Source organism: Lissotriton helveticus, chromosome 10 (assembly GCF_964261635.1).
Source record: "Lissotriton helveticus chromosome 10, aLisHel1.1, whole genome shotgun sequence".
Lineage (NCBI taxonomy): Eukaryota > Metazoa > Chordata > Amphibia > Caudata > Salamandridae > Lissotriton > Lissotriton helveticus.
In genome coordinates this window covers 125,549,246-125,693,424 of record NC_136071.1, presented here as the reverse complement: position 1 = coordinate 125,693,424, position 144,179 = coordinate 125,549,246, and the positions used below count along the sequence as shown (strand labels likewise).

The window sequence follows — 144,179 nt, the reverse complement described above, 5'->3', positions numbered from 1 at the left end:
GAGGTCTTCACTGCAGAATCTGATCTCAACACACTGCAAGTGACAAGTGCATCTTATTTCAAGTTCTGTGAGGTAGTGATGAAAAGATATTTAAATGTAGTAACTTCTCTATGAGTTGAACGTTCAGCATGTGTTTAAGGTCACCTATTCACATCGCCAGCAGATGAAGATGTTCCCTTGGTTGAGCTGGATCTATTTTCTTGGCCTTACTAGCTCACAGCTTCCAGTGGTCCACAGAGCCTGTTTTTGCAAGCAACACTAACCAACCCGTCCATTAAAACGTAGGGTCAGTTTGATACTTTCCACACACGTGTGCCTGGTATGGCCGTCAAAATGACATTAAAGATGTCATTCACTTGTAAGTTAAACACCAATGAGGAGGCATCTCTGCTGCACATCCCGGTTGGCGGTAGCTGCCTTGCCTTGCAGACACAAACACAGCTATGAGACAGTGTGCTATCCTTTAAGTCACTGTTTGTAAGTACCACATATGTGCCAAATAATGTGATGCTCTTCTCAGCTTCCCCTTGTGTTTTCGTCTATTATTTATTTCAAAGACCATTTATAACTCCAGAAAGCCTACACAGGGGGCTTAGCCTTTCAGTGTTGTCCATGTAATGTGTAGCAAACCATAAAGACATGGGAGCAGGCAGAACCAACCCTGGCTCTGATTCCGACGTGGCAGCTGATACAGTGTCTTCTGAGCTCAGCAGTACTGTGCCAGCTCCTCGGGGTATGGCGAGGACAGCCGGCAGCCCGGAGACGCAGGTGCATGGCTGTTGCCCTCGGGCGCAGGTACCTCAGGGTTTCCTCAGTCCTCTGCTGACCTCCCGGGGCTACAGGAACTCTCAGCCCCAGGTGCCCAGGAGCCAGTGGCGAAAGGAGCCCTCAGGTCCAGGTAGCAGCACCTTTCAGTCTTCTGCCGCGTCAACAGCCCCAGCCCCCTGTGTCTGCAGAGTCAGTGCTTTGCCCTGAGATGTTCGAAACCACTGAGGCCCACGTGTCAGCAGCCCACCCCCCACTCCTCTTCTGGGTGGGTGTGAGCAACTACTAATGCTCTGTAGGGGGTGTCCGCAGCCCCCTAGTCCAGTCATGTGGGAGCGTCCAGCCCCAGTCCAAGGTGGCAGAGTGCGCGCAGACTTCTCCGCAGGAGGGCGACCTTCAGTCCCTTGTCTGGGTGGCCCCTTTGTCTCCCCTGCCCGGTGCTTCTTCCTTGCTCTGCCCAGGGCAGCTCTCCTGGGCTCTCGCTGTGTGAGCTCGCAGGGCGGCCCGGACCGTCCCCTCACAGCTCCTCTTACTGGTGTACACACAGAGCACGGGCAGAGGGAGGATTTGTCATTTACAATGCCAACAGCTCTAACTTTGGCAAAGGCGAAACCGTTGTATTGTAAATGCTTGTTTATAATTTATTTTAAAGTGGTGCTTTAGTGCCCACTCAGAGCACCCACAACGTACCAATCATTGGGGGTGGGGGGCAGTAGGGCGAGCCCAAGTGCCATTGCGGCCCCTCCGGCTCCCCAGCCAGTACCGATTGTGGGCCTGGCGGGAGCCTGCTCAGTCACTTTTTTTCGCAAAATTTTATATAGTACAAACTTGACCCAAAGGTATCAGAGTGCTTTACATGAGCATCAGTTGCGTAACACAAGGACACATTAATTTTTGTTAGGCACAGGGAGATTAAGTGATTTGCAAAGAATCACAGGATGTTGAGTGTCATTGCTGAGACTCGAACCCGGTTTCCCAGATTTGAGATCGACCGCCCTAGCCGTTAGACCACATCCTCTTCCACTTTGCTTTTTCCCAATCGAGAGCAGCATTTTCCTGTGCTTCCACCCGGGGGAGGGAGCAAAGTTGTATTCCCTGCCCAGGGAGAGTGTGGGCATACCCTGCATGAAGTTCAATGTTCCAAAAGATGGGTTCTCAAGAAGACTGCAGTGGGTGGAGCCCGCACCCTCTTCCCCTAAAAATAAATTATCAGCCCTAGGAGATGGGGTCCCTGGGGCCTAAAGAAGCTTCATGGACGGGGTTGCATGCCCCCCTCCCCAATGAAATAAAAACTGCCAGCTGGGATCTGTAATCTCGCTGAAACATACTATGGCTAAGTTGCAACCCACATCCATATTGGAATTACCAAGTCGATAGATAAGGAAATGAGAATACAAAAAAGAGTGCATTTCCATATTAGCATTACCAAATGGATAATAAAAAAACCTGGACTTGAATTAATTCCTTAAAATGCTTCTACTGGCCTTTAGACAAGTGATAGCCCTCCTCCAGAAAGGCCATGAGGTTGCTGGCATGTCTCGGACCGCACTTCACCAAAACCAAACAGAGATGTGCTCCATTATAAAACATACAAGAAACAATCAGAGGGAGCTACAATCAAGGACCCACCGTGGGATAAGAACTGCAAGTACCTTTTGGGTCTTCTTCCCTAAAAAGCCATCAACCCTGCTCCCATGAGAACCCAGCTGTACTGTGGTTTTCCAATGGGTGCCACCTGCCCGTGACAATGCCATTTGCAAGTGGCCACAACAGTGCCCTAAGCTTCATGCCCTGATGAGTCTTGAGAAAAACAAAGATTGATCTTTATCCACTGACTTGGCTTGTCTCCGTGCATGGGTACACTTGTGATTCAGCTCAGGCGCTGTGGCTATTGCCTCAGCTGACACATTGTAGTTGTGCAGGTGAGGGAACAATTGTAGACGGAGATGGGGTGGATTCTGCAGCACCAATGCGTGTGGTTGCAGAGGTAGCAGAGGTAGTTGGAACACATGTCTTCAAACTGGTCATTATGGTGATTACGTTTGATTCCTTTCTTCTGTTCCTTTTACATGTAGTTGCTGCAACGCAACTACTGCCATATTGATCATGCTGCACCTCATCCTCGTCTTCCGCTGGCATGGGCCCTGCAATGTAAAAGTAAATCTATATTATATTAAATGTAAATATTCTGTGCTATAGTTATGCTTACTTAATGCGTTTTTGTGAAGAGGATACACACCAAGATCTCTATATTACCAGACCACAGACGCATTCCCCAGATTATGCCTTAGCCATGTAGGGAAAAACATGAATTAGCACTCATTTCATTTAATTTCATCAAGCTTTATTCGGTTCATATAATACAAATGACCATAAAAGCATACAGGCGGAAAACATGTAATAAGGTGACGATATACGGGTTAAAAAAAAAAACAAGAAACAAAATTTAAAATATCATACTTTTCCTGTGATAATGGACAATGATCAAGAGGGTGCTTCTTAAGATAGGGAAAAGCCACCAAGTGGTGGGCCAGTCCAAGTCTAAGTCTCGTAAGAACAAACCTGTGGGCTGGTCTGGTTACCTGGCTCAAGTAAGGTTGAAAACCTTCACAATCAATGTATTTATTATAGAGGTCGAGTTTAGTCAAGCATCCATTGGCAACTAAACGGTTTTGGGCTTTATACAGCATAAATTTATTTTTCATCTCCTGCTTAGAGAAATCTCCTGCAGCATAGGGGTCCACTGTTATATCCAGACCATAAATTGCCTGAAAACTGTCTTTGATGTACTTTAGCCAGGGGATCTTAGAATAATTAACCAGGTCAAGGCAATCCTTGATAACATGTTGATTAAAAGCCGTCTCTTCGGGGGAGGAGCTTGGCGGGCATCCGTGATGGCCACGTGAGCACAGCGCTCTCCGGACCCCCGCCCGCATGATATCCTGAACATATCCTGATTCTTCACGAGGATTTGTATAGAGGACACCGGGCTGATCTTCCTGTGGTTTTTGGGAATTTGATTTGGACCAGGGGCGCCGAAGATACGACGACTCAAACTTTCGGGGTCCGCCCTCGAGGTGCGCCCGGGTCTGGGTGAGGCACTGTGGCCGACTCTGAGTTGAACAACAGCGGCAGGGGGATCCGACTCGTGGGTCGCCCTCTTAAGTTTCGGTTTCGTTTCGGCCTCAGACTGCGACATCTGGCAGAGGAGTCTGGCCCTTGCTGGGTCCAGCGCACGAGACTGCTGTTGTGCCTTTGGCTAGCTTATTGTCCTTCCGGGCTGGTTCACACCTAGTGGTACCCTCGTCGCTGCCCTTTTGGTCTCGGCGCCCTACTCTCCTGCGGCCATTCCCATCGGGTCGAGTGTGTCCCTGGTGACGCTGTCTCCAACATGGCGGGCAGAGGGGACCGAGAGACACGAAAGACCAAAACGCCCCTGCGTGGGGGCCCGGTCCAGTCTAACGTTATGGACCGGTACACCCATTCGAAGGGGTCCCCTGGAGCCGCCTTGCCTGGCCCGAGTGCAGTTGACCACCCTGTGGACTCGTCGACGGAGCCGTCCTTGCAGGACATCATGGGCGCCATTTCTGGCATGAAGGAAACAATAGGCCAACAGTATGAAGCTTTGGCCCACAAAATCGACACCGTGGCCATTAATGTGAACTTGATTCGGGCCGACCTATCTAAAACCAATGAGAAGGTGAAGTCATTGGATATCAAGTCATCCAGCCTCACGGACGACGTCTCGGAGATACAGACGGAGATTGGCAATCTCCGAAGGGTGAACGATTTCATGACCCGGCGCTTGGAGGACTTTGAAAACAGGGCACGTCGTTGTAACGTGCGTGTGGTTGGCGTTCCGGAAAATCCGGACCCGCATTCTGTTGATCTCCTGGTCGAGGACCTGATACAGAACTACCTCTCCCCGTCTGGGTTGAGTAAATTCTTCGCAGTGGAACGTGCCCATCGTGTTCCGGGAGGCCAGGGCAAGCCGGGCGCCCCGCCGAGGCCTATTGTTGCGAAACTCTTTCACTATAGGGACCGGGACGCTATCCTGCAGGCATCGCGTGTGAGGGGCCCGGTGGCCTTTGAGAATGCCACGGTGAACTTCTACCCGGACTTTTCTCAATTGGTGCAGAAACAGCGTATGGGCTTCCGTGGAGTCAAGAAGCGTCTCCGGGACATGGGACTGCGTTACGCAATGCTTTTTCCGACCAGGCTGCGAGTTGAGTACAATGACCGGACCTTTTTCTTTTTCGTTGATCGGCCTGAGTCAGTGAATGACTGGCTAGACTCTCTGCCGGACCGACCTCCTGGGACTGAGCCTGTTGAACACCCGGGTGGTGCCGAGGGTGGTATAGAGAGCTGAACTACCGGTTCCAGGGGGGTGGGTATCCTTGTTCGGGCTTCCCTCCCCCTCGCAATTGATGATGTGATCCTTGATGATCGAGGGCGTTACGTCGTCCTCGTGGGACGCTATGAGGGTCGGACCCTTTCCCTGTTTGCCGTTTATGTGCCCCCCGGTCTACAGACCTCTACCTTTTCCGATTTGGGTCGAGTGTTGTTGAGCCTCCCTGATAGTACTCTCTTCATAGCAGGGGACTTTAATTCTGTGTTCTCCGGTCTACATGATCGTCACCCCCCTAGGGACACTCCTTCGGCCCAACGATGGCTGGGTGGGTTTCTGGATACTTTTGGTTTGGTGGATTGTTGGAGACTCATGCACCCTACTCAGCTTCAATACACTTTCCATTCCGGGGCCCATGGGAGTCTGTCTAGACTGGATTATTTCCTGATGCCTGCGGCGCAGTCGCCGGCTGTTCGGGAGATTAGACACCTCCCCCGGGGCATCTCGGACCATTCTCCGCTCTGGCTTTGTTTTGAGATGGGGGTGGAGGCGGCGGGCCGGGTGGCTCCTATCAATCCATGGTACCTCACCTCCCCCGAGACCCGTGGTCTCTTGATCAAGTCGTTGGACAATTACTTTCTAGACAACGAGGGGTCTGTCTCCTCTGCGGTGTCCCTATGGGAGGCATTTAAGACAGTGATCCGTGGGCAGGCCCTTTCCCTTATTGCTGAATCCAAGAAGGCGAGGAATCGGGAGGTGGTGGACCTTGAGAGGGAAATTGTTGAGATAGAGGCTGACCTGGAGTCGAATGTTACTCCTGGTAAACTCCACGCCCTGGGTCTGAAACAATTTGCTTATAGGTCTCTGGTTACGGACGCGGCTAAAATGATGTTTCGGGAACAACAGGGTCGTTTGTATGATGTGGGGGACAAAGCGGGTAAATTGCTGGCGTGGTTGGACAAGGAGAGGGCGAATCGTGTGGTACCAGTGATTCAGACTTTGAATGGTGTGAGAGTGACTGACCCGGTTGAGATTGTGGAATGTTTTGCGGACTATTTTTGTGTGGTTTATTCCCCTATGTCTGAACGTGATGTTGATGACTCTCGCCTCTTGATGCGCGATATAGCTCTGCCCTGTGTCTCCGATTTAGACCGAGTCTCTTTGGAGTCCCCTTTCTCTACGGACGAGATAGCGACTGCCATTCGCTCACTCCGTTCGGGCAAGGCTTTGGACCCGAATGGATTGCCAATTGAGTTGTACAAGCTACGTCCTGATAAGATGGCGACCTATCTTCGTACCATGTTTTTAGAGTCCCGGGATCGGGGTATTCTCCCATATGATCAGCGTCTGGCTACGATCGTTGTTATTCCCAAAGAAGGTAAGCCCCGGGACCTCTGTTCGTCTTATAGGCCCATTTCCCTGTTGAATGTCGAACCCAAGGTTCTGGCTAAGCTCCTGGCTACCCGCCTCCTGACGGTTATCAGCAGCTTGATTCATCCGGATCAATCCGAATTTATCCCGCATCGCAACACGGCTCTTAACCTACGTCGTCTCCACGGAGCCATTGCGAGGGCGGGGCTTCTGACAGAGCCAGCCATTTTGGCTTCGCTGGATGCCTCGATGGCCTTTGATACAGTAGAATGGCCCTATCTTTGGGCGGCTCTTGAGAAATTTGGTTTCGGCCCTGGGTTTATTGGTTGGGTGAAATTGTTATATGCCGAGCCCTTGGCACAGGTTGTGGTTAATGGTCGAGTTTCTGTCCCCTTTTGTCTTGGTAGGGGGACCCGACAGGGGTGCCCCTTGTCTCCGTTGCTTTTTGCGCTTGCCTTGGAGCCGTTAGCTGCGTGGCTTCGATGGGAACCTTCCCTCAAAGGGATCCGTTGGTCACCAGATTTTGAGGACCGCGTCTCGCTTTACGCGGATGACATTCTTCTCTACCTTACTTCCCCACGCAAATCTTTAAACGTCTTATTTGACGTTCTCACTTCGTTTGGCGCTAACTCTGGTCTAGTTATTAATTGGGCTAAGTCCTGTGTGTATGTTCTCTCGGGTGTTCTGCCCCCATTGCCGGATAGATTTCCTATTCAGGTTGTCCAGTCTGGCTTCAAATATTTGGGGATTTTTATTACACTGGATTCTTCACTCCGGTTCGAGCGTAATCTCCTCCCCCCGCTTCATAGACTGCGACTGGATGTGGCCCGCTGGCGTAAGCTACCCCTGTCTCCTCTGGGCAGGGCGGCCCTTTTTAAAATGATGTCTTTGCCACGATTCTTATACGCCCTTCAGAATTCCTATGACGACATTCCCGCAACCTATTTTCGAGAGATTGAGAGTCTCCAAAGGCAACTGATTTGGGACGGGCGCCCGCGTATTGCCCTTGCGAAACTTACCATCCCTTGGTATGACGGGGGCATGGCGCTCCCTGATATCAAAAGATATTATTGGGCTACCCAGCTGTCTGCCATTAATCATGCAATGTATTCCCCGGGTCGGGATCCGGCCTTCGAGATGGATAGACTCCAGCTGCCGGGAGGGGATTTTAATAGAGTGCTTTATTCCAGATCGGCCGGGCGCCATCTTACGGGCCCGTCCAGGATCGCAGTCAGTGTGTGGCGCACCGCGAATGTGAGTCTGGGATGGGAGAATCGACTGACAATGGCTACTCCGCTTTATGCTTCCGAACGTTTGGGATGTCTCTGGTCTACTAAGGGCTTTGACCGCTGGGATATGATTGGAATATGTAAAGTGGGTGATGTCTGTGTAGAAGGTGAAGTGAAGTCCTTCGAGGCCCTTCAGGCCGAATATGACTTGAGTGATAGAGAATTCTTTCGATATCTGCAGGTCCGACATGCTCTGGCCTCTGTTCTGACTCCTGGTGTGACCCTGCCCGAGTCCTCCCCCCTCGAGGATCGCATACTGGATGGCCACCTTCCCGATAGCACTATCTCCCTGATTTACAAGAAATGATTAATAATCGCGCTGACTTACTGGTCCGACTTAGGGAGGTTTGGGTCGGTGACGGGCTGGACTTGGATGACGAAGATTGGCAATCGGCACTCTCTTCTCCGAAAGAGGTCGCCATCCCCGCCCGTCTCCGCTTGGTTCAGCTTAAGATCCTCCACCGGGTGTATGTAACTGGTCCGCGTCTGGTAGTGATGGGTTTTTCCCTGGATGGTTTATGCAAACGTGGTTGTGGGATGAGTGCTACATTTCTGCATATTATTTGGGAGTGCCCTGCGGTGGCGGCCTACTGGACTGATGTGCTTGCGGTGATGACTGCTGTGACTGGAATTGCCCTGCGGCCTGAGGCCCGACGGTGTCTGTTGAACGTGTGGGAACCCACCGACTATTCTGTGGCCCAAACTAGATGGGCGACCTTGGGATACATGGTCGCAAAGCGGGACATTGCGCAACTCTGGGGCGCCTCTAAACCTCCCGATGCTTCGGTGTGGGAGGATAACATGGATTGGTCCATGTTCCGCGAGAAGACCGTCTATGTAGCTAGGGGCAGGCCCAGGGCGTGGACGAAGATTTGGGGTCAGTGGAACGACTATCGTGGGAATATTTGTACTCCTCCCTTTGTTGACGCACCCGATGTTACCCTGTCTCCCTAGGCTGATGTTCCCGAAATCTCTTGTGCTGTTCTGTGATTTTCCTATCCTCCCCGCGGTCCCCCCCCCCCCACCTTGCCAAGTCACATTGATTGTGCTTTTGTGTTCCTGATTGTTAGCTTCCCCTCCGCCTTCTGGGCTGACTTTGATTAGTATGCATTCGCCTTTTTGTAGTTCGTTGTTTTTATATGTATAAAAGGGGAAATTGTTGTGTCCTATCCGATAATTTGAGTGACAGTTGGAGTTTGACTTATGTCTGACCACGGGAGAGATCGTATGCTTCTTACGTTGTGCTTTGCTGTTAGCGGCCAGCCCGTGTGGTTGTAGGCCCATCTTTGTAACTCTTCTCTGATTGCTCAATAAAAGTTTTTAACCCAAAAAAAAAAAAAAAAAAAAAAAAGCCGTCTCTTCCTTGAGCCAAACGGAGCGCCAAATCATTAAAGGCCTTAATGATATAAGATCACATAAGTAAGCGGCCCCCACTTCCCTATGGATTAAATCGGTTGGAGCAGAGGTGGGTAGGCAAAGGAGTATTTTAAGGAAAGTATTTTCTTCCGTTTGCAAACGCCCTACATTAGAATACCCCCACAACCCGGCCCCATATAATGCAATCGAGACACTCCTTGCCTGATATATCTGCATCATATCACCGATTCGTCTGTTGCCGATTTTAGAGGCGAATTTAAAAATACCATAAGCGCTTTTTGCCATCTTTGACCTTACATTTACAAGATCCTGGGACCAACTACCATCCCCTGAAAAGGTAACACCCAAATAGCAAAAATGTTCAACTTGCTGCACTTTCACCCCTTCTATAAAGAATACATGATTTTTATTAGCCCTAGCCCCACAGATCATCGTATGTGTTTTGCTCTTATTAATTAGTAGTTTTCTATCTTTTATAAAAACCGAGAACCGGTCCAGCAGACGCTGCAGGCCTATGGGTGTCCTTGATAATAGCACAGCGTCGTCTGCGTAAAGCAGTACTGGCACTTCTGACCCTTTTACCTGAGGCGCATCAGCTGTGTCTGTTTTTAAAATTGAGTCCACGGCATTTATAAAAAGAGTGAAAAGCAGGGGGGCGAGGACGCAACCCTGTCTTATTCCACGCTTTACATTAAAATTAGGGGTGCACTCCCCGCTTACCCCATAACGCACACAGGCTTGCATCTTTTCGTAGAGTTGAGCTAAAAAGAAAATAATTTCCTCAGGTGCACCAAGTTCTAACAGGGTTGGCCATAAAAGTGAATGATCGACCAGACCAAACGCACTGCTTAAATCAGCAAAGCAAAGATATAAAGTGCCATGCTTGGCCTTGGTGTATTTGCCAATTAATAGATCTAGATTTAAGCATTGGTCTAAAGTACCACGCCCCTTCCTGAAACCATACTGTGAACTGGCCAGGATCTCCCTCTCATCAGCCCACTCTTCCAACCTGAACAGCAGCACTCTACTCATGATTTTCACCAATGAGTCAAGTAAGCTGATCGGGCGGTAATTACATGCTGCTGACTTGTCCCCCTTTTTATGGATAGGGACAATAATAGAGTCAACAAAGAAAAACCAAAGGTGGTGATGGACGGAGCATTGACAATACAAACACTCACCCCCCGTCAACTGATCTGGGTTTAATCCATCACCGTTCTTTAGCTCACTCCGCCACCCCAGTTCAGACATGGCCATATGCAAATCAGTCTGACCCTGTGCCTCATGGGAACAGTCCAGCCCGAACTGCCAAGCCATGTCTTCCCTGGACCGGAATCAAGCTTCCCAGGACTGGTATCTGGCATTACAGCCGTCTTCAGCCGGGCTTGCTTGACTCCAGTGGCAAAGTGAGCAAGGGACTCACGTCTGAGCATACCCTGCCAACTTAGGGCGAACAAAGAAAAACCAAAGGTGGTGATGGACGGAGCATTGACAATACAAACACTCACCCCCAGTCAACTGATCTGGGTTTAATCCATCACCGTTCTTTAGCTCACTCCGCCACCCCAGTTCAGACATGGCCATATGCAAATCAGTCTGACCCTGTGCCTCATGGGAACAGTCCAGCCCGAACTGCCAAGCCATGTCTTCCCTGGACCGGAATCAAGCTTCCCAGGACCGGTTTCTGGCATTACAGCCGTCTTCAGCCGGGCTTGCTTGACTCCAGTGGCAAAGTGAGCAAGGGACTCACGTCTGAGCATACCCTGCCAACTTAGGGTGAACAAAGAAAAACCAAAGGTGGTGATGGACGGAGCATTGACAATACAAACACTCACCCCCAGTCAACTGATCTGGGTTTAATCCATCACCGTTCTTTAGCTCACTCCGCCACCCCAGTTCAGACATGGCCATATGCAAATCAGTCTGACCCTGTGCCTCATGGGAACAGTCCAGCCCGAACTGCCAAGCCATGTCTTCCCTGGACCGGAATCAAGCTTCCCAGGACCGGTTTCTGGCATTACAGCCGTCTTCAGCCGGGCTTGCTTGACTCCAGTGGCAAAGTGAGCAAGGGACTCACGTCTGAGCATACCCTGCCAACTTAGGGCGAACAAAGAAAAACCAAAGGTGGTGATGGACGGAGCATTGACAATACAAACACTCACCCCCAGTCAACTGATCTGGGTTTAATCCATCACCGTTCTTTAGCTCACTCCGCCACCCCAGTTCAGACATGGCCATATGCAAATCAGTCTGACCCTGTGCCTCATGGGAACAGTCCAGCCCGAACTGCCAAGCCATGTCTTCCCCGGACCGGAATCAAGCTTCCCAGGACCGGTTTCTGGCATTACAGCCGTCTTCAGCCGGGCTTGCTTGACTCCAGTGGCAAAGTGAGCAAGGGACTCACGTCTGAGCATACCCTGCCAACTTAGGGTGAACAAAGAAAAACCAAAGGTGGTGATGGACGGAGCATTGACAATACAAACACTCACCCCCAGTCAACTGATCTGGGTTTAATCCATCACCGTTCTTTAGCTCACTCCGCCACCCCAGTTCAGACATGGCCATATGCAAATCAGTCTGACCCTGTGCCTCATGGGAACAGTCCAGCCCGAACTGCCAAGCCATGTCTTCCCTGGACCGGAATCAAGCTTCCCAGGACCGGTTTCTGGCATTACAGCCGTCTTCAGCCGGGCTTGCTTGACTCCAGTGGCAAAGTGAGCAAGGGACTCACGTCTGAGCATACCCTGCCAACTTAGGGCGAACAAAGAAAAACCAAAGGTGGTGATGGACGGAGCATTGACAATACAAACACTCACCCCCAGTCAACTGATCTGGGTTTAATCCATCACCGTTCTTTAGCTCACTCCGCCACCCCAGTTCAGACATGGCCATATGCAAATCAGTCTGACCCTGTGCCTCATGGGAACAGTCCAGCCCGAACTGCCAAGCCATGTCTTCCCTGGACCGGAATCAAGCTTCCCAGGACCGGTTTCTGGCATTACAGCCGTCTTCAGCCGGGCTTGCTTGACTCCAGTGGCAAAGTGAGCAAGGGACTCACGTCTGAGCATACCCTGCCAACTTAGGGCGAACAAAGAAAAACCAAAGGTGGTGATGGACAGAGCATTGACAATACAAACACTCACCCCCAGTCAACTGATCTGGGTTTAATCCATCACCGTTCTTTAGCTCACTCCGCCACCCCAGTTCAGACATGGCCATATGCAAATCAGTCTGACCCTGTGCCTCATGGGAACAGTCCAGCCCGAACTGCCAAGCCATGTCTTCCCTGGACCGGAATCAAGCTTCCCAGGACCGGTTTCTGGCATTACAGCCGTCTTCAGCCGGGCTTGCTTGACTCCAGTGCCAAAGTGAGCAAGGGACTCACGTCTGAGCATACCCTGCCAACTTAGGGCGAACAAAGAAAAACCAAAGGTGGTGATGGACGGAGCATTGACAATACAAACACTCACCCCCAGTCAACTGATCTGGGTTTAATCCATCACCGTTCTTTAGCTCACTCCGCCACCCCAGTTCAGACATGGCCATATGCAAATCAGTCTGACCCTGTGCCTCATGGGAACAGTCCAGCCCGAACTGCCAAGCCATGTCTTCCCTGGACCGGAATCAAGCTTCCCAGGACCGGTTTCTGGCATTACAGCCGTCTTCAGCCGGGCTTGCTTGACTCCAGTGGCAAAGTGAGCAAGGGACTCACGTCTGAGCATACCCTGCCAACTTAGGGCGAACAAAGAAAAACCAAAGGTGGTGATGGACGGAGCATTGACAATACAAACACTCACCCCCAGTCAACTGATCTGGGTTTAATCCATCACCGTTCTTTAGCTCACTCCGCCACCCCAGTTCAGACATGGCCATATGCAAATCAGTCTGACCCTGTGCCTCATGGGAACAGTCCAGCCCGAACTGCCAAGCCATGTCTTCCCTGGACCGGAATCAAGCTTCCCAGGACCGGTTTCTGGCATTACAGCCGTCTTCAGCCGGGCTTGCTTGACTCCAGTGGCAAAGTGAGCAAGGGACTCACGTCTGAGCATACCCTGCCAACTTAGGGCGAACAAAGAAAAACCAAAGGTGGTGATGGACGACATGGCTTGGCTTGGCAGTTCGGGCTGGACTGTTCCCATGAGGCACAGGGTCAAACTGATTTGCATATGGCCATGTCTGAACTGGGGTGGCGGAGTGAGCTAAAGAACGGTGATGGATTAAACCCAGATCAGTTGACTGGGGGCGAGTGTTTGTATTGTCAACGCTCCGTCCATCACCACCTTTGGTTTTTCTTTGTTCGCCCTAAGTTGGCAGGGTATGCTCAGACGTGAGTCCCTTGCTCACTTTGCCACTGGAGTCAAGCAAGCCTGGCTGAAGACGGCTGTAATGCCAGAAACCGGTCCTGGGAAGCTTGATTCCGGTCCAGGGAAGACATGGCTTGGCAGTTCGGGCTGGACTGTTCCCATGAGGCACAGGGTCAAACTGATTTGCATATGGCCATGTCTGAACTGGGGTGGCGGAGTGAGCTAAAGAACGGTGATGGATTAAACCCAGATCAGTTGACTGGGGGCGAGTGTTTGTATTGTCAACGCTCCGTCCATCACCACCTTTGGTTTTTCTTTGTTCGCCCTAAGTTGGCAGGGTATGCTCAGACGTGAGTCCCTTGCTCACTTTGCCACTGGAGTCAAGCAAGCCTGGCTGAAGACGGCTGTAATGCCAGAAACCGGTCCTGGGAAGCTTGATTCCGGTCCAGGGAAGACATGGCTTGGCAGTTCGGGCTGGCCTGTTCCCATGAGGCACAGGGTCAAACTGATTTGCATATGGCCATGTCTGAACTGGGGTGGCGGAGTGAGCTAAAGAACGGTGATGGATTAAACCCAGATCAGTTGACTGGGGGCGAGTGTTTGTATTGTCAACGCTCCGTCCATCACCACCTTTGGTTTTACAATAATAGAGTCCCCTCATGTTGGTGGAATCATGGTAGTCGCTGCTGCATTAAGAACTAAGGTAAGTATAGGGCTCCATAACTGTGGGAGGGCCTTATAAACGTCTATAGGGACCCCGTCCGGTCCCTGGGCCTTACCCCCCTTACTAGCCTCAATACTGTTCTCCACCTCAGCTAAAGTAATATCTAATGGGACTATAGGCCATAATCTTTGATTCACACCATCATGGCGAGCAATTTCAAATATGGCTGAAAAGTGGGTGACCCAGGCCTCACTGCTGACATGGGACGCAAGATGTGGGGATTTATCATCCATAAGAAAGGGGGAGTTTACTGTTGCCCAAAACAGGCAGCAGTCGGAGGTATCCGCTGCCTGCACTAGGTTGTCCCAAGCTTCTTGCTGCAACTCCCTCTTCCTTCTGGAAAGAGCCAATTTGTAGTCACATCTTAAGAGCATTACTTTGTTCTTGTCCCTAGGCCTAAGAGCTAATGCCTGTTTTAATTTAGAAAGGAGGGTTGTGCATGCATGATCAAACCATCCCTTTATATGGGTGGTTTTCCCTTTCCTGGTCCCAGTAAATATGGTATCTATAGTCTTGTTAATGTTAATAAAGTTCTCTAAAATAAGAACCGAGGTATTCCCCGGTGTCAGGATACCATTAATATCAGCCATAGGTTTAGATATAATTATGCTTATTACCTTCTCTGATTTTTCCCCTTTCCACCTTAACCTTGTCCCGTTTTTCCGGTATGGTTCAACGTTAGCTATGATTCTGGACGTCCGCAATATACTACGTTTCCAGGTCTCGGTTCTCATTAGAATACAATTGTGATCACTTAGGGTGGATTCCTCAATTACCAGGGTCAAACAGTATGACACAATATTTGATGAGACCATAACATGGTCAATGTGGGAATTAGTATTCCTGCCTGTAAAGGTAGGAATAGTTTGGCCAAGGGCATCTTTGGCAGGCTGTAAAAGCTCTAAATCATAGGTTGACATTAAATTATTTATTGCCTCACCATATACATTATGTGGGAAATGGGGGGTATTATGACCCCTATTATTTTGTACCCCACATGCCCGTGTGGATGACATTGGGCAGATTGGAGAGTTAAAGTCACCGACCCAGATAAAATCAAAGGTAGTTTTCGCCTCTACTATCAGCTTCGCTATGGCACTTTCTAATTCAATTATTGCTTTGTGCCGTGTATTATCGAATATATTATTATAAAAATTGACTAAAAGCACCTCGTGGCCTTCCTTTTCATGGATCCATAGGATTTGGGAATGTGTTCCAACAGTTAGGTGTCTAACTACAGTCAACATTAAATTTAAAGACAGTAAAATAAGCAATCCACCCTTTGCTCTGCCGTGCCGCTACCTTAATGCTTCTAGGCGATAACAAACAAACCCCTCATAGCTGGGTTTTGTGGAACACCAAGTTTCTTGGAGACACAAGATGTCATGAGATCTCATAAAATCGGGCCACCCCAGCATTCTTTCTTTGGAGGCCCAGCCAGCTATATTCCAACTAGCAATTGATATTCCCTTCATGTTGCCACGGTCGGGCTGGTCTAGGGCAGTATAACAATTGATACCGTCCCCACTATACTCTTCCACATCTATGCCAGCAATTAGAATAACTACATCCACCAAACCTTGGTCATTTACCATCCTCCCTTTTGTAAAAACTGTTTTGGACCCACTATCATTAATCAAATCTGAATCAGGCGTCAGGGTTAACTCCGAGTCTATGTACTTTTCACTTAGTTCATTCACCTGACTATTTGGGGTCACACACATGGGAGGCCCGCAGACCTGGATAAGTCAGTCGTTTGAGTCCAGGGAGCTTAAGGCTTGATATCTGTTTTGCGTTGGGACCTCAAAAACTGGGCGATGGATAAGTGTATAAGGTCTACTTCTATTGTTATCGGGGGGCGCTTTAATAAGGTGTCTGTAGAAGTAGCCAAGTGGGCGCACACATACACTGTTCTCATCACAAATTAGGGAGGCTGCTCTTAACAGGACAGTTGCGACGTGTTGGGGATGTTTGAAATTAACAATAACACAGTCGCCCCTACAGGTCTTACTGGAGTTGCCAATCCAATTTACCCTTCTAGTGGTTAATACTTGATCAGCATAGGTAATTGGGAACCCACATTGTTTATGCAGCCATGAAACTGTTTTGTTCTTAAGAGATTCATGTGATTCCTGCTGATACTGGGTCGAGTTAATTTCAGAAGTTGGTACATTAGTTAGAACGACCACATATGGTGCACAGTCTGAGGGAAGATTAATAAAATGTCTTTTCTTCAGTTCCATTGACCCCGTCTTTATTTCTGGTACTGTTGTTGCCGTTTTTTTCTGACATACTATTGGCAGGGGATTGGTTGTAGCTGCTTCAATGGTGCATAACCCCCCGTTGGATAGCTTGGGTACGTCATTGTTAACACTAGAACCCTCATCAACAGCCCTAGATCTTTCAGCCATATCAATGTGGGTGCCAAAAAGGCCTCCTAATCTTAGTACTTCCACAGAGATCAAATCAAGTTTAACCATTAGGGGTTTAATAATCGTTTCTATCTTTGCATCTATGATACTGACTAGGAGATCAAGTTGCTCAGTATTCATTTTAACTGTGCCTTTATTATCCACTAGCTCTACGTCACATGCAGAACTTTTGGGTGGTGTTTCTGCTCTTTTTTTGTTACGATTTCCCCCACGTTTAGTTTGTGCATTCCTGCATGCCCTCAGTGCTCTAGGGGCCGGGGAGTGCTGTACTGGAGGATCATAAGATACATCCAGTATATCCTGATTAGGCGCTGATTGGACAGGCACTTCCGTTATTAAAGCATCAGGGTTACCAAAATCACAGCTATCATCCGGTGGGGATACGGCCAAAAGGGTGGGCGATGTAGGGGATATAGCAGGAGGGCTCCCCCGGCCTAACGATAATCGTCGTTCTTTGTTAATTTTATTAACCACTTTCACTAAATAATTGTCCAGCGTGGCTGATACTGGTGGGGTTTTTACAGCTTTATGTTTAGACATTGTTAACACTTAGCGGCTAATCCTAAAGTACTCAAAATGGGAGAACAAGGCTATCATGGATAGCAGGACACGGTAGTAGTGAAATTAATGTCAGCTCAGTTCCTATAGCTTTACAGAATAATAATCACAGTACACGTACGGGGAACTCAAGAGTCTCACTTTAGCAGGTGTAGGTAACCTCAGATACACCGACCATGATCCGTGGCCCAGCCCAGCCTCGTCCTGCCCCAGACTGCCACAGACTGTCCCGCCTTTGTCCCGGGCTTCTCCCGGCGCTGCCAGCGCGCGTCCCGCGGGGCGGGAGGCGTTCCGCTGTTTAATAGCGCCTCCGGGCGCAGGCTGTGATGTCACCGGTGCACCGGTGAACCCCGGGGCACCTGGGAAATGGAGTCTTTGGCCGTTGTCCTCACGGCGATGCGGGGAAAGCTGCGGTGTTTCGGCCGTTTCCCTCACGGCGGTCGGTAAGTAAACTGGAGTGATTAAGCCGTTGCCCTCACGGTGCGGTCTCCAGAAACTGCAGACTGGCACTAGCACTCATTGGGAGGGGGTCAAGAGCTACCTATGTATGAAACACTTGTGAAAAATAGGTTCACTGACATGAAAGTTTATGAAATATATACCATATTATTAATGGCACAGGACACACCATATCCCCTAAACAATTAGTTGCTCAGACCACATACATTTTTGTTGGACAGTATAAACCTTTATATAAAAGCCTTCAATCACAAGAGTGGTGATATTTTGAATGGTTAACTTATAAGTCGAAATCTTGTTATACCTACAAGTAACATCACATAACATATGTATTGAATACCATATACAGTTCATCCACATGACCAGAGCATTATATCATGTATAGGTGTAAATGGTACACTATATTGTAAACAAGTAGGGAGAGTAAAGGGATTTTATCCACCTCGGCGGACGGAAGAGTACTCCTAATCCCCTGGGAAAGGTAAATATATAACAAAAAGGAGGAGTACCACCATACACAAAGCTCAAAAGAGCGATTGCTTGTGGGATGGAGTTCTAATGAGAAAAAAGAAGAAGTCCTTCTTTGTTTTTAATAAACCCCTCACTCACCGACCTGGTCGGTGACATGCTTCATCATCGGGGCCACCTTGACAGCCGAGTGCCGTCAAGGTGTGCTGCGACACCTGAAATACAGTGGAGCGGGTATGTGAGTGATGAATGCAAAAAAAGAAGAAGTAGGTGAGTTAAAAATTGTCCTGGTATGACTTATATGTGAAAACTTTATTCTTAAGACTACTGGACAATAATAAAAACAGTGTATGTGTCGATACAATAAAGGTTTTAATTATGACCAAATGTATCTATAGTATGTGTGCAAGGTCTACATGTTTCAAACCCAGTGGAAATTACCGGTTTTTCTTCAGGACCAAAAAAGGACTTGGGTGGTCAGGGTACACTAACGCCCTGCCATACCTGCAATCCTTTGTCCCTAGTAACAAAAATCGTTACAGGGCAAGAAAGGTAACCCAACAGTGGTTACGTTAATAGCAAAAAACCTGTGAAGAAAGAGAAAGTATAAGTCACCAAAAAACTAGTTACGTGCCTGTAACGTAGTGAAGTGGTTGAATCTGCTCTTTCCGTGAATCATCCCACAATCAGTAAATGCGGTCTAATCCGGTGCAATTTGCGGTAAGTGATGTGCATTACTACTTGGTGGAAGAAATTATTTCTTGGCACACGTATCAATATAAGTGTGAATAGTGAACGAGCGTAACTTATTTACCGCTTACTTTCATTCAACTACAAGTGCGTGGTTCAGCAGCACTCATCCTTAGAGGTGAGAAAGGATTACCGATGTGCTATTTATTACAACTTGAAACAAACCTGACAATACAGTACAGACACTACACATAACACGTAATGTAAATAAGCCGTGCTTACTCCTAAATAGGGGTTGATTTGCTGCACGGGTTGAGGGAGAAGGGAGGCCACAGTAGGAAAAAACATATTCTGAAAATGAGAAAGATGTTGGATCAGCTGAGTACCTGATCGTGTTTTCGTCGGTACCAAACAGCTGCACGAGTGAAAAGGTAGAAACGGTCGCGTTTCGTTATTTTTAAAAAAGGCCAGGCTCTACTTACAGTTTTTCGTGGACAAATCAGGCCGTGTACCTGTATCACCCCTCCTTGCGCCCGTCCTGAGCCGAATGCGGGGCCGTAGGTAAAGGCAGCCGCCATCGGGAACGCGGTGGGCGTGGTTAACGTGGCGTGATGACGTCACGCGTTCATCACTGAGACTACGGGGGATCAATAGGTTCAAGCGGGGGTTACCAAGGAAACGTAGTAGCGTTTCGAGTGGTTTTTGGGAGACATTACCAGCAGGCTGTACAGGAGCTATTGGGCTAGTAGGAAGGAAGACATAATACACGCAATGGTGAGCGTGGAGATGATATAAAAACATTATATAAACATTATGGGGAATCCTCCCTCTTTAGCAGTTGACAATAAAGGGGGGGTTTGTTGTAGTTTATACAGGTGATTATATAGTTTGGGACCATTCAGTCAGGGATATAAGTTCCCAGTAGGACTTGGTACAGGATTAGAGTCTCATAAAAGCACATTAGCCCAAGGTATACCAGATCCGGGTACAGAATAATAGAGCAGAAGGGTTTGTGTCTCAAAAAGGAACCTAAAGTACACTTGCCCAAGGTATATTATCATTCAGACCATTCAGGTGTGTGGATAGTCTGTACACCCATCTTTGCTCCTTCTCATACAGGCGTTTCTGTAAGTTAGGTCCAGATGATATTTGCTCGATGACAGACCAAAACATGTCATTGGGTGTGTGCCCTTTCTCAATAAAGTGATCTGTTAATCGGGTTGCATTTTTCTTACAGCGTATAGTGCTGCGGTGTTCGCAAATCCTTAGTTTAACTTTTCGAGTGGTCATTCCTATGTACCGCATCTTACATGTACATTCGATTAAATATACCACATTATTGCTGTTGCAGTTGGTGTGAGAAATTTGTCTCCATGTTTTGCCATTTTCCAGATCCAGAGTTTTTGTGTTCCTTGTCAGATGACAAAAGCTGCAGTTACCGCAGCGGTAATGTCCAGCGACATCCGGTAGACCCCAAATGTTAGTAATGGATGGAGCAGTGGGTACTATCAAGGACACTCTGGTCAACACCAGACCAAAAGCAAAGACAGTACCCACTGCTCCATCCATTACTAACATTTGGGGTCTACCGGATGTCGCTGGACATTACCGCTGCGGTAACTGCAGCGTTTGTCATCTGACAAGGAACACAAAAACTCTGGATCTGGAAAATGGCAAAACATGGAGACAAATTTCTCACACCAACTGCAACAGCAATAATGTGGTATATTTAATCGAATGTACATGTAAGATGCGGTACATAGGAATGACCACTCGAAAAGTTAAACTAAGGATTTGCGAACACCGCAGCACAATACGCTGTAAGAAAAATGCAACCCGATTAACAGATCACTTTATTGAGAAAGGTCACACACCCAATGATATGTTTTGGTCTGTCATCGAGCAAATATCATCTGGACCTAACTTACAGAAACGCCTGTATGAGAAGGAGCAAAGATGGGTGTACAGACTATCCACACACCTCAATGGTCTGAATGATAATATACCTTGGGCAAGTGTACTTTAGGTTCCTTTTTGAGACACAAACCCTTCTGCTCTATTATTCTGTACCCGGATCTGGTATACCTTGGGCTAATGTGCTTTTATGAGACTCTAATCCTGTACCAAGTCCTACTGGGATCTTATATCCCTGACTGAATGGTCCCAAACTATATAATCACCTGTATAAACTACAACAAACCCCCCCCTTTTTTTGTCAACTGCTAAAGAGGGAGGATTCCCCATCATGTTTATATAATGTTTTTATATCATCTCCACGCTCACCATTGTGTGTATTATGTCTTCCTTCCTACTAGCCCAATAGCTCCTGTACAGCCTGCTGGTAATGTCTCCCAAAAACCACTCGAAACGCTACTACGTTTCCTTGGTAACCCACGCTTGAACCTATTGATCCCCCGTAGTCTCAGTGATGAACGCGTGACGTCATCACGCCACGTTAACCACGCCCACCGCGTTCCCGATGGCGGCTGCCTTTACCTACGGCTCCGCATTCGGCTCAGGACGGGCGCAAGGAGGGGTGATACAGGTACACGGCCTGATTTGTCCACGAAAAACTGTAAGTAGAGCCTGGCCTTTTTTTAAAATAACGAAACGCGACCGTTTCTACCTTTTCACTCGTGCAGCTGTTTGGTACCGACGAAAACACGATCAGGTATTCAGCTGATCCAACATCTTTCTCATTTTCAGAATATGTTTTTTCCTACTGTGGCCTCCCTTCTCCCTCAACCCGTGCAGCAAATCAACCCCTATTTAGGAGTAAGCACGGCTTATTTACATTACGTGTTATGTGTAGTGTCTGTACTGTATTGTCAGGTTTGTTTCAAGTTGTAATAAATAGCACATCGGTAATCCTTTCTCACCTCTAAGGATGAGTGCTGCTGAACCACGCACTTGTAGTTGAATGAAAGTAAGCTGTAAATAAGTTACGCTCGTTCACTATTCACACTTATATTGATAGGTGTGCCAAGAAATAATTTCTTCCACCAAGTAGTAATGCACATCACTTACCGCAAATTGCACCGGATTAGACCGCATTTACTGATTGTGGGATGATTCACGGAAAGAGCAGATTCAACCACTTCACTACGTTACAGGCACGTAACTAGTTTTTTGGTGACTTATACTTTCTCTTTCTTCACAGGTTTTTTGCTATTAACGTAACCACTGTTGGGTTACCTTTCTTGCCCTGTAACGATTTTTGTTACTAGGGACAAAGGATTGCAGGTATGGCAGGGCGTTAGTGTACCCTGACCACCCAAGTCCTTTTTTGGTCCTGAAGAAAAACCGGTAATTTCCACTGGGTTTGAAACATGTAGACCTTGCACACATACTATAGATACATTTGGTCATAATTAAAACCTTTACTGTATCGACACATACACTGTTTTTATTATTGTCCAGTAGTCTTAAGAATAAAGTTTTCACATATAAGTCATACCAGGACAATTTTTAACTCACCTACTTCTTCTTTTTTTGCATTCATCACTCACATACCCGCTCCACTGTATTTCAGGTGTCGCAGCACACCTTGACGGCACTCGGCTGTCAAGGTGGCCCCGATGATGAAGCATGTCACCGACCAGGTCGGTGAGTGAGGGGTTTATTAAAAACAAAGAAGGACTTCTTCTTTTTTCTCATTAGAACTCCATCCCACAAGCAATCGCTCTTTTGAGCTTTGTGTATGGTGGTACTCCTCCTTTTTGTTATATAGTAAATGGTACACTTACATATCCTAGAATACACTTACTCATATACATTTATAAAAAAAAAATCCTTACCTGGCTCTTCGTTTCCGCCAACCTCCGTGCCTCCTCCAGTGCCTCTATGCTAGTAGTATTTTTGACGACATGGACTTTCTACTTCCATGGCTCTAATTTTAGCACTAATGGATGATTCAGCCAGGCTTTCCTTGTGATGTTTTACAATGAAACGCCGAACTCTTGTTTTGAGGTAGCAGAATTTATTTTAGCAATCCGCCACCATCCATGGCTGGGTGGAGACAGCAGTTACTTTATTGGTAGTGGCTTGCCACAGACTGATTCTGAACTTTTGTTGTGCCCCCTCCTGGAGCCCTCTATGGCCTAGGGGACCGCCCAAGGCCGGCTCCTGCAATGTCCTGGGGTGCCCACCCCCGGGACATTGCCATTTGCTATGGCAGGGTGGGAGCATGGCTCCCGCCCTGCCACAGCATACATTGCTTTGCTTCTTGGAAGCAAGAGCAGAATTGCTTTTGGGCAAGGGGAGCTGCATGTTAGAAGCTCCCATTGGCCAAAAGCAATGCTGGCTTCCGTAGGGACCGTGGGGGCATTGGGGCTCCCCCCACGGTCCCCAACTTGGGGGCCAGCCCGTGGTGATGGCGTCTCCGAGGCCAGAAGAGACCCGGGAGGGGGGGCCACTTGGCCCCCTCCCTTTTGATGCTATTTTTATAGGTCCAGGCCCTGAGGGGTAATTGGTCCACTGGAGTGGGGGCCTTGTGCCCCCCTCCCAAGAAATAAAAAAAAAACTAGGCCTGGCCCTGGGGATCGGGTCCCCGGGGCCAGAAATGGCCCAGGGGAAGGGGGTCATGCAGCTCCCCCCCTCCCGGCAATAAAAAAAAAATACATAAAAACGAGGCCATGCTCCAGGGATGGGGTCCCCGGTGCAAATAGTGGCCCAGGGAAGGGGGGCCCCTTCCCTGGGGAAAGCCGAGAGGTGGTCCGAGGCCACGCCCCTTTTTACACCACTCTTCAAACGCGCCTCTTGGCACCCTGCTGGTGGGGCGATGAGGTCCTCTTGTGTCCTGAGGACACAACTGGACTTCATCCCCTCAAGCAGCAGTGCCATTCTTTCTTTTTTTGCATCCCTCTTGCCTCTTTCTGCAGTTCTCTTGTCATTTTCTGCACCTCACTTGCCTCTTTCTGCACTTCTCTTGCTTCTTTTTACACCTCTGTTGCTTCTTTTAGCAATTCTCTTGCCTCTTTCTGCACTTCTCTTGCTTGTTTCTGCACCTCTGTTGCCTCTTTCTGCACCTCACCTGCTTCTTTCTGCACCCCTGTTCCCTCTTTCTGCACCTTTCCTGCCTGTTTCTGCACCTCTCTTTCCTCTTTCTGTACCTTTATTGCCTCTTTCTGCACCCCTGTTCCCTCTTTCTGCACATTTCCTGCCTGTTTCTGTGTGTGTGTGTGTATGGGTGTGTTGGTGAGTGAATGGATGCCTCAGTGGTACATGTGTGGGTTTCTACATATGTGAAAGGAAGTATATGTGAGTGGTGGAGCATAGAAATGACTATATGTGACAGTGAGTGATTGTGAGAGTGACAATATGGATAAGTGTGTGCTTGTATCAGTGATTGTATAAGAGAATAAGTATGTATTAGTATATTTATGAACAAGTGAGGTTGTGTGTGTATATAACTGTGTAGGTGAGTAAATCGGAGTGTGATTGATTCTTTGCATGACTGACTAGGTGTGTGAGTAACTATGGATGAGTAGTGGTGTGTAAGTGTCTGTATAGGTGTATGAGTGCAGATGATAGTGCTGTATTGATGAGTGACTGCATGTATGAGTGCCTGTATGGGTGAATGAGTGGATGTGTGTGTAGACCTAGGAATCAGTGAGTGGGTATGTCAGTCAGTCACGCACTGACTAAATCATCCATTCAGACACTCATACACCCACTCATTCTTCAATACATCTTGGCATATATATCTATAAAACATATTTAAACTTTACAGAAACACACAGTCACTGGATGATGTCATCGGTGATGTCATTTGAGATGTCATCAGTGATGTCACTGACCATGCCATGAATGATGTAATATGTGACGTCATCAGCAGTGCATTGCGGGGGTGCGAGTTATAGTTAGGTGAACTAACTATAACAGCCAAACTTCTCTGGTTTTGTACGAGTGAAATGTCCGACTATGTCCCTGAAACGTATGGTTTTTTCAGTGGATTTTAAAGGCTAATTTCTAACTATAACGAGGCTGAAACTGGGGCGCAACTAGGTCTTCATTTCGGGGGGGCTAACATGGCAAAAGAAGGGGCGTGGCTAATGTTAATCAATGGGGCGGAGCTAAAATGGCAGATAATCAGGATCGGTTAATGCCCCCTCACACCTTAAAACCCATACCCGCCCTGAACTCTAAAATTACCCCCGGCACCCCAAAACCCATACCCATCCTGATCCCTAAAATTACCCCCCCTGGCACCCCAAAACCCACACCCACCCTGAACCCTAAAAGTATCCCCCCCTGGCACCCCAAAACCCATACCCACCCCACACCCTAAAATTACCCCCTGGCACCCCAAACCCATACCCATGCTGAACCATAAATACCCCCGGCACCCCATAATCCATACCCACCCTGAACCATAAAATTGCCCCCTGACACCCCAAAACCCATTACCACTCTGAACCCTAAAATCACCCCCCTGGAGCCCCAAAACCCATACCCGCCCTGAACCCTAAATTTACCCCTGGCACCCCAAAACCCATACCCACCCTGAACCCTAAAAGTATCCGCCCCCTGGCACCCCAAAACCCATACCCATCCTGATCCCTAAAATTATCCCCCCCTGGCACCCCAAAACCCATACCCACCCTACACCCTAAAATTACCCCCTGGCACCCCAAAACCCATTACCACCCTGAACCTTAAATTACCCCTGGCACCCCAGAAACCATACCCATGCTGAACCATAAATTCCCTCATTGCCCTCCAAAACCCATACCCACCCTGAACCTTAAAATTACCCCAGGCACCCCAAAACCCATACCCATGCAGAACCATAAATTCCCCTCTGGCACCCCATAACCACCCTGAACCCTAAAATAGCCCCCTAACATCCCAAAACCCACACCTGCCCTAAACCCTAAAATTACCCCTGGCACTATAAAACACATACCCGCGCTGAACCCTAAAATTAATCCCATGGCACCCCAAAACCCACACCCACCCTGAACCCTAAAAGTATCCCCCCCACCCCTGGCACCCCAAAACCCATACCCACCCCACACCCTAAAATTACCCTCTGGCACCCAAAAACCCATACCCATGCTGAACCATAAATTCCCCCGGCACCCCATAACCCATACCCACCCTGAACCCTAAAATTGCCCGCTGACACCCCAAAACCCACACCTTCCCTGAACCCTAAAATTACCCCTGGCACACCAAAACACATACCCACGCTGAACCCTAAAATGACCCCTGGCACCCCAAAACCCATACCCACCCTAAACCCTAAAATTGCCCCCTGGAACCCCAAAACACATACCCGCTCAGAACCCTAAAATTAAACCCTGGCACCCCAATTTGTAACCCACCATGAACCATAAAATTACTCACTGGCTCCCTAAAACCCACACCCACTCTGAACTCTAAAGTTACCCACTAGCACCCCCAAAAGGTAATGATGTGCTGAAAAATGCATTAAAGTTACTGGAACTTACATAAAAAAACTTCTGACTGCTCCTCTGATACTATGCTGTGGAGTCGGGCTGATCAGCAGCACTGCGTCCTGGCATCCAGCCCCTCGAAGGTCTCAGAGTAGATAGGTCTCCTGGATTCTCCTTGCCTGGGTCCCCTCTGCTTCTTTGCTGCTGCCCTTGGATGCGAAAATAGAAAGATCCATGGCCCTGTTCACCATTTATCTGGTGAGCAGTGCGGTGGATGTGAATTCCATCCAAGTGCACAGACAGCAGGGTGAAAGGGATGGCAGTGCAGGTGATGCTTTTCCTTTGAAAATTAATTTCTGCTGGTGTCTTAGCCCAGGGTTTGCTGTCTGTGCACTTGTATGGAATACACATCCTTACAAGTGCACAGACAGCACACCCTGGGCTATGAAGCCAGCAGAAATTCCCATACAAAAGAAAAGCGTCACCTGCACTGGCCATGCCTTCCTCCCTGCTGTGCACTTCACACCCCATGCTTATAACCCATCAAGTGCTTAGGTGAATCCCTGCCTTCACCTCTGCGCCACTCTAAAGGAAAACAAGAGGTCAGGGCAGGGGGGTTCACTCGAGGAAACTGTTCAGAGGCTGTCTGTCTGCTCGGGCTGCTGGGCCTCTCAGAATGCATAATAAAAATCACATTCTCAGCTCCGATGCGCAGCGTTAGTTAATGATTTCAGTGCGTGTCATCTTAGCCCGGGCAGAGGAGGCGACGGGGGGGCTGAAGCCCGGTGAGCCCAATGGGTGTTGCGCGCCTGGGCTGAAACATGTGGTTTTTCCAGTGAATTTCTCAGGTTTTTTAAATGCTAATTACTAACTATAACGTCCCTGAAACCTATGTTTTTTCAGTGAATTTCTAATGTTTTTTAAATGCTAATTTCTAACTATGCCTACAGAGGTAGGAGATGTGCAGAAAGAGGAAGAAAGGCGCAGAAACAAGCAAGAGAAATGCAGAAAGAAGCAACAGAAGTCAAGAAAGACAAAGAAAGGTGCAGAAAGAAGCAAAAGATATGCAGAAAGAACCAACAGAGGTGCAGAAAGAGGCCTTGTTGCAAAGTCATTCTGTTTCCCCAACTTTTGCTGATGGGTACTGGTGGTAACTGACTCTGACTAACCAGGCCTAGAGCCAGTGCTATGCTAGAAGACACTTAGAATATAGTGAAAACACCTACATACACTAGGGTACACTCTGGGTTAGGGGTACCTCTGTGATTGGCATGACCTCCTCTGTAAGGCCCTAGTATATAATACTAAGTCAGAGGTGTAGAAAGATACTATTTTAACTAGTAGTTGCATTTGCAGAGTGGTAGAGAAAGGGTGCATAGGACTTACAGGAGGTACCAGGAGGGCTGTTTGGCCCCCAAAGTCCCTCAGGAGTAAAGTGGACTTCATCCCCCATTCTGCAGTCTGCCAGGAGGCGAGTTTGCAGAGAGGTGGATAAAGAGGGAATGGCCTCCGAAGATGTCTTAGCAATCCTACTGTGTGGGACTTACTAGTGGTAACAAGAGATGTACTTGGCCCCCAAGGACATCTTTGGGGGCCAACTACCCCTCCTATTACCTCCAGTAAGTACCACACAGCAGGATTGCTAAGTTCTCATATCTGGCCACACCCCCTTTACCCACCACTCCACAAACGCGCTCCCTGGCACACTCTTCGATGAGGATTGAAGTCCCCTTCACTGCTGGGGGTACTTAGGGGCCAACTAGCCTACTTCTTACCTCCATTAAGCCCCACACAGTGGGATTGCTGAGAGGTGGACACAGGCCATACTCCCTTTCTCCACCACTCTGCAAATGTGCCTCCTGGTGCGCTATTGGTTGGGTAATGAAGTCCACTTTCCTCATGAGGGTCTCTCGGGGCCAACTAGCCTACCAGGTACCTCCAGTAAGCCCCACACAGCTGGATTGCTGAGAGTGCTCCGAGGCCACGCCCCCTTTTTACACCATTCTGCAAGCGCGGCCCCTGGCACACTGCTGCTCAGGGGATGAGGTCCTCTTGTGTCCTTAAAAACGGGAAGGGGGCTGCGTGTCCCCCGCCCGAGGCCGCTTTCGGCCCAGGGACCCCGTCCCCTTATTTATAGGGAAAGTGGCTGTGTGGCCCCCTTCCCACGGCCACTTTTCGCCCCGGGGACGCCTTCCCCGAGGCATGGCCTCTTCTTTTTTAAATATTTACAGGGAAGGGGGCTGCTTGGCCCCCCTTCCCTGGGCCACTATTGGCCCGGAGACCCAATCACCCAGGGCATGGTCATTATTTACAGATTTGAATTTGAGGAGGGGGGGTCGCGCAATCCCCCTCCCCAGGCCGATTTTGTCCTCTGACCCCATCCCTGGGCCCGGACATTCTTTTTTTTGAGTAAAGGGAGGGGGCCATGTGGCCCCCTCCCGGGCTACTTCTGGCCCTGGGGACCCCAACCCCCAGGGCCGGCCCTTAGCGTTGGGGACTGTGGGGGGAGCCCCAATGCCTCCACGGTCCCTGCTGGCTCCTCGCCTCCTGCAGGAGTTAGCATTGCTTTTGAGCAAGAGGAGCTGCTGACATGCAGCTCCCCTTGCTCAAAACCAAACCTGCTTTGCTTCGTTGAAGCGAGAGCAGATTCTCCTGCTCTCGCTTCAACGAAGCAAAGCAGAGTTTGCCATTGTAGGGCGGCAGCGGTGCTCCTGCCATATCAAATGCCAATGTCCCGGGAGTGGGCACCCCGGGACATTGCAGGAGCCGGCCCTGGGGGGTGGCGGTCCCCAAGGACATCAAGGGCTCCGGAAGGGGGGGCTGCACGACCCCCCTCTCAATGTTAAGATAGCCCTGGGGAGGTAGTGGTCCCCGGGGCCCGCAATGGACCCCTGCATTTAATAAACAGTGCCCCGTGGAGGTGGGAGTCCCCGGGGCTTGGGGGTCTGCGAGTCCCCCCACCTTATTACAATAAAGCCCCGGTGGTGACAGTCCCTGGTGCAGTATGGGGGACAGTAGCCCCCACACGCATTTTTCAAATGAAGCCCTGGGGAGGTGGAGTTTCCCTGGGCTGCGGGGGGCCGATGGTTGCCAACACTTCCTGGTTTGGAGTGTTGGCAGCCAATCAGAAGTCAGCTCGTGCTCAGGAGGAGTCACAATTCCTCCTCGGTTCTCAGATATATATATTTTTTATTTCTTGAATTTCTCTGTAACTACTGAACGGATTTACACCATTTAAAAAAAGGCGCTTTCTGAACCAAATTTGGTGTAATTCTGGTCAGCAGTTCGGGATGTAGCCTTGTCTAAAGTTTCCTATGGAAATTATCATGGGAAAAAGTGTTTTGGGACCCCCTTTATTCTCGGCCCCCGCTGGACGAATCGCCCTGAAACTTTCAAAACAGGAGATGACTGGGGTGGGCCATTAGTTTGGAAAATTTCGTGAAGATTCATCTAACGGCGCCAAAGATATTGGGAAAAGAAAAACGCTTTTTGAATAGAAACAAGGTCCTAACTATAAGTACCTACTGGCGACCGCCAGTATGTATATATCCAGCTCCTAGCGGGGAGTGTCCAACAACGAGCTGCACTCGAGCGTCTGGTTGCCTTCCCCAAATTATTATTATTATTATGCGTTCTTATATAGCGCTCGATTACCCGTAGGCATCTCAGCTTTGGCCTTGGGAACCCGTCCTGGCTTTTCCCTGTGAGATACCCGAACTGGGCATCCCCAAGGTGAAAGCCAGGCATCCCGCCGCGGGGGGGCCGTGGTGGAGTTTAAGCAAGCTAATGCCCAGAGCTGCAGAGTGTGAACCCGTGACTCGAGTAGGTACCGAAACGAGAATTATCAAGTCCGTGGATATTTGGGCTCAAGACCCTGCCGCGTCGGGAATTGAACCCTGGTCCCGGGTCTGACCTCTGCTTCAGGGTCTGCCTCCTCTAACTAGTGAGCCACACTTCTCCGAAGGCCAAGGTCAAGTGCTTTTAATTTTGAAAATGTGACTGCCCATACCGAATAAATGCTTTGGGGAAGGCAACCAGGCGCTCGAGTGCAGCTCATTGTTGGACACTCCCCGCTAGGAGCTGGATATATATATATATATATATATATATATATATATATATATATATATATACACACACACATATATATATATGTAGATATATATATATATATACACACAAAAAGACACACACCTATTTTGGTTACTTTTCCTTTCTTGTTTCATATTTTAGGTGCTTTGACATTTAAGAATGAAGTGTCTTCCATAACACCACCCCCTCGCTTATTAGCATAACCAGGTGTGCAACCCATAGAGTAGGAAGAGTGGGTGGAAATATTTGATAAATATTGGGATGCAATGGATGGACAAGAGCGTCGCTCAAGTCAGAAAAAATCAACTATTTCGCGTGCATTGGGGAAGGAAGGGCTGCACGTTTTCACATATTTACCTACAGCTGTTGACCTCGAAGGACATCTTACAGAAGATGTGTACAATGAAGCAAGGAGAATCTAGAACTGAGATTTGCAAATGTTCAAATTTGCTTATAAGGAGATACAAATGTTATACATAACCACAGTGAACAGGTGAATCTGTGGATGAGTTTACTACAGGGTGAAGGGAATTGTCTGTCAAGTGCAAATTTGGTGCCATGGCAGACGAAATGATAAGAGACCAATTGATTGTCTAATGCAAGAGTAGAAAGATGCAAGAGAGGTTGTGGGCTGCAAAATATCCTCTTTGAAAGAAGCTACAGAAATAGCACAAATAGTAGAAGAGTCAAAAAATTGTGTGCGAGAGAGCTGGAACGGAACGGAGGGATGTCAAAGGGAGGAGTGATGTGTCATCCATAGATAAGTATGAAGGAGAGGTCGCGTCAACTTCTAAGTGGGTAGTGAAAACAGGAAAGGGGGCCAATAACATTAAATTCTCTACCAAAGTTCGCAGTAGGTGTGGGATGTTATCACTTGTCAGACGCTAAAAATTGCTATGCCATAGGACAAGCATGCAGAAGTGTGGGCGTAAGGGACATTTTGTCTGGATGTGCAGGGACAATGAGAAAGGATAAGAGGCAGTATTAATGGAGGAGGCAACATTTGTGACTGGGGATGCAAGTTCAGATAGGGTTTTGTGTGTAGGTGAGTGCCAAGAGATGGGAGATAGGGTGAAAAGACCCAAAGCAGAGTTCACCAACAGAAACAAGACAGTAGAATTGACAGTTGACTTTGGCTCATTCTATACTATTTTACCCAAAAGTATGTGCATGAATGAGTGGCTCTAAGTACGATTACTGCCTAAAGATATCAATCCTGGTGGGTATCAAGCAGAACAAATAGATATCATAGGATATATGAGCACTGACATTAGATTGACGGACAGGCAATCAAAAGGCAAGTTATACAAAGCTGAATCAGGACCTCCCATTTGGGATGGTTTCATCAATATGACTTTCACATTATTATCGACCCAGAGGCGCCCACTCAAGTAATGACGTTCAAGGCTACCACACTAGATTACATACTGCAGGGAGCCAAGAATGTGTGCAAAGATGAGAAGAGAGAATTGAAAGAGTATGTACATGAGATAAAATTGAAGCAAGGAGCTGTTCTCATACAACACAAAGTCAGGAAAGTATGTATTTTAGTAAGACAGGTGGTTAGACAATTGTTGGGTGACATGCTTAAGAGTGGAGCAATTGAGCCCACTGAGATGTCAAATTGGATTTCTCCAGTAGTAATAACTGAGAAAAGAAATGGAAAGTTAGGGTTATGTGTGGACTTGAGGAGTTTCAATCAAAACATTGTTACTGATAATTTTCCCATACCTAATATGAATGAGCTCATTTTGTTGCTCAAAGGGGGGAAATATTTTTTATTAAAGTAAGACCACAAACATGTGTCCCACCAGATACGTCTCCATAAATGTTCCAAGTACTTTACAGCGTTGATAACTATGAAAGGCACTTACCAATTTACCATGATGTCATTCGGATTATCATCTGCGGCCAGTGTCATCCAGAGGATGATAACTGAAGTGTTCAGGGTCTTGGACAATGTCATCTACTTTCAGGATGACATTCTGGTGTTTGGAGATAGAGTGGAGAGTCACAACATTACATTAAAACTGTCTTCGGACAAATTATCAGACTCAAGCTTAAAGTTAATGAAAGAGAAATGTGGGTTTTGGATGATGAGGTTGAATACTTAGGACACAAGTTGTCTGCTGAAGGGGTAAAACCAAAGAAGGATTACTATCTGCCATAAGGTTAGCACCAATGCCCGAAAAACGAGGACCGATTAAGCTCCTTTCTAGGGTTAGTAGAGTACTACTCCAAATTTGTCAGGAATTTTGCTAACAAAATGGAGTGCTTGAAAATGTTGATGAGAAAATGCCAAAATTTCACATGGGGTCAGGAGCAGGAAAAATATTTTAATCACAATAAAGGAGAAATGTGCAAGACAGGATTTTTTTATCCTTATGACTCTAAAAGGGCAGATGATGCAAGCGCCACTGGTATTGGAGCAGTATTATCACAAATGCAAGGCTCCGCACAGAAAATTGTAGCGTTTGCTTCACGTTCTCTAACAGTGACAGTGTCATTACTCCATTATTGAAAGGAGGCACTTGTTGCAGCATGGGGGGTGGAATGTTTCAGGACGTATGCGTAGGGATGTGAAATTGTCCTACATACAGATCATAAACCTCTCATAAAAATATCTCCAGGAGGAGACGGGAAAGGTTTGGCAAGACTTGCCAGGCTGGTCTCATGTTTGCAAGAGTATAATTGCAATACTGAATACATACCAGGGTGGAAGAATGTTCAGACAGATTGCTTATCATGCATGTCTTTAGATTCTAAGTGTGTGGCTGAGGAGTGACTCATAGTAAAAAGGAAGGGGTAGTTGCGAGTGTGGGAGATGTCATTCATTGGAGCCAAGGTGCTGTAGGTGAATTGTAATGGATCTATGCGATGAATAATGATGAGGTGTTAAAAGCACTCACAAGAGGTGGCAGCAGAGAAAGTACATTGCCCATTGCATTGCGACCAAATGGTAAAGTCACAGTTGAGTTGTCTGGAGTGAATGGTAAAGTAATTATGCGTGGTGACAGAAGTGTGCCGCCCAGTGATGTGAGGTAGAGATTGTTTGAAAGAGCATATGAAGGGCATTTGTGACAAATGGTCGCCAAGAAAAGACAGAGAATGGAATTCTAGTGACTGGGAATAGACAGCGATATTGTATCTTGGGTGGAAAGATGTGAGTAGAGAGTGTGAGAAAAGATTGAGTTGGTTTAGGCAGCATTCATGATCCTGCAGAGGTCTGGCACAGTGCTTCCATGGACTTTATTAGTCCTATGTCAAACTTAAATCAAAGAAGGAGATTTGCCACAGTCATGGTAGAATTACATTCAAGGTGGTTGGTAGTGAAATTCCATTCTGATTTTTTGACGAGAACTATACAAGCCTTGCAAATAGTTTTTCAAGATGAGGGTTTCCCAGTTGTTGTTATCACTGACAATAGTACCCAATTAAAGTCAGGGGATGCGAAAGAATGTTTGCTTGCATGTGGGATAAAGCATTTGCGCACTGCACTGTATAATCACCAACAGAATTGTGACGAGAGCGAACCGCATGATAAAAGGGACTTAAAATTTAGAGTATGTGATTTCTGATTTGGTTTGGGCATATCATAATATGGAGAATTCATTCACAGGTAGTGTTCCGTTTTGTTACAGAGGAAGGGAACCTATCACCAAGCTCAATCTCTCTCGGATGAGAGATTTGATTGAGGGCAATAGTTTATTAACAAAGAGCGATAATTAACAATAATTAACAATGAGATAATTAATTATTATTAATAATAATTATTAATCAATAATTAACAATGAGAGATATCCTCGTAGTGGGACCAATGCCAGAGGTAGGATTTCAGCAGGCAATTTGGTAAAAATCTGGATGTGTAAAGAAGGAGTTGAGTAAATGTTGTGGACCTTTTAAAGTGATTATTACAACTTGTTTATATTTATGTTCTGGGGCGTATACAGGTTATTCTCTGAGCCTCTATCTAGCTCCTTAAAACATGCTTTACTTGGTTTCATGATGATATGGATTTTTGTATTGATTATTATTTTGATTAATCAAACAATAAATTATTTGAGTCAAAAGTGACAGTCCAACCACCAAAAAACACTATATATATATATATATGTCAGCTCCAACAATCCCTCCCCAAAATCCAGGGAATAGGAGGCAGCACTCCAAAGATAGATGCAAAGATTTTAATCTCGTTCACACAAGCGCTTTCGGCACTCGGCCTTCGTCAGGTATGAGACGCTGAAAATCAACAGTCGTTTGTATTTAAACTCCCGCGTTAAACGGGTAATCAACATAAAGGTAGGACTAACCTTAAAAGATGATTCAAACATAAATTGGCGGTCGCCATATTGTAAAGGTTAACAATGTGTATTGCCCATATAAATTCAAGGAGCAATATCGCAATATATTTACACAAAATTCAACCATTTACGCCACTCTTGACGCCCTGTATGGGCATACTCCATATAAGAGGTTTCTCTCTAATCTTTATGTGATATAGCCCATAATGGGCATAAATCCATTACGATATCCATAACGTACACAACCCTTATGGAATCCAGTTATTTACATAGACCTTTATGTTGATTACCCGTTTAACGCGGGAGTTTAAATACAAACGACTGTTGATTTTCAGCGTCTCATACCTGACGAAGGCCGAGTGCCGAAAGCGCTTGTGTGAACGAGATTAAAATCTTTGCATCTATCTTTGGAGTGCTGCCTCCTATTCCCTGGATTTTGGGGAGGGATTGTTGGAGCTGACATTGTTGTCGGGTGCACCCCCGACTGGCAGGCACCCGCCTTGGAGTGCGACAGGCTGGTGCGAGGGAAGCTGTCATATATATATATATATATATATATATATCTATGACCAAGTTCCATCAGATAAATTACGTTGCAAGCAGTTCCAGATATATATATATATATATATATATATATATATATATATATATATCTATGACCAAGTTCCATCAGATAAATTACGTTGCAAGCAGTTCCAGAAGCAACAATTGAGACATTATTTTCCCCTCTTTACAACAGCTGGTTTGTAGCCGTTTCCGAGTTGGCGTCTGAAGAGGACGCTCGCGCGCAAGCCTAAGAAGGCAAGAGGAGACGCACCAACGGGTGAACCCGCGTGCTCCTGTTCTGGCTTACGCTACTGATACTGCTGCGCCACCTGCAGGTTAAAAATCGAACTGCGGAGCCTGGGTCTACAGTTATTAGTGCGAATACCGGCTCGTGCGCCCTTTACCGCAAACTTAATACCCCTCCCTAGCATCGTTAATGGTATCATCCGCTGTCTAAACGCTATGAGCAGAGAGACCCGGTCACTGGTGCGTCGGGGGTGTTCTGTGGTCGACGCGCACTGCTCGCCGGGAGAGAGCACGTACGTCCTCGGTGTACGTACGCACAGGGACGCTCGAGTCTACGGACCCTGTAGCCGTGGCTTGCGCACTCACCGGCGTGGACATCGCGCAGCCAGTGTGCGGCCCGCTGCTCCGCCCCTTGGCAGCGGGCTGTTCCCACAACAAGCCCGGCCCACACGAGGAGTGGCCACCTGTTCTCGCAGGCCGGACCTCTGAGGGCAGGATTGCCGGGCCACCTGCGTATTAACCCGAGGGCGACGGAGAGGCGTCGGGTGCCAGTGCCGTCTGGCCCGGACGGTCTCTTCCGGGGCGGAGTGCACCGTGCAGCCAGCCTTCCTTGGGAAAACGTCGGCGGGTGGCCGGCGCCAGGCCGTCCGCCTCCCTTGGTGTGGGTGGGCCGCCTCCATGTAGGCCATAACCGAGACTTAAAGAACACCTGCACTGAGCGCTCTGGGCATTCTAGATATATCTAGGCGCTATGCTGCATTAGTAACGAATTGGGGGAGGTGATGGTGTCTGTCACTCCTGAGGGTCATTTAGGGTCAGATTAGGACAACGTCAGACACATAGCCCATTCCACGTGTAAAATGAAGTGCATGTTGGCGTATGTTTTTTTTTAATTCAGGCACTAAATATATATTTTTCACAACATTGGGGACAGTCGCGCGCACATCAAGAGCAGGTAACAACTAGCATATCACTACAAAGAGGAAAAAAACAGTTAAAACCAAAGATGCAGACCTGGCCATAAACCCGTTTCTGATTTGCTTGTGGTACTACACAATATCGAGGGCCGCCCCCATCCTGAATATTGGATGTATCTATATTGAACACATGATGACTCGTATCTTGCGACGTGACACCATTTTACAGCGGTGTTATAGAGGTGTTAACAGACCTGGCCTGGGGCGACAGCTAATGCGTCGCTCTCCCCGCCCTTTTAGGACACCCTTCCTCAGTGGCCTGTTGTGACTGTCAACAAACGGACGCTGACAATGCACACAAATGAATAAATACTGTGTGTTTTTTAAATTAAGTGTAACAGTCTGCTCCTCTTGCAGAAGGCGAGATTGGTCCTGTGACACTGGGCTATCCTCTGTGCAGGAGCTCCAGCTTAAATATTCCTGCCTCCTGCCAGCTTTCTAGGGAAAATGCCAGTGAGCATAACATGCAGGGGCGGATTGGCACTGCGGGCACTCGGGCATGGGCCGAAGGGCCGGTGTCCCAGTGCCCTCTATGGGCCGTTTTTTTCCTCCCATTTCCCAGTGCTCTCTGTGGACTGGGAAAGGGGAGAAAAAAAAAACGGCCCACCGAGGCACTGGGACAAAGACAGAAAGGAAAGCAGCTTCGCTGGTCGGCCGTACAGCGATTTTCAGCTGTGGCCTCCTTCACCCCCTGCCATGCATAGCAATAGCGCAGAGGGTGGGCTGGGGAGGGGTGATTGTGTGGCCAGAATCGGCCTCCCTGGGGGCCAGGTGTTGCTCAGTCCTTTGAGCCATTTTCACACCGGCCCCCTTGGGGCCCACGCAGCCCAGAAACCGTGTTTGTTTTAACACCTCGCCCACAGCCCTTCACATGCAGGGCATAGAGGAGAGGAAGAATGGGTCTCGCTGTGGGGGCCAGGTGATGTTTGGAAGGAGCACATCTTCCTCAGCCTCCCCCTGGCTACCATGGATGACCCAGCAGCTTTACTGCTTTACTAGCCTTACTGCATGATTAACCACTTTCCTACAGGCTTTAAATGAGATTGTGCAGCACAGGCCGAGAAGTTAAGCATTTGTGACCACCATCTGTGGACTGTCTTGTAGTAGCATGACCCTGGTGATAGCAGCTTTTTTGTGTTACCCTGCTAGGACATTGCCCTGAGGCCCTGGAGGGCTGGGGAGGGCTGAATAATTTACTAATAGCAGGGTCCTCGCTGCTGTTCAGGTGCTCCTGCGCTGGAGGGCTGAGTAGGTTAGCAATAGCAGGGTCCTCGCTGCTTTTCAGGTGCTCCTGCGCTGAAGGGCTAGAATAATTTTGAAAGGGGCCTTGCTGTTTTATTAGTTGCTCAGCTTTTAGGCCATTGTCACCTTGGCCCTGTGTCCTTCACAAGAACAGTATCCTCCCACTTACATTCCTTGTGTGTGCATAGGCATATATGGCCTGATGCCAGAGTTGCAGAGATGGGGTATCATGTTTGAGTCCCAGCGTCTGCTCAACACCCTGTGATTCTGAGCAGATCACTTCATCACCCAGGCCCTTAAATAAAATATCGGATCTTGAGTACTGTAATTGGTGCTCATGAATAGAACTCAGGTCTGGTTTTCTAATGTTGTGGATTTCTGATTTATGTGATTAGAGTCAAGGACATAGCTGGTTGGGAAAGAGTATCTAACAAAATTGTGCAGGGTGTTAAGACTGCAAGTAAGTATTCGGTTTTCAGAACTGCAGTGCTTTACCAATGTTACTGGCTCTTTAAGCTTTAAAATGCTTAATTTACTAAATATTTCTCTACAAATTAGACCTCAAAGAGTAACCAAATGATATTTCATGAAAGGGCACGCCCCTTGAATGAAGGGCACGCCCCTTGAATGTGGGGCACGCCCCTTGAATGTGGGCCACGCCCCACAAATGTGGGCCACGCCCCACGAATGAGGCCATTCCCCACAAATGTGGGCCACTTTTTTCGTCAGTGCCCGGGCCAAATTGTGATCCCAATCCGACCCTGATAACATGGTGAAGAATCGGTGGCTGCGGGGCGGCAAAGAATTAGCTCGCCTGTCATTTGGAGTTAGCATACCTCAGATGACGCTTTACCCTACCTTTTGCAGGAGGAAATCTATTCAGATCAGGATATAGAGTTAAATGCTTCTCGCCCACCTTTTGCAGGAGGAAATGTATTCAGATCAGGATATAGAGTTAAATGCTTTTCGCCCACCCTACTAGGCCTCCCCCCCCCCAAACTAGGCCTCCTCCCCCCCCCTCTAGCCCCCCCCCCCATTGTGTAATGGGGACGTAATTACCCTGAAATGCATGTTCTGTCCCTGGAGCTCTGGAAGCTGACTATACTTAGAAGCCTAGCTTGTCCTTTGCCAAACTTGTTAGGCAAGGTATTATATATATTAGATAACCTTCCCAAATAACTAGGCGGCTTGCTTGATTGCACGCAGCACGTGCTAATTGTACATTTAGTATCTGTCTCCTGACCGTGCTTCAGAACCAACGATCATTGCATGGGCAGATGTGCCCCGTGCACGTTATTGCATGACTCCCTGGTGTGACTCCCTAGTTTGGGGCTAACCCCTTCCCGCCCAGATCGGATTGTCTGCTAGTGGAATAAATGGCGCCACCGAAGCGTGGGGAGACGATCCGATGCTTAGACTTGTAAATCAAGAGGAGGGGAACGGGAGCGTATAAACTCCGGCTTACTCCTTGCTCAGTGGGAAGGCACGGGCAGGGGAAGCCCATTTATTGGTCACACAAGCGAATGTGAGTCGAAAGCCCCTGCCACGGCACACTTTTAGTTTTTTTCTCCTCAAGGATGCGGCTATCAGTTGTCCAGCAGGTGCCGTGGCACCGGGCCCACAGAACAATGATTACGTTGTATTTCATTATCCAAACAGAAGAAAAGGGAAGGCATTTCCATTGTTTCCACGGGGGCCATGGCTCCCTTGCTACGTCATTGCCCCCCCTCCCCGCTGCCCCAGGGCTGTTTTGTGTACTTTGTACTCGTTATATAGTGTCTGCCAGACGCAGAGGTTTTCAGAGCTCCCGCTGTTTTTATTACAATGTAAGCCTTCCTTAACTTGTCTACAGGGGCACATGGCTGCAGGTTACCAAAGTACTGCTGCAGCACCAAACTTTCCCTGTCTTGCTTGTATTGACACACAGTGCAGTATTTTAAAGCATCCCTAGAGGTTGATACGACCTCCATGCCCTCCTGCCGTGTCTGTGAAATATTAGTCAGCCTGCTGTCTTGTAGACGTGTGGCTATCTCTGCAACAGTCAGGTGATTTACCGCCTATTTAGTCTGTTACTTCACTTTGCCACCACGAGAGCTAACATCCCTTTACATAGCCCATCTGCCCATAGACACTGCGTACATAGCCAATTGTCATTTGCTCTCATGTTATTCTGTGCCCACTTTTGTCAGGACCACTGGAACGAGTTCCCTCCCTCAATGTGGCTGATCTCCTGCCGGTGCCAAGGAGGTACCGCATCTAGTAACCAACCCTTGTTGTTCTTTGCCCAGCTCATCGCCCGAGGAATAACGTGAAGACAACCACCGTCTTCATCCCATCGCTCTGTGGTGGGCACATCATCTGACCTTCCTGTCCGTCTTTTTCGGGGATCACGCCACCTAACGCGCTCTTGTTCTTTCTTTCCCATCTGTACATCGCTTGTTCAGTGGGGTATTTCCGGCTCCGACCACCAACCCTCACTTCACCAACTTTTTACTTTGCCAAGAAAGCCCATCAGCTCTAACCCTCACTTAGCTCTGCCTCTAAGCTACATTGCTGTGCCAAGGACTCTATGGGTCACACTGCCTCTTTACCACGTTTCCAGGTTTGCAGGTGAACCAACTTGCTCCACCTATCCTCCCGGTCTTTCTTACCTTGCTCTGCTAGAGCCACTCTCTGGATCTAACTCTTCTTCACCCCATGTTTACCTTATTCTGCTAGATCGCCTACTGTCTAACCTTTCCTTTACCCATAGCTTTCTTTTATTGCTAGAGGTCCTCTCTTTGACCTTCACAACCTTAGCTACCTTGTTGTGCTAGAAGACCCTCTCTCTAACCGTCCCCTTACCCCGTACCTATCTTGTTCTGATAGAAGGCCCTCTCGCTAACCTCCACCCCCCTACCTATCTTGTTATGCTTGAGGGCCTTCTCTAAACTTCCCTTTACCCTGTACCTTACTTGTTCTGCTGTGGTCTCTCTGACCTTCCCTTTACCCTGTGCGTACCTTGTTATGCTAGAAGGCCCTCTCTGACCTTCCCTTTACCCTGTGGGTACCATGTTATGCTAGAGGGCCCTCTTTCTAACCTTTTTACGCTCTGCGTACCTTATGTTAGAGGGCCCTCTCTCTAACCTTTCCTTTACACCGTACCTACCTTGATCTGACCTGTCTCTGATCTTCCCCTTACCTCATGAGTACCTTGTTCTGCTAGAAGGCCCTCTCTAACCTTCCCTTTACCCCCTATCTACTTGTTCTGCTATGGGTCCTCTCTCTAACCTTCCCTTTACCCTGTAGCTATCTTGTACTGCTAGAGGAACCACTCTCTATCCTTCTCTTTACTCCATAGCCACCTCGTTCTGCTAGAAGGCCCTCTCTCTAACATTCCCTTTACACTGTAGCTGTCTTGTACTGCTAGAGGAACCACTCTCTATCCTTCCCGTTACTCCATAGCCACCTCGTTCTGCTAGAAGGCCCTCTCTCTAACCTTCCCTTTAGCCCCTATTTACTCGTTCTCCTATTGGTCCTCTCTCTAACCTTCCCTTTAACCTTGGGCATATGCTGTTCTGCAAGAGGGTCTTCTCTCTAACCTTCACCATATCCCCTTACCAACTTTGTTATCGTAGAGGACACCCTCTCTTATCCTTTCCTTTACTCCAAACCTACTTTGTTCTTTTGGGCGCGTCTCTTTAACCTTCACTTTACCTTGTACCTACCTTGTTCGGCAAGAGAGCCTCTCTAATCTTCCCTTTACCCGTAACTACCTTGTTTTGCTATAGAGCCTTTCGCTAATCTTTCCTTCACCCTCTGGCTACTTGTTCTGTTAGGGTGCCTCTCTCTTACCCTCCCTTTACCTCTGGTGTACCTTGTTCTGCTAGAAGGCCCTCGCTCTAACATTCACTTTACCCCATACCTACCTTGTTCTGTTAGAGAGCCTCTCCCTAACCATCCCTTTACCTAGGCTTGCCTTATTCTGCTAGAACCCTCTCTCCAACCTTCACTTTACCCAGTGCGTTTCTTGTTCTGCTAGAGGGAACTCTCTAACCCAGTGCGTTCCTTGGTCTACTAGAGTGTCTTCTCTCTAACTTTCACTTTACCCTATTCCTACCTTGTTTTGCTAGAGAGGACTCTCACTATCCTTCACTTTACCTGATTACTATTTTGTTCTGCTAGAGTGAACACTAACCTTAACTTCACATTGTATGTGCCTTATTCTGCTAGACGGACCCCCTTCTCACCTTCACTTTACAATCTTCCTAACTTGTTCTGCTAGAGCTTCTCTCCCTAACCTTCCCTTCACCCCAAATGTACCTTGTTCTGCTAGAAAGCCCTCTCTTTATCCTTCACTTAACCCAATTCCCATCTTTTTTTCTGCTAGTAGGAACACAAATCTTCACTTTACCCTTATTTTGTAATGGTTTTAAGTAACCACACAAATAAAGAATGCATTCATTCATTCACTTTACCCTCTGCGTACCTTATTCTGCTAGAGAGTCCTCTCTCTAACCTTCACCGTACAAATTCCTGCCTAATTCTGCTAGACGGTCCTCTCTGTAACCTTCACCTTACCCCGACCTACCTTGTTCTGTAGAGGACCTTCCCTTTACCTGCTGCTAGAAGGTCCTTTGTCTACCTTCACTTTACCCCATTCCTACCTTGTTCTGCTACAGGTAACTCTCTCACCTGCCTTTACCCCGTACCTCCCATTTTCTGCCAGGTGCCCTCTCTCTAAACTTTATTTACCCCGTGGCTACGTGGATCTGTTGGGGGTCCACCCCGCAGTACCCACTTCTTTGCCCTGTGCCTTGCTTGTTCTGCCACAACCACTGTGCGGACCTGCCCCCCTCCTTCCTGTGCCTACATAGCTTTGCACGGGCACTGTCGGACTATCTGCCTCCACTCCGTGCCCGCCGTGTTCTGTAGGGGGCACTCTGACTCCAACCCCTCGTGCAGGGGCACAGCCTGTCCCATCTTCCTCTTTAGGTAGCGCACTGTGCCTCGAGCTCCTTCTCAACCCCCTGGCTTGCAGTGGCAACCAGTATGTTTACCCCGTGACTGCCTCGCTGTGCAGGGGCACAGACTGTCCTGACCCGCCGCTGTACCCCGGGTATACCTTGTGCTGCCGCGCACTGCCTAGCTTGGACCCCCTGCCTGCCTCGCTGCCCGGCAGCGGCTCCCACTCCACCCGTGCCTACCTTGCCATGCCAGGCTCCTGAGCAGCGCTGGGCAGGGTCGCGGACTGCTTGACTGCAGCAGGAAATCTCAGCCCACTCCAGGACTTCGCTGCTTGTGGTTTGTTGCTCAGCCCAGGATCGGAAGGGAGGGAGGCGCGAGGGGAGGGTGGCAAGGCTATAATCTTCTGCTCGGGATTATTATTTCACTCTGCATACAACAGGCCATTGGGCTCCGCGAGCGAGGACCTGCTCCCAGCCCAGGAGTTTACCTGCAGCCTCCAGAGGTGGGGGGGGACCCGGCGCCCGGCCAAGGATTTCACGCCCAGTGGCACTCCAGGAGCGGAGCTGCCTCCACCGGCGCCTTTTTGCCATTCTTGCCGTCGCCAGCAATTCAAGGAAAGGGGATTCAACCTGCATTTTTTGTGGGGAAAACTTCTCGCTGCAGCCCTTCTGCCTCGAGTTTTTACCGCATGCTTTTGGAGGGGCGCCCAGCCCCCTAGACAGGTGATGGGCGTTCCGGCCGCCTTCTAGCTCGGCTCCTTGGGTTTCAGCCTGGTCTGATCTAAACAAAATATGCTGAAGCCCCGACGGGTGCGCTCCTGAAGCCGAGAGCAGCCAGGGGAGCAGGAGCGGGCGAGCCTGCAAGGAGGGAAGCCGGCCAGCATACTCCTCCGAGCGGGCCACTCGCCGCAACCCGACCCCAGCGCCTCTCCCCGAGGGATGGTACTGCATTCCCCAGCCCCCGGAGCCTGCCGCCAGCTCCCCCGCCCAGAGCCTGCCTTCCCCTGCAGCAAAAAGTGCAGCCCAACGCGATGAGGACCTGGGCTTGGATTTTGCTGATCTGCGTGTGCCACCTGCCCTTTGCTTTCCCCCAGGTAGGTGTCAGGCCGGATTCCCGCACGGTCATGCTGCAGCAGCCCTGGAAGCTTTGCTGCAATGGAAACTGCCTGCTGCCCCCACAAAGCCTGCACTTTCCAATTGCGTTTACCGCGTTTGTTGCTCGTGGGATTTCAGATCTGGAATTGCAGTCTGGCTGCGTGCTCTGTTTTTACGCCCCCTAAAAAGTTACGTATTGTAATTTTTCCGAAACTTGATTGTTGAAAATAGCAAAGTGCATTTGCAGGTTTTCTGTTAAACTGGGAGCTATATATATATATATATATATATTACACAGGAAGCCTATTATAGTGCAATGTAGCGTCTGTTTCCTTCATCAGATTAATTTATTTGGTATAATGACGCTTCTGGGATACAGTGAATTGTGGAAGAGTGTTTTTTTTACATCCGTGTTTGACAAGGAAATGCACACGTGAAGCCCAGAAGGAGAAGGGCGTTATGCTGTTTTCACTTTGATTACTGCAGACAGAACAGTGTCCAAAGAAAAAGCGTTCTCATGAGATTTGAATGGGCCTCGCTGGCATAGTAACACCAGCGGTACTTTGTATGTGTGTGTGTGTGTGTGGGGGGGGGGGGGGGGGGGTTAAGGGGTACAGGGGGGACGGACGCTCGTTGCAGGTTGGTATAGTCAGTAACCTGGGATGCATTAATCGCGCATTTCTGAGGCTTTAGAAGCAGGCGATGATTTCATTCCTGAAACCACATCTGAGGAATTTTATGGGCACGTTAGTTCTAGACGGGCTCTGTAATCTCCCCCAGGCCCAGACTGCCCGTGGGGGGAGGAGGGGCAGGTTTAGGCGCCCAGGGTGCCTTTAACTAAAGAGGCCTGAGCCCTTTTATATTCGATGGCTGTGTAATATATGTGTGCATTTTTAATGGGCTATGAAGTGCCTTGGAAGGCCAAACTTCTCCTGCGGTCACATGAAGGGAAATTGAAGCCAGCCTGGAGATTAGCGCGTGGACATGGCTGGGAGCTACAGTTACCCGTGTGTGTGTGCGTGTGCAGCGCTTTCAGCCTCACGATCTGCCCAGTAATGCCCCTCATGAGAGGCCCAGCAGGCTTTGATTTACGCACCTAGATGCCCGCACAGATTAGGCCGGCCAGGTTTGCTTGCGCCCCTAAACTGATAATATTGTCCACGCTGGGAGATCTGCAGCCAGTGCCTCAGCGAAGGGATTAGCCTCGCGTGGGCAGGAAGGGCATGTCTGGGCTGTGACTGAGCACTTTCTTTTATTATCTATCTGTGTTTGTATAAAGGAAGCCGAGATCCCACAGGAGCTGATCGAGAGGCTGGCTCACAGCGAAATCAACAGCATCAGTGACCTGCAGCGCCTCCTGGAGATTGATTCCGTAGGTAAATTCGGCTTCTTTCCTTCCTCCCTCCCTCCCTCCCTCCCCCCACCCTGTCCGCCCCTGGCCCTGGGTGGCACCATGGAGGGGCCTCCCCCGGCGCAGGGAGCCTCCAGCGCCGCCTGTTTATGAATGGTTGGGTGTCTGAGTTCTAAGCGTTGTGAAACCGCAGCAGAGCCGAGGCAGCCCCTGTGTCTGCATTGCATGTCTTGCACACACCTAGTTTACACACTGTACGCCCTACCGGCCATTGGCTTGCTTAGGTATGCCATATCATATCGTGCACATGGAGCTGCCTAGGTCTTCTTGAACTCCAAGGGGGTCTCTCGTGTAACATCAGTCGCCAAATCCCTTTAACAACCCTAAGTATTTCTGAAATGGATACCAATGACATGGAGGTACTTACTAGCACCACGCGAGGCAGACCAGGATCCTTCTCTTCCTTTGCAGCATTTTTAGCTGAACCTGGTCAGTCTGTGCCTTAGAATCCACCTCTCTGTAAAAGGAGGCAATTGACGCTTTCTAGGTAGGTGTGCAATGCACTTCGTGTTCAGATGGTGGCAGAGTTTAGTGCTCTGTAGGAGAGAAAAAGGCCACGATTCCTTGAGGCTTTGAACATCTCCCATACGTAGTTTTAAGATTATTGAAGGGTCCACCACCCTAAAAAGAGCAGCTGTCTATTTGTCTTCGGTGAAGTGCACACCTTTTAGAAATGTTGCTGTCTATTGCTTGTATACAAACGGTACATTTCACTAATCCATAGGGACTGGATTACACTTCCTTCTGACTGGAAGAAGAAAGACACAGTCGAGCAAAAGTATGAAATAAAGTTTAACTAATAGTAGAAGCTTTGTAAAGTCGGTGGGTCAATTAGGTGAGGCAGTGCTAGATGTGTCTACCAATAGTAATCAGTCACAAAAGGTGTTTCTTGTTAGGAGGCAAGAGTCCTTTAAGCCTCAACATCCCAGGTAAACAGTTGGGATACGCAGGCCCACCAGTCATTCTTTAGATCTAAGAATGTTAATTTAGTGTACTTTAGCACCATGTGGTCATTGACGCTTTATTGGGTCAGATTTGTATAAATGCCAGATTATGTCTTGTATCAAGAGGGAAATGAGATGCTGCAGCTTTCAGAAGTCTTAATCATAACTAATAGGATACCTTAATGCCAGTGAGATTTGATATCATCCAGTCATATTTAAGCTGCACTGTGTTTTGGCGTGGAACAAGGCCATTTTATGCAAAAGGAAAACTTCACAGCCTTTCTTGTAGTAGTATTAGGTAAAGATTAGATTGTTATCATGTCGTGATGAGTTTTGATGTTTGCCCATACATTATCTGACAAATATTTCCTTTCGTTGTTAACATTTTGAGTAAAATATACTTTCAGCCAGTCTTAATATGCTTGGCTGTACAGGAGTTTTTTTTAATGTCTTTTAAGCTAACTCCTAGAGTTGGCTTTATCCAAGGGAGGGTTATGTTTAGGTCACGTAAGAGAAACCGATCACATCTTTCTAATTAAATGTGGTTGTACATTCGAATACACATTGTAGTTTTGAATTGAAGGCTTTAAAAAGAGACAACCTCCAGTTCAGTATGCTAACTCATAAAAAGGTAAGGCAGAGATGAATACAAAAGTTAAAAGTAAACCCCAAAATAGTGCTCTTTATAAATCAATTTGACTTAACTATTGTTTTTTCCCCTATAATCTTGTGAAAGATATTCAGATAAGACTATCAATAAACACTAAATATTCTGTGTAATCTGCAAAGTGCTTTGTGTGTGCATGTGATAGGAGCCTTCGTATGCTATGTTCTACATATGTACTAGGTGATTTTAACAGGACCTCTATTCCTCCTACTTCCGAAACTCCCTACCATATCTCCCTTCGACCTATATCGTCCACATTATCCCACGGTCTATTGGATATTACTGTTGTATATTGTTATTGTTTACTTGATATTGCATATGTAGCTCTTGTAAATGCTGCCGGGCAAACTCTGTAAAGTATTCCTCTATACCGCCTACTTCTGAAACACCCTACCATAACTGCCTCCAAACGATATAATTCATATATATACACCACTGTCTATTTTATATCTTTATGGTTATTGTCTATTTCATACTACGTATGTAGCTCTTGTAAATGCTGCAGTGCACACTCTATAACACGCTCTGATACCTTTGGGTCAAGTTTGCGCTATACAAAACCTGAAAAATAAATTAATGATGTAAGTGACTAAGGGCTGATTGTGTTTCTTGGTGTATAAAACAGCCACATTGCAATACGCCATAGAGAGAGATCCCAGCATACTTTCCAAAAGGAATGATATTGTTGACATGGGTAGAGGAGGATTGCCAGTCTCTAGCTCTGTGGACCTTCCCTGGTTTGGAAGGGTTCTCACGTAAGACATGATGTAATGGGTGGTCAGGTGCCAGAAAAGAGTTGGCTCGTTGAAGTTCCTGTGAATGTGCATAGTGGAATTGTCAATACGAATGCCTGAGGGGGTTAAACATTGCTTTGAAAGTAAAGGCTTTCATAGGAAGTTAGACTAGATACGTGTTGGAGACTGCGTATTACAAGGCATCAATGGTTGGTGCAACAACCAAAGGGGTGGAGTTGACCGTGGAAATAAAGTAAGCGGAATTAATATAAGCCGGAGGCTGCCACAGAGCGGAAAGCATGGGCGTGGAGTTAATAGAAAATTAAAGAGGATTTGATGATGCCCAAGGGCTTTGCATGCCAGAGTGATAAATGAGTATGTAATCCAGAGAGATGTATGGAGTTTATAGAGAGGTTTGAGAGATGTACTGGTGTGTGAGGCGCTCAACTGCAAGAGGCTTCTAAACCAAGACCTTATGAAAGAGAAATGAGGAAGGGGAACTTGAGACATTGAGATCATAGATGAATATGGTTCAGTTGGAAAAGAAGTGATTAGGCAGCATAAGTAGGGCTTTCTATATTGTCTAGAGCTAGGAAGGGCAAGATATCTGACAAGGTGTTAGAACATGATCAGTATATAGTTGTGTTCCCCAGTTGTTCACAAGGATTGCTCACAAACCAAGTGCATCCTACTTTTAGACAGCACTACATGGCTCTGCTCAGTATATTCTCAGTACATGCAAAATACACATTTGTATAGTTTTCTTCATTGTTCAACATATTCTGAGTTATTGTGGAATGGCAAAGAACTCCTGTAACCCAGATTAGTTTATCATGACTAGCTTGTTTGCTGTAGTTGCATATGCACAGAGCAGCAACGAAAACGTATAAAGTTAAAAGAACTTAATACATTTATATTTGTCTTGATTCTTATATCTAGAATTTACAATGGACTAAATTTGTAGCATTGATAGAAATGAGTTGTGCCTAGGACGACAACCACTCTTCAGGTCAATACGGACGCTGTTTTCTTATCCGGGCATTTGTGTGAGAACGAAATGCATAGTGTTGTAGTCTTGTTTTGTGACAGTTGAACACGTCATATGAATACACCTAAAAATCATTTGTGGTAGAAACGTTCAGGGCTTGACAGTTTACTTCAAGGCTTGGAACGAGGTGGTCATACTAGTTGTGTCTTCTGCTTGAAGAGTCTTAGTTGGGCTTGTTAGGCTTATACTTTTTAAGCATGTGCTTGAAAAGAGCATTAGCTGACTTGATGCACTTTTGGTGCTAAAGGTTTCATTTTCATGCCAAATGAAGTGGGAGCCCAAGATGCAGTCGTTTGTATACTTGATGCCTAGTTTCAGTGTGAGACAAGTGGTTCCGAAGATGTTGGCCCAGTTGAATACATTTTAAGCTATTCTGTTGTCTGTTGACCTGCCGAAAAGCGAGAAGAGCTTTCTTTCTAAAAACAATCACTAGTAGGACGTTGGTATAGTCATTGCTGAATGAGTCTTGAGCTTAAACAATTTCTTGAAAATATTTCAATAGTAAGATGTTTCATTTTTCATTTGCAGGTGCAGATAAATGGCACATGTCTTTGCATCTGTTTGAATGGTGAGTTTCAGGGTTAGGCTAGAATTTAATGAAACGCAGAAATATTCAACTTTCTAGGCTTATTTAGCTTTTTGGGTAGTTCTCCCACCCCCCTCACTGCTGGTAATGCAGCTATCGCAGTGATGCATTAAAGTTCCATACGTGCGTTGTGCTAGTACCCCAACACCATTGAGGTGGTAAACTTAAGAGCCTTCACAATTATGGTGGCTTAATGGCTCGCTGCAGCACTTCACACCAGAGCTTCCAGTCCAGTGACTGCAAATGCAGATTCATTGTTATTATTTCTTAGGTTTCTATCAGACTGGAGGTTGTCTTCAAAGCACTGGAAGGAAAGCCGATGTTGTCCAAAGAGGAACAGTATCAGCAGCAGCATTTGGTTAGGTGAACTCCTTGGTTCTTGTGTGGTAGTTAATTTGGCAGACTACCATTAAACCTGTTGGAACAGGTGGATTTTCAAGGCTTTGCAAAGTTTCCCAAAGTTATTTCCCCCCTGAAGCAATGGAGAAAAGGAACTCCATATGGGGGTCATTGCACATGTAGACATCCATTCCCAAAATGTTTGGGCCTCAGCTGGTGGATGGAGGTTCTGTTTCAAGTAGTCGACCTGTCCACCAAGGAGATCCTCAATGAATATGTATGTTAGCGGTTTCAATACAAAATGTTGTTTTAAACCTCAGACTCTTAGGTGTCAAGAGGGGACTTTTATGCAATCTGTTTATCTAAATGCATCATTATAATGACTTTCCCCAAAAATGGATTAAGGCTAAAGGTCTAGAAAACCATCTAGATGTGTATATGGATCCAGGCTGGCCCACGTTTTGACGGCTTTCTATTTTAAGAGATTTATAGACAATTAGTAGCTAAGGTGGAGGGAATCGAGAGAAAGATTTGTGATTGAACATTTATAAGCCAGGATGCACGTTCCATTCAAGTATGGAACATCATTGCAGTTGCAAACTAAGGGTTCGACACAGATCACAGTGGTAGGATTTCAGCTAGGAACTGAGGGGATCTATATTTTCTGAGCAGAATATCAAGAGCCCATTTTTATTAGATTGAATGAAATTGTCTTAAATTGGTTCTTTGCTAGGGTCACAACAAAGTTTGCATATCATTTGGTTAAAAACTGCAGGAGCAGCATTTGTTTCAAGTTCAAAGAGAAAACAAACGCATTGTATTTTGGACTTATTCAACAGCTCCGTGTAACTGCAATTTCAAGTCTGTAGGTGGAAACGATGATTTAAAAAAAATCTAATGCATTAATACCACTGATGAGCACCATACCACACAAACAGATCACAACGTTAGACTTCAGGGTATTGCCAGACTGTGCAGACAGTTCCTTGATTTTAAGATAAAAGAACCCTGGCTGCTTGATAGCTGACTCTATGACATTCCTCTTTCCTTCTTCAGAGTTCCTGGATCTCTTTCTTGTGAGGCTTCGACCTCTGACAACCTGCACTTTGTGTGGGAACTGTGTCAATAACTGGTTGTTCGCTTAAACCTCTTAGATCTCTTCACCTAAACCTTTTAGTTCTCTATGGTTGTATTTGATTGATTCTGGCTTCATAGAGGGAGATTGAGTACTCTAAAGTAGACATAACACAAAGTGAGAGCTACGTCAACCATTATTAACGTTACAAAATTGAGATACGCCTTACAACCTGCAATTTTCTTTTGGGGAGTGAAGTAAAGAGACTGTTCCCATCTGAATGCATCAGGAGGTGCAGTTGGTAATCTGCAGCCTGAAGAGCGGAAACCGTTATGGATGAATCCACAGGCTTAATCTCCTTTTCTGATCTGGTTTCTTTTCTGGATTGTTTTTGACTGTATTTGCAGGCAGCATAATTTTTTTACACGCCATTTGTTTTTATTAGGTATGCTCGCTACTAATGCTTTTCAAAGCATAAATCATCCAAATTAGACATATCGCAGTATGCTGCTGTGCAGTCAATAGTGGATTTCAATATGCCTAAGTTGAGTTTATGCTTGTTTGCCCTCTATACCAAGGCTTCTGTTTATTTTCATGTTCTCAGTATCCACATCTTAGGTAATGGAACTGGTTCTTAAGAAGCATCCACAAGTTAATCTCAATAATTTTATTACCTAGCCTCTCTCATACACAGTTGTAAGGAGTTTATGAAGAGGTGCAAAATACCCAGATCCTGTTTCAATAAAGAAAGCGCTATGCAGCCTGTCTTAAGCGTCTATGTACATACCTGTATTTTCTAAAGGAGTACTTTCACATAGTATTTTTGACATATAACCATTTGCCTGTGTGACAGCGCTGAAAAAAAGAGTAATTCATAAACTGTCTTTTTGTGGGCATGGGTAGGGGAACAAAAAATTGATTTTTTTCCAGGGATATACATACCGAAATTGTGATATGGGAAATTACCAAATTAAAACTAGTCCAACATTGATCTCGGTTGTTCCCCTTTCCTAGGTGGGGGCCGTATCCCTGTCTGGGAAGGAATAGTGGTAATGTCTTTCTAAGGAGGGTTCATAAAGGGGGTCCTTCATCAAAAAGGAATTATGCTTTTTCATGTTAACTACGTAATGTTGAGATGGTAGAGGGGCTGAACCATTGTTTGTCCTTGTGCATCATACTTGTAACACTTTTCGGCTTGTTTTCATGGTTTTAAAGTGCTCTCATGGAGGGGTGCCAGTCCTACTTGACAAAATTGAATCACATAAATCATGTTATGATGGGGCTACGCATTCAACAGTCATTGATTTTGGGGTTTTTATTACGCAGAAATTTTCAGGGTGAACGAGTTCAACACAGCTGATCACTCACTTGAATGTTCAAATGGCGAGGGAGCGTAAACCACCTTCGCAAAGAAAAGGAGAAATGGCTTTAGGAAAAGCCTGCAACTCTTTTCAACTGCCTCATCATTAGAAAAAATCTTCTTGAAGTGAGATTCTAAATTGCCATATCATCTAAGGATAGTTCTTAGTGATAAAGCATGCAATTAAAAAAGAATGTGAGTACGTGTAAGAAAAATGCTATCTTTAAGTTTATTTGGTACTTTAAAGCAATAGGCCGCAAAAGCAGCAAAGTGCATTTTGATTCTTGTTCATCGATTAAAACTGTATTAAATAACGCCGATAAGTTTTCGGATAGTTATAGTGATTTAGGCTGTGCTCTGTTGCAGCTGTATGCCTGCGAGTCCGTTTTTACCACGGACACTAAGTTAGTTCACTGAAATTGGCTTTTATCAAGGCTCTCCCCTTAGCACTCCAATCTCTGAACAGACATGGTTAGGACGGAATGTCACTGGGGCTGCTAGGTTGAGGATTGTTACTAACTATAGATCAGAAGGTGCTCCATGAATCTCTGGAATTGTTAGATGTTGGCACCTGAAACATACTTGTACTGTACAGTAATGCTACAAAATGCATAGTAGAAAACCTCGATCGCCAGAAAAATCGATAGACTGTTTCCCATACTCATTGTTTTCCTGGCCAAAAATTTGTAAACTCTTGTCAGGAGAAGTGCAAATATGTGCTTTCCATGCTAAACGATGCTCTTTATTATTCATCTACTTTTGAGTTTTGTATAACGCAAACTTGACCAGAAGGTATCAGAACACTTTACAGAGTAGGCACGACAATAATAACATAAGGTGCGTAGCAGGTGCTTAGAGATAAAGTAATGGTAAAAATAAGCACAACAATAATAGCATGAGGTACAAAAAAAGGGTACTTGAAAATAAATAGGTAATGGTAAGAATATAGACATTCTACAGCGGGAAATGGAACAAAGTAGCAACATGTGGGGGGGGGGGTGTCCTACAACGCCAATAAAAATACACAGCAACAATTGTATGAAGGGAGAGTCCGAAAGACAGTCGGGTACAAGAGTATAAAGTCCTGAGGTAGAATGAAAGGGGGTTGCCAGGATATGCATAGTAAATGCAAGGATTAGCCCAAGGTAGAGAAGGCACATGGCATCTTAGCACCTGTCAAGTTGGTGTATTCAAAGTGTGCATGATATCACTAACACAGGGTACATAGAGAGAAAATACAAGTATATTATACACCATGGATAGTGGTGTATATAAGCATCATAGCAGCCTTACTCGAGATACATGAAAAGGGTAAATAGCTGTTACAAATCAACAGTAAAACAGAGAGGAGTAGGCTCAGCAGTATATATAAAAGTACTGAGGTAGTTGAGGCAGGAGGATGCAAGGTGAGGGGACTAGAGGCAGTTATCTCCGAGGTAGTGATGCGAAGAATTCCGAGGGGGGTGTATTGAAACATAGGTCCAGGACTTGGGCAGGATACGGAGTGACAGAAGGCAGTCGACAAAAGGATGGCTGGCTCAAACAGGGAGCGGGGGCATGGTCAAGTCTTCAGTCAGAGATGAGTTATATCTAACCTCTGTGGGGAGAGAGTTCCAGATAGTAGGGGCCATTCCAGAAAAGGAACAGTAGTAGGTTTTCTTTTTCTTGAATTTTTGAGGCTTGAGCAGTAAGAAGCTCGTACTCCTGGAGGAGCTGTTCTCACCCGAAAGGGTCAGTTTCTGGGCCAGGTAGGAAGAGGTGTTGTGGTGCAATGTTTTATGAGTCAGGGAAGCGATTTTGAGATGCATCCAGGCCTCAAGTTGCAAGCAATTTAGCACACCTAAATCAGAGGTGATAGATCATTTTTGTTAGATTGTGTGATGAGCCTGGCTGCTGAATGAAAAGTGGCCTTAAGAGGAGCAAGTAAGGTTTTGGGAGGTCCACAAGGGTAGCGCTACCATAGTCCAGTATCGTTAGCAAATGTGCCTGAGTCCTAGTTATGAGGTAAGCTGCAGGGAGGAAAGGTTTTAGTTCCTAAGGATACGCAACTGATGGTTGGCTCCTCTGGTGCTGGCGCTGATGTGTTTATGCATGGACAGGTCTTTGTCCAAGGTGATGCCTAGGGATTTGTAGGAGTCGACAATGTGTGAGGTGCAGTTTAAGGCAGAGATAAGAGGCAACCATTCCTTGACGTTAGAGGTGGGAGTGGGTGGAGCGATCAGTAGGAGTTCCGTTTTGAGGGCATTGAGTTTGAGGCGAGTGCGAGTCAACCATTGTTGTTATTGTTAGGGTGTTGTTGAGGGTGTGGATGTCCTCAACGGAGGCTATTCTCATGTAGAGTTGGGTGTCGTCAGCACATATATGGTAGGAGATGCGGGAGCACTTGAGGATATCGGTCAGGGGCTCCATGTAGAGATTAAACAGTGTCGGGGAGAGGATAGACCCCTGGGGGACGCCCATCAATAGTGGGGCTGCTCGGATAAGGTGTGATAAAATAGGAAGCTGTGCAACCTGCTGTGTAGAAAGGAGGAGAACCAGTTTAGCACGGTGCCAGAGAGACCCATCTTCTGTTCTAGAATTTCGATCAGGGTAGCAAGGTTGTTGGTGTCAAAGACTGCTAATGCATGGAATAGGATCAAGAGGCAAGATTTATTCAGTGCGAGCGTAGGGCATCTTCGGCAATATGGACCCCGGCTGTTACAGTCCTGTGACCCGATGGGGCGCCCGATTGACACTAGTCGAGGAGTTGGAATTGTTTAATGTGATTAAGGAGCTGTAAGTGCACTCATTTTTCTAGGAGTTTGGCCAGAGTAGGGATATTGGAGATGGGGCAGTAGTTATTCGGATTGGACTGGTCGGAGTTAGTTATTTTCGGATAGGGGTACCTTGTCCAATTTTCAGGCAGTGGGGTAGGTATCCCTGGAAGAGAGAGGCATTGATTATCATGGTCCACAGTGGGAGTAGGAGGTGAATGGATTCAGGAGTTTTGAGGGGAGGGGATCAATGAAGTGGTTAGAATATTTCAAGTAGGTCCGAAGATTGAGTGCCAATCTCACCATGGCTATGAAGCCCAACCACAAGGCATAATGTTTGGGCAAGAGGAGGTGATTATATGGGCGATCTTCCCGGTCTATTGTGGGAGTATGCGGAGGAGTTTGGGCAGTAGAAGACTGAGTGCGACCTGGATGTCGGTGGTGATTAATGATGTATTCTCTGCGAAAAAAGAGACAAACGTTTCACATGTAAGGGTTGCTTTGTTTGAGGACGCAGGATCGCTTTTGCAGGTGGCTTGATTTCTGATGGTTTCAAACAGTTTCTTAGGTCTGTTCATAGCAGTGTCCAGTTTAGTTTGAAAGAACGCTGCTTTGAAGTTCCTAATGTGCCTATTGTAGCGTAGCGTCTTTGACTCAGGAATATGATGTTAGCTCTAAAGGGGGTGTCTCCATGCTCTTTCAGCAAGCCGAAGAAGACGCCATTCTTAGTTAAGATCACTATTAAACCAGGGATTTGGATCGTTTGGGCGGGATTCTTTTTTGTTTTTTTAAGGGCTAAGGTATCCATGATGATTGACGTAGTTGAAGTAGTGATCAGTGAGGGCTTCTGTCATGGTGGGAGCAGGGTTTCACAGCTCGCAGTAGATGTAGAGAGGGAGTTAATGTTGCAGGTGTCGTGGGTCCAGTGTTTGGCTTCCTATGTTGGCCCTTGGAGGTGATTGCTTTTATATTCAGGGAGAAGGTGAAGCAGTTGTTCAAGGTACCTAAAATGCATTACAGGAGAGAGTCTTCGGACTAGAAGCATATACTGATGGGTGAAAATGGCAGGTTATTAACAACCCCCCTCCAAAAAACCATAGATATAAGGAAATTGTGTTAGGAAAATCGATGTCTCTTTTTTATTATTATTGAAATTCTTGGATATACATTTAGATTTAACTGCATAACTGCATAGATTAATCGTTCAATATTTTACTATAAAATGTAGAACCTTATTAAATACATTGTTTATTAAATAGGCACTTTGTTCAATGGGCCCTTCGAATGGCGATGAAAACGAAAGGTTAGAGCAGAAATTATCTGCACAATAGGAATAGAATGATATCGTTACATTTTGTATTTTAAGAATGGGTTTCAGGTATTCAATAGATGTTATTTCATCCTGTTCTGCTAGTTAGTAATGAAGCAGGTGCAGCATTTCTTCCCAACAGTCTTTTCCTCGTGTCCTGTAATCCTTACCTACCACTTCGCCAGGCAAATGTGCAGCTTAAAGCTTGGTGTGAAACATACCCCTTCTTCGGTAGTTCTTCAGCATTCTTTAATTTTCACAAAATGTTTTAAAGTGGAAATGTAACCTGTCACTATGGGAAGCTCAAAGTTCATTTCACATAATTTTATCAAAACAACTTTTATCCTGCGACCAATCATGGTTTGCCTGAATTAGTACACTACATTCTCTTAGTTTATGTGAATCAATTTGTAACTAGCAGTTAAACAGGCATATAATATTGAAATGCATGTTGGTATATTTTGCGTAGTACAACGTTAATAAAATAACTGTTTATGCCGATCAGTCAGTTTTGAGGCAAATTCTGGAAAGTGAGAGTTTTAGTTGTTGAACATAGTCGTTTTTGCTGGCCGTTGAATCGGCTAATAAAGCCTTTTCAGAAGTGGAGGAGAGAAGACAGAAGTCTAATCTGTGGTAGGATGCTGTTTGGCATCGTGGTTCAGATCGTTTAGGAGGCATGTCTTCTGGTTAGTCACCTTTTGCACCACTTGCTTTCTAGTCTAGCGATATCATGGCTTAATATCTTGCATTAGCCTCAAAGCATGGAGGCTTTTTTTTCCCCAGGCATAAAGGCGTGCACTAGTTGTTATTTCCTTCAAGGTAGCAAAGCAGGCCTCTAAGATTTTTCAAGCCTCTTGTGAGGGGTATTCTAGTTCTGTCACAGTGGGGTGATGTGGTCGTACTTCTTTAGAACATTAAGTCTGGCAACAGAGTGCAGGATTATGCCTGAATATTCAATTGTTTTAGTTCAATAACTCTTATAATAGTATGTCATTCACAATTATGCAATAAAGACTTAGCTCCTGCTCCAGAGGGAGTCCAGTACAATTGAGTATCAGTGGAACTAAAATTATACACATCTGTATTATTTGTTCCTTTGGGATAAAAAAAAAAGCAAAATAGGCATTGCCATTAGTATGAAGTGCTGCTAGGCCTAAAAAGATCTACTCAAATGTTGTGCAGCAGAAATGTCATTTTTATGACAGCCCCTAGCAGCATAAGTAAATTGATCCATGGATAAAACCCCTACCACAGTGCATCCCTTTCTAATGCAGTTTAATTTCTTTATTGGTAGTCTATCAGGCAAGTTTAGTGCACATGTCTTTTATCAATTTAATATTTTTACTGTATGTGGAATGTTTCTGCCTCTTAAGTTTCTTATCTGAGTCCCTGTCTTTCGCTTGTTGGAAGCTTTCATTACAGTTTAGAAAAATACATTGATTGTACAACCTGGGCTTCTGCATTTAATTGATGCCCAATAAGTGTACAAAATAAAATTCTGTTGTTCATGAGATGTATTGTGGCTACATGGAAACAAATATGTTTAGTAGCCGATAATAAGCAGGTCAAAAAAATCACTGGAAGGACACCTTGGTGGTGCCGACCGTTCATGGCCTACCATTCTTACCGCACTCATTTTATAAAGATGACATCATTCCTTATTGTATAGTGAAGGCTTCTGTGGGTGAAGTTTTGAGGCTGAAAACCATAAGCGTCTGACTAAAGACATTACCTAGACACTCTCCTAACAGGACAGCTATCCCTCTACTGAAGAAAGCCAACATAGACTTCTAACGACCTTTCCAGGTGCCATCCAATGACTTACCTACCCTTCCTCAACAAGATCATGGAGCCGACAATCGCAATCCCACTGCGCAAGCAAGTCAAGGCCAACACCCTCCTTCAGGATTACCAATGAGAATTCAGACCCACAGTGCAGCAGAGAGGCAAAATTAATATACATGGTGGACAACACGCACCTCGTCATTGGCAGTGGTTACCCAATCTCCTCATCCTGCTGGGCCTCTCTACAGTTTCAGTATGGTAAACGGCATGTCCCTGCTCTACATCATTACATCATGCGTGAACTTCAGTATCACCATACTCAAATGATTTTCTTTTGTGTGTTCAACAGATATCAGTCCATTTAAAATAACTCCTCAAGATTAGAATATATCCTGTTGACCTGTGTGTATCCCAAGGCTCAATTCCACCACTTTTTATCTACAAATTATGTATGAAACATTTGGGCCCTCGTTGAGGGCAAGATATCACGATCCACCAGAACAATAATGAAACAGCACTAATTTAAGATATTATTGAGTAGCAATATATGTCTTTTAAAGTGCTGCCTCACTTGCACACAATCCTAAATGTCGTTATGTTTGAACATGAAGCATAAAACTGAGATTGCCCTGATCACAAGTGACAACAAACAAGCTCAAGTATAAATTACTCAAGTGATCCTGGACAAATTCGTTGTCCCAACATTTCAGCAACACCAAATCCCTGAATTCCTTATCAGCAGCTTCAAGATGTACATTTCTAAGAAGCATTGGGTAGCCTGGCATTAGCTCTCGCTGTTTTACAAAACTAAGCCATCCGACTAAAAACTGATTTCAGAACTGCCATCCACCCTACTTCCTACCATCACGAACATCCACCTCACACCAAGGAAAGCATCCTCCATTCAACTGCAATATTCGTGAAGGGATTAAAAATGTACAACTGGATCAGATTCACACTCAAACAACTATACCGATTTCAGTTGTAAGCTAGAACCATCTTGAAGATTTGCTGTGCCATACTGAAGGTTGCCTCCTTCTACATGCTGCCCTTTATAGCAATCAAGACCTGGATCTCCATTGGAGAATGTAAAACAAGGTGCCAGGACCTCCTCAGGCTTGAAATAAAACAGTGCATGAAAAGGAAAAAAAATAGGTCTTCTCTTGCTATTTACTAAGAACTCCACCCCAAAACGGATCTGACAAAACCTTTCTCTGCTTTAAGAAGAAGCTGAAGACCATGCTCTTGAACGAAAACCATGCAGAAAATGACTTTGGTCCCTTTCCACACAAGAATGCTAGCAAAGACACATTTCTCAGCTTTAAACTGGTCTAACTTGCTATCACTTGTATCCCATTCCCATTTTCTCTTGTACAGCACTTACTGCTTCACAGAGCAGTATACACTGTAGAAATACCATATGTGCATAAATATATGCTAAACATAGCAATACAATACTAAGTGTTCCTCAATGAGTGGGCTACTACATTATAGTGCATTAAAATGGCAGTGATAAATAATCTCTGGTAAGTGCCCCTATCTGTGCCACCATTTGAGTATGTTCTTCTGTTTTGGGAATATTATATGAAACAAGATGTTGCTACATCAATCAGTTGTTCTATGCAAGTTTTGAGCAAGCCAATACCCGACCAGCCATGATAACCGTATAGAAAAGAACAAAACATTGCTTTCTATACTTTCAAGATGGCTGCCACATTGTGTGACGCAAGGTGCTTTGCGTTGTCCTGACTTGACCTGACACAGTGCATGTTGCCAACGCCAGTGGAGTTGACAGCCTCCAGCACTGTCAAAACCAATAGCAAGCTACCACCATGGAAAGGGAAACACTGATTAGTGCAGCATCCAGGTCATCACCAAGGGCACATCTGGAGCCTGGCTACCGTGGAAAAGCATCAAAGGAAGGATGCAAAGTGAGAGACCTGGTAAGGTGATTGCCTAAGTCATCACCAAGGCATTTGATGCATTGCCTAAGGGCATTATTTTACGGAGTTTTATATAGCGCTGTACATACTGCCGCTGAAACCATACGTGTGAGGACAGGGCTGTGGGCTTTAACACCACACATGTATACATTTTTTTTTAAATTTTATATAGCTCGAACTTGACCCAAATGGGGCATCAGAGCGCTTTACGTAGCACCAGTTGTGTTACATGAGAACACATTCATTTTTGTTAGGCACGGGGAGATTAAGTGATTTGCCCAGAATCACAGGATGTTTAGCGTCGTTGCCGAGACTCGAACCCGGTTCCCCAGATTCGAGGTCAACCTCAGGCCAGCGCCGCCAGCCTAGTGATGGTGATGGGGTTGATTTGTGTTGGGGGAGGGTCACAGTGAAGAACTCGAGCATGCGCTGAAGAGCGAGACTAGAATATAGAGTGTAGTATGACTTGTTTTATTTTGGTACAAAAACAAATACTTCTGGAAACTGTTGCATCGGAATTGAGTGCAGGCAGAAGAATAAAGAGAACGCAGGACGACAATTAAGGCTGGAAGAAAGAACGTTTGAAAGTCATTTTTGAAGTGGCAACATTTCTACTTCTGAAAAGGACCCTGATATATGCATCACATTCACCAGCAGGCAGTTAGTAAAGCAAGGTTGGATAAGGCTTTTGAGATGCGTTTTATTAATTGAAATGTTGTTTTCACTCAAAACTCTAACATGGACTGTTTTGGGAGTCTTTCAAAAATATATCAACCAGAAACTGTGGAGAATAATTGTTCCATACGTGAATGTTTGTTTTTCTTGCTAACCTCACCCTCTGCTGAGCAGTGGAGACTGCCACAATCAAGAGGTGGTCGGGCGCGTGTGGTAGAGCGTGGGAAGGGGAGTGCATGCGCGGGAGGGTGTTTATAACAAAAAAAAAATCAAAAAGAAACCCTTACCAGGAGCTGCCGCCCGGCCCTCCCGCATAGCGCTCAGCCTCATCCTTTCTGGTCCCAGCAAGCACTGGGGCCACGTCACGTACTCCCTGCAATCCCCACGCTGCCCTCATGTGAAAGCAGAATGGGGATTGGTCTGAGCGTGCTGGAAAGACTCTTCGCCCAGACCAGGGAGTCTGTGGGGGTTTCTCCAGGCTGGCTGCTCAATGCAGCCGGGCTGGAGAAACCGAAGTACGCATGTGTGTTTTGGTTGGCTTGAAACGGCCGGCCAAACATATATGCGCACTTAAAAAGTGCACATAGCACTCCCCATGCCCCACCCCTCTCTGTGCAAGCTGGCTCAAAGCCGGAAAATGAAAAATAAAACGAAGTGGCGCCACGGCCAGGGCGACTGACGCTGGACGCGGGGGATCACAGTTCGATCCCCGGCTCCAGCGGCAGGGTCTGCCCAGCACCATGCGACTAGGCAATAGCTCGCTTAATCTTCCCGACGGCCCCCAGTGCCGAGATACCCCTCCGGGGGTGATTTGTGTGCTATACATGTACTGGATTTACATTTACATTTAGTGGCTCCGAGCCAGGCAGTGGGGGGACGCTCCTCCGTCATTGCAGAGGAGCCGTCACTGCTGCTGTGTAATTGGTCAGATTATGACATTTAGAATAATGCTGCTGTCCGTAAACTTTTACTACATAATGTAACTTATTTGATCGAAAACCCAGTTTCAGTGGCAGCTGGTGGGGGACAGTGGCGGAGGGGCTATAAAATAAGAAGTACTTGACTGTGGTTCGCAGTCGCTGCCTCTCCTCCATCATCGCTCTATCCTACCTCTCGGAAGCTCCCAGACTCCCTTAGTCAATCACGACGCTGCCTTACAGCAGCGTTGTGATTGGTCTGAACGCTGTGGTTCAGCGCTCAGATGGAGACTGGGAGGTTGTGCATGTTCTCCACCCAGGCTGTACAATGCAGCTGGTGGAGAACATACAAAGTGCGCATGATGGTTTCGCCGGCCCAAGATGGCTGGCCAAACCACCATGCGCACATAAGGTGCAGCAGCCACTCCTCCTCCCTCTGGGTTATCGAAGCCCAGCCCCGCCTGCCCTAACATGGAGCTTGCAGCCAGACTAAAAATAAAATTATAATAACGTTCGGTTATTATCATTTTTTTTCATTTGCACTGGTCTCAGAGCAGTGGGGCGACGCTCCTCCGGCTGGACAATTCCTGTGTTGCGAAAAGATTGTGATAAACGCCACTATTGACGTATGTAGTTCTGGAAATTTATGTAACGCAAATCTGGCTTAGAAGCCGGGAACCCTATTCTACGTTAAGCTTAGCTAATAACTAAAAAACAACTTCTAAACACGGATCTTTAAGTAGTGTCACACAGTGTCATCTTAAGGATTTTTGTGGCCCCATGCCATATTTTGGGGCCCTCTGTTAGGAAAAACTTTGAATTTGATTACCCATAATCTGTTTATTCCTGCTGATGTCACACACAATGAATGTTATGCTAAACGTATTATGACATCATCTCACAAAAAAATAGCTGAATATGATTTGCCCGTGCCCCAAAAATCCTTACATTGACACCGTGTAGAGAGAGGGAAAGAGTCAAAAGTAGAGATAGGCAAAGAAAGGGAGAGAAGTTGAGATAAAGAAATAGATAGTAGTGACACAGACAGACAGGAAAAACCCATGCCCAGGGGCCCCAAGAATGGTGGGCAGTTGCCCACTTTGTCAATTCCTTAAAACGTCTCTGTTTCTACACCATCACTCAGAATGCTACAGTGCTTGAAAATAAGAGCGATCACAGATGTTTATTTACTGAAACCTTTTCAGCCATCATTAACTTTTTTCCTGTTGTTTGGAACCTCACTCGTTTTCTTTCCGTGCATGGGCTCATGAACCAGTTTATTCGGCCATTAAACAAACAGAGGGACTGGCTGGGTGTAACTCGAGATAGGGTCATCTACAGAACCTTGAGTGAAAAGCACTGCTATCCAGGAACATTGGATAACATACGACATGAAGACTATTGGATACGTCCTGATGTAGTGTTGCTATCCACAATGAGAACCATGTGGACTCTGGCCAGGAATCTTTCCAATACCCACAGAGGGGAGAATATGGTGATCTTGGCAGGACACTCCAAAGTCCGTTGCCGTGAAACCTTTTCTGTCTGTCACTCTCTTCACTGATCAGGAATTGCCACGGATCGCTTTCCGTGTCCGTTGTTTAGCACCAAATGCAAACTGCTTGTTTGCTTCAATATGTTTGTTTGAACACAATCATAGATTTCATAGTACCATTTGTACACTCACAGTAATGTTGTTTTTGGTTTTTATTTTGTCCTCTTTCACAAATAAGTACTTTTTTAAGAGGTATATGCTCGGTACGTTTTGAAGGCGAAGAGATTTTTATTGCCTCCAGAGTTCCAACAATCTCTTGATTTCCTGAAAGCCAGCCTCATCTGAAACCTGGCAAACTGAGGATTTCAGATGACCTAGGGGTTACTCCTCCTTCCTGCCATGGTTTTACTTATTTCATAATCATTGAACTTTATTAAGTTATCTAATGATTATTTTTAACCCAATCTTCCCAAGCTGTCCATATTCCTGCTCTTTTTTTTTTTAGATCGACAGCTACGGTCTAGGGAGTTTACTCTATTTACCCCACTAACCCAATCCAAATAATACGGTGGTGAGATGGATACCCATTTTAAACAAATTTCCCTTCTTGTCAATAATATTAAAACGAAGCACAGTAATGTTGATGAAGATGGAGGTAACTGGTCCTTTCAAGATACTAATCAGATGCAGATAAGTAGGTTTTGAGGAGTGCTGAGGGAACATCCCGTTCTGAAAGATGTTTTCTAACATAGAGGTTACAAACTGGTCAATGGTAGGATTCAGGTGGATGGGAAAATAGAACTCGCTGCTTTGGACTCTGTCATTTTATTTACAAAGGGAATGAGAACCATTTAGATGAGTGACAACTCTTAAGGTCAAGCGCCTTAAAACAATTTAGTTTGCAGTGAGTGCTATGTAGTCATTTTTAGGTCTCGGCTAGAAGCGAGCGAAGCTCGCTCTCGCCAAAGACCTATAGTGAGCGTGTCAGCGTTCCAGGAGGACAGCACTGGCCGCGCGCGGCGATTTGTTAAGGTCACGCGCACGAGAACGCGCTCGCGGCCAGGTGCTGTCCTCCTCGAAAGCTGCCTCCCTTCCCCGTGCAGGGCGGGCCGCCGCGCTGCCTGCGGCGACCCGGAAGCATTGCCGGCCAAACCGGAAGTAGGTGCTGTTGTTGCTTGCGGTTCTTCTTACCTCGCCTTAGGCTTCTGTAATGCTGCTGCGTATGCTGCTTTGGATGTACATATATTCAAACTACAGTGACGACCTCAGCATTAGAAATAAACAAATCGTTGGCAGTTGAGCACAGCATTGTAGAACAGAAGGCACGCTTAGCGCTTAAATAAAGATAACAGGAACACGCTGTTACTGTGAACAGGGCTCGAATCAATCAATCACCGAACAACTCGCAGTCTTTTTGCTTTTCCGCCTCCCCTAGTTAAGAAATGCACAATTTGGCACGAGGCGCTCGATGTACTAATGTTCTTTCAGGAGTGTATTGTGCACTGCTCTGCCGCTCTCCGCCCACACAGCCTCTCCGGCTGCCCTGGGTCGGTAGTTACAGCCGAGTGAATTGCTTGGGAAGCGCGGCTCATTAAACGGCGCTTCTGTAAGGAGGGGAGGAGTGCTTGTATTACGGCGATTAGTCATTGTATGCAGCCCCGTGTCTTCACAGCGAGTACTGTACCCCATGTCTACTGTAATGTATGTACCGTGCATGCAGCACCACTTGTGCACAGCGCCGAGTACAGCGAGCCCGAACGAGTTCCGGTAATGAGTGCTGTACCCCATGTCTACGTGTGTACCTTGTGTGCAGCACCACTTGTGCACAGCGCCGAGCTCTGCACCACCGTGCGTAAGCTCTGGCGGTGGGTACTGTACCCCGTGTTTGCTGTATTTACTTTGTGTGCACCCCCGTGGTCAGTGTGAGCCTCCAGCGCCACGCGTGCACAGTGCCGAGCAAACTCTGTCATAGTACTGCACTTCAGTATTTACTGTACGTAGCGTATATGAAGGACCCCTTGAGCATCTGCACCACGTGTGCACAGCGCAGAGCTCAGCAAGCCCTTTACACGCTCTGACGGTGCGTACTGTGCTGTACCGACCCCCAGTGTTTACTTTACGTTCCTTGTATAGGTCACCTGTGAGCTCCTACCACCACATGTTCACAACGCCGACCTCAGCAAGCCCCTGGGCAAGCTCTGGCGGTGCGTACTGCACCCTAATGTGCACTCTATGCACCTTGTATACGCCACTCGTGAACATATAGCACTCATGTCACATGCACAGTGCCCAGCTCTGCGTGAGTACTGTGCAAGCCCTGGCGGCGAGTACTGACCCCCAGTGTTTACTGTATGTAGTGCCCAGTGCACACCCAGCACCACGTGTGCACCTGGTATGCACCACCATGTGCACGCCTAGCACTCACTTCAGGTGCACAGCGCCAAGTTCTTCGAACCCATGGTAACCTCTGGCGGGGAGTACTGTGCTGTACCCCAGTCTGTACTGCATGCACCATGTATGCACAACACCATTAGCACCTAGCACTGTGAGTATTGTACTGAAGTTGAACCCGATGTTTCCTTTGTGTACCTTCAATGTACCACCCTGTGCAGGCCGATATTCCTGGACTGCACATATGTAACCTGCACTCCTGCTACGCAAGTGCAGCGCTAAGCTCTACAAAGCCCTAGGCACGCTGCGCTGGTGGGTACCAAGGCACCCTGTGCCACAACATATACCCTGCACTTGGACACTGTTTGCCTCTTCCAGCACCGAAGGCCACACGTTTGTGACACAGGTCAGCACGACCTGGGAAGTGTCTGGCACCGGGTATCTGTGCGCATGGAATCGTGCAGTGCCATGGTGTGCACCAAAAGACCCAGTGCACCTCCCTCCCTTGAGGACCCGCGTGACATCCCTCACCCCAAACCTTAGGCGCATGGGACTCAAACTCTGGCAGTGAGTGCAATGTTGAGTATCGTCAACATCTTGTGCGCATCCTGGCTCACCTGGCATCGCGTGTGCACAACACAGCGCGGCGAGTCTCTCGCGGTGAGTACGTGTGCACTGCTGGGTTCCGTCCTGTGCTTAATTTGAACAGGAGCCACTAATTGTCAACACCGGCGCTTGTGGCACAATCAGTCTAATTTAGTTCATTATCAATTCAATATACATTAGAAATGACTATGACCTGCCGCCCAAGCCATTCTTATAGCTGTGGGGGCCTGAAATAGTCCGAATTAGTTACTAGTAATTCGTAATTGGTTAGTAGTTGTGTTGTTACTATTTTTGGCAGAACTGAGAGTCTTGGCACATATTATTTTTACAAAATAAGCGCTGGTTCCGTCTATAGTGGACCACGAGAGATACAGCATACATCTTATCGTATTTTATCTCACCTCACCCAGAGTGTGCACAACGCCCTGCCCAGCGAGCCTATGGTAAACTGTGGTGGTGAGTACGTACGCCATGCAAGGCCCAGTACTGTGCCACAAAGTATATGGTACCCGAGGGATACTGGTGGCATCCTGGGCTATTCGAGCTCACGCCGCATCGCGTGTGCTCAAGGCGCGGCCCAGCGAGCCTCTGGCGCTGAGTACTGTGTGCACAGAAATGGTCTGACGCCGTCACACATAGGCGAACACAGCAGTACAGTTTCTGTCACTTGTATACAGTCTTTGCGGCAGTGTGTGCATGGCGTGTCATCCACCTGTCCTCCACGCCTGCGAAGCTCCGTTGCTTTATAGCAGTGACTACCCCTCGTGTACCCAATACTCTGCACGCCAGAATGTACAAATAGCCAACAACGCCACGTGTGTGCGGAATGCAAAACATGCACTGTACACACATGTTCTGTGCGTTACAGGCGTCTTTACGGGCCTGAGCGCCAGACCTGAACATTTGCAATTTTTTTCCTGTTTCTATCTTTTATGTAACTCATGTAATCCTAAATCCTTATGTATCGCAACTGGTTCTTTTATAAAGCACTCTGATACCTTCGGGTAATCTTCACGCTATAGAAAATCACATGAAATAAATAAATGAACCCCAAAATCAGCAGCATTCACTTGTGCTCTGCTGCACTTTGCTCAGTGTAACACAGCGCCAGTGAAACCGATCGTAGTAACGTCAGGCCCCAGTCACACCCATACCGCGACTCACTTACCCTCCAATACTCACTACCATCCTCACTGCATCGCCCTCTCACTCCAGCACTCACTTACCCACTCCAGAACTCACTACAACTCTCACTGCAGCACACACACCCTCCAGCACTCACTAAATCCCTCACTGGAACACACTCCCACTCCTGAACTCACTACAACCCTCAGTGCAACACACTCGCCCTCCAGCACTCCCCACTGCGCTGGCACACTCGCGTCAGCCCTCACTGTCCCTCCCCCACCCTCACTCCACCCTCCAAGCTCCCCCTCTGCCTGCTTCTCACACTCAATGCAACATACACTCCAAATACCACTCAGTGCCACATAATTACACAGCACATAATTACACTCTACTGAATGCAACACACACTCCACACAATACCACTCAGTGCCACATAATTACACGCCATACAATTACACTGCACTCAATGCGACATACTCTCCAAATACCACTCAGTGCCACATAATTAAACGCCGCATAATTACACTGCACTCAATGCAACATACACTCCAAATACCACTCAGTGCCACTACACGCCACATAATTACACTGCACTCTATGCAACATACACTCCAAAGACCACTCAGTGCCACATAATTACACACCACATAATTACACTGCACTCAATGCAACATACACTCCAAATACCACTCAGTGCCACATAGTTACACGCCACATAATTACACTCTATCGCATCACCACAGCATCACTCAGCACCTTCACAGCATCACTCAGGGGCACCACAACATCACTATGTGAGTAGAGTAGTGAGTAGAGTAGTGAGTAGAGTAGTGAGTGGAGTAGTGAGTAGTGAGTGCAGAGTAGTGAGTGCAGAGTAGTGAGTGCAGAGTAGTGAGTAGTGAGTGCAGAGTAGTGAGTGCAGAGTAGTGAGTGGCTGGCCCTGTTTCTAGCTCAAGCGGCACCGGCACCTGTAGTCTAAAGATAATACCTCTGCCTCAAGTGAAGTACTCTGGTACCCAAGGATGACTAGCAAACAATATTATTCGCAACGTTGCTTACTATTCAGCAACATTTGACAGTTTGCACTCAATCTTTATAAAACAATTCAGAGTTTGATAACAAATTAATGCAACACATTGTAATATACAATGCCAATAGCTCAAACTTTAATGCTGCGAGACCTATTGCATTGTAAATGCTTGTTCTTATCAGTCAATCTTTCAAGTTCAGCAAAACCGGAATGCTCCAAATCTTCTTAAAAGCTCCGTGGTGGGGGTCTTCAACGACTCTGATAAAGTTTGTTGATTGGTCCTGTTGCACAGAAGGGATTCAAGAGCTGCCCCTACCTCTGAGTAAGATGAGCACCATTTTTAAGCTAAGACAGTGATTCATCCCACCTCTCCTTTAGTTACTCTGAAATAAATTCCGACGGGTCACTGTTTCCAAAGTCAGCTAGTGTTTTAAACATGACAACAAAGGAATACGATTTTTTTTCTGCTAAAATATTTTTGCTTTTGGTTTTGCAAAAAAATTATACAAATGTCAAATGTTAGGGAAGTTTTATTGCTGAGTGCATCCAAGTCTTTGCTGTAGTGGCCAGCAATCCAGCACTGCCTCTAATTTAATTTAAAGCTGACGTGTAATTAAGATAATGCAAATAGGTTCATCCAGAATTCAATAACCGATTAGTCGTTCTATTATTTTGGTGTTCTACTCGTAGGCATTTTTACCCTAATGTATAAATGTTACGTTTAATTAAATAAGGAATTGACACTTTAAAAGTCAGTGTCCTATATGCCATCTCAATGCTTTCGTCATTATGGGCCTAGTTCGTATACGTTTCTGTGCTGTTAGTATAACGCATCTGAACAAATTTTTTTTTTATTGTAGCTCACCCAGTCATGATCAGTAAAAATTTCCTGTCCCTGATCCAGCTTACTGTACTGGACGATCTGCTACTATGACAGACTGTTGGCTGTGTCAATTCGGAAACTTAGGGAGGGCGGGGTTCTTTTTCGGAAGGGTGGTGGCTTGGTAAAGACAGTAGCAGTGCAAAAATTGGTGACCAGCCAAAACTGATAAGTTAACTAGAATTCATAAACTTTTTGCAGGCTGTATCACTCCTAGGAAAGTTACTTCTGCAAAAAGCAGGAGTAAATGCCTTTCTAGTACTAGAAAGGAATGGGTGTAAGCTATATTTCATGATGGTATGGGGCTTCAATATATCAAAACATGTTTCTTGTGGAAAGAACAAAATTGTGCTTATGCACATTTACGCCAAGTGCTCTTCGGTGAATCATCTTCCACTAAGTCAATCACCTGAAATATGATTAGTGAGCAGTGATTTCTGTGAATTTCCACGTTTAATCTCGCAGAATTCTCTGAATCCCAAGAATGTGTAAGTCTACACCAGGGTTCTGCAATGCCAGGCCTGGAGGGCCGGATCTATGCCAGATGTTTAGCATATACACTTTTGGACGAATATAGTTATTTTAAAAATCTCGCGTGGATCCGGCCCTCCAGGACTGACATTGGAAAACCCTGGTCTACACAAATCCTAATTCTAAATTGGAAATACATGGATTCATTCATTTTTGGTGAATCGGGCTCATGATGTTGATCACGCTTTTGAAATTTGTTGGGTTTTCGTGTAATCAAGGATTTCGAGTTTTGTCATTAATAAAAACACTGACTGTTTTTTATAAAAGGGCACGTTTCTGTGTCACCACTGTCACATACTATTATAGCAACATCTGGAATGTGTTAATAAGCAAGGATTGACAGAATTTAGGGGTGAGACAGATGTATGTTTGTATTCATTGATTCAATTTAAATGTTTGTGTAGCATGTGAATTAATTACCATTATGCCTAACACAAAAATTCTTGTGATTGGTGCTGGGCCTATCATATTTTACTAACATTGCAGCGTTGCTTCACTTTATGTAAAAAATAGGCTGCGGGGGGTGGGATCCCCAGTGCCTGGAGGGTTGAGAGTGTCATATGTTGGAGTATAACCTCCCATATCAATACAAAATACCACAAAAATTACTCCAATGGACCAACTAGTAGTTGTGGGACTGAGAAACCAGACTGCAAGAAACGGGAATTATCTATGTGAGGATATACCTGGACTCACCACCGGTGAGGAGGGAAGCAATTCCCTTTTGTTTAGTTACCCTCACACACCCTAGTGGTGTCATGCTTCATCATCGGGTCACCCCGACGCCTACAAGTCGGGGTGGGCTTAACCACATTGCTGGGATCTCATGTAAAAATGAAGACCAGGTCGAAAGCCGGGACTCGGACCAAGTAGGTGCAAAGGCGGGGCAGGACCCTTGATGGAGGTTTGACTACAGGGCTACCCCATCGTGCCTAGCGGTCCCCAGAGAAACAGTTTCTCTCCTCAACTTGGATGTAGAACCAAATATGACAGATCAATATATCTGTAGTATCCACATAAGGAGCAGCTACTCTGCCCTTATTAATTTCACAGGATAGGGACTCCCCTTCCCCTCCTCTTCCCAAGGTGGATTATCTTTGCCCTGAAGAAAGTCCAGGACCTTTACGGCCGACCAAGGACTGAAACAGGTTGGCAATAGGGTCTTAGGACCATAACACTCCTACTGACCCGAATTTTAAATATTTTAATACCCCTGACAGACCTATGAATAAAGGGAAACCGGGGCCTGTCTGAGGTTTTTATCTTTTATCCCCCAGTTCTTCATTTTCACAAGAGCTCCCAACACTGTGGTTGAGCCCACCCTGACTTGTAGGCGTCTGGGTGACCAGATGATTAAGCATGACACCACTAAGTGTGTGTGAGGGTAACTAAACAAAAGGGAATTGCTTCCCTCCTCACCGGCTGGTGAGTCCAGGTATATCCTCACATAGATAATTACCGTTTCTCGCAGTCTGGTTTCTGAGTCCCAACGACCACTAGTTGGTCCATTGGAGTATTTTTTATGGTATTTAGCGTTGCTTAACTACCCTGTTATTTTCAATCTAATGCTAATTCATTTAGGTTGCGGTCTGTCAGTGACCCTACATTTATTTGGTAACCATGTTGCATCCCTGCGGTGATACTTAAGATGTCACCCTGCACCACTTGCTTTTCCAAGCAGAAAGTGTAATACAGAAATGCTAATAAAGAAAGCATTAACGTTAATTGAGGGCTTAGTACTGGCAAACTTGCATACACTTTACAAGTGTTAAATTGATCCACCGTGGCACTGATTTATTTAATTGGCAAAGGATTGGCAAATGATTCCTACTGTCTAAATAAAGAAAACGTGCCTTCTGATGAGGCCACGATGAAACCACTGCAAATATTAAGAGCCATGTTGCATTAATTCATTAACTACCTCTTCAGTGAGGGCATGAATAATGATATTGAAAACAGATCACAGACGACCCTAGATCCTGGGATATGAAGAATGTATGCACTGCTTAATAACAGGGATTTACTTGCCAAGTGACTTAGCACATTTTAGGAGTCCCTGATAAATCATGGCTTATAATATGGGTAATCCTGATAAATGTTAAACTGCTATGATAAACATAAACAGAGATTCACTAAATGTACCTACTTTTATTGCAGCACATTAATGATCTTAATGAGAATAGGGCTTAAATTGTAAATTTCAACACAAACTAAAATCACAAAAGTTATGTTCTTGACAATTGTATAGAACTTATAACCGTTATTATGGCACCATAGCAAGTGGCGCTGGGCTTGCTGTAAATTGATTTATTCTCCTGTTGATGTTTGTTTGTGTGAGGTTAGTAGAGGGTATGTTTAGTGTTTAGTTTAAAAGTGGCTTGAGTAGGTTAGGGTAACGGTGAAATTATTTGATCTTGAATGATCTTTGTAGTGACAAATGCATACTTATGCCAAAGGACTTTATTACTTTTGAATTGGGTGGCCATTGGTCCATCGCTTGTGACCCTATTCATTATGAAAAACAATGTGTACTATATAACTCCACACAGAAGAATGTTCTTTAAGAATGTTGCTTGCCTGTTTTGCTAGTTTCAAATAAATCTTTATTTAAACTTCACTCCAGTCCTTAAGGTAGTTCACTGGCTCAAGGTTGAAGCAAAGGCCGCGCTTCAAACTATTACGCTGTATGCACATATCCTTCCTTTCACTGTCAGCAACATAAAATGTGCTGTTTTCTAGTGTTTCAACTACACCAGCTCCTTAGTTGGAAATCCATCAACTTAAAAGTTAGAGACTAGAATTCAAACCTTCTCAGCCAGCAGCTAATGAATGGGATGTCTTTGCAGCAAATATTTGAAATACTGCAGACCAGGGGACCTTCCAAAAGAAATGCTGATCCGTTCCCCTTCCTTATCTTTCTGTCACCCAGATAGTTACACAACCCTCTTTTTCTTTAACAATCAGATGTTTCTACAATTTACAGTCTTCTATTCACCCTGGCAACACTTCAGGTGCTGGTCTTCCTTTTAACCCATTTGCTGGGGCGGCAATTCCGCCGCAGCGCTAGGGGAGGGGCCGCGCGACGCTCCCATGCTCATGACGGAACCGCTCCTTCACGAGCCTCGGGCTTGTTGTGCTTGTGACGGAGCGTTTCTGTCACGGCCCTGGCCGCTCAATAGAACGCGCCGCGCATGCACGGCGGCCAGGCCGTGACGGAACCGCTCCGTCACCAGCACAGCGCGACCGAGGCTGGTGACGGAGCGGTTCCGTCACCAGCATGGAAGGGGTTAACAGGCAGATGTAGCTGTGGCCTGCAGGTAGTTCTAGAACGCAGATAACTCCCTTAGCTCCCATATCAGCTTAAGTAGATTCCAAGCTTTAGCATTCTGGCCCTCCAGCGCCACCCCCACCCTAGCAGCACACAGTTGCCCTTGGCGATGAGCCATTGGCTTAGCAAGGTCAGGTGGTACCCGGTGCGGAACATTTCTTGTCACACCCGGCTTGACAAAATGGCAAAAATATATGTTTAAAACATATATTTTTGCCATTTTGTCACCCCCCTCAGTGAAGACACCCGTGGCGGCCCGCGCCCACCGCACCCCCTTCCTACGCCGCTGCGATGAGCTAGCTTTCGCATATACTGTTTCACTCCCTACAAGATGCATCAACCAGCCCAGCACCGCTCGGCATCTCCACCGGACCCTTTATCCAGAATCTTTGTACCCTGTTATGCACCGTTTATAGTTTCTGTACCCTTTGTGTATATGTAAGGGTGCTCCCTAGGACCCGTGCTTCTGTACTACATCACTTTGGTCCAAATTGTAGTCCATGCATAAGCAAAACAAGTCTATTAATAAATTAAATAAATGCTTTAGTGATCTCACATGAACCATTTGCTCGGGATTCTATATGCTTCATCGGAGGATTATCAGCACTTTGAGGCATACCAGCTTCAAAAGAGTGTCTCAGTCGCCACCATAAAAATGTGCTTTAATGAAATACTGGCAGTTTCTCACAAATTACAAAATCATGTTTCTTCAGAGAAGAGATACTATAAAAAGCAAGCAATGTGCCATTAAAAGACTTTAATAATCAGGCAAGATTTCCCTCATTCCTTGTGCTATCCTGTTGAAGTAACAAATCATTTTAGATTGCTTGTTTTAGACTCGTGTCATGTGCGCAGCTTGCCATGCTTTTTGATTCGTTTTTTCCCCACTCAAATTAAGATTTCCTTTTAATAAATTATGCGATTTAAAATGTTACACCGAACATGCAGGGTACCTGCCAACATCACGCTAAAAAGACCTACTTAGTCAGGCTTAACATATATTTCATCTTCCTTCCTTCCAAAGAGTTCCAGCGCTATAAAGTATACATTAATTTTTAAAGCTGAGATAGCTATGATAGCATTGCTACTGCGCTTCTGTGGTAATTATCTACTTTGTTCTCTTGCGCGTACAATATTTATACATATATCTTCCCCATGGGAGCCTGTGGAGATATCAAACTTTCCACTATGTCACATGAGGCATTCCTATCTGCAAACTGTATGCAGGGGAGCTTAAATATAGAAATCTGGATACAAGTGTTGTATGGTCCCCTCTCCTTTAAGTGACCTAAACTGTCAACCGCCTTTCTGCAGCACGGTTACTCGACTTTCAGCACACACCAGCGCCTCACTTGTTGTTTTTCATTGAGAATGAAATGTGGAATTTTCCGTTTTGCCTTTTCTCATGGCCCTTTAACCCATGCTGCCGGCTTGTTTAGGGGGCGAGGCGGGCCTGGCTGCACTGCCAGAGTCTGCAGCGAGGAACAGCAGCACCCAGTGCGCCTTGAAAGGTTAGGGTGGGTCTAGTGGATTTAATCTGTAGCAGAGACACTAAGCAAATTCAGACGAGCTGCTGCTTGTTCTTGAATTAGTGCTTACCCGAAACAAAAGACCTACCTGCTGCTTTCACTCTGTATTTTGAGTTGGACACTAAACTTGATGCCGATGGAGTCCAGCAGATTTGCTTTTGGCGCTATGAGAGGAAGTTTACTTTGTGTGACTTCTCAACTCGCCTAGACATGTACCGTTCTTAAAATTAAAATTATTTGGCATTGTTTCATGACAACTAGACATCTTTAGAAAGGCTTCTCCAACGAGTATCTCGTGAGCTGCTGGTAGCTCTCCAATGTGAAGTCAGTGGATGAATTAACATATGTATACCAAAATTGAAAAGGGTGGATTGAAGATGAAATAGTTGATGTTTGAAAAAACAGGGTTGAACTTCCAAAGTATATTTAAAGATGAGATTTGAGTGATAAATCATGTAGCGCAGAGGCAGCATTATTTCTCGTAATATAGCCTTCGTGCCATGGTCATTGCAGCTGGTATTACCCATGTAGATAATTCCTAGTTGATATACTTCTTTTGCCTTACTGCCGTCAACCCTGCCTTATGCACTGAAGTGAACACTGCTTACACAAGCTGGCCGCTAATATCTTGTCTTATGTCGTCACTATACAACAAGAATAATAGTAGTAGCTTGGGATGATTTTCATTGAGCATAAGTAGCTCTTATTACAGAAACGTTTGGAGACCCCTGCTATACATGAATGTTATATCATTTGTTATTTTGTTTTAAGGTATGTGTTAAGCACAAACCTCGCTTCGAGATGCAGAAGAGAAAGAACTGTGTATAGTCGTGGATGTACGAATAAACAAGGCATAGGTAGGCATTTGTTGATGGATAACAGTGGAGGAGTACAAATTGCTCACACATTTTTGAGGAACGTTCAGATCGATAGGTTGTATTATGTAAAAATGTAAGTCCTTGTTATAAAAAAGTGAAGACTTACTGCCAGCAAATGAGAAGTTTTCACTGATAGAAAGCTACTGCCCTTTGGGGGTGAGTGTTGTAGATGGTTTATATTGGTAGGGTGAATGCAGCCCAGGTGGTGCAAATAGCCTCATGATTAGCCGTTTTGGCTAGGAAATGTTAAAAGGTCGTTCTTAAAACATATATGAAGGTGCTGTCGAGGGTCTCAGTTGCCTTATAGGTGCTGCTTTAAGATCAGAATTTGGATGGTTATGCTCTTGATATCACAATTGTTATTTTTCGGTTGGTTAAGATTGCAAAACATTTTTGAAATTCTTTAAAGGACTCTCTAAGCAAGTGTTCTGTCGACGTTGGAGCTGCATGGTGATATTGAACATCCATAGAAGTTAGAACTTTGGTAGATGCTGCTTTCTCCAGAAAGTTTCTTTATCTACATAATTCTTCTGTTTTAAAACATCCCTACTTCCTTGATATATTGGCCTGTGCACAGTACGAATCGAAGATAGTGCAAACTAACAATCCTTGTCAAACTAACAATCCTTATACAACATAACCGGTATGTGGAATGGCCTGTTGGGTTGAATATGGTTCTGTGTCAAGACTGCAAATATATGTTGGGTGGAAACCGAGATGTTTTCAGGTGATCGTTCTGCTTAATTTAGAAAGATACATTTGTACCTGTATGTGTAAAGACATCTGAGCCATTTGAACCTCCATTCTGTCAGTCAACAGCTCTGCATTTCACACTGGCTAAAGGTGCAGGTTATTTTGTAGCTTTATTCACTGTGTTTAGCATTTCTTGATTTGCACATAGCCTCAATTTTTATTTCATTTATTATTTTTCAAAAAGAAGTACAACGTGCTTTAGTCCAATAGAAAGTTACCAGAGCGGGCCCTAAGGTGTTCTTCTGACACACATCCCGACAGGGGAGAGTGGTTACACCTGTACGCCCCTCACTATGGCAACTGGGAAGTGATTGATTGGCCAGAGGTCAAGCATGCAGAGTCACAGCCACATATAAGAGGCGTAGCCCTAAATGACCCCATCGTAGAATCAGAGTTGAACCTTACCCTTGGTTTAAATGTACGATTGATTTGCACATTGGTATTTGGAGTACTGTTTTTTTCTTTAACATCCATCTATGCTCACAGATCCAATCTTATGCTCTGCAAACATCTTTGTAAACTAACACTTGGATATCCGCTTCAAAATTAGGACCGAGTGCTATGGAAGCGTTGCCAGTGAAGCACATGTTTCTTGATTTGACAGATCTGTGCTCACTGTCTCAAATTGCTTCCGGACCAGGCTGTGCGGATAGGATGTGTTAATACAGCATGCTTCGAGAGGCACCAACAGGCTGAGGAAGGCAACCTCCTCGCCGCGGCCTGACTTGTTTAGAGAGAGGCAGGCGAATGAATCTGTCAAGGTAAAGCAGCAGTTTGCTCATATGCGGTGAGAGCGTATGTAGCTGTCCCCCTGAGTGATGCTCTTGTCCTTTTCGGTCATTGGATTCCTGTTGCCATGACACTGTTGAGGATCGCTTCTCTTCAGTTTCTGGGAAGCATTGTCCATGCAGACAGAACTCGAAATCCAAGCTTCTCTTTTCCAGCGTGAAAACGAATCACAGTATGTCATTCCTTCCTCTGATGAATGTCCAGAGGCAGCCAGTCCTCACACAGCCCACATGCGGATTGTAAAAAACAAGCATTTGCAATGCAATAGGTCTCGCATTGGCGAGAGTTTAAGCTATTGGCATTATAAATGACATTGCCTTTTATTTATCTGTTTTGATAATGAGCACATAAATAAAAGACATTATCAATTACAATGCCAATAGCTCAAACTCTTGTAAATGCAAGACCTATTTTACTTCAAAGTAGCAGGCGCCATTGTCCCGGGCTGCTTGAAAAGTGAAAGCATGCATGGCGAGCTGAATGTTGCAGGAAAGCATGTTGTGCCTGCAATAGGAGAAACTCATTAAAGAAAAAAGTGCTTACTGAATAAATAAGACATACCATGTAAACAACAGAAGTAAAAGGGCCAGTCCTCATGGGAGGTTACAAATGAAGACATGGCGGGACTAAGGAGGGACTAACAAACCTATTAATGAATCAGAAGCCAGCATTTACAAATGTCAATGACACAAGACTATTAAAAATATGGGTGGAGAGTGGGCAGGGCTTCAAGTCCATTCTCGAATACGGCATGCGCTGCCAAGGCTCGACCTAAAGAATGGAGAATTAGTGTTTTTTATAGCTTTATCATTATTGAGGAATGTATCCCAGACATAATGTTATGTTATATTATCGTATTTATATGCTCACGCATACACTTAGTGCTATACTGACGCTTTGGCTGTGAGGCTAGCCTTGGGGGTACTTACTCGAAGAGCCAGCTCTTCAAAATACAACAATATTTTGTACTATTGCAGTTTGACGTGTATTTATGATTTTGTAAATGTAACTTTTTGGTTGCAGCCAATGAAGAAGCGTCAGGCGCTAGCGTGAGATTGCACAGTTCACACCCTCCCAGACACGTGCAAGAGAAGCATTCTGCACCTAGTCGCAGAAAAAGGAGTGCCGGTAAGTAAGTAAAATGCAATGTCAAGCTTCTAGAACAAAAGGCTTTTTTGTCCTTAAAGCACTGCACTTGAACAGTATTTCCTTAAAATGTAAAAAAGGACATGCTTTGTGTCTAGGATGTGAAACGCTTGTCAGCATGAGGTACTTTGGTAGGTTTTCCAGATTTTAACTGTTAGGGCTGATTTTAAATATGTGAATGCATGCGTAGACACATTTTGCCTCTGTCCATAGTGCAGCCCAAATACTGTTTTCGGAACATTAATTGCCAACAGTAGAGCTCCATCTGTGTATGCATATTTTAAGGTAATGTAACAGTGTTGCAAGCATATATATTTGAATGGCAAGAGTTTGTCCATTGCGACCAGTGAATAGTGTTTCCTTTTACATAGCGCTTAGCCAAGACTACCTGTGATCTAGTGATGACTCTTCCATTTTTATACACTATCCATGCGGTAACCTTTTCGGCTCCTCTAGTTTCTGCGTTCATCCAAACTCAGATATTTGAGGAGCAGAAAAAGATGACCTGTTTATGAAGCAACATTTATTGAACTCACTGAACTGCACAACGTAGTGGCACAAACTTCTTTCGTTGGAATTCATTTGTAAGATCTTTAATGCGGTTTCAACTAAGTAGAGAAGCAGATTAGTTTGTTTAATAATGATGGTTTTTCTACACATCACCATACACACCCTCTTGTACAGTTGGGTGGTGTTTGTTGGTAGATGTTATCTGAATGGGCGATAATGTAACTTGATGTATTAGTATGATAACATCAATAATATCAGATCAGCTCTTGTCCTGGAGAAGGGTTTTTAAAACTGCAAAAAAAGTAGTTAGTTATTGGAGTGGTGTTTGCAGATTGCTTGTTGAGAGATTCCGCACAATTAGTCTGGCCATTAAAGCATTTCTCTTTGACTGCATTTCCTGGTCACGATGGCTATAACACTAAAATGGTGCCTAGCAGTGTGGTGTAAGCAGTGAAGAGTAATTTGGCGATAACTAAAATAAGACAATGCATATTGCAACAAGACTACAAAAAAGTACACTGGAACGGTAAACTGACTGTAGTAACGTATCAATTGCCTTTCATAGGAGAGCTCTGCTCCCAGTAAGACCTCTACTAGTGTGTTGGGTAGTTTCCACAAATCCCTTGCTATAACACACCTAAATTATCCTCAAGGGAAAGAAAATATGAGCATTGTTAGAGCAGGAGGCAATAGCTGTGATGGTTCGCTCCATTAGCATGAAGAATTGGGATTCCAAGAAAGGTGTGTGCTTGGGAAGAAGTGCTACATGTTTTCAGGGAGGTATTATAGGGGTTCCCTAAGATGCATTAATGATGCTTCTATCTTGGGGCACATGGAGAGCAGGAATAGTATGCATTCAAAGTTCATCTGAGCTAAGCAGTTCAGGCATCTATCTATACGAGTACCACAATAACTTTAATGCCCCCAAACCCCTGCCTCATTTCTGACTTTTGCCATGTATGTCTTTCTTTGTGCATTAAGGGATAAGGGTTCGTTGTCTGTAGATATAAATATTATTTTCCTGAAGTAGGTATTTGACTATTTATTTACATGCATTTGGTGAGTCTGGATAAGTAAATATCCTCTGCAAAGCGATTTACACTAGGACATTTTTAAATAACAGTGCATGCACTTGCACCCTTCAGTAACTGTCGGATGAAGCACTTCCTGTGGCTCTTGAAAGATGTCATGTTATAATGAATATCATAATATGGGGTCACTCATAGTGTGATGGAAAATATCTAGTTTTTTTCAGATGGTTGTGACCTTTGCAAGATTATGTAATTACATCTGCAGTTAAATATAATTCAACATATGCTTCATTCCCCAAGCCGTCTAGTATTCATTTCCTTCATTACTTCCTGGCACTGAGTTGCTGCTACAGTTAGCAGATGCTGTTTGTTGACTCGTTAGAGAGGTCATGCCCTTTTATGACACTAGCTGAATCAGGTACCATGAGGCAACACAGCCAATCTTCATTGCTTAGAAATGTTTGGGTAAAGGGCGATCAGCACAAAGAAACGGGGACACTGAATTTTATGTTGCCAAGAAATGCCAACAGTATCACAAAATTGAGCTTATTTATGAGGTTAGAGGATGGATTGTGTTTTATCATTCTGTGTAGATCTCAGAAGGTTATGGGAAAGCATTTGGTAACTACTTTTAGAATGAGGCGCTTGAGAATTACGAAATAGAGTGATTAATGCAGAATGAGGGGTAGGAGAAAATGGAAAGCGTCACGATGTAGATCATTTACTGCCGATGTAAACAGTTAGAAATGGTGAATTACAGCTAGACGCTTTCTTGCAAGCGGAGGAATTCCTTTTTCAATTGGGGCTTTGCCTCTGGAGAATAATAGCCAGCCCATCACGTGAGAATAAAAGACATTTCCCATGAACTGGCCTACCGATTAGTCATGGATTTGCAAGCGAATTTATGGATGTCATGCTTGGGGGTATACAATTTATGTAATTCTCCTCGGTCACATTTTTAGGATGTTGTGTGCTTTAGACTTGTATCCCCAAGGCTTTCTCTTAGGGCTCAAGATACCAACTACAGTGGCTACACCCTCCAATGCTTTGAAAAGCCCTTTTCAAACAAAACATAGTATCATACCTACTTACGCTCGTCACAGCATGAACTGCTGTGTCTTTGTGGTAGCTGTTGCAGTTCTTAAGGTTTTATAATTTGTTACTGCAAAGATGATGTTTGCACTTTGCTTAACTGCTGCTGGTTTTGACTCTTGACACAATTTTCTGGTTCAGTAACGGCATCTAGACCACATACATGAGTAGTTATTTAGAGGTTTTTATGCCATTTATTCACATTGGTACATCAAGTGATTTTTGTGTCCAAATTCAATTTTTGCTCCCACTTGAAGTTGTCACTTTTTTCAGCTGTAGAAGTTGCACTGTAGCACCAAATGAGTTTCTGCATGTTATGCAGAACAAAAATGTGTGGGTATGAATTAGCCAGATGGCCACCCTAACCTTGTATTTTCCCATCCATGTGTGGCTGGGTGTTTCAAAGGTAGCTGAGGATGATTTTAGAAACAAAGTGCAGCTTGATACTTTCAGAATACCTGGGTATCTGGATTATGCTACAAGATGGCTCAGCTAGTGAAACACTAGAAGTTGAAGTTGAAGGGTTTTGTAAAGCGCTCTACTACCAGGCGGTTTCTTGGCCCTATAGAAGGAACCTGAAACTGAAGGAAAGGGAGGAGGAGTGTAAGAGGAGTAAGTGTTAAGAGGAGTAGGCGGAGGAAAAGAGATGGGTCTTCAGAGCTGCCCGAAAGTCAAGGTAAGAAGGAGTAGATCTGATAGCTAAAGTTAGGGCATTCCAGAAGAGTGGAGCGAGTGTCGAGAACCTGGAGCCACCCGATTTCTTTTTGTGGAAGTGGGGGACCTGGAGAAGGGACTGGGTGGAGGAACGGAGGTTTCTGGTTGGAGTATAGGCAGTGATTTTAGATCTGATAAATGCAGGGGCAGTGCCGGCTAGGGACATGAAGGTCAGGCAGCCCATCTTGAAAAGTGAGCGTTCCCTGATGGGGAGCCAATGGAGGGTCTTGAGCAGGGGGGTGGTGTGGCTGGATTTGGGGAGCCTGTAGATGAGGCGCGCCGCTTGATTCTGGATGAGCTGTAGGCGCCGGCACTCATAGGCAGGGATGCCCACATAGAGGGCATTGCCGTAATCTAGGCGAGATAGAATCATTGCCAGAGTGATGATTTTGAGGGCTTCGGCTGAGAAGTAGCGTGAGACTTTGCGGATGGTTCTCAGGGACAGAAAACAAGAGGAGACCACCGAGCTGATTTGAGGTCGCAGAGAGAGATCTTGGCTGACTTTAATACCCAGGGTTTTCACAGAGGCAGAGGGAGACGGGGGAGAACCAAAGAAAGGGGGCCAGAAAGCAGAGGACCAAGGATTAGAGGGGCCACCGTTAAGAACAAGCTCCGTTTTATCGGGGTTCAGCTTTAGTTGGTTGAGGTTCATCCAGTTGTAGATGAAGGTAAGAATGGAGTGGACCGTGGAAATAGAATCAGAAGAGGGGGTGAGATTGAAAATAAGTTGGAGGTCATCGGCGTAATTGAACGCCGTGACCTACATGTCCTGTAAAGCAACAATGAGTGGGTGTATGTAGAGGTTAAACAGGAGGGGGGAGAGTGAGGAGGGGGACTCCACAGGAGACCAAGCGAGTAGGGGCCATAAAGCCCTCCAGACGAACAGCCTGAGAGCTGTCTGCCAAGAAGGAGGTGAGCCAGGCCAGAGCCGATCCCCGAATGCCGGCGCCCCTGACACGGTCAAGAAGGATGGAGTGGTCGACCGTGTCAAAGGCAGCGGAGAGATCGAGGAGGACTAGGGCCTGGGGGGAATTGGTGTCGGCGCTCCGTCTGAGCTCATCGACTACCGAAAGAAAAACAGATTCCGTGGAGTGAGCCGGCCTAAAGCCGGCCTGGTGGTCTGCTAGAAGGTGATGTGTCTCAATGTAGTTGGAAAGTGAGGAGGTGATGTGACTCTCCAAGATCTTACCTAGGAGTGGAAGGAGTGAAATTGGTCTAAAGTTAGAGGGGATGGTGGGGTCGGCGCCGGGTTTCTTTATGATAGGAATAACCGTAGCTGATTTGAACGCATCAGGTACGGTGCCTAGGGAGATGGAGGCATTGAGTAGGGTCAGAGGGGGGCTGGACAGTGGGAAAAGATTTCCCTTAGGATGTGAGCCGGGCAGGCATCAGCAGGGTAGCCTGTTTTGACCTTTCCCAATAGGGAGCAGAAGGCCTCTTCTGAGATTGCGGGAAACTGGTCAAAGGAGGAAGCAGGTGGGGGTAAGGGAGGGCAAAAGAAGAGGGAGGTGCCAGGGGGATGTTCTGCTTTATGGTGGTGATCTTCTCAATAAAGAAGTTATTAAGAGTGTTGCAGAGGGATTGGGAGGGGGATGGGTCTGGGCACAACTCTGTCGGAAGCAGCAAGCTCATTCACAATCGTGAAGATCTCCTTGGGTTTATTGGCTGCCTTATGGATTTTCTGAGAGAAGTGTTCTAACTTGGCTGTGAGTATGGCCTTTTTGTAGGCCCGAAGGAGAGTCAGGTAATGGGTCTTGAGATCCGGGCAGTAACTGCGGCGCCAATGGCGCTCGGCCTGCCGGAGTGCCAGTTTTTGGGTTTTCAGGATATCGGAAAACCAACGGTTGGCATCATGGGACGGCGCGTTCTAACCCGTCTGAGAGGTGCAACTAGATTGCAAGCCTCTAAGAGCCAGTTGTCAATGGTAGTTACCTGCCTGTTAAGGGGCATTTCTGCCAGGGTGGGGGCGGAAGAGGCTAGGGAATGGCCTAAGGCTGTAAGATCCACCCTATTCCAGTTGCGAGCAAAGGTATTTTTGGGGAGAGGAGGGGTATTGATCTTCCCCAGGGGAATGGAAAAGGTAATCAGGGAGTGGTCGGACCAGACACAAGGGGATAGCGAAGGCAGCGAGATTGAGAGATTGGTAGACCAGACTTGGTCAAGAATGTGACCGTGAGTGTGGGTGGGGGAGAAGATGTGAGGGGTAAAGTTCAGGCAATGGAGGGTGTTGGAGAAATCTTTGGACATGGTATCTTCGCGTGGATCACCCAGCCAAAAATTGAAATCACCCAATAGGAGAACAGCAGCATTGTTAACCACAAGAGTAGCCATTAACTGCTGATATCTTCTGATAGATACATCTGCCGTGTGGATTCCTCACCTTGTGAATATCCCCTTGCGTCAGCAACATTCGGAAATTCTTTTTGTAGCCTCGCGTCAACGTGGACATGGACGTCATAGAGACACGACATCGCTCGCGACTCTGCTGACGTCACCGACGCCTACAATAGGCCCACGCCGGCGTGATGACATCAGTTCCCTTTTTTCCGCGTCGTCGACGCTAACGGTTTCGGGATACTCTGTAGCTTCTAGTAACTCTGTTACTGTTTTTCTTCGTTTCTCTGTTCTCTGGCCTCTTTGTTCTTTCATTATGTCGACAAAGAAGACGGGTTTTAAACCCTGCAGAGAATGTGGAAAGATGATGTCTGTTACGGACCCACAACAGGACTGTATTTGGTGTTTGAGCTCCGACCACGACGTGGATGGGTGTTCGTCGTGCCAAAAGATGAATCCAAAGGCCCTGCGAGAAAGGGAGTCTAAGCTTCTTGTGGCAAAATTGAAAGCCGATAAGGTTAGGAAATCTTCTAAATCCCTCTCGAAGAAGTCGAGATCGGGATCGAGGTCTCGAGAGGCGTCGGCTTCGAAGTCTTCGTCGGATAATACTTCGAGGTCACGTAAGAAGCATAAGAAAAGGAGACATGAATCTCGACGTCATTCGGGTGATAAGTCTGACTCGAGGTCGAGATCACCCAAGAAGATTAAATCGAAAGTGATTCCTCCACAAGAGATTTCAGATGAAGGCGAGGCCTCGCCTTCGGAGTCGCAAGTTCATTCTCCGACTCCGGCTCCCGATCCGACTCCGGCACCGTCTCCAACTCAAGAAGAGGTCGGTGAAGTTCCTGTTGAGGAAGAGGTATCGACTCCTGTTGTTGAAACCGATTCGAATCTGCCTCGAGGTCAACCTGAGCATCCACCTTTTCCAGCTCCAGGTCAGGATCCTTCGGCGTTTCTCAACGCTATGTATGGCGTTTTCTCGAGGTCATGGTACCCCTCTGGAGCACCTTCGGGTCCCATGGGTCCAATGGCATTTAATTTGGGTGTGCCTCACTCTTATGCCCCGGCACCTTTCATGCCGTATATGCCAGCCCCGACCCTGCTGTGGCAGTACCAGGCTCCACCGAGGTCGACGCCAATGTCGACCCGGCTCGACCGAAGTCGACGACTCCTGCACCGGCGTCACCAGCTCCAAGCAAATCTATGGAGCATCCTTCTAAGCCTTCGGATTCGATACCGACGTCCGCTCCGGCGCCGTCGGAGTCGACAGTGGATCCGGCTTCACTTCGTGTTAAGCAGAGATCTAGGAGAGAGGCTCAACGTCTCCTGGAAGAGCAGAGGTTTTGTGAGTCTCGTTCTGACTTGGAAGAGGGTGAGCTGGATGAAAATTATTTCGAGGAGCTAGCAGAGGCTAGTGGTCTTGAATTTTCCCCAGAGTGGGTATTACCATCAGGCCCTGATGCACCGTCTAAGGATGTTCAGCCATATCATGTGGTAATGAAAAAAGCAGCGGGACTTTTAGGTTTAACATTGCCTACCGTTGAATTTAAATCAAATCTGCTTACTGAGGTTCTTCATTCTCTGAGCTCTGCTGTGGAACCATTGCTCCCATTTAATGATGCTTTGACTGAACCCATTATGGAGGTGTGGAAGAAGCCTTTTTCTGCTCCTGCTGTCTCGAAAGGTGTGGCTAGGAGATATAGAGTGGCTCCTGAGGACCCTGCTTTTTTGTCATCTCACCCTTCTCCTGAAAGTTTAGTGATTCAAGCTGCATGTTCAAAGAAATCAGTTGGTGCTTTTCCACAAGTACCTGGTGACAAGGAAGCTAAAAAGCAGGATCAAGTGGCCAAGAAAACTTTCTCTTCCGCGAGTATGGCGTTAAAATCAACAAATGCCACTTACCTTATGGGAAGATATGTACACGCACTTATGGACTCTATGCGTACATTGATCCCTAAGGTTCCAGAAGACTGCAGAAGTGACTTTGAGGAAGTTTTATCTGACACTCAAGCGGCAGCTCGTCAAGTCATCCAGAGCGGCCTTGATACTGCAGATTCTGTGGCAAGAATCATGGGCACGGCCGTTGCCACAAAACGTTCAGCTAGGCTTAAATCCTCTGATTTTTCTGCTGATGTGCAGTCTGCATTATTAGATCTGCCTTTTGATGGTGAAGGACTCTTTGGCAAGAAGGCAGATACAGCCTTGGAGAGATTTAAGGATAGCAGGGCAACTGCTAGATCTCTTGGTCTTCAAGTGAGAGGTTCAACAACCAGGAAGTTCAGAGGTTTTGGACGCTCTTCTTTTCGTACCTATAGACAAGGTCAACAGCAGCAACAACAGCAGCAGCAGCAAAATACCTTGTATAGGTCGTACAGGGGAAAGCAAAGGGCACGTCCTCGAGGGCGTCAAGCCTCTTCCTCCTCCACCTCTTCCAAACCCCCAGCCACAGAAAAGCAGCCCTAGGTCCGCCATTCAGGATCATGTGGGTCCGGTGGGGGGTCGGCTTACCCACTTTCTACGAGATTGGGAATCGGTTACATCAGATCTTTGGGTTCTCAATCTCGTAGAAAATGGGTATGCCCTTCCCTTTCGGGAATTCCCTCCCAATTACCCTCCTTGTCAGGGATTTTGCTCAGAGGAACATCTGTTACTCCTACAGGAGGAAGTTCAAACTCTGTTAAGAAAGGGTACGATAGAGGTGGTCCCAGAGCAGGAAAGGGGTCAGGGATGCTACTCCCGGTATTTCCTGATTCCCAAAAAGGATGGCAGGCTTCGTCCAATCCTGGATCTCTGGATCTTGAATTTTTATCTGAAGCAAGAGAAATTCAAGATGCTCACCCTTGCTCAGGTTCTTCAGGCTCTGCTGGAAGAAGACTGGATGGTGTCACTCGACTTGCAGGATGCGTATTTTCACATCCCAATCCTGAAGTCGCACAGGAAGTATCTCCGTTTTACGGTGGGATCGCAGCACTATCAGTTTGCGGTCCTGCCGTTTGGACTTACTACTGCGCCTCGAGTCTTCACCAAGGTGATGGCAGTTGTGGCGGCGTATCTCAGAAGGTCAGGGATTCCTGTATTCCCTTATTTGGACGACTGGCTGATCAAAGCAGAGTCGTCAGAGAGAGTGCTCCATCATCTGCGAGGGACAACCCAGTTGTTGTACAGGTTGGGTTTTTCGATAAATGTACCCAAGTCTCACCTGGTGCACTCCCAGCGCAACCTGTTCATAGGTGCTGTACTGGACACAACTGTATGTCGTGCATTCCCTCCTCCTCAAAGGATTCGCGACATACAGGAAATGGTTCCTTTATTTTACAATGGAGCGGTCGTTCCAGTCCTGAAGGTCCTTCGCCTGCTCGGTCTGATGGCTTCATGCATTCTGTTGGTCAACCATGCACGCTGGCACATGAGGGCGCTCCAGTGGTGCCTCCGCAGGCAGTGGTATCAGCACAATGGGGATCTCAGGGAGTCAGTGAGGATCTCCAGAGAAGCTGCGGCGGATCTGTCTTGGTGGGGTGTGGAAGGCAACCTGTCTCAGGGGAAGCCTTTTCAGTTGCCTCCTCCGGTGACCACAGTGATAACGGATGCATCCACTCTAGGGTGGGGTGCTCATCTGGGGGATCTGGAGGACAAGGGTCTTTGGTCTCCAGAGGAAAGGTTGCTTCACATCAACCTTCTAGAATTGTCGATACGTTTGGCGCTCAAGGCCTCCCTCCCCTCCCTTCGCGGTCGTTCAGTCCAGGTCCTGACGGACAACACGACCGCGATGTGGTACATCAACAACCAAGGAGGAGTGGGGTCGCAGAGTCTCTGCAGAGAGGCTCTGCATCTCTGGTCCTGGGTTCAGGACCATCAGATTTGTCTGATGGCAAATCATCTGGCCGGAGTTCTGAACGTTCGTGCAGACAGTCTCAGTCGGCAGTTCTCTACCGACCACGAGTGGAGGCTTCACCCGGAGGTGGTTCGTCACGTCTTTCGGACGTGGGGGACTCCTCGGGTGGACCTGTTCGCCACTCGCGAGAATGCTCACTGCCTGTCGTTCTGCAGTCTCCAGTATCCCATGCAAGGAGCCTTGGGGGACGCGTTCCAGTTGAGTTGGGGAAATCAACTCCTTTACGCGTTTCCTCCCATACCTTTGATTCCTCGGGTTCTGAGGAAGATTCGCCAAGACCGGGCCCAAGTCATATTGGTCGCCCCGGACTGGCCAAGAAGGGCGTGGTATACAGATCTTCTCCACCTCTCCTCTCACCCGCCGCTCCGTCTCCCTCTCAGGGCAGACCTCCTCTCTCAGATGGAGGGGCAGGTTCTACACCCCCACCTCCAGACATTACACCTTCATGCCTGGAGATTGAACGGGGCAACCTGAATTCCTTTTCCCTCCTGCCTGACGTTGTGGATGTCATCTTGTCAGCCAGGCGTGACTCCACTAAGTCTATCTATTCTTATAGATGGTCGAAATTTGTCACGTGGTGTGGGGAAAAATCTATTGACCCTTTGAGAGCCCATTTGTCTGATGTTCTTCAGTTTGCTCTTTCTCTGGCGCAACTGGGGCTTGCTGTTGCCACAGTGAAGGGCTATCTTTCAGCGCTGTCGGCATTTCTTTGTTTGCCTGACCAGCCATCTCTTTTTAAATCTCCTGTAGTTTTAAGGTTTTTGAAGGGCCTCACAAATACGTTCCCTCCAACTCCTTTTATTGTGCCTCAGTGGGACTTAAATCTTGTATTGACCTTTTTAATGGGTGCTCCCTTTGAGCCTCTTCACAAATGTCCTATGAGGCTTCTGACTTTTAAAACAGTCTTCCTCGTTGCAATAACCTCGGCAAGGAGGATAAGTGAGCTTCAAGCTCTTAGTTACAAGCCCCCTTTCTTGACCATTCATGCTGATCGAATGGTTCTTAGGACCAGGGCTGCTTTTCTGCCTAAGGTGGTGACTCCTTTCCACCTTGGTCAATCCATTACCCTTCCTACCTTTTATCCTCCCCCACACCCTTCTAAGGATGAGGAGAGGTTGCACCGTCTGGACCCCAAAAGGGCGGTGTCCTTTTACTTGGACAGATCTAAAGACTTTTGTTTGGATGACCAGCTTTTTATTGGTTTTGCTGGCTGCAAGAAAGGAAGAGCGGTCCATAAAAGAACCTTGTCGAGATGGATTGTCTTCTGCATAAAGATCCGCTACTCTTTGGCCGGTAAGGAACCTCCAGAGGGTATAAGGGCTCATTCTACAAGAGCTAAGTCGTCAACCTCTGCATTGGCTAGAGGTGTTCCTGTAGAGGATATTTGTAGAGCGGCAACTTGGTCTTCCCTCCACACTTTCGCGAAGCATTACTGCTTGGATTCCGAGGTGAGGAGGGACGGTCACTTTGCACGCTCTGTTCTCCAGGATTTCCTGGTCTAGAAGAGTGGACACCCTCCTCCGGGAGTGGGGACTGCTGTGGGACTCTATTCACAAGGTGAGGAATCCACACGGCAGATGTATCTATCAGAAGAACAAGTTACTTACCTTTGGTAATGCTTTTTCTGGTAGATACAATATCTGCCTGTGGATTCCTCACTGACCCACCCACCTCCCCGTTGTCCACACTTCTTTACCAGAGTTTCTGTAATGTATTTATTTTATTGTCAAGGGGTTGTTTATTTCAAATGTTTTATTGCATTTGCTTCACACTGTGTGTGTTACCTTGATATTTTTATGATATTTGTACTGCGTATACTGTGTATATGTCTACTGTCATTGGTCCGTCCGTGTGCGTCGAAGGCACGGAAAAAAGGGCGGAACTGATGTCATCACGCCGGCGTGGGCCTATTGTAGGCGTCGGTGACGTCAGCGGAGTCGCGAGCGATGTCGTGTCTCTATGACGTCCATGTCCACGTCGGCGCGAGGCTACAAAAAGAATTTCCGAATGTTGCTGACGCAAGGGGATATTCACAAGGTGAGGAATCCACAGGCAGATATTGTATCTACCAGAAAAAGCGTTACCGAAGGTAAGTAACTTGTTCTTCTGTGGCTTGCTGGCCACACGTTGAGCCTTCTCCTGCAGGCCCCCAACTGCACTCCTATTTACCCTTACCGCTGGCACTGCCATATGCCCCTCCTCAGGCTGCCCGAGGAACTCCTGTACGACCCATCCTCCTTCTTGGAGCTTTGATCTGGAAACTGATCAACATCAGCAGCAGCTCAGCCATGTGCGGGAGAGGCAGATCAATAGTCAAAAGCAATGTTCCTGCTACTTATTTTTCTCTCTGTCTGTCTATCAAATGTTGTGAGTGCACTTTTCTTAGCTCTGTTCAGCATCCAGAACAGTGGCAAGCCACCAAGTGGATGTTTGGTAGTGAGTTACCACTTTGATTGGGGTGCAAAGAGTGAGAGTGGTGAAAGGTCCATCAAGATTTGTTTTGAAGAACTTCCAGCAGTACAGAATTCAATGGTCTAGCAGGTTTCACAATTTGAAACCTAATTTGGGGTCAGGTTATTTAACTAAAAATGAGTTGGCAAAAGATGCTTGGACTCATTCTAGTCGATGTCTGTGGGTACATGCTGCAGTTTTTTAAATACAAAAATGAGTTACAATCACCCCAGGCATGATTAATTGCGTATGCTGAAACACCAAGATCACAATTGAATAATAAGTGTATGGTTAACCCTGAAAGAGGATTGTTGGGCTATGGTCAACAAAGTCTCTCACAGACGAGGCTTCAAATGCTTATGTAGAACTAACATTTAAAATATCTTAGGCTTAAGAGCTAAGAATACCGGGTACATTAGATTTAATTATTTTGGAAGAAATTCTAAACTCAGTGGGCAACGTGGCAGTACCATTGTCTTACCGCAGATCATATTCTATCGTTATTAACAAACAAGAATTTTATAAACTGAGAACGGAATAAATTGGCCTAAAAGTGTTCCTGAGTTGGTACTAAGTCCTATAGAGGGAAGGGACTGAGAAATGTGAAATAGTGAGATGTCATATTTTTCTATTCAGAGCAGTAGAAGAACTGAAGAGGGTACAGCTAAATTATTATTTATGAACCAGAAGTGTGAAATGAGCAGATAATTCCTATTTCCTATATAGAAGCACTTGGTGAGAGGGACCTCAGTACCCACTGGCCTTCTATGCGAGAATATTTTGAGTTTAGCAAAAATTCACTCAAACTGCTGTGCTGGTGCTCTGGCAGTAATCCAAGAAGATAAGTTACATTTCAAGTAGTACTTCCCGTGCCATCATTTTATGCTCTGATGAAAGAATGCTGAAATACAGTGTAGAAGGCTCATAAAAAGCGCTCTGATACCGGATATCTTCGAATCTAGTTAGCGCTATACGATTATTATAATTTTTTTAATGTAATTCTTCATGTAAATAAGTCCATTTATTGGTGCAAATTTATGTTTCGTGTATCACAGAGGTAAATTTGAACTTGTTAATGCTGCTATTTGTGAACCACTGTATTTCGACATTAGTATAATACTGTGACACCCGTCAGCAGCTCCCAGGGTCGTTTCTGAGGGGAGTAAATAGGCTACTCAGTTTGTTAATTCATGGTTGTAAGATAGTTGCTTCTAATAGAGCCTAAGAATACTATGTTTGGTGCTATACGTTATGTACAGAGGTGTGCTGCAACCATGCTGCCCAAAGTAGTAGCTGCTCTCAAGCATGCGATGAAGCAGAGAAATGTTGGAGAGATAGGGTCACTTGGCATATACTTCACCTGCCTCACATCATTTCTATCCTATTGTGAGTAAACTTGGAGACAGTATGAACCTCCATTAGGAATGGGTACATGCACAAAAACGTCTTTCAAATAATTTGAAATTTGAAATATTAGTTCAGAAACAAATGTTCATTTGAAAGATGTTCTGAAACAAACGTATTAGTGTATTGTTCATTGTAAATGTAGCATGTTGGCATAACCGAACGGAATTGAATGTAGAAAAAAATTGCCTTTTGTGGCATTAGTCCTTTGGAGTGGCCACCGAAAGCACAGAAAAATTAAATAAGGGGAGACTATATAGTCCATAAAGAAACAAAAGGCCTATTTCCTTTAATCAATACATTTCATAATAAACAGATTAGGCCTATAACCATGATCATGGCTTACCAACATAGATAACTCAGTCTAAACTTTTTAAAGCTTTGCCACTAGTTAAAACGTGCAATACAAGCAGTCTTTTTAGTGCAGTCACTTAAATACGGCCCAATCAAACCCTGTACTCTGGTGGATTAACACATAGGTAGACCTATAACCCACTCTTAGTAGTACTCGAACAGCTGTCTTTTCACCTAAAATTCATGTAGTTTATTGTAGCCCGTAGCATTTAATACTGCTCTCAAACACAAACCTGTTCGCTGGAGTCTAATGTTGATTATGGAATGTGAGGGAGCTTGGACTGCAATACGTTCTTCATGACTGGCTTCCTCCCATCAGTGTTTCTGCCAGAGGAAAACGAGCACTGTAAACTAGTACTCCAAGACACTTTAACAGCAGTGTAATGTCATGTGTGTGGCTCTGAAAGTCCAGGCCGTACTGCTTCTGGCACTGGCAGCTGGATAAATAAAGAAACTAATGATAGCTGTGTGGAAGGGAAGCATTTTGTTCTGTGGAAGCACACAAATTCTGTCCAATCAAAACGTACTCATAGCTACCAACGTGGGCGGAGCCAACATTTCTCTCTTTCTGTAGTACTCCTAAAAGCCTTTTGAGGTTGATCACAACGCATCTGGGGACAGCTGGTTTGTTGGGCCAGAGCTAAAAAGTGAACATGTTTTTTTCAGAAACAGAGTACATTGTACTAAACTCCAATATCCACATTTAAAGTACAGGTGACTGCATTTTGTTTGTGGAATTGCATTCATGACAAAAATGACTATTCTTAGTCAGTTGGGAAACACGCTTTCAAATCGTGAAACCAATCTGGTAGACCTAGTTTCGTCCTGCACGCCACCATGTATTCACACACTTTATTTCGCTGATTCTTCTAGAGTTTAAAAGTGGGGAGGCTTGCTTTCTGGAAAAGCGTTTACCATCCACACAGACAGTAGACTGACAGCAAAAGCCTAACCATTAATTAAATCGGAGACTGGTTATTGTGCATACTCCTAATGCGTGTGTGTGATATCAGGAAGGAAGCAGAGCTGGCGGGTGGCCTAGAAGGAAGAGTAGTCAGGAGAGTAGCAGAAGCCTGGATGGCTGAGGAAGAGAAGCATACAAAACTGTTGTGTGTGTGTCTCCTTGCGTTTTAGTGACCGTGTGTGTTTTTCGTTTGCGTGAGTGTGTGACTGTTGTGTTCACTGCTTAACATTGTAAAATACTGCCTCTGTCTCAATGATGGTAATTCTGGGCGACTTTAGCTTCCTGCTCGTCCCTTTGGTGAAACAATGGCTTGCATATTGGTGGTATTGCTTTGCGACTTGTGAGCATCTATGGCATGATGCCCACCCCATGTAAAATGCTGTCCTAGGCACAATGGTGGTAATTCTTGTTTAATTGTTGGTATCCATGAGATGATGCCTGCCCTTGGTAGAATTCAAATCATTGCATAGCAGTGGTATTTCTTTGGACAATGTTGATCCTTAGTATGATGGTGTTACTTACAATGTATTGCTTGTCCTGGAATAACAGTGGTAATTCCTGACGTACTATGAACATCCTTGGTATGAAGGTACATTGCATCTCTCGAATAATGGTCTAAAAAGAAAGGGGATCTTCCTGCCATATTGTAGATCTCCATGGTTTGATGTTGCCTGTCACTGGGCTTAACGCTGTCAATGGCATAATTCCTTTCATAATGTTGGTATGCATGACATGATGGTAACGCCCTTTGGCATAATACTCACCTTGGCTTACTGGTGGCAATTTCTTTCATTTTGTGGGAAGCCATTTTTAGAATGGTACCAAACGCAAATAATTTAGAATACATTATAGTTGAAGGAGGTTCATTGAAGAGGAATCAGCTTAGCCAACCCTGTCTCCAAAACCAAGGACATATACTACTTTGCCAGTTACTAGAGTTTAAAGGGTGAGTGAGAAATGCAAACACAAGTGCATTTGTAAATGCTTTTGCAAATCTTTGTTCCACTAGTACTGGTAAGTACTATGGATATTGAGTCAGCTGCTTATTTGTTGAGCAATTAAATGTATGCTGTAATCATTTTATGGGGTTTTATTAAAGTATTGTACTGTTGTGAGGTCTGGCCCGAAGATGTCTATAGTTGTTTTGCCAGCCTCATGTGATGACCAAAATCTTTAACATTTGCATTCATAGACAAATACAGAAAGTGGCTTTGGGCCAGCACGCTTCATCCATTGATCCATTCATTCACATGTTGCTTACACCAAGTACAGCATACAGCACGGGACAGTGTGTCAGCCCACTTCTGCCACTGACATCATTTTGCCAGATCAGCTGCAAATCCACCTAAAAAAAGTGAACTTAAGTACAATTTTTTCTACCATTTTGTACCCCTTTTTATTTTTTAGTCATGTATGCGTATTTAAATATGCATTCAGGTTACAGTAATTTAAAGACAATAGTAAATTTTCCTGGACGACCCATATTTTCTGTGATGTGCATTACAACTAAAAAGAGTATGTCTATAAGTACTTGCACTGTTCTACTAAAGATTATATGTGATGGTTAATTAAAATAATAATAATTCCTTTGAGCAAATGACCTCCATGTTTGAGGTTGCAGAATGTTTTCTTGTTTTTATTTTCATGACATATGCATGCAATCAAAAATAAACATTGCAGCACCCACTTAAAAATAGAATAACCATAAAACAAATACCATCGGCGATCATGCATCTCATCGAGATGAAAGTGGTCATGTTTTAGGAAGTCCAGAGAAAGTAAATATAAATTGATAATTCCGCATTGATTGCTGTTGAATATTATGAACAAGGATTACATTGTTGTAATAATTAGTACCAGTGCCACTATGTGAATACTGCAGTTAATGTATTCTTTCAATCATAGTTGCAAAGTTTGTTAGTGGATTGCTATAGAAAAAATAGGTTGAATTAAGAAAGTACGACCATAATCAGATAGTGCAAGAAAGGATTTTGCACACTTTACATTGGTTTATCACTGTGTGATTAGAGATGTGTAGAGTGGAACGCTAGCTAAATATTAACTCTTAACACATTCATGTTTTCATATTGTTGTGTTCCTTTTGAGGAAGGAACATATATTCATCAAGAATCTTTACTCTTTGGTTTGCAGAGGAAGCTGTCCCCGCACTTTGTAAAACAAGGACTGTAATTTATGAGATTCCTCGCAGTCAGATCGATCCCACCTCTGCCAACTTCTTAATATGGCCACCTTGTGTGGAAGTGAAACGTTGCACTGGCTGTTGCAACACAAGCAGCATGAAGTGCCAGCCTTCACGGATACATCACAGAAGTGTGAAGGTAAGAAAATGAGAAAAGATTTCTTCAGTGTAGTTCTGTGTCTTCATATGTGAAATGTGTGTTTTTTGACCTTCATACGCCACAAAGTGTCGTCTTTAGAAAAGTCCCTTGAATTAAACTTACCATTACTTCACTTTTCTCGAATTAAGGGCCTGATTACGATACTGGCGGATGGGATTCTCCGTCACAAACATGATGGATATCCCATCAGCCGTATTACAAGTTTCATAGGATATAATGGAATTGTAATTTGGTGGACGGGATATCCATCACGTTTGTGGAGGAGTAACCTTGTCCGCCAAGTTCATAATTAGGTCCTAAGTACTGATACTGAGGTCCAGTTTAGATGTTGGCTTCCAAAGCCCACCTGATACTCGCAGCAAAAGGCTCACAGTGAGGGATATTCGGTCTTAGAATTGTCATTACCTCTGCTCCTCTTCAATGTTTATATTACACTCGACTTTGGGTATTGTGGACTTTATATTCTTCTGGAAGATGTTTTTATAGTCTAGATATGAGCTGTACAGTGACTGCTCAAAGGTTTGTCATGGCTGTTATGCAGTTTGTTGTCGTTTTTTTTTCATTTCTTCTATCCCCACAAATATTATGAAGGATCTTTGCTCCATAAACTGTTCTCAGCAAAAGGGAACCTATTAAGCATTATGTTTAATGATCATAATACTTCAGATTCTTTAGAAGTTACATGGACTCTGTATACTTGAGCGCAGTTGCTGCCCTGTTGTAACAGTGTGCGTCGTATCTATAAGAAGTTGGGTGCTCAAGTTAACTTGAGTGCAATTGCTGCCAAAGTTTTTTTTTTAAGTTTAAAAATAGTTTAATACAAATTCAAGGTTGCTTGTCATACACATGCATGTCCACACAAGCTTGCTTTACGTACGTTGGTGGTTGGAATTCATAGTCTAACAGTATTCTAAATGACAGCATTTCATATCTGAATGTAAAATACTGTATACATCTTCAGGTTGCATAGGCATGGGATTTACTATTGGAAAAGTTGAAAACAAGAAATTCAATCTGGATTTAGCTAAATGTTTGGCCTCCTGGATTTCTGGTTATTGGAGTAGACAACTAGAGAAATAGGCTACCAGTTTGTGTGTTTATTAGCTCCTTGCTAGAATGCGTTAAACATAACTTTGGCAAACTAGAGAATTATTTAGTTGAATGAATATCCTTTCTCTGTGGCGGCCTGGAAGACACAGTAAATAACCCATGCAGTCACTTTAGGCTTGCTTTGTTTGTTTTTAATACTCTAGTATATCTCTAAATTTCAGCTCCGTCCATTTGAACTCGACACCAAGTTCATCCCAGTAGTCGTATACAAATGTATAGTAAACGCACTGCAAGAGAACCATTTACTTTTGGATAGCATAGTTTCATTGATGGATCCTTCCTTGGGATTGTTGAATTCACTGTACTTGTGGGATATTTGTTCGAGTGCCTCCACTGCATTTCTTGATAAGGCAGGATAGTCTGGAGACCAATATGTTCTTGTGGTACACTAATATCTAAAGAGAACAGCTTTGCTTTCTAGTGTTTCTACCATCAAATAAATGTATCATTTTCATGTCATATGTTTCCTTCAGGTTAGCAAACGTTTCAGTGAATCTTGAGCATAGACCTCACTGGTATTTTATGTTTCGGCAAAGCATCTTTCACATATCACTAAATAAATCACCTTGATACAGTCAACTCTGCAACCTTGAACAGCGACCGAAACAGCTGATAGATACTCTTTGTTGGTATTTGAATAAAGAATTTTACCATTCTTACTGCATATCCTTCCAGATGTTTCTAAAGGGCTTTCATGTCCATCCACCTAACTAGCATAAATTAAGAAGATTTTCACAATATATATATTGCAACGATATTTGTGGACTCTATTTCATCTTAAATATGATTCTCAGGCACAGCACAGAAAATATCACAAGATCAAATTAACATGAATGAAGCAAGTAGATTCATATTTCTTATTTACTTGAACTTTGGATGTATGTGTCACCTGGTTGCATGCCGCTGATGACATATTTGCTTTGTGGCTTTAATTGGAAGTTTTTGTATTTGTAGCATAGAAAGAGTGAGTATTGTTGGTCCTAAGGATCTTCCGCAAAAGTAGTTTTATTATGCGGTGTTCACAAAATAGATGCATTGTCTTCTTTATAGTAACATTTAAGATTATGTGTATCCCAAAGGGCTTGGGTTATGTGAGTTTAGGCAACCTGAAGGCATTTATTTGTATTTTGACGAGAGAATTGAAGATTTAACCTTGCTGGAGCACTCAAGAACCAGAGATGATGGAGAGGAAACATAATTTCTAGGTTCATAGATTAGGACCAATACCTTCACTGATTTAGTGCTTGTAGTAATGTTTCTTCCTGCCTTGTAGCTTCAGTTCAATTAAATTAGTCCTTCTCCAGCATTGGATGTTTCAGGAATTCACATGCTTGAATCATTTCCCTTTCACTTCAACTTCTGCACCTATAGACAGGAATGACATATGAACAGATAATCTAGGCACAGAGTCCGATGTATGACTGCAATATCAATAAAAGCTGCTATTGGTTTGGCTATCTAGGGACAATATGATTGCCAGATTTGACCCGACATTTCACCTCTTATCGACTTTATTTCAGATGACCGGACTGAAGAAGCTAGGATCATTGTCAAGGAGGGTTAAAAAGCATCAGGCTTCATTATCTTCATGATGTGTGTTTTCACGTCCCAATACATTCAAATCACGGGTTGTACCTATGATTTTTTTCAGTAGTTCGGAAGCATTTTCAATAGAAAGTGCTTCCTTGTGAACTGAAGTCTGCACCCCATATAATTACAAACTGTTGGGCGACTGGTAGCTGGCTTCGTTCAGAGACAAGGCACCCCAGTATACCTGTACTCGTACCACTGGCTCGTCAAGGATTCTGCAAAGTAAAAGACTTGTGCCTCCACAACTGCCTGCATCTGCCCAATCAAAGAGCTTGGACTAACCTTGAACACTGAGGAATATTCCACCTATACAGTGCGAAAATTGCATTTCCTATAGGCAATCCTGGAAGGGAAGGTTTTCTCTTTGCCCTTAGAAGAAAGAGTACTAAAACTCTAGGCCAGGGCAAAAGCATTTTTGCTCGAAGCGCCACCTGGGCCCATCAGGATATACACATCTGTCTTAAGTCACATGTCATCTTGCTTCGGCCTGATTCCGTTCTAAAGACTTCGGATGAGGCCTGTTAAGAGCAGCTAGAGCACCAGTGAAAACAAATGACGGGCTCAGGGTGCGACACAGTGAAACTCACCAGACTGCTCAACCGAACCTTGCTGTGATGGAGAATCCCATCAAACCTCAAAGCTGATTTCCGATCCATCCTTCAACAAACAGGATAATCATGACAACCTGATGTGTCACTGGAAGGATGGGGTGCACACTTGCTTGAGTTATCCATGTGAGGCCTCTTATCAAAGGTGGTGAGGCAACTCAACATAAACATCCTGGAGTTATAGGCCTTCAGACTAGTCCTCCAATCTTTTCTTTTGCGGTTAGAATAGCAAGCTGGATTGATCTAGATGGACAACATGGCCTCGATGCACTAAATTGTGAAGAAAGGAAGAAAGAGGCCTGTTCTTTATTGGAAGTGGCACAAATGCTGCAGTACTGGTTCATCATCAACTGGTAGACATAGCAGTGGAATATTTTTCCAGAATGCAAAAACAATCAGGGAGGTGCTCTCAGTCGCAAAAATGCCATTTCCAAGACCTAGTTAAATGGCTTTGCTTGATATTTTCATCCATTTCCCATAATTCTCAGATTATTAAGAAATACAAGAGCAGATCACTCTTCCCTGATTCTGATTTCCTTGTCATGGCTCACCCGTTTTGAACATATGGAATCTTTCCCTATCACCACCATTCTGGTCAAAAAGTCATCCCAGATTTCTCTCCATACGCAACAGAGAGATTCCCAATCCCGACCTCAAGTCGTTGAGCCTGACTGCATGGTTCTTGATCACTTCAATTATGGCCATCTGTTATTCCTTCAGGCTGCAGTGGCATTTTAGCCGTGGCTTGTGCATTATCCACAATAAAGACTTACAATGCTACGTGGAAATCTTTATGCACGTAGTGCAAATCCAATCACACCTGGCCATATCAGGTTCTACTATACTTGTGACAGCTAACTATGAGTGGTCTCAAGTATCCATTGATAAGGGTTGACTTGACCACACTTCCCAGATTCCGAAAGATGATATTGTCCATGTTGACGTTTTTCTTTAAGTGATATAATCAGACCAAGTAACCCGGTCTACATATATACCCGACTCTTTTTTTAATAATAAACCTCATCTATCAGCGAATAAAACATTTTTATGATGTAGGTTTGTTTTTTAGATATATCTCTGGACACTGCTGCACTATACCAGAGGTTGCCTTAGGCTTGAGGCTGGCATACAGCATAAATTTAGACAACCCGATGATAATGCCATAAAGCATATGTGGGGCGGAGAACCGATATAAACCGCAACCGAGATCAACATAGCGTTTATGAGGGTTGCCTAAAGAACCACTGTAACGCAGTTACAAGTGTCCATTCTCATATTGATTATTTGAATTAGCACAGGGGAATAGAATGGACAGCTATCCCTCCTCCCTCCTTGTTGATTAATACTATTTTTACACAGCTTCTGACGAGACAAAAATAATTTCTATTTATTTCCAGGGAACAATTCGATATTTTTCTGATTACCATTCAAAATACAGAATTCAAATCCCAATTTATCGTATAATTAGCCACGCTTGACAGTCTCATTTCGTATTGTAATTATTAATCAGTCGCCAATAACCACTGTATAGGTCTGTCTATTCATGTGATGGCAGCAGAGAAGTTTAAATTGCGAAAAACAACCTAGTAACCTAGCTTTGTGGAATAATCTATCTACTGCAGAATTTTCTAAACTGTAAACCATAGATTTGTTTGTATCCAACCAGTTCCAGTCAGTTTTCTGATCCATCTGAGGTTAATAAAAAAAAAAAGGAATCACCTTGTAGCCTTGAATGTGGGTGCTTTGCTAAATTCAAACCCAGGTGCAAACCCCTGATGGAACGTGTTTTGAGTTTTGAAGTCCATCAATCAGACCTTTCTTCTGCTAAAATTTACATTTCGGTGCTTTCTGCCCTCATATTCGAGACATGTGGATGTGCAGGCGGTAAGCACTAAAATATGCATCTTATGCACCATGTACCCAGGGAAATTCGTAGGTGGCAGTGTTAATTGTCTTTGACTAACAGTGATTCCTCAGGTCACAATTGTTTATTGGGTGTGATCAATAACGGACCAACAACAAAGCACTCCAAAGTGCTGCCTTGGTGTGCTTTGCTAGTTCAGAAAGTATTGGTAGTATTACTTAATGAGCAATGTGTGGTTGCAGTGTGAATCACAATTTATCAACCACAATATTTCATGTGAACCCAGAGTCCCTTGGGCATTAATAGTTAGTGTTGTCTACATGTTAATGTGGTACTGGAAGACCTTGTGATACGTTTGATTGTTGAGTTAAGTTCCATTTAAAACATGAAGTTGTTGGAGTTAAGTAAGGGGAAAAAGGTCAGTAAGGAATGTCTAGAACAGGCCACTTATTATAGAGGTTGCACGCTGACCCTTGCATCACACACAGAATCAACATGCACATCCTACACTTTTTCCTCAGCGCAGTCCCTTTTGCAAGTGTCATTGTTTTGTCTGATGTCAGTGGACAGAGCCTCAAAATCTGTATTTAAAACGGAATGTCGCACACAGTGTGGCATTATCTAGCATATGCGGCAGTGAGGGTCACTGAGAAGGTACAGGAAATTGCTGGGCTGGCAGCTATGTGTAGGATGCTTGGAATGTTGTTAAGCGTCGTTTGGGTCTGAGTGATGTCAATTCTGTAAAAGTCTTCTTTTGATTTAAATTGAAAAGCGTTTTTAAATGGGGAGTCGATGAAATCAAAGTACTTAAACCAGCCACACTAGTCACCCTCGAGAATATCCGTATTGAATGGTCATGCCTATTTTAAGAAACAAAGTAGTTTTTTTAAAATCAAAATATCGCTTCTGGATTTTCCTTCTGTATATATTCGTTATTGCTAGGTTGCAGACTAGTGCTGCACTTACCAATTCGCTGTCTGAGGATGCTAAGTCAAAGATCAGTGCAGGACACCAATGCTTCACTTTGTACTCTCTCTCCTTTTTCTAGCTACAAGATTTCTCGTGAGCGTTTGGTGAGTAAAAGATGTACATTCACAACGTCCTCAACCCTGATGACGTATTCCGCTCAGCTTCCCCAACTGAACCTGTAGAATGACCTTTTTTTACTTTCGTAGTACCATTCCGAACTCCTAGAACTGAGGGCAAGCCCTGGTCGTTACTCAGTTTTGTGTAAGGTTTTAGTGAGCAATAGCAGGTCTTCTGGACCATCGAGAAGATGTTCTTCAAGGCTACTTAATGCCACTTAAACCCCTTCGTCGCGGCACGAATTTTGCAGCGGCGTGGGGGGTGAGCGCAGTGCTTCCGTGCTCGTGACGGAACCATGCCGTCATGAGCCATAGGCGGCGTGTGCTCATGACGGCGTGGTTCTGTCACGGGCCCGCCCGCTCATTAATTCGCCCGCACAGGTGGGGAATTAATGGTGCATGGGCGGAGTGGCAGCCGTATGACAGAACCACACCGTCATGAGCACACGCCGCCCATGGCGGCGTGGTTCCGTCATGCGCACGCAGGGGTTAAGGGATGTATAGCGGTAATAACCATATGTTGGCGTCTTGAGCAGTGCAGACATTACTAGCTGCACGCTTAGCACCTCCATAAGTTTATTAACAGCACCGTGGAATATTTGAACAGCACCATGATATGTTAGCATCACAGTACAGTAATCGCAGCAACTGCCGCACAACGCCAGCAAGTCTGTTTATATTTTAGTGAATTCCTGTGTGATGCCCCCTGTAAAAGGGACTGTAGAGACCTTGATTCTACGGGCACTTCATATACTCTTAGTTCTCCTGGCACAAGATTTATGATGGGCATTTTCATATTGGAGCATAAGGCTCACTGCTTCTCCTGTAGCACAACTGTTTTTATTCTGTGCATCCAGTGCAAGCGTTATATATCTATAGCGCAGTAGTTTTTCTGATTGTCCCATGCCTGTAGGAGGAACTATTGTGTGTGCTGTCGCAGACCAGCAGATCAACTTCAGATCTTTCCAAAAACCTATTGCTTTTTAAATTAATGTAATTAAGAGTATTTTAATAATTTGTTTATTGTTCCTGAATACGTTTTGGGAATGTTGATTACATAATGTATTACTTTTGAAAGATGTCCGTTCTTTCTTTTGTGTTTTAAGAAACCATATTTTCCAAAAATGTCCTGACAAGAAAGATGAACATCATTTTCTCACCTGACCTAGGCCACAGCAAAAGGTGGAACATTTCCAGTTCTTTGTGTCTGTATGGAAGGAAAATTAGATTAACCACACTTGCTTTCCCTTAGATGACTTATTACTCAATTAACTGTGTCTACGCATGAGCAGAAAAGGACTTCAGTTCTGAATCAGGTGTTTGGTGCGGGTGGGAGGGAGTAAAGGTTAAGTTTAGCATAGACGGACTGTGCAATAGTAGTAATCCAAAGATTCAGAGAAGAATAAAGCCTCTGCTTTCAAGTCTGAGCAGAGTGCTTTCATTTTGTGGGACTTGTTATACAAGATGTATCTCAATTTTCAGCAAGGCAAACACTGACACACCACTCCCAGTCCAAGAAGGTGCTCGCTACCCACTCTGCTTCTGGTGTTGTTTCAGTTAGTTGAGGTAGTGACAACCATGCAAGCTTTCACTCCAATAACATCCCATCTCTGAGTCCATTCTCAATGGTAATGGTACCATGGCGAAAGCCGGAAAGTAACATCCAAATAAACTAAGCTGTATAGTGCCAAACTATGTAGTGTCCATTAGAGTAGTAAAAGGTTCTAATGTCCATCAGTGTATTGTGCAGCGCACTCTCCGTAGCATACCTTAGCTTAGGAATTAGGTTAGTTCCTGTTATTGGAGATAGATTTGCCAGAACAAAACCCAGCATGAGTACTCAAAACCCAACACTAGTACCCTAGATTGCTGTAGAAAGTAATGTGTTAGGCTTCTTTTTTGGCATTCTCTGTAAGAACACTGGCACGTTCAGGGACCCCAGATCTAAGGATCCTGCCAGCTAATCATTCCCTGAGATTAAATCTTCCACTCTTCTATTTGCTTGACTCCATCTCCCCAAGCCACAGAATCTGCCTATTACTGTTTACCGGCTGACTCCATGTCGGATGGGAGTCAGCCTGACTGTCTTTCAAAAAGCTCATGATTGTTGCTTTGTGCACACCTGTTGCCTCGACACTTCTGTGTAATTGGTAATAAAGGGCCTACTTTCAGTAAATTAAACGTTCAAAAGTGCGGGCTGCCAATGAAATATATTTGGAGATAATCCCCCTGTAACAATTTAACCAAAATTAGAAACAAATGGGCTATTGTGCTGATAGTTAAGACTCAATACTGCTTTTGCTATTAGTCGAATTGTGCAAATGTTCAATGGAGCACCTAAAAAGAGGTAAAAAGAGGAAACCATGTTTCCATGTAATTAGCTGTGCCATTAATCGAAACAAGTAAAGAAATCAGTTTCTCTGAAAGGAAGGAAAGATAATATATGTTCAGGAAAATACCAACACCTCTCTAAAGAGATTGAACTCAGTAAAATGAGATCCTCAATTGCATCACATTTTAGATTGTTAATTAGACACTCTACAAATTATACAAAGAGTGACATATTCTCAAAATCTCAGGTGCTGCAAATGAATGAACCCCTTGAAGCTTCTGTTTGTCTTCTAGAAAACAGAACATGCGTGTGTCTACAGAATTTAGAGAGCAGAAGGTTGCAATGAAAGGAGCAATATTGTCACTCGTTTTATTTTAGAGGATACTGCAGAATTGAATGATTGTTTGTGTTCGTAACATGTAACGAAAACAAAAGACGGATCTATGGTGGCCTTTTCAACCTAGATCACTCGGAGCCTGGTAGAAGGAAAGCAAATCTAATTTCAGATTTAAGACTACTGGTTTTTGAAAACAATCCAGTATCTCCAGCAGTCACTTGAGGATTGTTAAAGGCTTAAAGGATCTACCACATAAGATTGCATTTTCTAACAGTTACATGATGCTTCCAAGCTGAATCGCTGGGCTCTCAAGGTAACTATAAAACGTTTTTGTAAACTTGCTCAAAACTTTAATAGAACATAAACATTTTTGTCTGAAATTGAGGAAGTCAGTGCCTCTTATTTCAAGAAAAAAAACGTAGGCTTTTAATGCATCTGTTTTTGCTGCAGCAGTGATTTGCGGTAGGGTTTAAACCTAATTCACATTTCAGTTCAAGCAGCATGCAGTGGGCAGTGCAACAAACCAAATGTCATATAAGCCTCATCTTGGTTTTACTGTCTAGGTAGCAGAACAGCGTTTTCATCGCACTATATTTTTCAGTTACATGCTATTTAATTTACTGTTTCTTGCACATACCTACTGCAAAAGGACATTGCTTAAAGGGCTTGTTGTTGCATGGTGACTGTTTCGTCGTATACCCTGCTAGCTAAAACAGATGCCGTTGCTTTTTTTTCCTGTTGTGCAGCACAGTTACATCACTGCTTAGGCATTTTTGTAATTCACAGGTGGCCCAAATGTTCTCAGAACAACAGGTGAAGTGGAACATTGCATTGATCGGGCCATTACTTTTAGAATGAAATATTTTTATTAGTGTCCTCTTAAAGAGGTAAAAACAATTAAACGCTCAAGCTCCACTGCAAGGTGCCTTAAAACATTGATCAATTAGCAAGCACATATCACCTCTACCTAATATTGTATAAAAATAGCTCACCAAGTAAAAAAATGAGCCCCTAACTCCTGAGGTGCAAAGGGGGAAGCCAAGGGACACATTAAGATAACTACCGACATACTAAGGACCAGCCCTCACAAACTCAACCCTTTCTCCCTTCCAGAGAGTACCCACCCATCCTGCAACCCCTAACCTAGCTTCCTCCCCAGCTCTCAGGAACTCTCCTACTCAAATGTATCATTTTAATTACTTTAGTCAAATCAACCAGCATCAAGTAGTTGGGGAGAGGATGTAGCCTTACGGCTAGAGCGGTCAACCTCAAACCTGGGGAACCGGGTTAGAGTCTCGGCATCGACGCTCAACATCCTGTGATTCTGGGCAAATCACTTCATCTCTCCGCGCCTAACAAAAATGAATGTGTCCTGTAACGAAACTGGTGCTCCTGTAAAACGCTCTAATACCCGATGTCTCGGGTCGAGTACGCACTATATAAAACTCTAAAAAAAATGTTTTAAAGTACATACTCTCCAGAAAAAAGTCTGTCTAGGTCCGGTTGCAGGCACATCTTTTCCCATCCCATTCACTTTAGGAAGTATGGTATAGCCTTAGCCCTCTTGGCTGTGAGCCTTCTTTGAGAAACGTCTTTTGACATTACAGACCAGTCCCCATTCTGTGATGTGGGGCTGTCACTCTGTTCTAGAAACTGTCTTATTTCCTCCCACCATTAACCTTTTCTGCATGGCATCAAGTAGGCTCGGGTCTCAAGTCTTTGGACTGAACTACCACCATTACTGACCCGGCTTTAGAAACACCACCTTTTATTCCTTGCTGGCAGCCTGGATATTTAACTGATCATCAGTGTGTCTTCACTCTCCAATGTGCTAATCAGGTCGTGCAGAACACCCATCATTAGTCGTGGAGGGCTTCAGTTGATGTCACCTTAGGAACCTCTAACACTCTAATATATATTAACTGCTGTCCACATAATTTTCACCAGCTCTATCTTTGATTCATACTTCACAGTGCTTCAACTGAGCAGAACCTAAAAGAAGACACTTATTTTCCCTCCGTAGCAGCGGGCATGGATTCCCTAGTCCATATCTTGGCCTCTGCTCCCACAGCTTTCTGCTTCACCTTCAGCTGTTGCTCAATGAGGTGTTGTTTTTTCTCTGCACTTGACTGCAGTTTCCCGGGTGCCTTTTTCTGTTTTCATATTGAAGAGGGAATCCACCAGTAGGTGTTCACCGTTTGAAAGCTTTTCTTCACGTTTGGAGAGCCCTGCCTCTGCTGTTCCCATTTTGGCTTCGGAGCTAGGCAGATTGGAAAAAAAAACACCTTCACTTTAATCCTTGTTGCCATGTTTAAAGTCTTCAAAGGGTATGCGTCTCTGCTTTTCTTTCTACCCCATATGGCCCTCGCGGGCAAAATCTCCAAGGCCCCCACGGTTTTATAGTGCAAGGCTATTAAATGCCAGTTCAAACATGTTCAGACATGTTCCTTTGGGCTTGCTGTGGGTTGGTAGGTTGATGACCAATCATTGGCCATATCACAACCCAGATACTGTGGAGGCCAATCCACCTCCTGGGAAAAATTATAATTCCCCAATGTATCCTTTCCATCAAGCGCTTCTTCCCCAAATACCCCTACAGTGTTTGCTGTCCCTGTGTACTGTGATTGGCATCATGCCACTGTGTCTGTGCTCTTGGGTCATTCAAAACAGTTGATAATGTGGCTACCATAGGCGTTTTACTCCTTGGACATACATAGGCCATCATGGTGTGTCCTCCACTGGTGCTGTTTGACACCCAGCGCTCATTCGCAGTCACCTTGTCAGGCTGAGCAATGCACTGCATAGATCCTTGATACAGTTTGGAGATGGAAGTCCATCACAATGCAGCAGCTATCCATCTACCTCTGTCACTGATTCTGGTTCCTGAAAGACCCCGGGATGGTAAGAAGAGTGAAAAGACAGGAGCACCCGTATCAGCCCCTTAGAAGTAAGGGCCAACCTAGGACATCAGGACTAGTTTTAATAAGAATTAGAAGTCCCACAGACAACATTCATGGCTGCCAGTAATCCTTGAGAAGTGACCTCTATAACGCTGAAAGCGTTCAGGGTGTTGAGGAAAATTCTGCCGCAGCAGTCTGGCACATTTCTTCCTCAAAAACTGCTATTTACATTTAATAAAAATAAATATCCATGCACATGAAGTCTCAATACCAAGGTGTATCCCTTGGATGGAACATGGTTACTGGCAAGTTCTCAATTCCCACTGAGACCGGTCTATCCAAGTGCTTTACTATTTGGCCTTTACTCCTTTACAAAGGAGGGAGTTATTGTCTAAAAGGCTAAGTCGGCAACTCTAGAAACAGAACTCTAGTCTTCTAATCTGATTTTCCCAGCTGGTACTAGACCGCATCTTGTCAACCTGTTCAAATCTCCCTTTTTCCCGGAACCTATGTGCTCTTATCTGACAAACTACAGCGCTAGCACAGATTAACTTTAGCTTTCCAATCATAGTGAAAAATGTATCGCATGTACTTGTTTGATTCAGGTTTTCGGAGTTGTGCTTTAAAACATCCCATCAGTGGATTTTTCTAATGAAAACACATGCTCATTTACTGGATTGGGAGCTGCTAGCCTTCACACTTGTATTGCTGGCTGCCCCTGTGAGTGCTAAATCTGGATCAGTTGTTGATAAATACATTGAAGCCTAATCGACTAAAGCAACGCTAAAAATCTAATCGGTGTGAAAGCAAGTGTCATTCGGTCATTCGGAGTGTATATGTGCAAGGATGCCTGCAGTTGGAATTCATATTTCTCATTAAGAAACTTCCTCTCCCCTGTTCTCCCTTCCTCCCTCAGATAGACGTGGGTGGTGTATAGGTATTCAATGTTCGTTCATGTAGACTTTTTCTTAAGTTGAAAAGTGAACTGAAAAAAAAGAGGGGTGCCGTATAGTAATGGCAACGAAAATGTGCAAATATCATGTTCAGTACAACAGTAGTGAAGAGACGCACACCTCTGTACTCCTTTATTTACTTCTCACTTTGTTCAGATCCAAACTTTAACCAATGTCGACGTGCAAGCTCTCCGCGCTCCGCCCAATTGCGCTTGCCAATTAGTAAGAACAACAAGGGAACCTTTTTCTGGCCCCCATCAGGCTGCACAGCCTATTATGAATGAATTTAATTAATTAAATTCGTTTTCCCCATTATTATATTTCATCATTTACACCATTATTATTTCCTAAACTATCTGTAATCTCTTGATTAGGAAGTTCGGAGCTCCTAGTAGCAGGGCGTTACAATAGTCCATAGCACCTGGCAGTCCCATCATGTTTTGCAGTATTTAGCTCGACTATCATTGCAAAGCTTCTAGTTGTTTTCAGTGAGTGATACAAAGAAGCTCCGCCTTGCCAGGATTGGGGAATGAGCAGGATGAGTAGAGGGCACTGCAGAAGTTCACGTCACTGGTTATGGTATGAGAGGCTACACAAGACCTCACCGTACCTTCAGCATGCCACATTCCTTATGCAGGTCACTTTTTTGCCTGTGTTCTCTGAGGACTTTTATTTGCGCTAAGTATTATTTATTAAGTCATCCCCCATGATCAAACATGATCTTTAATGCACTGAGGGAATGAGCAGACGTTCTCGACTAGTGTGATACACCTTCCACTTCGAATATATTTAATGGTATCCCTTTGCTATGCTTCACTTGTTCCAGATGGTGAGCATAGGTTTACTTCTGAGAACTTCTGCTGTTTCGAACCATGATCTAATTTTCTCTATAATCACCCCATTGGTATACGTATGGCTTACCTTCATTTTTAGGATCCTGTTACAGCTGTTGTAAATAATACTTTATTAAAAGTTGACAAACTTACTCTATATCTGAATATACGCCCAACATAAAATCTTCCCTCTTGAACGAGTTCTTTCGGTGTAAATTTGTCCTCATGCTTTTCACTCATCAGATTGAAGTATTTTGTTAGCTGCTTAATATGCAGCACATCATCAACATTTTATGCACGTATCTGATGTGTTTGGCTGCACAGATTTTTGGGAAGGACTTTCATGACAGGAAAGCCCTCTGTGCCCCAAGAAGTGGCATAAGAAAGGTCAATGCTGCTGTAATCACTGCTGCTGCTTGCACTGTTGTCCAAGAAGGTGAGTTAGAAAACCTGAAGGGAAAAACCTAAAATGTTCTCCTGTAGACTTATGTCTGCGTTTGGAGTATTATTCATGCAGAAGTCTCAGACGTACTTGCATGTGTAAAGAGTGCCACATTCACATATACATTTCTGCATGTGCACATATAATGCTAAAGTGCATTTATCCTGTAAAATGTCCCATTCTCCTTGGGGAAAATACCTTTCTAAATGTAAACATGTTTTCCCTTATAGCCTTGTCAATTTTGACATTGTACATTCCCATTCCTGTCCTAAAAAGCCATCTACGTCTGCCAAGAGTACATTTTTGACATTTTTCAGGGTGCAACACTATTTGCAAAAGTTTGGGGACTACTCACAAGTTAGTGAGTGAAGGGGTTCTGCAAGCCTTTGCTAATTATCCTAAAAACCGTAGTAAACCGTGAGAACTCATTTGTTCACACAAAAAATATAGATGCATCGTTCCTGTTACTGAATTTCAGGAAGTGGATGTTACCCATCTAAATGCAGGTATGCGTGACCCTAATTTGAACTTAGGTGTGCAAATAGCTTTGTGAATGTAATCTTAAACAAAATGAATTGATTTTTGTCTGGGTTACCCTGAGGGGTTAACTTGAACGCCTCTGCTGTCTTCTATTTGGCAAGATGCATTAGGCTGAAATCCTGTTCTTCCAGAGTGTGCAGAATGCTGACTAGTGGTCGAAGGTCTTAGTGGGGGCCAGCATGAGAACAAGGAGAAGATCAGAAAGAGGGGCTACTATAAAGGAAGGCATTTGCTTTTTCTTAATGGAAGGTAATGTTGGAACAGCAGAGCGAGTAGTCTGCTCCTGATTGAAAATTGGATGCTATTCAGTGTCTGTGGTTCAGGCTGCTGGCAGAGGATTCCGAATCCTTGGTTCCAGTACAGCAGTTCTCCTTTCACCTCCCTTTATTTATCTGCAACTATGTTTACTAGGAGATTGGCCAGGCGGGATTAGAAGGTATTGGCTGAGAGACACTTACTGAAGTGACATGTCAATTCTTTTCTACAAAGCCATGTGGTTAGTGTAGCATGTTTTGACATAGATACTGCTTCGCAGAACGCAGTTTAGACATTTTAATGCTTTTTTTTAAACACAGAATAAAAAGAAATGTTTATTGCTCAGTTTTATAATCTAGATAAAATATGAAAGTGTTTAATTGAGTATCATGGGGTCATTCTCTGTTTGAAGAGGTCAACGGGGGACCTTGTTTCCTGTCTTTTTCTGTATCTGTTTTTATTGATGTTATATATTTTTTTACTAACCATATGATTCTCAACGTGTTTCTTGCACTTCCGACAGTCTTTGGAAACAAAATGATGTTTCCAATGTGCTTTATTTATCTTGGTTTGTGGCTTATTTGTAAGCACATTATGTAATTCAGACGCAAAAGAAACACTGTAGCTGCTAGTGCTGAGAGTGCTGTGATTATATTACAAGTGCCTGAAGGCTGCTGGCTGTGTTTTAGCCAAAGAATTGCTCACTTAGCGCCTATGGGGCTTTGATTCTATCTAGGCGCCTTTGGGGCTTTGATTCTATCGGACGACAGATTTTTGAAGTCCAGTATGCACACATATGATAGATAATGTTTATTTTCAGTGTATTTTGGCTTATGTTAACCCGGTGCGTTAATTGGGCCATACAGTAAAGTAGTTGTTGTCACCCTTAGTTGACTGATCAACGAAATACACTCTAAATAACCACTTCTTTTGGAGAGCGACTGGCCGATAAAAGAATTGGAAATACGTTTACGTGCCCTGCCGATGACTTAGCTAAGCATTCCACACACCATGTTTTGTGGAAGTGCTTTGGCTTTGGATGAGGTCTTTTACCTTGTGTATTTTTTGCTCTGGGTTTGACTAGCACCATCGTTTGCAGAGTAAATGAAAGCTGGCTCCTTGCCATGTTGACAAAAGAGGCAGTGACAAAGATGTAGGTCTCCTCTGCGTTCATTCATTTGTCTGTAGCAACCTTTTTTTGTGCTGTAGTAACTATTTAGAAGTTAAACTGAGTGACATTTTTAAACAGCCAAGTGCATATTTCCTTAACTATCAAGCCTACTTCCTATCTGACTGACCTGCCTTTCCCGGCTGAGGAGTGGGTCAATATTGTCCTAAAACCAACAGTTGATAGGAGAGCTGGAAAGAAACGTACATGTTGGTACACAGTTAACTAATAGCACTATTCACACCGTGAACGCACAGCCTGGAATGTGGGGACTGTTAGCTTAGGTGAAGGCTTGAAGGCGCTGAAAGGATTGTAGGACTAGGAAGAATTTTGCAACAAAACCTTTTATTTTAAATATTTTTTTTGAACTTTTATATAGCACGGACCACATAATTTTCGACAAAGCACTTCACATCGAAGAAGACACAATTATTTTATAACACTTATTAGAATCAAGAGATACGACTATAGCAAAGCAGTGGGAGTTACATCCTCTGTGAAATTTGGTCCTTACAGCAGGTTAGGTACCTTAGTGGGCGAAATGTTGGGGAGACACTGTTTAGTCTGTTCTGTCCTCCACCCCTCCTTCCCTTCTTTGTACATAATGAGTCAACATATAAACACAATAAGCAGAGTAGAAGTCAATGAACAACAAATTAAGTTATTTAGCAACAACTTCTCCCCAACCAAAGGAGGAAAGTGGAATCTCAGGTTTTTCATGGTGTTATTTTGCAATACAGGTAACTTAAATAAAATCTCGTCTTTTGGGTAGGTAAGGTTGTGCTCAAGTTGAGAGAGTATTTTCCTTATTGTTGAGTGTACTATCTAGTAAGAACTTTCATCCCATTTTTTAAGGCACCGTAAGAAGGGGTTGTTTGGAGTACTGAGAGATCAGCATTTCAAATTCTTTATGCAGCCCCTGAATGGTTTTGGTTGACTTTTATCGATTCTTTAATTTAATGATTTGTAAATGAGTGTTTGTTCTTTGAACTCATTTTTTCCATAGACCTTTCATATCCTGTGCCACGTATGACAGAGAATTATGATAACGTACGTGCTTTATAGGTGATGAATATTGATCTAAAATGTATTTTCATGCCACTGGAAGCCCATTGAGAGATTAAACCTTGGAAATCTGATTACTCGAGCTCATCATGCTACATACTTCCTGTTGAATAATGATCCCTTCTTGTAAAAAGAAGTTTATTTCTATTTCTATGTGTTTGAAACATTCTAGTAAATAATTAAGGATTAACATCTGTCTGTAATTTTGTTGTATTTGCCTTTTGTTATTGTATAAGCCCAGTCTGGCTAAGACCTCTGTGTACTATTTTCTCTGTTGGTTAATCACCATCATCATAATGTTTAATCGGCAGATTCTGCCATAAAAGTACACACATGGATAAAGTTCACATAAAAATATAAAAATAATAAAATCAATAAGACTCCTTAAAACTTTATTAATCATAGTATTTCGCAGTATGGCCAGAGCCATTGACTTATATAATTGAGTTCCAGTTGGTTTATCTGTTCATAGGTCTCTACAGGTAGCTTAAAAAGCAAAAACCTTTTACATCGATGATATGAGAGCATCACATGGATGGAATAAAGAAAGTCTCATAATCAAGAAAAAAAATTTAATTGTTTTTACTAAATTCTCCAGTATTACATCTTTCATAGATTCACATGCTTGTATCTTCCCCGTCGTCATGGTGGGAGTCTCACGGTAACAGAATGACCAAGCAGTATCATAGAGAAGAAAAACTGCATAGAAAAAATCCCCATAGGGGCTGTATTATTTGGTAACCAGACCATATCTTTGTTTGGACCAAAAGCCAGCCAATCAGCATTGCTGCCCTGCCCTCACACTCCCCAGCAGAAGCTTCCTGCCTCAGATTTCCAACCGCCTTCGTGTGATAAGGAGTCTCCCTGAGCTCTGCTCAGTTTTCTTTCTGTTCCTGAGTGAACTTTTGACCCTTTGGAATCTTGTTTCCTGTCTACTAGATTGAGGTATTGTGTGTACTTATTTCTCTTATAATGGCTGACGGCTCTAAAAAGAGGCTGTTCAGGCCATGCAGGTCCTGTGGGAAGGCCAGACTTTTCTCTGAGGACCCACATGAGGACTGCCTTTACTGTCTCTACCCTAAACACCTGGTGAAAGACTGTAAGCTTTGTAGAAAATTTTCTGACAAAACTAAAAGAGACAGAGAGGCTAGACTACTGTTATGGCTTCAGAAGAAGAAGGCCACATCAGGCTCAGATTCTGAGGGGGAATCTTCTCATTCAACTCCCAAGAAAAGAAAGGCTTCTGTTTCTGTGGAGAGAGTGGAGTCTAAAAGGAGTAAGCCTAAGGAGAAATTAACCTCATCTCTTCCTATTACTCCTGTGGAGAAACAGTCTAGTCTTAAGGAACCTGGGTCTGCACCTTCTACCAGCTTGCTGGCTTCTGCTCCAAGGCCTGTGGTGAAGACTTCAGCTCCGTCGACGACGACTTCGTCGACGACTATGGCTTCGTCGACGATAAGGTCTAAAGCTACGTCGACGACTGCGACGTCTACGCTTACAACATCGACAAGTAAAATCTCAATGTCGACGAACAGGCCGTCGACGACGACCACGACGACTCCGTCGACAGGTTCGACGTCGAAGATGTCGACGGGGGCCCCGTCGACGAAGGTCCCGTCGACGAACGTCCCGTCGACGAAGGTCCCGTCGACGAAGGTCCCGTCGACGAAGGTCCCGTCGACGGAGGTCCCGTCGACGAAGGTCCCGTCGACGAAGGTTACGTCGACGATGGTTCCGTCGACGATGGTTCCGTCGACGATGGTTCCGTCGACGAAAGTCCCGTCGACGACGGTTCCGTCGACGAAAATCGTGCTATCGTCCGCAAAAGCATTCAAATCACCGCAGTCGAAGACCATGATCTCGATCCGGTCTTTTCAGTCGACAAGAGGTTCATCTACCATCAGTGAAGCTGCAGAGTTCACCTCATGGACAAAGATTTCGCCTTTGCCGCCGTCCTCATTGCTAGAGCAGGACTCAGATGGCGAGGAGTCCTCAGGTGCCGCCTACAGTCCTTCTCAGCTGCAGATAAAGAGCCAAGACACGGATGAAGAGGAGGTTTATTCCTTCAAGGACAGACCACAATCTTCCAGATATGACTCATTTCAGGAATCTGGTGATTACGATGAAGAGGAGGAGGAGCAGCATGAGGACTCGAGGGAGGAGGAACGTCAAGAGACGATGTCTATACCCCTCAACCTTGTCTCTGATCTTAGGTTGATGTTAAACGACTACTACCGTCGCTTCCCAGAGGCGAATTCCTCGCAACCAGCTAGGCAGACGCCTTCCTTTCAGACACCTGAAGCACCTGCTCCCCAAGAACAGGGGGTGAGATTGCCGCAGGTTGTTACTATAAGGGACGACCTAACGGAATCCGACGAGGATGAGCAGCCCGAAGAAGGAGAACTCGTTCAGGATGCTTCGGGACAGGAATGGGACGAATACGTTTTACCATCGGCTGCATTGCCTGAACCACTCAAATCTACCTCCCCTCCTCAAGATATCGGAGGTTTTCATGATCTCATGGAAAGGGCGGCCAAAAGATTCAATCTGGATGTGGAGGTACAAGAGACGGATTGTTTCTTGTATGATTTCAAAGATGATAACAAGAGGTCGCTTCGCTCAATTCCGATTATCCCTCACATCTGGGAGGAGGGACTGAAGATTCTGAAAACACCTGCGTCGATAGCGGTTTCAGTTCCCCGCATTGACAAAAAATACAGAGCCCCAGAGTCCACAAAAGCCTGCCTCATTGGGCACCCCAGGCCTGTATCGGTTGTGACGCAGGCGGCGCAAAGAAATTCTAAGAACCCGGTGGCTACTTCCCTAGTGCCACCTGACAAAGAGGGTAGAAGAATGGATGGGGCAGGTAAGAGGTTTGCGGTCATGGCTGCCTCTACCATTAAAGCGGCAAATGCTATGGCACTGCTTGGACGATACAACAGGCAAATGTGGTCTGATATTGCACCCATACTTTCTGCTCTTCCAGAGGATAGAAAGGAGGAAGCGGCAGCCATACTTAAGGAAGGAGCTAAATCTGCTGCCGAATCTATTGACATCGCCATGGACGTTTCGTCCATGGCCTTCAGGCAGATGGCTGGAGCGGTTTCGCTTCGCAGGCAGGGCTGGCTCAAGGCGACGTCTTTTCGTCCAGAGGTGCAGGCGAAAATCGTTGATATGCCTTTTGACGGTGAAAACTTATTTGGGAAGCATATCGATGAGGCGTTGCAAGGCATAAAGTCGGACACGGATACAGCTCGATCGCTTCAGCAAGGAAGGTTTCAGTCCTTTCGGAAGAGAGGTTCAAGAGGTCAATTTAATCAAAGAGCCTCTTTTCAATCCAACCGATATCAGCCGTATAATCAGCAAGGATATCGACAGTATAACACTAACAACCAATTCAGGTCCTCCAACTCCTCTTACCAACAACAGTCCAGAGGCAAATCTAACGCCAGGGGGAAACCTCAGCAGTCTAATAGACGTCAATGATTTCAGGCCGGCGCTCCCCACACAACAGATCCACGACAAAGACCACTGTCTGTCTCAATTTTACACCAACTGGATGTCCATTACATCGGACAAATGGGTTTTAGATGTCATAAGCAGGGGCCACATTCTGGAATTTGTGGAAATACCTCCGGATCAACCCCCAGTACTCAGGCTCAACAAACATCGCCAGGAAATGCAGAAGGAAGTTATCTCGCTTCTGAAAAAGGGAGCCATAGAGGAAGTGCCGCAACATCTCAGAGGGAGAGGCTTTTACTCGCATTTCTTCCTCATCAAAAAGAAACAAACCCGGAAATGGAGACAGGTATTGGACTTAAGGGATCTAAATCGGTACATAAAAAAGATACCCTTCAGAATGTTATCGTTACAAGAAATTCTACTACTGATAAAAGAAAACGACTACATGGCGTCCTTAGATCTCATGGATGCGTACTTCCATATTCCAATTCTTCGGAAGCACAGGAAGTATCTCAGATTTGTCGTGGAGAGTCGCCACTTCCAGTTCAAGGTCCTGCCATTCGGACTCAAGTCAGCCCCGAGGTTATTCACCAAATGCATGGCCCCGGTGGCAGCCCATTTAAGACTGCAAGGGCATTACATTTACCCATATCTGGACGACTGGTTGGTGACAGGTCCATCTTTCAGGGACGCAGCAACATCTCTTCAGAGCTGCATCCGGCTGTTTCAGCGATTGGGCCTGAAGACCAACTTAGAGAAATCCTCGCTGACTCCGGCCAAGCGCATCCAGTTCCTGGGGGCATGGATATGCACCAGTGCAGGGAAAGCCTACCCTTCCGAAGAACGAATGGGAAAGATCATGAGGCTAACGGCATCGCTTCAAGCAAAAAGGTCCACTTCCGTGAGGATATACAAATCCATGTTGGGGATGATGTCATCCTGCATCCCACTGGTACCAAACTGTCGGCTTCGGATGAGGCCTTTGCAGGAACAACTGGACGAGCAGTGGGTCCAGGCCAAAGGTACCTTCGAGGATCGCATTACCATCACGAGCCATATGAAGGTGGCAATGTCATGGTGGAAGATTCAAAAGAACCTGGATCAAGGCTTGAGCTTCATTCCTCTAGATCACGACTTCGTGATGACAACGGACGCTTCGCTGAAAGGATGGGGTGCGCATCTTCAGGAGCTGGAAATTCAGGGCCTTTGGTCAGACTGGGAAGCTCAGCTTCACATAAACATGTTGGAGCTCAAAGCGGTGTTCCTAGGCCTTCAAGCATTTCTTCCCAGAATACGCCATTCGTCAGTACTGATCCAAACGGACAGCACCACTACCATGTTTTACCTACTAAAGCAGGGCGGAACGAGATCCAAACAGCTGTCGGCATTGGCGCAAAGAATCTGGAAATGGCTCATAACCAACGGAATTTCACTTCAGGTTCAGCATATTCAGGGAGTCCTCAACACACGGGCGGACGCCCTGAGCCGTACTACCAAGGCGACACACGAGTGGGAACTACACCACACTCAGATTCGCTTCTTGTTTCAAAGGTGGGGCACTCCCACATTAGATTTGTTCGCAACGCAAAACAACTCAAAGTGCGTTCAATTTGCGTCCAGATACCATCAACAGGGCTCCAAGGGAAATGCATTCCTCATGGATTGGACAGGAAGGTTTGCATACGCGTTCCCTCCCTTCCCGTTGATACCGCGAATACTGCGCAAGATGAGATTGGAACCGTGCCGGATCATATTGATAGCACCAGCCTGGCCGAGACAGGCGTGGTTTTCAGACCTACTTCTTTTGTCGAGGGGCGAAAAAATCCAGCTCCCGACATTTCAAGACCTCATCTCCATGAAAGAAGGGCAAATTCTGCATCCGAATCTGCAATCTCTAAAATTGTCAGCATGGAACCTCACGAGCGGGAGTTTCAAAATCTAGATATTTCGCAAGAATGCAGACATGTTCTCTCACAAGCTAGAGCTGTATCAACAAACAAAACATATGCAGCGAAATGGACCCGTTTCTGCCATTGGTGCAGCAGACAAAACTTGCATCCGTTTGAAGTACAACCTGAAGGTATCCTTCCTTACCTGCTGTCTCTATCTAAGGCAGGTCTGTCGCATGCCTCGGTCAAGGTACACTTGGCAGCAATATCGCGCTTCCGGCGGAAGCCAAATGAACCATCTCTCTGGTCCTCCAGAATAATAAAGGAATTTATCAAGGGACTTTTTAGGGTTTACCCGCCCATCCAACGCCCTCCTGTGCCGTGGCACCTCAACACAGTACTATCGCAGCTTATGAGGCCTCCTTTCGAGCCTATTCACAAGTCAGATTTACAGTTCCTGTCATGGAAAACGGCCCTCCTTCTCGCCTTAACATCAGCAAGGAGGGTTAGTGAAATCCAGGCCTTCTCAGTGGAGGAACCCTTCTTACAATTTCGTCAAGACAGGGTTATACTAAGGACAAATCCTACCTTTATTCCCAAGGTGGCAACATCTTTTCACCTCAATGAACCCATTATTTTGCCTACTTTTTTCAGCAATCCTTCATCGGAAGCAGAAAGAGCCTTACACTCTTTAGACATTTCCAGATGCCTAAAGTTCTACATTGAAAGGACAAAAACGTTCCGCAGGTCCAAGCAATTGTTCATTGCTTTTGAAGGGCAAAGGAAGGGTCTTCCTTTGTCAAGACTGAGTATTGCCAGATGGATCTCCTCAGCTATCCTGAAATGTCATGAAAAAGCGGGGAAGCCGCTAGATTCTAAGGTGCATGCACATTCCACAAGGAAGATGGCAACTTCGATGGCCTTGTTTGCAGGAGTAGCGCTGCCTGACATCTGCAGAGCAGCAACGTGGAAGAGCGTGCACTCATTTACGAGACACTACTGTCTGGACACTGCGTGGAAAGAGGACACGGCAGTGGGACAAGCTGTTCTGAAGCGTCTATTTCAGTAAGGTATGACATAATGGCATAATTTGTTGTATATGCAGTACTTTGATTTATGTGTCAACATGCATTTATCGTATTTCTTATGCTGATGTGTTTTGTTATACCTATGTCTTACGGCAGAGCTTCCTTCTTAGTTCTGTCCTGGAAACGCTACATATTTGGTGAGCACTGCTTACTACTCTGATACAAGCATGTGAATCTATGAAAGATGTAATACTGGAGAAGGAATTAGTTACTTACCTGTACACTATAGTTCTCCAGTATTATCTTTCATAGATTCACATGCGCCCGCCCGCCTCCCCGTTTCTCAGGCAGATCCTGTTTCTCGGTATTTATCCATGTCTCTCACTCGGGGACGGAAATCTGAGGCAGGAAGCTTCTGCTGGGGAGTGTGAGGGCAGGGCAGCAATGCTGATTGGCTGGCTTTTGGTCCAAACAAAGATATGGTCTGGTTACCAAATAATACAGCCCCTATGGGGATTTTCTATGCAGTTTTTCTTCTCTATGATACTGCTTGGTCATTCTGTTACCGTGAGACTCCCACCATGACGACGGGGAAGATACAAGCATGTGAATCTATGAAAGATAATACTGGAGAACTATAGTGTACAGGTAAGTAACTAATTCCATCTGGGAAAACTGATGGTGCTCTTTTGGTGTACAGTTTGATTGCATACAGGAAACCGATGACTTAGCCGAACTCAGCGAATCCACCCCTCAGATCAGGTTTGTCTGGCAATTGATCTAACTTTTCTAAAGCAAGTGTTATTGAAGTAGCTGAGGACAGTGGAGAGCAAGTGGTGATACTGAGTCATACATCTGGTTGGCCAGTTAAAGTCCGTGGCAATACAGAAAAACCCATAAGAGGACCCATGTGAACTAGCAGTTGAAGGCATGGGAATTTACTGTACACAATACATCTGGGATTAGATTACTGCTTTGGAAGATGACGCTGGATTATGCTGGTGCATACTCCTCTTATGTGATAGCAGCACAGACCAGATTTTTATGCCTGATCCGGAAAAGAAATGTGCTCTCTAATGTGGCCACAAAACTAGTGAAGCTAGAGCATTTACAGGAAAGTGTAAAATGAAAACACAGAGTGGTAATACAACTCACCACCCTGTGCTTCCACTGTAGCCTCCCCAACACTTCGGGGTGGGTCTGAATGCCCTCAGGTAGTTGGCACAGTCACAATTATAAAACAATACAATAGATTTTTTCAATCCTCGAAGCGACTAACAGAGCCCTCTTTAGAGGCTGGGGTACAAGGTGCATATAATCAGACAGTGACAGCAAGCTTCAGATGTGCTGTCAGTCTTTACAAATGCACCCCAAATCTGCATCTATAAAAGGCAATGTAGTATGTTAAACCCAGTGCTTTATTCGTAAAATAATGAGTGCCTGTGCCCAAAGCTCTGCTCCAGGGTGCTATTAAAAGTCAGTATGCCAGATACCAAACCTTCATAGTCTTAAATTCACGCCAGGCCTCTTTAATCTACTACCAGACAGTGGTGCCTCTTTCTCTCACTCTTTTTTTGGAAACATTTTCATTAACATTTTATATCTGGTTCCAAGCATTACATAGTATTCAACTTTAATGGTACCTACATGGTGCATTGAGGAATCATAAAACATTGGTCTAGACTTTTTTGACTCTTTATCATTTACAAGTCTCCTATGCATTGACAACATGGCTACCACGTGTTATCACAGTCATCATTGTAGCTTGTGGTCCCTGATCGGTTAGTCACTGACATCCAACGTCGGCTCCTCCCGTGGGGCTCACATATGTTGCCCTGATAAGCATTCCACTTTCACCATATCCGAGTCCATTTCGTGGGGCACCCTCTATGTTCATCGCTTTATTTCACTCTTGCTGGTCCCTGCTTTCTCCCTTTGTGCCAGTTTTTCAGAATTTCTCTTTTTTCCCTTTTGTGTGTTCTGGCTCGCAATCAGCATCTGATGAGCTAAAATAAGTGCAGGTCTCCAAACATGAGTACAGGTGCCCCCAACTGGCTCTAATTAAGCACTAGTGTAGTAATCTTTTACTTTCCCTCACAAAGGGCACATTAGGGGAGCTCCTCCTTGATAAAGGATCTAGATGATTGAACGAGAAGTACTGTACAGCCTAGTTACATTTCTTGGAAATCTGAAACCTAAGCCGTTGTAGATTTCAGGGAAACTTGTAATAGTGGAATGAAAAAAGTGAATATTCTTTAAGCCATAGGAACACGAATATCCTAATATAAAATGAATTGCTATGTTTCACAGCTGTACAAAAAAAAACAATATTGCAGTTAATGCACCAAGAACCTTTTTCTGTGCCAAGAGGCTATGAAGTAGTAGATATTGTGCTATTCAAGAGTCAACTAACATTACTCAACATATGTCAACAATGTGCAAAGTGTTGTGGAGCCAGTGCTTTGAAATCAAGCAGAAATGGGCGCGGACCAAGTTCCCAACAGGACCCTCTTAACGGCTGTGAATCTAACCATCTGCCTACAAAATTTCACAAAAAAAAGAATTGACATAGATCCCTGTGAATGCACAACCCAAACTTTGGCACACTTCAAATAAATTGTGACGCCACATCCAAACTGTTTGGTCCTCTGAAAACAGAACTGTTTCCTTGAGGTTATGATGAAGATAAAAACCCCAACGATGGACATATAACACAGAACGTGACAAGAACCAACTCCTGCACCCTTACTGCTAACTACGTTCTACACAGATTACCGCCACGACTGTTTGATTTTCTGCCAGCTCTAAAGTAGCCCTGCTGTCCAGTACATTAAGTGACTGTCGTCCTCAACTTTTCTCCCATGCATTTACCTTCCACAGTGCCTATTGGCGGCATTTTGGTGTAATTTGAAATTGAAATAAATGTGTGTGAGCATGAGAATATGAGACACTGGGTGCAGTTCACTATAAGGCATAAAAGAACAGATCCTATTGCAATAGCATGGTGTAGTTTGTAAAAAGGCTTTTCGTGACAGGTAGCTAAACTATAGTGCACTATCCCCAAAGTGTTATGCAGCACGCTAGTTTTGTCTGCCACATACCAAAACCTTTCTTGGGCCTCACTTTGGTTACTTTAATGTACATGTTAGGAAGTACCTAATTTGGGCTGATGGAGCCCACTGGCATTCATGTTTTTGTGACTTGTTCTAATTTTTAGGTTTTGCCTAGCCAATGCGTACGAAGTACGCATGCGCTAGCAAAATCTTATGTTTTTCTCTGTGGGGTCGGGTATCCGCCCCCTCCTCCCATTGGCTAGCTCCATAAATGGAGGCTAGCCATTGGGAGAAGGCTCTGTCCGTCAATTTTGGACCAGATTCGGGGGCGTTCCCGAGATTTTTTCCATGGGCGTGGTTTCACTCTCCGCTGTTCGGCATCTTGGCCGATGCACGAAGGGGCCGCGACCGCATTGGTTGCTTCCTGGAGGCTCGTCGGCAGAGGCGCGCTCTGATTGGCCGCTGCAGTGGGCCTGTCCCCGTGAGCTGCGCCACCATTGGTTGAAGTATCGCCGCGTCATCAGGATCTGCCCCGGGAGCCGCGCTGTGAGTGGCTGACTCCGGGGAACCCCTCGACGTCATCGGAGGCCAGTGGAAGCTGCGACCGGATTGGACCGCCGCTCGGGAGCAGAGAAGCCGCGACGGAGGCCGTGCCTGCGGGGGTGAGTCTCCGAGTGAGATCGCCGGCCACCCAGCAACCGGTATTGACACCGGCTGAAGAGAGCCGCCGACCGGTGAGTGAGCACACGAAAGGGAGGGGCGCCGGGACACATTGTCGGTGTCCGCCCCTCCCCCGCAGTAGCGCGAGCTCGCGCTCCTTGTGCTTGAGACTTGCAATGCACTTAGAGCAGCTTATTTCCAGGTTTACTCTTCAACCTCACTCCAGGGCTACAGCTAAGATGCCTCTGGTGCTTTAAACATAGCTTCTTTGCTTAAGGTTTGTTTTAATGTTTACATGGCCATACTTCTGGTGCACACATGGTGTGCTCCTTACCACTCCTCTGGCTGGAGGCGTGTTTGACTGTTTGCATTTTGGATTTGTGGCACAGACATCCTGGGTCATGGCAAACTATGAAGCAGGATTTTGCAATGCTTGTACATTGATAAGGAAGGCCATATGTCATTTGAAGTGAATATGTTCAAAGGTACTGTCCAGTTTGGGTCATCGCCTAAGGAGCCTTTCATTACAGTATCTAAGCCTAAATAACTGCAATCCTACATAATCGTAGGCTTCATTTCATGGTGTTGTCACTAGACGTATGATGAATATTTTAGGAGGCCCTCTGAGTCTCTATCCCGGTCCCTTTGCTAACCGCTCCATTAACTCTGCATTTCAGGCCTGTAACATCTATGTCTTCTACATGTGGCAGCACATCCTGAAGATGGGAATCATTTTCAGTGTCTGGATCCTCCCTTCATGCTGCAATATCCCAGAGGACTCAATACCCAGCTTGCTGCTCTTTAACTGGCATACCCTGGGAGCACAGCTTTCAGAGCAGCAGGTGCAGTGGCACCAGGGCCCACAGATGTGAGGAGCCCATTGCACTTGAATGATGGTTGCCTTTAGCTAACTAAGGGACATTAGAACATCTTCTCACCTGTATTAGTGCCATGCCACCATTCCTAAGCCACTGTCAAATGATACTGGTGATGGAGTCATCAGAGCGCGCTAGTTTGATTCGAATGCCCATGAAAATCCATTCATTTCATCTATTCATATGAAAATCAATGCCAATAAAACCCAGCTGGAGGTGCAGCACATAAAGCGCAAAGGTAGAGTTATGGGCCAGCTTATCGAAGATGAACAGCAAGTCTCAAAGGATGAAGGCCACTGGCGCAGCACAGGTTCTGGCCTCACACTGTGTCTGGAGTACAGAATGGACCGGACCAACCAAATCTGACTTAGATGGCCATAAGACAGATGATTTACCTCAATACCTATACAATTTGAAAAGTTAGAGGTGATGGGCATTGTGAACCTTCTGCAGGTTTGTCTGGATAAGGGACTATCCCTTTAGAAGGCACTATGGGTTGAAATGTTCTAAAAGGAAGAGCCTTTAAAATGCGGGACAGGGACCCTTAGTGGGGTCTTACATTGATGTGGAGGTGCCAAGCAGTGTGCAAGAGGAGCTTCAGTCTGAGAACAGAGGATTGTTTTTAGTGAAGTCACTCTGTAATGGGCCATCAGCGCCATCTTTTGTCACTAATGTGCTGACTGGGAGGAGATATAAAGGGGGGAGTTATGCAATTTCTGATAAAGGATCACAGTGTGGATACTTTTAAACTTTAGGAAAACCAGGCTGCACACAGTATATTGAGTAATCCTGTATTTGATTGCACTTTCAGAAGGGACAGCTGAACATAACTGCAATGCTTAGAGCTGGACATTTTGTAGTATAATTGGGAAAAAATATGTTTGTCATTTTCGGGGGTCTCTGAAAATAAATATATATAGGATGGGCACTAGCTTTCTAATGACACTGCACTTGCACTTTGTAATCTGCATCGAATAAAAGTAATTCTCTACTTTTGTGGTCCGTACCTGCTTTCAAGATCGTGAGTTTGATCGAGTTCAGGATTGTGGAACGAACACACACACACACGAAACGCAAAAAATGCACAAGTGCACTCCTTCCAGATAGATGACGGCAATCAGGATTCAGTTGAAACAAGTTTGCCTTCTGGTGTTGTGCATGCTTCGTGTGTATCTGATTGCAGCATGTGTGCGCGATTTGCAGCGGCTGGGGCAGACCCTGAGAAGGAGGGATACTTCGACAATGTGTTGAAATCTTGCATACATTCACTTGCACCCCAGTAATAATTATTCTGAAGTCTCTTCTTGAGCGTTCCCATGTCCATTGGATTTTTAATTATTTTATGATAATCGGGTAAATTTAATTTCACAGAATCTACAGGTTGATAGAAGGGCCATGCAAACTGGTGTTTCCACAGAGTCTTCACAACCACATTTTGCATGTACTGCAGCTGGTTTGTCTTCCGACCGGGTTTGTTGGGGTTGGGGACTTCAGGAGGAGGAAGGTTGATGGGGCCAAGCATGAGGCTATCGAGCCGCCTGGGCAGAGTTTTATGACATGTCAATTCCCGGGACCTATTGACGTTAATCTACTTGACTTGCAAATGTACCGAGAGAGAAAGGCGTGCTGTTGTTTTGCCCGAGCGCCTCGTTTTGACACGGCTCTTGTTAGGTCCAGGCACTACAAGTTGTTTAAGTGACAGCACAGCTGCACAACGTGAGGGGGGCGTGTTTGGGTTCAAACGAGGGGCATGCTCAGTCTTCGCCTTTCAGAAAGCTGTGTTTGGATATAAACGGGGAAGTGCAATGTTATATGTAGAAAGCATGCGTTTTGTGTTATATAATATTGTTTTGATTGTAACTGCTCATATTTTGTCAGCCTCTGTTTACATGATCATTGCCGCTCCTGTGGTGCTACTCCCTCGAATAGCCCTGCTGCAAAAAGTGATTTTCCAGAAACTTTCTGGGTAGTTTGAGGAGCCTGATGCATTGACTACCTCTGTGTATATTTATTGAATGTCTGCCACTTAGGCCAGATCGCCCTCAACAGGGTCCAGCTTGTCTCTTTTCATTGATTTTTTTTTGGACGATCTAGTTAATTTAACAGCTACTAAATGTGCAGGCAGTCGGACTTTTAGTGTGTGTGTGTGTGTTTTTTTTGTTGAAGGGTCGTACCTCATCAGCTGGGATGGGTCGGTGCTAGATGCTACGAATGAGGTGTGTGGAGCTTGCAGTGTGTGGGGCTTGTTGTGTCCTTCTTCCCTCTGTCTGCCTGGTGTTTTGTGCCATTCCTCCACCTGAACTGAGCCCTTTAAAATAAGACCATGCTCCAAAAAGTACCGCAGCCCCCTGCCCTGAACAATAAAAAACTGCCCCCTACCTCCGTGAAGTACTCTGACTCTGCTCCCTACCCTCCCTTGGCGCCTAAAACTGTCCCCTGCCATGCACCCTACAAAGCCTCGACTTAGTAAACTGTCCCTTCTCTGTGTGCTTCGAGGCCGTAAAATGTAAGCCTAGGCACAAATGGATGGTTGGATTTGTGGGGTAAAGTTTTATTTAATGTGATTTTATGTAGCGCGAACTTTACCCGAAGGTGTCAGAGCGCTTTACATAAGAACCAGTTGCCAAACCTAAGGACTTTGATTTACATGCGTTAAGTAAAAGATACAAACAGGAAAACAATTGAAATGTACTAGATGTAGTCACACAAAGAAGAGACTGTTGATTCTCGTTATATTTCTATATACATATGGAAGGGATATGAATAGATGTACTGCAAGAGTCACATAAGAATGTTAGAGTAGAAAGGTCTACTGCATATACTAGTGAATACAGTCATCTCTATATACAGAAAAAAATGAGTTATATTTAGAGGGGTCGGAGTGGGACACAGTGGGTGGATGGATGCATGATGGATGGATGTATGCATGATGTATGGGTGGATGCATGGATGGGTTGTTGGTTGGATGGGTTGGTGGATTGCATAAATTGTTGAGGGATTGGCTGTATATATGCATCTATCCATCCACCCATCCATGCATCTATCCATACACCCATCCATACACCCATCCATGCATGCACCCATGCATGCATCCACCAACTCATCCATGCAAGCATTACAACAAGAGCCCGCAGCTCTCCTTCGTCTCTCCTCGCCCCCCCCTTCCCTGAGCCCGCAGCTCTCCTTCCTCTCTCCTCGCCCCCCTTCCCTGTGCCCTGCCCTGCTATTGTAAATGACAATGCCATTTATTTATGTTAAAAAAAAACATAAATAAAAAAAATGTCAAGAGCAATGCCAATAGCTCTAACTTTAACAAAGGCAAAACCATTGCATTGTAAATGCTTGTTTCTAACTTACTTTGACCCTGAGCAGGAGGGTGAAAAACACAAATGGTGGAAAGAAGGATGGAAAAACAGTGACAACGGGAGAGAACATGGGTGAAAAAGAACCTGTAAAAGTGAAATAAAAAGACATGGAGGGTTTAGTGATGGCTTTAAGAGGCCAGAGGTGGAATTAAGGCTACACAGTCTTGACATTCGGCACACTGACCTTCGATAGTGCTGGCTAGCTAGGGACCGCCGAGAAAAACTTTTGGGCCTACACTAAGGGGCAGATTTTTGTCGGACTTGCGCCACGTTTACGCAGCCGTTGCGTCATGCAACGGCGGCGTAAACGTGGCGCATCCCTGCGACCCATTTACAACGTGATGCATCTAGGCAGATGCGTCGTGTTGTAAAGCCCTGCGCCACATGTAGGCGTTCTTGCGCAGAGGGGGCGTTCCGGGGCAGGTGCGCCTCGCAAAAGTGCCTTCGTGAAATCTACAAGATTTCACGCAGGCACTTTTAGGCCAATGCTGCGTCAAAACCCTGCGCCTGCTTGAAGCAGGCATAAGGCTTGACGCAGCATTGGACAGATAGGGCCCCCCAGAGTATTGCTGGAGCTGCGTCGCGCTTGCGACGCAACTCCAGCCATGCGCCGCCTTATGGTACAGATGCGTCACGCATCTGTGCCGTTTTTGCCCCATGGTGCGCCGCATTGTAAATGCGGCGCACCATGGGTGGCGGAGCTGCGGCGCTCAATAACTGGCGCATCCCTGGGGATGCGCCAGTTATTGTAAATCTGTGCCTTATTCTTTAACAAATTAATTACTGGTTAGAACAGATCATATGCTATGAACCCCAGGATTCCCAATCTCTGGTGTGTAATTGTACATTGACACATTTCTCAAAGGTGTTTTACTCGTCATTGGGCCCCTGCATTCTCCAAATGACGAAAATATTTTTCATCCTAATCCTTCCCCAAAAGTAGCAAATGACCCACACCATTTAAAATAATTCAACGAGCTTCAGGGAAAGCCATTCCTGTCGAAGACATCAGGGGCCCAGTGATTTTTAACCTGTTTTGACACAATCCATCTCTTCATCGAAACACGCTATATGGAAACAAGAAGTTCAACTTCTATTAGCCTAATTTATCAACACATTGTAATGAATTTGGGCTTATGTTTGCATTCACACCATTATTGGTTGTTATTGTTAAAATTAGTAACGTGGAGTTTCTTTTGATCATACTTCATAATCTACATACCGTTTCTTACACAATGATTACACGTTCTATTTCATATTTGCCAATCATCCTGACAAAATCTTCCCTTTGGTTTGACTTGTTATCACTAATCGTATACTTGAATAAAACAGCCTATTATTTTGATTGATAGATTGATTACATTCTTAATTCCTTTTTAATGTTCCTTCTTTCACAAGTTGTTGCCCACCTTTCCTTTCATGCTTTAACCCACTCTCATTTGATTTCACCAACAATTCACATTTTTATAAAACATACCGAGTTACATTTACCAAGAGGGTGGAAAACATTGCTAATAGTGCTCAATTCCCAAAATGTTGCATCTCTGGGATTACATCCCCTTCCCACGCCACTCTCTGCCCCTTCGCTGAGAGCTCCATGATTCCACTCCTACATGACTGCAGAAAATGTTGCCTACTTGTTTTTTCCATCGAGTCTTAAGTGGAATTTACGGTTCTTTGAATTATGATTTGGGATTTTAAATTGCAGTTTCATGTACACACACGTTTTTGAATTTGGTGGTCCTGTGTATTCCAATGAAACATTAATCCAGAATCGCAAATAGTGTACCATCTATTATCTACTACTGTTGTCTGTTTACTTCAATATACTGTTAATAAGCTAAAAATGAATATGATGATACTTCTCTTAGGTCACTAAAATGTAAGCAGTCCCATTTTTAAACTTCAATCACAATATTGTGCGAAATATACATAATCTTTTTACAGATGAAAACTACATTTTATTCCTCAGAACTAAAACGTGGCTTACTGAGAAATGTAATAGAATTATTTTTGACCTTGCACCTAATGAGTACTCAATCGTCGATTTTCTAAATCCTCCAGGAGGTCTAAAATTCCTAGCCTCTGTGTGGGTATTCATAAATGTCTTTTATAGGTGTAAAATCTAATTCCAGATTCACAGACTTGAAAATGGTGGAATTTCATTTTTTCCATGCTAGTAACTTTTGCTTACGTGGAAATGTTTTCATTTTTGTGGAATTTATATGTTAACAAGTCTAGCATTGGAGGCAGGTTTCTCCTGTGTCTTTTCCTGTTCAGTTTAGAGAATATCCACAAGTTCAGATATTTGTGGGGCCTTCATTCATTCATTTTTTGCTATGTCGAATGGCACATACACATTGAGTAAAATCTCTATTTTAAATTGGATTTTTGTCCTAGACTTTTGACAGTTATACAAATGTTTGGCTTCTATTACGAATTATTCACTTATAGAGTAAATAACTATATAAATTTAAATTTTTATATTTGTTCCTTAACCTATATGTCCAAGGGCCAATGCTGTATTTCATTTTCTAAATGTATCACAATTACACAGTTCCCAACAGTGAATTGGTCAGACTATAAAGTGTTGGAATTCTCATTGACTTTGTAGTCCCACCATTAAATGTTAGACACACCCCGCCATTCCTTCTTTATAAAGGAAAATACAACTTTGGGCTGTATTTTTTCCACTGTGTGGAGCACTTGATAATTGAATTTAGCTTAAAGATTTACTAAATCATTTCACAGAAGTTATTCCCACCTGAGTTTAGTTCAAGTAATACACACCTTTAGTGGACAGGTCTGTTAGCGGACAGTCTCCATATTATAATTTTCACAGTCTCTAAATGATCATGGTGTTCAATGAGGTTTTAAGCATGGTAACCGCCCTCATAATCCAGAAACACACTCTGAATCTCCTAGTCTATGCTGCCACTGTCTCATTTATAGTACCTCACTTATTAACACCAAGAAAGTTCCCATGCTGTTGGATACTAAATGGTCTATTTAGAGATACGATTTTATTCATGCTCTACAAGTTGTATTTGTTTCTGTCATTGCACCAAAACAATCTGTCATTTCAGGCAGGAGGGGATTTTAGGACTCCTCCTGAGAGAGCCTGTGCTGTGTCATTTCTTACACTCTAGCAATCCTAAAAGGAGAGTCATAAAGATTATGTAAAGGAAGAAGCCCCTCCCCATCAAGAGATATTCAGTTTCTGCTCCTAGATGTAGTAGTTGCACCAAGCAGGCTATTTTCTACATTCACCTTTTGTCAACTGCTAATCATTGAAGCATTGCGAGAACTCTGGTGACTTGGGCAATACATTCACCCCCAGATAGTAGCTGAGCCACACCATGTAGAGAGGTCTTAAGACGACAAAATGCACTTTATAAATCCTAGTAAGTAGTACGATTTTTTGGGGTTTAACCTTGTGGGCACAGAGGACTGCACAATTGATATGAGATCTTGCCCTACTATGAAAGATTTTAACAGTCTACCATAGCCGTGGTTGGGACTGAGCATTTTTGGCCATGTGATTTCTGTATGTGTGGAGGTTAATTATCAAGTTGGAAATTTAGCCTCGGTATTTAGCAGAATCAATAATGTCAGTTGTGCAGTGCAAGAGAGTCAGGAGATCTGCCATGTTAGGACATGTCGATTCGCCTGCAGGTGTGAGAGGGTGGGACATGGGGAATGCTGTTTAGAAGATCATGAGTCATTCAAGAATGAATTTTACCTTAGGTCAGGGGAAGCTGTGTGATGTCATCCGGAGAGGAGACTTTCAAGCACAATATGTATCCACATAATAGCGGTGTGTTGTGCCAGAATGCTGTCCCCAAGAGTTTCAAGGTAATGATTGAAGCAAAGAGAGGACGTGAATGAGCCTTAAAGGAGCACCCTGCATTTGTGGCACTATGTCAAAGAGTACATATCCAGTTTTTATCTCCTGGGAACAACTCTTTAGAAGCAGAAACAGTTAAGAACAGTACATCCTTTTCAGTGCATTCCTTCGGTGTTGCCGTTAAGACTTGGTGATTGAACTTGTCAAAGGCAGCCCACGAATCCACAAAGATAAGCCAGGAGTCACCAGAGTTTGGCACTCATGTGGAACTGACTGCTACTGGTAGTGTAGCAGTTTCAGTACAGAATTCTGAAACCCTATTGTATGTCACCCATCAGGTTTGAGATAGGTGAAGGATTCCTGAAACAGGGCAAATTATATTTACCTGTGAGCAGGCTTTTAGCAAAAGTGTGTTTCTCATGGCCAGTCTAGAAGGAGTTAACAAAATGTTGCCACTGTTTGTCCATTAGGGGGGAAAGTGGTGTCTTATGTCTTCTACAAGTATGTCTGAGATAGGGCCAATAAAGTAATACGTTGGTTTTAAATTAGTGATGGTATGGATTAACTCGCCCTGTCACTTGTTATTAAAACCTTTCAATTTAATGAAGATGCTCTATTGAGTAAAAAAGGTAATGGTTGTGGGAGAGTCTTGTGAGGGGAAATTTGATGTTATCATGTTTTTCTTTTCAAATAAAAAACAAGTGATATTCCTATAACTGTAAATCCTGGTCAATAAGATTGAAGGATGGTAACTACTTTGTAGGCTATTAGGCAGTGACAAATGTTTTTGGGGAGTCTTTGCTTCAAAGATTTGTTATATGTTTTTCTTCCTCACTGTAGTCCCTGAAGAAGTGTTTGTTAGGTGATTTAACGCAATATTTAGAGGAATTAATTTTTAAGCCACTTCCCTATATTCCTTACTTTTTATCTAGTCATGGGAGGAGATGCCTAGTGGCCTTGACCATCAATATATCCCTCATATTAGGCTTCTGTTTTTCAACCAGAATAATTTTTTCTTCTTTAAGACACCACTGGAAGTCTACTGCCTACCCACACCCTTCATCTTTTTAATTCCAGCAAAAGGATGTGGCAAAAGGATGTGGCAGCATTGCATGTACTGCACCAGTCTGCATCGTAGGCTAAATTAAAATGTGTTGTCTGTGTGAGGTTATCCTGAAAATGAGGTTCTTGTGTATATTTTTAGCTTGTCAATCAATAGAAGATATTCTGCTCAGAACAAGAAAGACAGATACAATTTAGCCCTGCGAGCACAACATCCATTTCTATGAGCCTTTGTTACTGTTATTATTATGTAGGATAATTATCTTTTTTTAGGCCTTGCCACACTTTACCTCACGTAATTGTGTTGAATATACTGATGGAGGCGGCCTGAGCTCTGAGCCAACTGAAGAATGATCCAAGCCTTTTATTAATAAAGCAGGTGTTTAACAGGTCATCTAGGATGGAACAGAATGTTCTTCCTCACTAGTGACATGTGCCATCATGTATGTAATCAGTGCTATTTGGCATATATATTCTGCCCCTGCATGAATGTCTTTCATTGATGGGCATAAATGGTCACACTTATGATGATTATACCACACACGTTTTAAATTAATTAGATCTTTTGAAAGTTATCAGAATGATTTTTAAGACTTTATTTATTTATTTGAGCAATTTACAGAGCGCACAAATACCCAAGGGTGTCTCAGGTAAAAATTTGAATTTAGCTGAATAACATGTGGCCACTTCAGTCTTAAATTCCCCTTTGTACCTTTTCTGCATAAGTAGCAGATATCCAGTTGAAATACCCTCCAGTTCAAATACCCAATGTCTTTCTATGAAGGAACAGATTAGCTTTACAAGTAATTGTCTTAAGCTGCTGTGCTATTTTTGCCAATTTTCCAGAGAAAATAACAGGCAATAAAACTAGAGTTAAATTTGGCGCTAGCAATGACCTGTAATGCAATTTACTTTGATGGGTCAAACATTTTCCACGTCCTAAAGCAGTTGCAAAACATTTGCAGACGTGAAACTACCACACGAGAGACTACCACGAGTGAGACTATTTCACTGGTACTTAAAAGGCTGTGTTTGGTTTCCAGTGACAGACAGAATGATATTCTTGATACTTCACTTGTTCATAACTCTTTGTTAATGATCACTTTTACCTCAGAAACGTAATGTGGAAGCTAGATATCTCAGGTCAAGGAGTAAACACCTTCTATGGGTCTCCATTGTTACTTGTCTTTCGTTCATGTAAGAGTCTTTAAAATTGTCTCGCTATGAGCCAGTAAGTATCAGAAAGACAAACATTACACAACATTTAAAACACTGCTTAAGACCTATCTGTTCTAGATTATTCAGTATGGATGATCCTATAATGAAAGATCTGTTAAATCACTCTTCTGTTCTTGGTGCATTAAAAATGATGTGCCTTTCAAAACAGTATGTGCCCTGCTAGCCAGCCAGGAATCCTGATGATCTAGTGAACCCTTAATAATAGTTCACTTTGCTAAGTTTTTGTAAGAGACTTAACACTTGAAAAAAATGAATGCAGTGGTAATTCAACGTAGTATGGATACATTATGCCTCCATTCCATTTGAAAAACCAAATGTTATTAAAGGAAAACACTTGTCAACTAAAAACAGTGTTGTGTGCTCAAACAGGATCATAAGTGAAGAAGTCAATAGGTCAATCATTTGCTTAAGCTCATAAAGAAACTGGACTAAATGCATGGAATTAATTCTTTAAAAGCACAAGACTAATCCCAGTCACCACCACCAATTGATTAGTTTCTGATCTTTGGTTCTGGAGTAGCATGCTTCTTGCCGTAAAGCGATGCAGTGCCTTGTCAGGGGTAGGGCACCCTACGTTACTACAATTACAATACAGTGCAATAGAATACCATATGACGTAACAACTCTGTTCCTACACACTGTGTAAAATAACTTTGTGTATATTCTGCACAGTGGTACATTATCTTTATGAATGTTTTTTAACATTACTCAAGTATTTTGCCGACGTTTAAAACAAAACGACAGTTACCATTTGTGCAGTTTCCTGAAGTTGTGTAATAGTCTAAATCCTGAATTATGTACAGTTTTGTGAGCCCTATCGTCTCATCTTACATCTTGCAACCTCATTTTTTATCTAACATTTGGACATTGAACTCGGATTTTTTGTTTTGCTATCTGATTATGGTAATGTTATTTATTTGATGCTGTCACTGCAATAATTTTTTCTATTTAGTGATTTGAGTCGTAGTACAGAGCTGTCAATCCAGGGTAGGATATAGCGACGTTTTAACAATGGTGCATATCCTGATAGTATATGTCCCTCTACATGAGATATGGGGGTCGCAAATAAAACTGAGCCTTATTTATAAAAAAAATTTAAATCAATAATCATGAGCTTAAAGTTTAAACTAAGCTTTGATTTTCTACCCAGGGTAATATCTACAGGCGTTTTTACTGCAATATGCTTGTGTGAAAACATGTAAATATAGTTTAGTTGCAAGCTGATTGACGCCCACCAGCTTGTCTCAAGCATCTTAATGTACTTTTATGCTATAGCTGTCAACAGAGGACATGAGTTTATTAATTTGAGAACATGGAAAACAAGCGCCAGCTACTTTTTTGTTTAACTGGAAAGATGAGGATTAGGGGAGAGGAGTTGGCCTAACGGCTAGGGCGGTCGACCTCGAATCTGGGGAACCGGGTTCGAGTCTCCGCAATGACTCTGATCATCCTGTGATTCTGGGCAAATCACTTAATCTCCCTTTGCCTATCAAAAATGAATGTGGCTTCGTGTAACGCAACTGGTGCTATGTTAAGCGCTCTGATACCCAATACCGAGTCAAGTTCGCGCTATATAAAACTCTGTGTTAAAAAAAAGAAAATGAGCATGCATCATGTGTAACAATTTTTTTATTGTGTGCTCTCTTGTATGTGTTGTTTATAATACCTTTGTGAATACTTTATTTGTACACTATAGGTGTTTAACAAATCAACCTTTGTCTTACACAGGTGGCAAAAGTAGAGTACATAAGGAAAAAACCCAAATTAAAAGAAGTCCTAGTCAGGTTAGAAGAACATTTGGAATGCATCTGTACAGCATCAAATTCTAATTCAGATTATCGGGAAGAAGAAACAGGTAATTATTTAACATTTTACTTTAGATTTTATTTATGAACTTTTTTCTTGCAATAGGGCAGCCTTTTGCGCTCAATAGAAATGTGACTATTTAGTGGTATATACAAAATAGATAAAGACTGTGCTTGTTTATTATGTATATTAGTTTTGTTCTGTATCGTATGCACCATTTTTTGCAATAAATAATTGTGACTATGCACTAACTTAAGCAAAACAGCATCTTGGCATTTAGCGTACCTTAGATCTCATAGATTGAAATGACTTCATTCAAGTGCATGTTTTGGTACTTGTATTGATGAGCTGGCTGTATGCATATAAATCACATTACATGTTAATTGCTTAAAGTGAGCATGTGCTATATTAATTAATCACTGCAATATTTCCTTGTGGTAACTAGTTCCATTTAAAATGTTGGGAGGTTGTTGTTACTAAAGGTGCAAGAAACATTTTTAAGTTAATATTCTTAAAAAAATGGTAAAATTCAAGGGGTATCGGTTTTCTTTTAGGAACAGCCAGCTCAGGTATTTGTTGTGTCAATATTCATCCACGTGCATTTCCATAGGGCTCTTTACCAGCCCTGCCCTTATGTTAACAGGAAAGCCTAGGGAAACAGGTAAAAAACGGAAGCGAAAAAAGTTAAAACCAGCTTAAAACTTCTGGAGGTATTTGGTAATCAGGTAGGACCTAAAAAGTTGCTACAAAATAATACCACAAGCAATGAAAACGTAATCAAATACTTTATCACACTGACACAATCACTTTTTCGAATCTTGACACTTGCTACCTTAAGGCTGCAAAGAGATTAGCTATGATTGGCTTTGATAATTCTTCCTGCTGGTATTTTCCCTTTGAGCTACATATCACCAAAAAAAAACAACTTTGCATTCTTGGGCTCTTTTTCCCTCTTTGCCCTTTTTAAGGTGCCTCTGCTTAAGCTTCTGCGATCTGAAGTGTCATCCCTTTTGCTTTTGTGTCTTCACCATTGATTCCTGAGGTCAAAGCATCACCTAATAATGCATGAGCGCATTTGATAGTTGAAAATGATTTGTGTTTCAGAGAGCAAGCCGAGAGTGTGCGGTACGTATAGTATATTATACATTATGCATGGCCCACGGAATAGGCTTTAGGAAGTTGCCACCTGCCACATATTTTTCCATAACACAACATTTCCTATGCCAATGACGGTAATGTGGACTACATAAAACCACCCTTTTAGTAAATAGGTGTATACTGCAGGTAAAGGTTATAAGGATCACAACTTATAACTTTTATTTTTGAACAAATTCACCATCTTAAGACCTGGTGCTAGAATAAACCTTAAATAACATCGGTCTTTGAATGATCTGTATTTTTTATTTCGGCTGACATATTGCATAAAAAACACGGTTTTAAGGATCCGCTGGCATCAGGTTAATGATGTGCTTATTGTATGCATTCTAGAGTTTGCATCAAATCACAAAATGTCTATTACTCAGCGAAAACTCTTCATTGCAGCCAATAGAGGTCAGTCTCCTAGTATCTGTAGTTAAGAAAAATCAGGGCATTTAGCTGTTCTTCTGGCATTTTGAAAGATACATAGGTCCGTAAGCACCATGGAGTTTATTTGTAATTTGAGAGCCATCAGTATAACTTAATTTTACAGGATTTTGCCAGACCATTCCAGTTTTCAAAGACTGACATATATTTGGTTATGTCTCGGGTTTTTCTGCAGCAAACTCTAAAATTAGTTCTCAATCTGTATTGTACAAGGGCTTTGTTGTAAATAGGTCCTTCAGACCATAAAAGTAGGCAATAAAGACTTGTTTATTGTGTGAGTTTTAGATGGACATAGCAAACTAAGTATACCACTTGATAAGGCAAGTTAGAAACTGATCACACGCATAGAGGGGCTGTTTTAAGAAGAATATGTACTGGGTGTAGCACCTGATCTGATTTTTGAAATGATCAATTATCTACTCTTAGACACTTTTGTGATGCCTTTTGAAATCCTCTTTTTCGAACTTAGTGCAGTTTGTCCTTTAAAGTATATATGTTTTCACTTAAGCCTATTTATATACTTTTTATTTTCTGCTTCCCCTCCTGCAGATGTGAGGTGAAAATAAGCTACAGAAACTTCCATCTGGGACATGGATGTACATGGTTTGTTACATTCCTGAACCTACTATGTATGGTGCTTTATTGACTGTGTTCCCGTATTTGTTCTCGTGTGTGAAGATTGACTCAAAAGAACACTCCATGAGAACAAAGAAACAATGTACATTTGTGTAATGTGACATCAAAGCAAGTGTGTTAGCACTCTGTAAAACAATGAGAAGCTTTCCCTGCCACAGAAAAGGGCAGTTGGACAAATGGAGGATACCAAAAGGACCACAAACACAACAAAGCTAGAAGTGAATAGCGGACTCATGTCAGAGCGGTCAATGGTGCTTTATGTCAAGAGCTGTGCCTACTTTCTTGAAGAAGATGGATGAACACTGATAGACTAACGACTTGTAAAAGAAGCAGGAATGTATCAAATGATCAAGTACTACACAGAAGCTAAAGAAACAACGCATCCTTGCTCAGTGGTGTTTTAAGTCTTTACGAAAACCTTCTGGGGAGCCTTAAGTAAACTTTTTTGTACACCATAAAGTGATTATTAAGCTTTCTTTTTACTCTTTGCCTAAGCTTTTTATTATTTGATGGACTCCATTTATGAATAACACGTATACAAGGCTGCTTTATGTGTAAGCCAGTGCAACACAATGGTCTGTCTTGGTATGGCTCCGAGGAGCATGCTGAACAAAGGAGATGTATTTGAATGCCCAAGTAACGTCTAGTCATCAAATTAAACAAATGTTTACCACACTCGTACATCCATAATGTCAAAATGTGCCGAAATAAATGATAGGATATCCAAAGAAATTTGAGAGTTGTGCCAGCTTCCCAATAGTTATTGTTATTATGTATTGGCCAAATCCTTATTTTCAAGATAAAACTAACTTTATTTAATATGTTTCGTTTGGTGGAATGGATGGCTTCTTGTTGTAATTGCATTGTAGCGTGTCACTGTAGCATGTGGAAAACATGCTGCGTATAAACCTAAATTCTTTATTTTTGGTAAAAAAATGTTATGCTTATGTGTATTCAACAGAGATGTGTTTTTGTAAAGTTGAAGTTTGTATTTTTATCTAAAATTAACAGTTTTTATATAACTGAAAAAGCTTTTTATGTTTTCTTGAACCAAAAAAGAAAATGAATTTGTGGTCATATTTTTGTAATACCATGTCCCAAACAATGACATATTTTTACTGATACCAGTGCAAAGAATTGCTGAGGCACAAAATATCAGATAACCTATGGCTGCAATGCTGGCACCACAGAGGCAGGCTGTCCTATTAACTCTTCTTCTCTAAGGCATGCAACAGATGTTTCTAAATTTAGGCAGAGTTATATTGTTTCATTTTAGAGGGCATGCATAACGATGCCTATGTATTGATGGTTGGTGGCATGAACCAGATCTCATTGAGGCAAATAGATGGTTGATTATTAAGTCAGACGAAATACGCCATTCTACCAACCTTAAGTCTAATCTCATCTCAAAAAATAGAAAAAGCACCTAATGACGAGCTTATCAAAGCCTTCATGATTACCTCCAATGAAGGGTTTATCAGCTACAGCACACTCCCAACCAGATCTACGCTGGTATACAATTCTGTTGGTATGTCACTCTTGGCTACCTGACCGAATGTTGGTTGCTGAATAGTCTCTGGAACTTAGTTGCAACAAAGTGACGAAACAAGTGGCCATGTAATTTTTATTTTAAGCTTTGCACAGGCCACCTGTTCATTGTTGCCATTACTGGTCTAACTGTTCTTTTTTTTTCGAATGTAGATATTGTCAGGACTTATTCCATTGACATCATTTCATAATGCCTGTAACATGGATTCTAGGTAATTCATTTGGTCCAAAGCTTTCAAAAGGTTTCGGTAAATCTTCCTACTTTTATGTTCTAAATAATGTGGTATAAGGGATACTGAAACCAGAATGCTCAGATAACTACCCCCCCACCCCCCACCATTCAGAATGTTCTTCATATTTGTGAGCTTAACCGAGACCAAACAGTAAAAATATATTTTTGCATTTATGCTTTAGTGCCGCAAATCAGTGTTGATTAGGATTTAGAAGCATTTCAAAACTTTTTTGATATATCTGCAATATTCCCACCGTCTGCAGCCTTGTCAAAAAACACCTCAAACAACAATTTAACTATTATGTACTGGTGTCTTCAGATGCTAATGGGAGGTAGTCAGTCAGCCACTTTTATTTTTTCTTTGATGATCTTCCCAGACAATTTCATTACATCAGAACTGGAATACATGTGTATGCTTGTTTGCAACTAAGTGTACCATTCATAATGTTATGCACATGAATGTCTGTGTCTATGTTCAAAAGAACGTGTATAAAAGTGTAATTTATATATTTATGTTTCCGTGGGATGCCAATGTTGCTCAGTCCTTTATTGCCTAAAAGATATCTAATGAAAAAGAATTCATATATCCATTAAAATCATGTAGATGAAAGTAACGTGCCGTAAGTGTTGACAATCTCACAAGTCTGTGTGTGAAGCTTATGGATATTGAAACTACTCAGTTTATTGCACTGAAATGATAAAAGTCATACTAAAGGTACATAACTATGCTGCTTTTAATCCACCCTTCCAGGGTACAGTGACCTGCCAATAGATAGCCGTCCTGTAACCATGCTTTGAAGGCTGAAAATAACTGTTTTCATAATGGCAGGAATGTGTACTGCAGGTTTATGACTAGCAAAGAACGAAGGGGAATCACTCGTAGTTTCTTTTTTAATTCCTTGTAGCTTATGTAAACAGTCTGTAACTAGTCAACGACCAGTTCTTTTATTTCGGCTTGTTCTTGTTTTAAATTAAAACACTTTATGGATGGTATTTATCCACAGTTTTAGCAATGCTCCGCCAACAATCCACACTGAGAGATCCTAATCAAGAGCTTCTAATTTATTTATGCTGTTTCCATATTCTTATGGAGCATGCAGGCCTTTTCCCCAAGTGAACTCAAGAGTGGTCTAGTTGCAGCCAAAGTATCCCCTCTTGTTCATCAGAGAAATGTAATAGATGTGCCTGTTCCCGTCTTACACTTGGTAATTTCCAATAAACGAATGGCCAAACAGTTTTGCTCTTAAGTATAGATTTTTCATGACATCTTATGTCTGCATTTTCATTTACAAAGTGTGCGAAACAGCAGCCTATTTGAGAGTAATGGAGAGTGTAAAAGTGCTAGTATCATGCGGTGGACATCAATGCTCGCTCTTCCCCTACGAGTCGCACTTCAGTTCAATGTTGTACAACAAACCGTTATTGTTAGAGCTTTGCCATGTTCCCATTTGAATGGTTACTGGGCTTGTTACCTGCTCGCCACATTCATCCTTTATCTTTTCAAACCAAGTTTTAATCACAGTGGCTAGTTTCACATATTGTACGTTGTTGCAATGTTATGATCTCGGAGTACGACAGTTTGTAGGTTTGCTTTCACTGTCTGTTGCATGCATCATATTTCAACATATCATTTCAATTTGCACATCTTTCTGCAGCTGAATCCTGCTTATGAGGGAACCTGTCAAACAGGCTTTTCTTTAACAAAGTTGGATTCATCTTCAGTTGAGCGATTAAGAATCCACTGCTTCACGTGATCTACAAAGGCATATTCTCAATCATAGTGTATACATTAATATTCATATTCTTATCTACCCCTACGTGTGGTGTTTTTAACACAGTAAAATATATATTTTTAATCCAAATGAAATCCTTCGTCTTCAAATTAAAAGCACAATTCTGTCAATGTATCTTTTTTAATCCAGCACTTTTAAAAAGGAACGTAAACACAGTAGAAAGAAATAAGCTGGTAGCAATTTCCAGATAAAGTAGTGAGTTTAAGGTAGCAAGAGTAAAACCAGAGGCATTGTGACAGTGAGTCGAAATTCATGTCTTTGAACACTGAACTAATATCTTTAGATAGTTAACAGATGAAAGAAACCGTTTTTGACTCACTTATTTCATATCATTTAACTTCTTGACAGCTACTTGCCCTTCAAATAGTTTTTGAAAGTCTATATTTTATGTTGTGCCTGTTTCTGTAGGGGAATGCATGCATAGACCAGACTAAAACGACATCACAATAGCAGAGGGGACCTATTCAGTCTGTGCTTTATGAAGCTGAGCCTTCGGAGCCTACCAGTAAACCACAGTAGCTTCCTAATCATTGTATACCTGGCAAGACTCAAACATGTGAAAGCATCCAGGCCAAGCAAGGCATATCCCATAGAGAAACTGACTTCCAGAACGCCGGTTTTGAACTTAGACAAACGAGGACTTGCATAAGTTGATGTAGTTGGTTAGTAGAATTATTTTTATTTGTAGTTTTTTATGTAGCGTCAGCCCGACCCGAGGGCATCAGAGTGCTTCACAGTGTATACATGGTAGCAAATATGTAGTTTACATAAAAAATTAGGGTTGATATACAGGCACAATTGCAGTACATAGGCGATATTTTAGAGAGTATAAGAATCAGTAGCAATACATTTCTGGGGTAGACAGTTTATGGCCATATAATTTGTTTTAGAAGTGGTACTTATTGGATAGGCATAAACACATCCTGGTAGTATTTAAGCGAAACGTCTAGCATTTCAGAGGTAGAGACAGTTGATGAGATTGTTTGGGCTGCAGCGCTCGTAAGCGAAATATAGGAAGGCATTAGGATCATTATCTGAAACGTTGAGGTAGAACACAACATATCAATATATGTATATAATATTTTAACAAAGCATAGATTCAATTGCACAGGTTGTCCGGGGACTAAGTAGACTTAGATAAGACCAATGAAATGTCACTAGTAGTTAGTGCATGGGCAGAGGTCTTAAATCCCTAGAGTTATCACTTCCTTCTGGACTGGGAGCAACTTCATGGTTGTATTTCCTCCCCTCAAAGACAGTGGCAGTGTTTTTACTGATAGAAACACTGCTCTTCATGCAAAACTATCTAAAGCTTCTTGCAGGTCAAACAAGTAACTCTTCTTGGGTCTGGGATCTTGGCTAAAAGCATGCTGCTACAAACAGTGAGTCTATCACGTTATTACGTAACCTGTTTTCTGATAATCTAGCAACCTTGTGTGAAGCTAGAAAGGTTTCTTTTTCACTAACTATCAATAAAAGAACAGTGTTATTGGTGGTCCTGGAGAGGGAGCTTTGCCAACTCTTTTGCACAGTTAATAGTGTTTTCCCTTCCCAGCTTGGTTAGCAATTAGTGTTCCATTGTATGGTTCATGTAGAATCTACTTAGTGTTGACTTGGACATGCAGAAGTACTCTTGTAGAAAGATGTGCAGTGCCTTGGAGACGTGTCAATGTGATTGCCTGTGGCGAAAAATACTTTACTCAGTGGATTTTAAATATTGAATCAACCACGTTCTCCAAAGACCACCATGGCATCTACTGGCAGGCAGCGTCAGACGCGGTCTCTCCACCTCAAGCTGCCTCCCCGACCTAAGTGCGGTATTGTAACCTGCACTGAGCTGCTCTGAGCTGCACCCGATTGCTTTTATTTCTCCCACAGCGCCCAATCTTAACCATTGACCTGCATAGCGGCCGATATTAATTAATTATTATTCCCCGCCCTGATTTGTTCTGAGCTGCACCGGATCTTAATCACTTACTCCCATAGCGCCCGATTTCATCTTTAATTAATCACCCCCATAGCGCTCCAACACCTCAGTAGCTGCGCAGTTTGTTTCGCAACGTAGCGCTTGTCCCACTTGCACCAATTAGCATAATTACACAGCGCTAGCCTCCATAACGTGCTGAAACGCTGAGCTTTGTCTGCATTGCCTTGCCTCTCAATAATTTGTTTTGATTGTCTGTGCCCGAATTTGTTTGTTAGTTTGAGCGTGTCATTAATACTTTGTGCCCCCATCTCTGCATTGGATTTGGCCGACTGCCATCTTGTTTAGTCTCTTGTTGTTGTTGTTTAGCCTTCCCTCCCCGGATATCCACCCCGCCTCCCGCCTCCCAGCTGCTCCGCCCTCCCACAGTTCATCAGGCTCGGTCTCTCCACGAGACCTCTGTGACCGTCCTGACTCGTCAGACGCGGTCGCTCCACCTCAAGCTGCCTCCCCGACCTAAGTGCGGTATTGTAACCTGCCCTGAGCTGCTCTGAGCTGCACCCGATTGCTTTTATTTCTCCCACAGCGCCCAATCTCAACCATTGACCTGCATAGCGGCCGATATTAATTAATTATTATTCCCCGCCCTGATTTGTTCTGAGCTGCACCGGATCTTAATCACTTACTCCCATAGCGCCCGATTTCATCTTTAATTAATCACCCCATAGCGCTCCAACACCTCAGTAGCTGCGCAGTTTGTTTCGCAACGTAGCGCTTGTCCCACTTGCACCAATTAGCATAATTACACAGCGCTAGCCTCCATAACGTGCTGAAACGCTGAGCTTTGTCTGCATTGCCTTGCCTCTCAATAATTTGTTTTGATTGTCTGTGCCCGAATTTGTTTGTTAGTTTGAGCGTGTCATTAATACTTTGTGCCCCCATCTCTGCATTGGATTTGGCCGACTGCCATCTTGTTTAGTCTCTTGTTGTTGTTGTTTAGCCTTCCCTCCCCGGATATCCACCCCGCCTCCCGCCTCCCAGCTGCTCCGCCCTCGCCCCTCCCCCTCCACTATCCATATATGACCAATATCCCTACGCGCAGCGTTCACGCGCAGCGGTCGCGCCCTAGTTGCGCCGAAGGTGCGCCAAAGGTAAGCCCATCTACGCCCGTCTGCGCCTGGACCACGCCCAGCGCCAGACCCCCTGGTCCTCGCCGCACCCAACCCCCTAGAATCACATATGATGCCGCTACTCTCCTCGCCCTCAACCCCGGACGCGCACCACACTGCTGCGAAGCCACCCCAGGACGCACCCACGGCCCATTCGCCTGCCTCTCCTGCAAGCTCAACTGTTCCAGGACCCTCACCAAACCCACGTCCTCCACACACAGCTCCGAACCCAACGGCCTGAAGTGCATCCTACTGAACACCCGCTCGATCCACAGACATGCAACAGAACTCTGGGACCTATTGGACTCTGCGTCACCTGACATCGCCTTCCTTACTGAAACATGGATGAACACATCTTCTGCTCCCGACATCGCCATAGCCATACCGGACGCCTACAAGATTATTCGAAAAGACCGCACCGATCAAACAGGAGGAGGCCTCGCCATCGTCCACAAAAACACCATCAAAATCACAACCAGTCCCGACGACAATCTCACAACCGCCGAACATCTCCACTTTCAGATCCACACCGACCCCAGAACCACCCTTAGAGGCACCCTCATTTACAGGCCTCCAGGATCCCGCACCCAATTCAGCGATGACATCTCGGACTTCGTATGCCCGCACGCCCTCGCCTCCGAAAACTACATTCTTCTAGGAGACCTCAACTATCACCTTGAAAACATACTCGACAACAACACCACCACCCTTCTGGACAACCTGGCCAACCTCGGACTCAAACAACTTGTTGACACCCCCACCCATGTAGCCGGACACACGCTCGACCCTATCTTCACCTCCAGCAAACACATCTCCTTCGATCGCACCACAGCTCTCCACTGGACGGACCACAGCTGTGTTCATTTCAGCTACAAAACCACCCTGACCCACATCAGCCCACAACCAATTCCCCGAAGAAACTGGAACAAAATCACCTCCGAACAACTCCTAACATCACTCAACCAAAACCCCCCCACCCTCTCATCGGACCCAAACCAAGCGGCAACCAATCTCAAGCAATGGATCACCCACAGCGCTGACGAATTAGCGCCCTTGAAAAAGCACCAGATCAAATCAACCAGCAAAAAGGCTCCCTGGTTCAATGATCACCTTAAAAATTCCAAGAAGCTATGCCGCACCCTGGAGAAAACTTGGAGAA

The 144,179-nt window shown here is 44.6% G+C and overlaps 1 protein-coding gene across 2 annotated transcripts; it reads left to right on the top strand.

Annotated features, from left to right (window-relative positions):
* Positions 1 to 42,623: 42,623 nt before the first annotated feature.
* On the top strand, positions 42,624 to 138,744 carry PDGFA (platelet derived growth factor subunit A). Of its 2 annotated transcripts, XM_078664904.1 has the most exons (7): positions 42,877 to 43,629; positions 44,910 to 45,006; positions 77,538 to 77,642; positions 94,558 to 94,745; positions 134,057 to 134,183; positions 134,778 to 134,859; positions 136,268 to 138,744. In XM_078664904.1, exons 1-6 carry the CDS (start codon positions 43,567 to 43,569, stop codon positions 134,831 to 134,833), a joined length of 636 nt encoding a protein of 211 aa, XP_078521030.1. In that variant the 5' UTR covers positions 42,877 to 43,566; the 3' UTR covers positions 134,834 to 134,859; positions 136,268 to 138,744. The 2 variants fall into 2 exon arrangements, with proteins under 2 accessions (XP_078521031.1, XP_078521030.1); XM_078664905.1 differs by lacking the exon at positions 134,778 to 134,859 and having other exon boundaries at positions 42,624 to 43,629.
* Positions 138,745 to 144,179: the final 5,435 nt, after the last annotated feature.

Coding starts and splice junctions, on each gene's coding strand:
- PDGFA (XM_078664904.1), top strand. CDS start 43,567: ATGAGGACCTGGGCTTGGATTTTGCTGATCTGCGTGTGCCACCTGCCC. Junction 77,643..94,557: donor TCGCAGAAAAAGGAGTGCCG/GTAAGTAAGTAA, acceptor TTTGGTTTGCAG/AGGAAGCTGTCCCCGCACTT. Junction 94,746..134,056: donor TACATCACAGAAGTGTGAAG/GTAAGAAAATGA, acceptor TGTCTTACACAG/GTGGCAAAAGTAGAGTACAT.